The 126578-nt window shown below is 36.2% G+C and overlaps 1 pseudogene; it reads left to right on the top strand.

Moving 5' to 3' along the window:
- The first annotated feature begins 12286 nt into the window (after positions 1–12286).
- Positions 12287–64085, top strand: LOC105215091 (uncharacterized; annotated as a pseudogene).
- The last annotated feature ends 62493 nt before the right edge of the window (positions 64086–126578 follow it).

Genomic DNA, 126578 nt, shown 5'->3' with positions numbered 1-126578 from the left:
AAATATGCATTCAATGCCGCATTTATGGTGCTCAGTTGGCTTGCTCTTCTACTGTTTCTTCAGTTTCTTCTGCTTCTTCTACTTTCAAGCTGTCAATATTCCGCAATATTATGCTTTTGTTGTGGTTGTATTTTTGTAATTAGGTTAACGCGCGGCTATTGTACTTGTAATGATGAGTAAAAGAGCAAAAAAACAACTTTAATTATTTATTGTATACAACAACAAAACGTTCGGATAAAGTTTCAATTGCTAGAATTTAGAAGAGTGGGCACAAGTGTGTAGAGGGGTGAACATCAAAGTACCCACAACGGTAATTGTTGCTACAATTATGTTTGGCTTAATTAAATTATGTTACTGTTATCTCTCATTATTTACTTCTAAGCAAAAAAACAATGAGAGCAATATTTATACTATAAGAAGAGGCACAGTATGCTAAGTTATTCGGAAGTTCAAATTCATTTTAAAGAAGTGTACTGTTTGAGGAGAATATAGTACTGGATGTTCATAATATCGTTGTTTCTCCTCATATCAATCGTAGTTCCTCGACATACAAATGCAGAGCCTTGTTTGAGAAGCGCTACGAACTTTTAATATTGCTATTTGCAACGAAGATCTGAAGTTATGTCGGCCTATGGGATAATATAGCAGCCTCAGCTAAGAGTGCACACGAAGACCGTGTAGAGTCGATTCGACGCCATTCGCAGCCACTCGGACTGACGTATGGAACGACTTGGCGCAGTTCGAGAACTTAAATTGAAAGCGTGCAAAATCCAGCTTGTGCAAGAACTGAAGCGGCTCCACCTTCCCAAGCGACATAGCTTCGCTCTATGGGCTCTTGAAAAGTTCCAAGAAGGCCCGACCTTTTCGTGCCAAATCCTGTTCAGTGATGTGGACCATTTCTGGCTCAAGGGGTATGTAAACACCGAGATCGTGTGATATCACACAGTTAGATTTTTTCCTGTGGGGATATATAAAGTCTAAAATTTATGCGGACTCTTAAAGTCGATTCAGCGCTTGGAGCAAAACATCACGCGTGTCATTCGCCAGTTACTAGTCGAAATGCTCGAACGGGTCATCGTAAATTGGACTGGAGCCGCGGCCAGCATTTGAAAGAGATTCTCTTTATAAAATAAATGCCAAATGATATTCTTTCGAATGATAATAAACATTACCCATAAAATTTGAATTTTCTAAGTTTTTTTCTTTAAAAAAGTAGGGAACCTCTATATGGATCACCCTTACTTAGACAATACAGCGGATTGGACCGAATAATGTTTAAATTTGAACCATTATTTCCACATCATTGCTGTTGAGTTGATTCTTATAAAGAATAAGACTCGGCTGTATTTCTAGAGGAGAAATTACTGAAGGTTTAATACAATACTTAGTTCATATTTGCAAATTGGACCGGAACCCTTGCTACCTAAAATAATCTCCAGTATTTTGGAGAAAAGAAGACAAGTCTTCAAACATTTTCAGTACTATGAAGTAGGTTTATCTATTCAACAAGGTCCTCGTTGTCATTTGACCCCCCTCGAAGATATTGCAAGTAAATAATACTTTTAAGGCACTGTAATGTATTATAATGTAAAAAAAAGTATTTGTGGAAAACTTTGTATTGGCTTGTCTTAATAATATTTATACTCTCGCAACAAAGTGGCAAAGAGGGTAATAATAGTTTTGTTCGCCTAACGGTTGTTTGTAACACCTAAACCTAATCGAGTTAGGTATGGAGTTATATATACCAATAATAATAAGATAATAAGGTTGAGGAGTAGATTAGAAATCCGTCTGTCGGTCTGTCCGCCCGTGCAACGGATAACTTGAGTAAAAATTGAGATATCTTGATGAAACTTGGTACACATATTCCTTGACACCATAAGATGGTTGCTTTCGAAGATGGTCGAAATCAGTCTACCCCACGCCCTCAAAATTGCGAAAACCTAAAACAGATAAAGTGCCATAACTAAAAAAAAAATTTGTACAAATGATCGCACTAAGAAGCGGCAGATTTGGATGTAAGCTTTTTGGGAATGTGGGCGTAGCCCAACCTACTATTAAGTTTTTTGTACATATCTCGTAAACTACTAAAGCTACAAACTCTCTAGAGTCGTTTTTTATAGTACGTGCTACCTTATACAGTCCAAAAATGGAGGAAATCGGATTATAACCACGCCCACCTCCCATACAAAGGCTATGTTGAAAGCAACTAAAAATGTCTTAATTCAATAAGGAAAAACACTAGAAACCTTAAATTTCATTATAAATATGATACAGAAGAGCTGCACTCAAATTGGTACATAAAATTTTAAATGGGTTCCGCCCACTTATGGGTCTAAAACCATAACTCCAAAACTGTTCGATCAATATAAATGAAATTCTGCTTATAATATTTTACTGGCATTCCAGTGATATGTTATGAAAATAGGTCAAATCGGTTCACAACCACGCCTACTTCTTATATAACAGAATTTTGAAGTCCATCTGAATCGTTTACTTTACAATATGTACAGTAAGCACTAGTGAAGATATTTTGAAGAAATTCAGTGGGAATATTTTTTTTCTTCTAATAATATGTCTTCGTGCAAAAATTGGGTGAAATAGGGTTATAACTTCACTTAGATCCCATATACTTAAAATTAGGGTTTCCAACTTTCAATGGACTTTCTACCATATATATGTATATGACGAATATGTGGGTTAAATTGTTTGTAATATAATAAAATTAAATAAATAAATTGCGAGAGTATAAAATGTTCGGTTGCACCCGAACTTAGCACTTCCTTACTTGTTTTTTTTTAACTTTTTTTATGCATTATTATTTTGTAAGGTTAGGTTCCCCTCAATCACTTTAAAACTTTTAATTTCAGGAATTAGTTCAAGTTTACTCCTTGTATTGCTTTTAGATTACTTTTTAATAACGAATTACATTTCAGATTACATGTTTCAGAGCTTTACCATTATTACATACATACATATGCTTATGACCCTTTTCATACACTTAATGAGAATATATATATGTATGTAACTCCTCTTTAGTGTTCAATAAATCTTTGCACTTAAGTGTCTCTAACTCAAAAACCAAGTCAGGCATTAAATCTGCCAACTCTTGAAATGTAAAAGCAGCAAAAAATAAACAATAATGGCAATAATTGATAGAATATATTGCGCAATATTTTTAAGCACCCAAATTATTTTGCAATAATTCATAACACTTTTTTGTGGATGCTTATTTAAGAAAAGTGCGGGTTTATGGTGTTGCGTGTTTTTTGGTTTTTTTTTATTTTTTTGTTCTGTTGTGTCTCGAAGTGTCCCACATTACTTAGGAGGATTTATTTTCTTTTTTTTTAGAAGAAGAGCAAAAAAATCACTAATTCTACTAAGGCTTGTTGACAATAATTTTGCCCACTACATAACAATACAACAATAGCAATAACAATGCAGAACAATGCAACCGCACATACAAAATAAATCAAAAGTTAGGTTAAGCGGCAGAGAGAATACATGTGTGTGTTTGAGTAGTGAAAGGACCAAAGTAAGTGAAAGAAATGCTGGTAAGTTAAAGAATGTGATACAACCAATTATATAGCAAAATGCCCATAATCAGTGACAACAGCGGGAGAGAGTACTTCGTTACATGTATGTATGTATGTATGTACATTCATATAAATACTCCATTGGCATTAGAATCCTTCAGCAAACAATGAACCTCTCTGGCTTTGTGTCTGCAACAACTCGCCCACTCTGCGGCGTGCGATGACACGACACACACCAGCTGGATTAGCACACCGATGCTGCGATATCTTCGTGTATTACTACTATATATTCGTATAGAATTCGTAACAAACTCGAAATGCAGCGAGGCAGCAATGGCGTCGAAGCGTGTAATCACTGTGTCAGAGAGGCGGCTGTTGTATCTACAATCTGCACGCACTTAGGCGCACGCAACAACAATAACACACACACAAACAAAATCAAGACAGAGCATAAGCATATATGTATGTACATATGTATGGATATGTGTGAGTCCTGATGCATATCGCAGTCTTGTTTAGTTTTGCGTTGAAAGGCATCAGATTAGTGTTTCACATTCTTTTTTTACATGCTTTCACTACTTTCTTTTATCCTATGCATGTGTGTTTGTTGTAAGGATATGTTTTTTGCATGTTTGTGAAGATGTTCGTATTGTCTCTTAATGTTGTTTGTTGTTATTGATATTATTGTTGTTGTACATATTAATAGTTTGTCAACGTCAGCGCTTTTGTTTTGTCTGTATTATTTTTGGGCTTCACATTTCTCAATTCTATTTTATTTGCTATAGTTTTGCATTGTTGTTGTTGTAATAGTATATTATTTACATTAGCAAAAGTATGTCAAGTAAATTTGTGTGTGTGTGCGATTTTGCCTTACTTATCCGGTGGCAAGGTGGCGGCATTTTGGCTGGGATTAAGGGTGTTTGCAAGTAGTTTACTTGAGATTTTTTCCTTTTTTTTTTTGCTTTTAATAAATTATTTCCGCATCAGTGGCGTATTGTTGTTGAGTCGACTCGTATAAAGAATAAGTCTCGGCGGTATCTGATAGTTCCTACAGGTTGCGAAATCGAGCAGCGTTTTATTACTAACGATCCAGAAAACGTTCGAAACTCCCACGGGATTAGAATCTCAAATCATTTTGAGGAAAAGAAATCAAAATTCTTAACACTATGGAGTCCATTTACTATAGTAAACAACTAAATGTATCGAGATCAACGATCGAAGAGATTGGACGATATTAACAGAATGACGTTTAACATAAAGAAGTTTGGCTCCATAAGACGCTTTGGTGAATTTCGGCTTTAGCTGTCGACCATGAAAGAATCTGCTTTCTATATAAAATCGTTTAATACTAAATTTGGACAAACAAACCCGACGTCAAGTGACCCCTCAAAATGTAAACAAACCTGACTTCATGTGACCCCCCAAAATGTAAACAAACCCGACGTCACGTGATCCCTCAAAATGTAAATAAACCTTTGTTGAGGTCATTGACCTTTGGTCAGGGTTTGTTTACCTTTTAGTCGAGGTCATTGACCTTTGGCCGGGGTTTGTTTACATTTTGGTCGAGGTCATTGACCTTTGGTCGGGATTTGTTTATCTTTTGGTCGAGGTCATTGACCTTTGGTCGGGGTTTGTTTACCTTTTGGTTGAGGTCATTGACCTTTGGCCGGGATTTGTTTACCTTTTGGTCGAGGTCGCTGACCTTTGGCATGGTTTGTTTACATTTTAGGGTGAGGTATTTGGGCCTGTTTACACTTAGCGATGTCATTTGACATCAAATTTGCAGTTTATTTACAGACTAGAGGTCCCTTGAGCTCAAGTTTGTTTACATTTCAAAGGGCCACGTGTAGGGTGGGTTTGATTACATATCGAAGGGTAATATGGGTAATATGAGGTCAGGTTTGATTACATTTTTAGGAGCCATGTGAGGTTATTTTTTTTATTTTTTAGCGGTGACTTGAAAGTAGGTCTGCAGTGCAGTGAGGGACCACGTGAGGTAAAATTTGTTTACGTTTTACATGAGGTCTGGTGAAGCCAAGCTAGAGATCATGTGAGCTCAAGTGCATTAGAAAAATGAAAATTGTAGGGACTTCGTAAAATTTCGTAAAACTATGAAAATTTTCTCAAAAATTTATCAAAATTAAAACTTTGTTTATATCTATAGTGGATTCTCTCAGCTATAATTTGCACAAATTACAAACCGCGTAGCCTTATTTTTTACATAGTTACGAGCAATAAAAGGTTGGAATTGAATTTCTTTATTCTCCATTTGACTGCATTTTTGGGGACTTTTATGACGAGGGACAGATGCTTAAATTTGATGTATTAAAAACTACAAGCGGCACGCTTCTCAACACTGAAAGTTTCATAAAAATTTTCAAAAAATTTTGTATAATTTTGTAATTTGTTTGGAAGGTGTCGGTCAAGGTTGGTTGGTTGTCAACTCGAGTTTTTCGCGTTTTCTCCAAATATTGATTACCAGAAAGGTCAAGTTTGATTTTTTGTATTTTTGAGAGATTATGAGATCACGCTATGGTTTACGTGAGGTGCAGTCTGGCACATATGAGCCAAGGGTTATTGTTTATATTTCAGGAGGTCTATTTTGACAATATATCATTGGGATGCCAGGAAAATGTTATGAACTGAATTTCATTGAAATTGGTCGAGCAGTTCGGAGATATGGATTTTGACCAATAAGTGGGCGGAGCCACACCTATTTAAAATTTTGTATACCAATTTGAGTGCAGCCCTTCTGTACCATCTTTATAATGAAATTTAAGATTTCTGGTGTTTTTGCTAACTGAATTAAAACATTTTTAATAGTTATCAACATAACCTTTGTAGGGGAGGTGGGCGTGGTTATAATCCGATTTCTTCTATTTTGATAAGATACATAGTGCCTAAAAGAAACAACTCTCGAGAGTTTCCTTGTTATAAATTTAGTAGTTTACGAGATATGTACAAAAGAAATTAGTAGGGGGCTGGGTCACGCTCACTTCGTACCAAATTTTACTTCCATAGCTTTATGGCTTGGATATGGCACTTTATGTGTTTTCGGTTTTCGACATTTTATGGGTGTTGCAGTGGTCCGATTTTGCCCATCTTCGAAAGCAATCTTCCTATTTCGAAGTAATACGATTTGAACGCATTATATACTTTTTTCTAAAATGTAATACTTAAACTAATTTTAACCTAATTTATTCAGAATCCATTTCGGTGTATTTGAACCTTAGAAAAACTAACGTGCTATATGAATTCGTTTAATGTTAAATTGGGACCTTTTGGCAAAGATTGTTTCTTGAACTTCAAACATATCGCTCAAAAATAGAGAAACGTGAAACGTGGATTATACGACTACTTGGCCTGTTGATGCCGATGATGATGAAGAAAAGCACGCAAGCCTAGCTATGTCTAATATGACTCGGGCCGGGTTGACGTCTTTACAGAAAGACACGTTCCTCATAAATCAAAGTACTCGGTAAGAGCCTTTTCATGCTTGGTAGTTCCAGTACCAGGTTAGGTAAGAAATCAATGGTTCCATCATTTCAGATTTTCACCACACACACAAAACTTTCGTCAGTGAACTGAGTTCAAAATCGGTCAAACTTCCAGTGGTTTAGAACATTAGTACATTGTACATTGACTCAAATAATTATTTGGTCTTAATCAATATAGGGATTTGACTTTGTTGGTAATAAACTGGGGCGTTTAGCGTGGAAAGGAAAGCTGAAGGTTACAAGTGCCCTGCTATAGCGAAAACTGAAAGTTTTTAGACGCACTGAATTTGAAATATATCCGACAAGTGCCGCCGATGACCAAAATGTTTCAGACCACAGCAAACACACTAACGTCCAAAGCCTAAGTCCTAAGATATGAAAAATATCTCATTTACCAAAATTGATACACAGTATTTATATGTTCCTACATATTACTAATTGAAGAAGGTCCAGTCAGACGGCCTTGGGCGACATTCTTCCTCCAACTATTTCCAAAATAAACGCTAACTACGTAAAGGTAGTGGATGCCACACCTCGCGTAGCCGACAGTACACAAAGCGCATCGAAATGAGAAAACCTAATAGAATTAATAACTTCCCCTGTTTTCGAGCGCGACAATTACAAATTCATAATGACATTTATTTACTTTGGCCGCAGAAAAAAACACAAAATTTACCGCCGAAAATGCGGCGCAAAAGTACAAAAAAAAAACAAACAAAAAACAGAGAAGAGCGGGTACTATTGACAGAAGCGCGTGCGGCGACGCCAAACTAATGTTATCAAGGCATAAAAGGACATGCAAATAAAGGAGCAACAACAAACGATTACAAAGCGCATAAAAATTACGCCGAACAGCAGTCCAAATGAGCGAGAATATCAAATTATCAATTGTGGACAATGTCAAACGAAGCGACCAAATTCGAAATTTTCGGACGGCCGACAGACGACAGACAGACAGCCATGCAACAAGACGGAAAGGAAACCGGAAACCCGGTTGTGAGCTGTGGGCGCTAATGTGTTTTATGAGCAGTGAGTGAGGGTGTAAGCTGTAAGAGGGTGGGGAGTGTGAGTTAGCTTAAAAGCAGGTATCAAAGCGTAAAAACAAAGCGTTGAAAAAAATTTGGAAAAAAATACAGAAAAAAGTTCAAATTTAAATGAAAACAGCCAAGGACTTTAGGATAACTAGCAAGAAAGCGAGAAAGCAAGAAAGTGCTTTCTGTTACTTTATGAACCCCGCTGCACGCTGTATGAGGAGTTGAGAGCGAGAAAAAAAATTTAATTTCGCGTACACGATGATGGATGATTGAATAGACGCCTGGATGGACAGAGAAATGACAATTAGATGGATGGCTGAGAGGAGCGCGACAAGCGGTTGTGTGTTCATTGTGGATATATGTATGTATGGACAAGTGGATTGATGGACGAGCGGTTGCTTGGCTCGAGAAAGCTGCTTGGTGGCAGTAAGTTTCGAAAGGTGGTTGGCCGACTTGCTGCTGCTTCTTCTTTGGAAGCTGTTCTTTACACGGGTGACAGGTGGCTTTCCCTTGCAATTGCTTTTTATTCATTAAGTGAATTAAGCAGGAAAAATATTTTTTGTTCATTAACGTTTTTCTATTTCATTTTTTTTTTTGTACTTTTATTTAGCCATGAAAAAAAAATAATAAACTTGCGCATCAAAAGGAAAACTTTGCGTTTTTCAAATGAATTTCCAACGGTCGCTTAATGAAGTTTGCCGTTGCCACAGACAATTATATATCAATGGTTCCTTCGGCAGTGCTCAAGTGGATGTGGAGAATGGCAAGCACATCACTGTCTTAACGAGATAAGATGTTTGTCCGTGCTTTTAAGCTTTGACGCTGCAATGTTTGCAATAATTTCAAAATTTTAATTTTTTTCTCTTTGAACCACCTAAAGATGGAGAGAAGAAGAAGCATATGTACTAGATTGAAATTAATTCTGAATTTAGTAATTGAAAATATTTTTTATAATGAAACCTTTCTTTAATCGATTCTATATTATTTTTTGGCAGTCTCTTAACAAAGCATTTTGAACTTGAATATTTCACTATGTTAGATACACGGTTGTAATCTTTAATATATTGTCGACACTTATCCTTTTTCAATTCTTTTGGTTTTTAATACTTATTTGCCTTTACTTTAAAGCTTCTTCTTAAGGGGGTACATGGGTTTTGTCGCGTAACAAAGGCCTATTTGAAATATTTTTTTTTCATGTAAAAAATTATTTACTTAATTCATACTTTTTTCTGTCTTATAGATACATATGTATTTAATGAATACTTTCTGAAATTTCCAAAAAAAAAAGTAAAACTCCTCCATTGCAACGCCATTTCCGGTGACCCCTCGGAAAAAAGGTGCTTCCGCGTTGTCAGCATAACTCCTGACAGGATCATCCAAAATGGAAAAACAAAAATTAATGTGTTAGGTAAGACCATAATCACGTGCTTGAACGAAGGAAAGACAAAAAAATTTAAAATTGAAATTTTGGCAGCCATTATTCCAAAAAAATAAAAATTTCAGTCAAATTTGCTTGACATTTTGTATTTTTTTAAATAGTTGTAATTGAAAATAAAAAATAAAATCCATCGTAGCCAAGCACGAGTAAATTGTATCTCCAAAACCTGTTCAAAATTTCATCAAGATCGGTTGAATAGTTTTCGAGAAAATTTGACAACCGACTTTGAAAACACGGTTCCGAGAAAAACGCGTTTAAAGTTTTGAGTAACAATAGTACTTGACTTGGAGCGCACACCTTCCAAAGGCGTATCTCCGAAACTATTATTCGGATCGACTTGAAAATTTAGGACAATATTCTTGAGATGTTGTAGAAATTAATAAGCAAAAAAAAAAAAAACAAAAAAAATCGATTTTTTGAATCCACGAACCCCATGTAACCCCTTAAGGCTATAGATGTGCTAAATTTAGGATGAGTTTTACCTCATAAGATCTAGCTGCTCTTTTGTGCTCTTGTTTACTGCAGCCTTGTAGAGAGCTATGGAAAATGGATTTTTTGACAGTTGTTATACGTAAATACATGCTTAATAAAGGCTTTAAGAGTTCGATTTACCGCATCCTGTTTCTTTATTCCAAAGCTTTGTCAAAGTAAGGATTTTGTAAGGGATCTAGGCTAGTTTAACACTGGCATACTGTCTGTTTGAGGCTCAGATATGCATAGCCGGGATTAATTTAAGGCGATTCTAAATTCAGGAGCGAACCGACTTTGAGAGGTGGTTGATAATACGAACACGACTACGCCTAACCAAAATTAAAGTTAACGAATATCTGTTCTCAGATATGGAACGGACCCGGATTTTTAACCGGCCAAGGACTGTCAAATTGGTAGCACTTCTCACAATTTATTATTTTGGAAATGTTTTATGCCGCTACAACAACTACAACAATATCTTTCATTAAAAAGTTCTTCCAAAAAATCAACAGTAGTTCAGAGGCAATTTTGCATTTTTTAGAATCCTCCGATTACCTTTTAACCTTAAGAAAAAGTAAAAAATTAGCATGGAAAGCTCTAACAAGCATCTGTCAGAGTAAATTGTTTACACCAACGTACCCCAGACAGTAAGGGTCTATATAACAGAACCGTATTTTTATCCGGCATAGATTTCTCAAATTTAATTGGGGAATGCCTTTTTTTTTGTAGCTACAGCAACAAATTTTGTCTATTGTCCCCAAGTTTGAGCAACAAGTTCACTTAATCTTCTTCTAAAATCCGAATATAAAAATCAGACGTTTCCAAGTTTGTGTTCGTTGGCTACCTTTAAAATATATTTTTTTCGAGAGAGAATAGTTTGGATAGTATAAATAAAAGGCTCTCCTAAACCGAAGCAAATACTCGAACACTGTAAGATCTGTCGAAGGTGGCTGACAAATATTACATAGGAAGTAATAGTAACCATCCGATACTTACACTACCCAGGTGGGGTTCGATATCACGGACATTATGTGACCAGAACCAAACAAAAAATATTAATTTTTTTTTCATTTCATCCATAACACGAACTTCTATAACCCGAAGTTCGCCATAACTCGAAACCTTCAATTGGTAATAGACGTAAAATTTCATACAAATTACCTCCCGTAACTCGGAAGTCTCTCGTGTTAGCGTAGTTCAATTGTATTTTAAAATTTATGAAATTATGAGAACCCACTTCCTAAGTGCTATATGAGCTATATAGTAACACTACCGTGACTCAGAAATAAGAATATCACTCGAAAAAATTTTCGCGTCTTGTTTTTTATACTCTCGCAACAAAGTTTCTAAGAGCGTATAATAGTTTTTTTCGTCTAACGGTTGTTTGTTACACCTACAATTAATCGAGTTATGTATATAGGTATATACAGTCCAAAAATGGAGGAAATAGGATTATAACCACACCCACCTATGGGAGGTTATGTTGAAAACAACTAAAAATGCTTTAATTCAGTAAGGAAAACCATCAGAAACCTTAAATTTCATTATAAAGAAGAGCTCCACTCAAAATGGTATAAAAAGTTTTAAATGGGCGTGGTTCCGCCCACTTATGCGTCAAAACCATATATCCGAAACTACTCGACCAATTTCGTTCGGCTCATAATATCTTCCTAGCTTCCCAATGATATGGTGTGAAAATGGTCCAAATCGGTTCACAACCACGCCTACTTCCCATATATCAGAACTTTGAAGTCGATCTGAATCGTTTATTTTACAATATATAATGTACTAGTGGAGATATCGGAATAGAACTTTGCACAAATACTGCATTTAAAGAGTGGCAACGACCTTCTAAAAATAGTCGAAAACGGTCCATAAGTTTTCAAGACCCTATATATCAAATATGGGGACTTCAGTGCTTCTAACAAATTTTTTACCGAAAATATAAGTAAGTCTTTCAGATATTTGGAAGAAATTCAGACGGAATATGTTTCTTCTAATAGTATGTTTCCGTGCCTAAAATACTTGAAATCGGGTCATAACTTCCCCTATCTCCCAGATACTTAATATTATTGGGTTTTCAAACTTCCAAGGAACTTTGTACCATATATCCCGAATATGTGAGTCAAATTGTTTGTTATGTTAATAAAATTAAATAAATAAATTGCGAGAGTATAAAATGTTCGGTTACAGCCGAACTTAGCCCTTCCTTGGTTGTTATCAATATTTTCCATATACAGTGGCTCACAGCTTATTTCGTGTAAGCAACAATTTTGATAATACTGATATGAAATTAATATGTTTTGCTCTGAACTAAATGAACGAATGATGCAATTATATTGATAATTTAGTTTTAAATACAAAACATGTAAACAAATTTACGAAAGTATTAAAATTCAATATTTTATTAAACAAAAACCAAAAACACTCATAATTCATGGGTCACAGCTTATTTCGTGTGTCGATTTTCGTTCATGTGATACATGCAAATAACGGATGCAGAAAACTAACGGTAAATCAAAGAGTGAACTATGAATACTTAAGAAGCAGTTTATGTTCTAAAAACAATGCAGATCAGTTGCAATTACGCGGTATATCAACATGGGTCCACGCACTTCAATTGAAAAACGCGAATTAGTTATTAAACATTTTCAAAGTGGAAAAACGCAAAAACAAATTGCTGAAATGGTTGATTTAAGTTCACCTACAGTTCAATATATAATTCAGCGCTTTGTTCGTGAAAATCGCGTGCATATCAAGGTTCGAAAGGCTTCTAATAAAATTTTTAATGAAACGGATGAGAGGTGGATTTTAAAAAAGATTAAAAAAGAACCAATGTTAAGTGCTCCAGCGGTGACCAAAGATGTTGAAATGTTTCTCGGCAAAAAATGTCATCCAGAACTGTGCGCAGAATATTAAGGGATTCCAATTTTCATGGGCGAACAGCACGGAATAAGCCTTTTATAAATAAGAAAAATAAGAAAGCCCGTTTACAGTTCGCAAAAAGACCATTTAAACAAGGACAATGCTTTTTGGAATACGGTTATTTTCGCGGATGAGAGCAAGTTTAATCTTTTTGCGTCAGATGGTAAAGCATACGTATGGCGAAAACCAAATACTGAGCTCCAAACAAAAAATTTACACGCAACAGTAAAACACGGTGGCGGTCATGTAATGGTTTGGGGTGTATGTCATCTGCAGGCGTTGGTAGATTGGAGTTTATAGACTCCACTATGAATAAAGAAGTGTACCTAGACTTACTGAAGCAAATTTCCTTCAAAGTGCAGAAGACCTGGGTATACGTGACACTTTTCGCTTCTACCAGGACAACGACCCTAAACATAAATCTGGTCTTGTACAAACTTGGCTCATTTGGAATTGTCCACACCTCATCCAAACACCTGCACAGTCACCAGATTTGAACGTTATTGAAAATGTATGGCACATTCTGGAAATTAATATTAGAAAACACCACATTTCTAGCGTCCAAACTCTAAAAGCGGCTTTGAAGGAAGAGTGGGGTAAAATATCGCCAAATTATACAAAAAAATTGGTGGAATCAATGCAAAACCGCATGAAAGCTGTAATCGAGCAAAAAGACTTTTCCACAAAATATTGAAATTTTATTTTTGTTTACTTTTTAGTAAGAATTTTTATACCACACGAAATAAGCTGTGACCCATGAATTATGAGTGTTTTTGGTTTTTGTTTAATAAAATATTGAATTTGAATACTTTCGTAAATTTGTTTACATGTTTTGTATTTAAAACTAAATTATCAATATAATTGCATCATTCGTTCATTTAGTTCAGAGCAAAAAATATTAATTTCATATGAGTATTATCAAAATTGTTGCTTACACGAAATAAGCTGTGAGCCACTGTAAAATTATATGTGTATATACAGTATGTAACACAATTGAGCAAATAAAATCAAATATTCTTCAATTCAAATTTTTTTTGCACTACGCAACTTATTACGAAAAGAATATATATGTATTCGAATAGGTACACTAGTTGAGTTTTTTTCGCGGAAATATAACGGTACAATTTCTCAATATTTTTCTGGCGGCGTCTGGTTTGCGTCACGTGCACATTTGCTCAATTGTGTTACAACATCGGTTGAGTTCAGGCGTGTGAGCATAGCCAAGACTAAATAAACAACTTTCGAATATTTTAAATACCAGTAGGTCTATTTATCAATTAACTAACGTTTCCAGAAGTATTTTTCATTTTATAGACGGTAAGTAGAATTAGAAAGATTGTTTTTCGTGAAGCTGTTTAACTTCGTGTTTTTTTTTAGAAAAATGAAGAAAATTGCTGACTCTATTAAAAAATCTGTGCTTCAATGGTTGAAGCATGATTAGCATGTCATGAAATATTAGTACTAAAACATCGATCTGGTCGGCGATCCGTTTTAAATAACCACGACAGACGAACTATCAACCGTCTGGTGGCCTCGGGAGCAGTAAAATCAGGTACTGAGATTCAAAAATAACTGGAGAGGACTTACGGAAAACAAGTTTCCCGCATGACTGTACACCGCGAGTTGAAAAAACTAGGGTTTAGAGCCAGGCGCAAAATTAAAAAACCTTTGCTTACTAAATGTCATCAAGAACTACGTCTAAAATTTGCTAAAGCGCACCGAAACTGGACTCCAGAACAGTGGGCGAATGTATTTTGGACAGACGAAAGCAAGATTAACCTTCACGGGTCAGACGGAATACATTACGTTTGGAAGAAGTCATCAAAGACTATTACCAGCCGCGATGTCATCCCAACACTCAAATTTGGGGGCGGAAAAGTCCTCTTTTGGGGTGGCTTTTGTAAAAGTGGTGTTGGGGACCTAATTTTAATCGAGGGAAATATGGACGCGAATATGTATATAGATATATTAAGGCAAGGGTATTTTTCTTCGTTGGAGAAATTGGGTCTGGACAGTAGCAAAATCGTTCTGATGCAAGACAACGACCCCAAGCACAAAGCTAAGAAGACTATGGAGTATCTTAAAAGTCAACGAATTGAAACTTTGGAATGGCCCCCTCAAAGTCCCGATACTAATCCTATCGAGAACCTGTGGTTTGTTTTAAAAAAAAGGGTATACAATTATGCCAGTCCACCGAAAACAAAGGCGGAATTATTTACTAGATGTGTAGAAGTATGGAACTCCATCACTAAAAAAGAATGTGAAGATTTAGTCAATAGCGTTCCCAAGCGTATTGAAGCGGTGATAGCGGCCAAAGGAGGCTATACTAAATATTAAAGCGGTAAAAATTACATTGTATCAAAATTGAGCAAGTGCCATACAAGAGAAATTATATTTTCTTCTTATAAAACCTGAATAAATTTGTTACTCTTTTGTTGTTTTATATTATAGACGAACTGAAGAATGTATTAAAAAAAAATGTAATTCAATTCGCCCAAATTAAATACACATTTTTTGTAAGAATCGACATTCGTGATTTTATTTGCTCAATTGTGTTACATACTGTATGTATATATTTATACAAATTAAGCTCGTTCATTAATATTTCGATCAAGTTCATTACTTGGGAAGATATTAAATAACACAAGCATAACGGTTTTTAGTACACCCAAAATAGGAACAGAAACAGAAACAGCAAATGCGGTCAGGAAATGGCATGTTGTATTTCTGGCGCCAAAAACGACAAGACATGTTGTTGTAACTGCCTTTTTGTTTGTTGGTATTTATTCGTAACTCTTCCTATATGTATGAGACAGCTCTGCTTTTCCTATAGCATTCTTCTACAGCAACCACGCACATGACAAACTTGCAAATGCATTTGACCTTCACTCGGCTACTCATATTCATTATGGTCACAAAATAACTGTTGTTTATTCTAAGACAGCAAGTGTCAAAATACACAATACACAGAAAATGAAGGAGAAGAAGCAGAAAAGAAATGAAGGCATGGAAGAAGCAGCAGCAGCAGCAGCTTTTAAAAGCAGGTAGCGGCTACAGGAGTAAGAACAGAAATAAAAAAACCAACAACAACAATACGAACTTGTTGGTCAGTAAAGTCCGGTTGGTAAAAACCAAAAACCGCACAAATGACTACGCTCGCCGGCTAGCTGTTAGCTGCTGGCTGGCGGTCGAGCTGGCGCCCCATGGTTTTCTGCTCAATTTAAGTCCCTCTCGCAGCGCACAACGAACCAACCAACCAACCGACGTTGGTGGCGGTGGCGACGGAGGCATCAAATTACATTGGCACACACTTGGCTTGCATGTAAGCGTGTGTGTGTCTGTGTGTCACATATACATATACATATATACAGAAAGCTATGTACTTTGGCGCGTTTTTCGCCCGGCTTGGAACGTTGTATACTCTTTTTTAATTATATACGAGTACGTGTGTGTGTGTGTGTGAGCTGTGGCTTTTTCTTGGCCATGTTATAGCTGCTGGCCGGCACTTGTTAGCTTTTGTCGCCACATGTGCTGCATGTTGTTGTTATGATTTTGTCTGCTTAAGTGTCGCTTATGGCGCTCAACATAAGCCAACAAACACATACAAACGCACATATAAACACTAACTTGTTGTTGCTTATTTTTTGCGCCTGTCTGCGGTTCCAAATGTCGTTGTCATCTCATCCTCCCAGGGAAAAAGTCAAGTAACATTAGCCTGTTGGCAGTCACTTGTCTTGTAGCATCGATTTGAAAATCAATATCTACTCTGTGGTTTTCGGTATGCAATGTTGTTGTTGTTTTTTTTTTACTTAGATTGGTGCTAGTTCTATTAGGGTGCTTTGGCGCCTTTTTGTTGCTATTAGCTTTTTTGCGTTTATTATGTTCGTTGGTCAATGGCAAAGCAGTTGTAATGATACTTAATGTAATTACTATAATAATTGTGGTAATTAGATATCTGAGAGCTCATCATTATATTCATACTTAAGTAAATGGTAAGTATGAGTTTTTGTGTAGATATACATATATTTGTAGCAAAATGAAGTTTTTGTTATGGACTTACCAGTAGTATGAATATGGCTGGTGCTATGAATATTTTATCTAGAAAAAGGAAAAAAATAGACAAAGTTTTGTATTTAGTACTGATTCAGTGTTTAAAAAGTAATATGAAAAAAATAATAATGAAATGAATATATTCAACAAAGGAAAATATGTAATCCTAAACTCTAGATGGTGAAATAAAATTTTAAAGCTTTTTAAATATTCCTAAATATGGTACAGTAGGGTTCAAGATAATATAAGTGCGAACATAGTAAACTCATAATTTAAATTTTAGATTTATAAGCTCAAAGTTGGCGTCCCATGAGAAATAAGAAGGGGAATTTCTTCCGTTAAAAACAAAATTTAGCTAGAAATTAGATCACACAAATACAATTTTAGCTTATATGTTAGGTTGTCAAATATCCGCTTTTTTCTCTTTATTCTATGCCTTATAAAAAGTGCTACAGTGATCGCATTTAGTTCAAATATGCGCCGTTTTGTACGATAATCTGTTTCAATCTAGACGACAACTTCATAATACGGGAGGTCGTAGAAGGGGGCTTCTTATTTGCGCAGAACTCGGACAGCCACTTTTCACAAGTCTCTTTTCAGTTCAACTTTATACCACCAAGGGCGTTCGCCATGGACAGGAACTGGTGGTAATCACTTGGCGCTATGTCCGGGATGCTATATGGTGGATGCAATAAAACCTCCCATCCGAGCTCCCGTAGCTTCTGACGAGTTATGAACGAATTGTGTAGTCTGGCATTGTCCTGTTGGAACACTGCACCCTTCCTGTAGGCCAATTCTGGACGCTTCTGGTCGATCGCCTGCTTCAAGCGGTCCAGTTGTTCGCACTAGATGGTAGAATTAAGCGTCTGACCATATGGGAGCAGTTCATTGTTGATGATTCCCTTCCAATTCCCCCAAACACACAGTAAAACCTTCCTGGCCGTCAATTCCGGTTGGGTCACTGTTTGGGACGATTCACCGGCTTTCGACCTCGACCGTTTCCGCTTGATATTATCGTATGTGATCTAAATTTCGTGGCCAGTCGCCATCCGCTTCAAAAATGGGTCGAATTCGTTCCGTTTCAGCAGTATATTGCAGGCGTTGATTCGGTCCAGATGGTTTTTTTGCGTCAAATCATGCGGCACCCAAACATTAAGTTTTTTGTGTATCCAGCCTTCTGCAGATGGTTTAAAATGGTTTGGTGACTAACTCCCATCTCCTGGGCGATATCACGAGATGTCAGATGCCGGTCTAACTCGATGTTTTCCATGATTTGAACGGTATTCGTCGCCACAGGTCTTCCGCCGGCTGGTTTATCCATGATGTCGTTTTCACCCACTCTGAATCGTCGAAACCATGTGTAGACCATGTTTACACGAAATTCAATTTTAGTTAAGATATTCCTTGTAATCTGGTAATATGTGGAAATTTTCAGAATAATAATTTATAATCGGAAAAAAGCTTTACCAACTGCCTCGAATTCACGAAAAAGTATGCAAAGTACAATCTAGCCAAAAGGTTGAATTCGGATTCTTCTCAGCTTTTGAGCTTTCACATAAGCATTGAGCTTTCGATATTTTTCACGCCAGACATTGATGCTGATAGCGAGCAGTTGCCATTTATTGCATAAATAATTAAGATTAACTGTGACACACTGCATTTTTAATATGTTCATTTCAGTTTTTGTTGGGTATCCTGCAAGCATGAATAGGCTCAATCAAAACTCATCGTTACTTTCACATCTAAAAACCAGTGAAGAGCATTCAGCACAAAAGTAACAGGGCTTTGAGATCTGCATTAATTTTATTTAACAAGCAATGTCAAACTCTCTTTTTGTATAGTATGTGGAATTTCATAAGGGAATACCGATGTTTATTAGATACATGTCTATGGCATATTTAGCTATGTCTTTATCTAATTATTAGATCCGGCCGAAATCTATGACAACTACATTCTCCATTCCATTCTCAAGATACAAAAGAGAACCGAGAGCTATTCAAATATGATTTTGCTAAGCTGAGCATTTTTCAGGCTCTATAAAATATTACCAACCCCTGGTATTGGTTTTTATACTGCTACAGCAGTAATGCTACAGTATATATTATCGATATGAAGTAAAATGTATTCCTAAATCCACTATAATGCAGAACAAACTTCCAATAAATTCAGTATCAAAAGTCATAGAGTTTCCAACGTAACCCACAATTCTCCAAAATACATTAAAATAAATACATGCATCAAATGAACTGAAGCACTCAAAACTTGTAAACACCTAAATTTTATATTAACTTCTTGAAACCATACCATTAAATATGAGCCTTCCCCCCTCCACTCGCACTTTAAAACGTTAATCTCATTTCATGCGAAAATAGTACTCACAAAAGGAGACAAACCCATAAGTAAGTCGGCACCCAGAGTGCCGGAGAAAAGCAAACAAATTCAAATGAATTATTGGATCCATTAGCAAATCCACTTAAAAATTACTTACAGTTTTGAATTTGGCCAGCGAACTTTATAAAAACTTTATACACTTCGTTAAACTTTCCATTTGGTAGCTAAATAACAGCAACAACAACAACAGCAAGACGAGGCGGAAACAATGAAATAATAAATACATAGCTTAGAACTAACTGTAAATGTGTAAACGGAAACCACTACAACAACAACAACAACAAGAGACTTTCCGTACTAATTGGAGAAGTACGAGTCAAATTGACAGAGAAAGGGCTGTAAGGACTCTGTAAGCTTGTGAGAGGGAGTGTGGCTGGAGTGCTGGGAAGGCGCAACAATTAAAATATTTCACATTCACGGCAGTACGATTGTCTTGCTGCGGGGTAAGTGCTGCTGCCAATGAAAGGGTTAAGGAAATGCGAAAATACATTTGCATAGAAAAATATGCCACAGCATCTTCAGGACGGTTGAATTGCTTAGAGACGGTAGAGAGAGAGAGATGGAGACAGAGAGAGAATATGAAAAGTGAGTGTTGCGGCAGCCGATGGAGAGATGGCTGTATGCTTCGTTGGCTGCTGGCGTAATATGAGCTATGAGTCCATGGAGAAAGGGTATGAGTGAACCGTCAAAAGTTGTGAGCAACCTCCTGTGGCAGTGATTGAGAAGTCGTACTGTTGTTATTGTTGGAAATTTACGATTTCCTCCATACGAATGCGAATGCGATTTTAATGAAAATATTTTTTTAACTTTGCCGCATTACAAGGAGTTGAATATATTCAGTTTTAATGGCTGTTGCCTGGGAGCGCGCACAGACGTTGTTGTTTTACAACTTTGTTATTATTATTGTAAGCATTTATTATTTTAACCCTTTCGAAGGGATTTGAATGTCTAAGAGCTGTGTAGGAAACGCGCCAGTTTTAGTCAACTTGCATTAGAATTCAATGATTTACATTAAATGCTCAGTGAATCGAAATTGACAATGCAGTTTAGTCGAATGAAGCGCTATATTGACAATGCGATAATTAAAGTTGACTACTGATTAAATATGCAAAAGGTGGGGTTACCATATTTATTGGGTGCTTAAAATAGAGGAAGTACCAAGATTCATCAAGATATCGTGAATACTCAAGGCAATAGAACTGGTTTCAAGAGGAGGAGTGTAAAAGTTCAACATTCAGTGAGGACTATACTCTATATCAACGCAATTATATATTGAATAGGGCGCCAGATACATAACGTAACTTTATTCGCCAGAATTGGGTCCTAGTGACCCATTTCTGACTTCGAAACTGAAATATCATTAATTGGGAACGATTGAGATTACAATGAGAAAAGGCATACAGGAATTGAGAACCTTGGTAGCCGAGAACTGTGGAAATTGTGGGGAAATTAAACTAATGATGTCTTAAACACTATCTTTACCTAAGGTATTCAGCATTCATTATTGGATTGTAATCGACCGAATAGATCACCTTCAGCACGCAGTGAAGAAAATATACTACCAGATGTAGCCGAGAGTGTACACGAAGACCGTGGAGAGTCGATTTGGCACCGTTCGCAGCAACTCGGACTAACGTATGGAACGACTTGGCGAATTTTACGTCGAGAACTTAAATTGTAAGCATGCAAGAACTGAAGCCGCACGACCTACCAAAGCGACATCGTTTCGCTCTAGGGGTCTTGAAAAGTTCGAGGAAGATTCGACACTTTCGTGCCAAATTCCTTTGCTATGAGGCCTATTTCATACTCCATTAGTATGTAAAGAAGCAAAATTTCTGCATTTGGGACGGAGAGAAAACTTGAAGAGATTCAACGGCTGCCATTTTATCCAGAAAACAAAAACGGTTTGGTACGGTTTGTGGAATCATCGATCCATATTTTTTCAAAAATGATGCCGGTGAGAACGTAAATGTCAATGGTGACCGTTATCGCGTCATGATAACCGACTATTTGATGCCTGAAATCGAAGCTCGTGATCTCGGCGACATTTGGTTTCAACAAGATGGGGCTACTTCCCACACCTTGCATCTATCAATGGCTTTATTGAGAGAACACTTCGCTGAGCAGATATTTCACGTTTTGTGCCGGTCGATTAGCCAACAAGATCATGTACTGTTAGACTTTAGGGATATATAAAGGCGTGGAATATGTAAAGATGTAAAGTCTAAAGTCTATGCGGACAATCCCGCTTCGATTCAGGCCTCAGAGCAAAACATCACGCGTGTCATTTGACAGTTACCAGACGAAATGCTAGAACGATTCATCGAAAATTGGGCTCAACGGATGGACGAAGTGAAAGATAGCCGCGGCTAACATTTGAAAAAGATAGTCTTTAAAATATTAATACCAAATAATGTTTTTGTTGAATAATAAGAAACATTCCCTATTGAATTTGAATTTTTTTTAATAGGGAATCTCGATGTGGATCACCATAAAGTTATAAAGTAATATGGAGATCGTTAAAATTGTACATGATCTATATGAAGACTTCAAATATAATAGCTTAAGACGGATTTCGAAGCCATGCAGTTTTGAACAAGTTTTCACTAAAAACTCTTCTTATTAGTTAACAAGAATGGTTACAAAGATCTCAAGAACGATATTTTTGTGTTCAGAGAATGGACTTCAAAGAAATGATTCATTCTTAATACATACATTCAAAGAAAAAATTGAGTAACCACTATATATTTCCCTCCTATAGGTATCAGAGAAACAGGTCCTCTCAACTTAAAGCTTATTAAAAAACCATTTAAGCTTATAAATACAAATTTAAATGTATATATATTCTATAGTAAACATGCATAATTATCGCAAATGTACATATACAGAGGTATGTATGTCATGTGCGGCGCATCTTTGTAAATGGCCATTAGCCTTTTTTCCCCGGTTTAAATGAATGAAACTCGCCAATGGAAATGATAAAATGCTTTTTAAATTTTTAATTAATTTTTATTTTTAATGTAAACACATTTATTGTGCGAAAGTTAATGGCGAAAATAAAAATTGACAACGATAAGATCAACAGCAACGCCAACAACAACAACAACATAAACAAAAATAAATACACTATAAATAATAATTAATGCTGATGAAAACCGCAACGTTGAATTACAAAATGCGCCAGCGCCGCAAGAACCATTGCGAGCGCGTGTGTGTTGCTGGTGGCGAGTGGCAAAGAAAATGAAATAAATAAAAATGAACGCAGAAATGGCCAATGAAAAATCGCCAACGCCAACAGAACACATACATATACCGTAGTCGTAAATTGTGGCGAAAGAAAATTGCAAACAAAAACAAAAAGAACACAGCAGCAGCAATAATAATAATAATAATAATAATAAAAATTGTGTGGCAAACAAACAAAAATAAACTGCATTCCATGAATTTTAAATGAGCACCAATTGTTTTTTAATTACATTAAAAATAACGCGACCAACACGAAGCGTGGAAAAAAACGCCGGAGCAAACACGAAAAACAGAGGGGAAACAAAAAAACATACACAGCAATATTTTAAATTAAAAGAAAGAGCATGCAAACGATAGGTGGGTGTGGCATGCAGCACAAATATAATCGAAGCACAAAAAAAAAATAAAAAACAATGTCATAAAAAATGAAAATATTTTACGTTTTTGCTGCGGTCAGCAAACGCACATACATACTCGCACATTCGTTAAAAAAAAGTTAATCGCATTTTTCGAATGCATAAAATTTATAATTAACACGAATCTGATTAAATAAAAATAAATTAAGCGGTTTGTAAATAAATTAAAAATGACGCACAAATATTTTAATATCAGCGCTTTCAGCTTTTATCAAAGTTGATTTGTGGTATTCATGAAAAAGAAAATGATATTAGTTTATCCACAGTGTAACTATACAGGGTGGTTCATATACACGCTTGAGCTCAAAAGGCCATATAAAGGGTGATTTTTTAAGAGCTTGATAACTTTTTTTAAAAAAAAAACGCATAAAATTTGCAAAATCTCATCGGTTCTTTATTTGAAACGTTAGATTGGTTCATGACATTTACTTTTTGAAGATAATTTCATTTAAATGTTGACCGCGGCTGCGTCTTAGGTGGTCCATTCGGAAAGTCCAATTTTGGGCAACTTTTTCGAGCATTTCGGCCGGAATAGCCCGAATTTCTTCGGAAATGTTGTCTTCCAAAGCTGGAATAGTTGCTGGCTTATTACTGTAGACTTTAGACTTGACGTAGCCCCACAAAAAATAGTCTAAAGGCGTTAAATCGCATGATCTTGGTGGCCAACTTACGGGTCCATTTCTTGAGATGAATTGTTCTCCGAAGTTTTCCCTCAAAATGGCCATAGAATCGCGAGCTGTGTGGCATGTAGCGCCATCTTGTTGAAACCACATGTCAACCAAGTTCAGTTCTTCCATTTTTGGCAACAAAAAGTTTGTTAGCATCGAACGATAGCGATCGCCATTCACCGTAACGTTGCGTCCAACAGCATCTTTGAAAAAATACGGTCCAATGATTCCACCAGCGTACAAACCACACCAAACAGTGCATTTTTCGGGATGCATGGGCAGTTCTTGAACAGCTTCTGGTTGCTCTTCACCCCAAATGCGGCAATTTTGCTTATTTACGTAGCATTAATTGTTTGCTCACTTGGTCGATTATGTAGACCATAAATCGGACGTAAAGCGCGAAACACATTTCGAACCGAACACTGATTTTGGTAATAAAATTCAATGATTTGCAAGCGTTGCTCGTTAGTAAGTCTATTCATGATGAAATGTCAAAGCATACTGAGCATCTTTCTCTTTGACACCATGTCTGAAATCCCACGTGATCTGTCAAATACTAATGCATGAAAATCCTAACCTCAAAAAAATCAATAGCTGTAATAAAAGCATTTACTATTTCTATATTATTAGTTTATTTGATTTTTCGACAGATTGCTTTTGTTTATGAAATACAAAATGGAGCCCGCCTCCCATACAAAGGTGATGTTGAAAACTACAAAAAATTGTTTACATAAAAAATTCCATGGTAAAGATGGCACAGAAGTGCTGCACTCTAATTGGTGTACAAAGTTTTAAATGGGCGTGGCTTCGCCCACTTGTGGGTCAAAAACCATATCTCCGAAACTGCTCTACCAATTTCAATGAAATTCAATTTATAAAATCTTCCTAGTTTTCCAATGATATATTGTCAAAATATACCAAATCGGTTCACAACCACGCCTACTTCCTACATACGAGAACTGTAAAGGAAATCTTTACAATATATAAAATACGCGCTAGTGAAGATATCGAAACTGAACTTTGTACAAATACTGCATTTATAGTGTGGTATAGCCCTTCTAAAAATCGGATCTTAAGTTTTCAAGGCTCATGTATTGAACTTGAGGACCTCAGATCTTTGAATACATTTTTTACCGAAAATATAGGTAATTCTCTCAGATATGTTGAAGAAATTCAGAGGGAATATTTTTCTTCTAATAATATTTTGATGTCAAAAATGAGTGAAATCGGGTCATAACTTTCCCAAGCTCACATATACCTAATATTATGGTTTTCAGACTTTCAATGGACTTTACACTATATAGATGCCGAATATGTATGTCAATTTGTGTATTATATTAATAAAATTACGTAAATAAATTGCGAGAGTATAAAATGTTACACCCGAACTTAGAACTTCCTTACTTGTTTTTCTATAAATTCCATATGGCCCTCAGTAATATAATATAGATTATTGTTATTCTAAAATTGGAAGACAACTCTACTTCAATACAAAATGGAATTACCATTTACTTTACTACCTCTAATTGATACCATGTCGAAAACTGTCACGCAAAATCAATGAGTTACTGTTTTTTTTGGTCTTGGTTTCATTTAACAGGACGGATTTTTGATTGTTATTATTGAAACAATGATTTAGAAATCTTTTGGATAGTGTTTCCTTAGAGCTTTTTGTATCTGCCTCCTTCTTTTACACTTCGGAACACAGAATCACTCATACCAACAGGAGCTCCTATGGACTGAGCAGGCTATTGAGAAGAGCCCTTTCTCGACGAAGACGATGGAATGATAAGTTGTACGAGTTATACGACGATATTGACATAGTTCATCGAATAAAAAGAATACGGCTACGCTCATGTTGTCCGAATGAACCCTTGGAGGAAGCAGAAGAAGAAAAAAATGAAGTGGAAACCAATACTCCGTTGGAAAGACGAGATGGAGAAGGATCTGGTTGCTCTAGGTATCACCAATTGGCATTGTGTTTTAAAAATGACTTTAGACAAGCGATCAAATTAACGAGTAAATTTTTAGAAGATCACTGGCAACTATTAGTATCTATTTTAAGAGACTTGAAGACATAGTTGCAAGTGATCTACAATTTACATTACAACAACGCGGTCTTCAGAGAAGAGCTAGTTAAGTAATAAGTAGTTGATAAAACGCTATGCATGGTAGTCACTCGTATAAATTAGAAAGCGTATAAATGAACATTTCTAATTGATATGCAGGATATGAGGTGAACCTCCCGCACAATTATTCTGAATGACGATTAAAAGTGAATTAAATAAAACCATTGTGTTTTAAAACACTTAACCCTAGCTTACAACAAGATTATAGGTAGTCTTTATCTTATTAATATGAGCAACCCAAACCTGAAAGACAAGCGCTAAAGGCTGTCTTCAGCAGACCGCTGCAGAAAACGCTTGGAGGTATTGTCCTTTTGTGGCCAAAATGTATACATTTGAGGTAACAAATGGGGGTTTCAACAGCTTCTCCATATGAGAGTCCACCCAAATGTGTATTCATACAAATAATTTATTGTCCGATAAAACTGAGATTTTTTACACTCAATGAATTTGTTAAAACAAATTATAATGGAAATCCTTTTTTTTTATTTACACGCAACAACACATGCCAACCATTGTAGGACAAACACACCCACACCAATGTATGAGTGTATACACACACTCATCTCTGGAAGCACGCACGCACTCATACGCACTGTCATCCAACCGCTGGCATTCGCTGTGCCAGTTCAGTGGTCATGTGCACTGCCTTCACAATTCGTTGGACATGAAAATTGTTTTACACGCGTTGTTGTTATTATTGTTTTTGTATTTATTTCCGCTTGCTGTATCCTTTGTGGCCTTTAGGCGCGTTAAGTTGAGTTGAGTGAGAAAAAAAATTGCCGCAAACATGCTGACATACATACATATCCTGCGGGAAGGCTTTTTTCCAATGGACTCTCAATATATGCTTTATATTTATATTTGCGCTTTTTATGTGGCAAAAAAAAATAAAAGAAATAAAGCAAAAAAAAATGCATTCATCTCCATTATGTTTCTTAATTATTGGTTGTGAAATATTCATAGACTCACATCCAGCTGTGAAAAAAATTGTGAAAGCCCACATGACGCCTCTACATAAATACAAGACAACAACAAAAAATAGAAAAAAAAGTATATGAGCACACATGCATAAATGCCAATATAAACATGAATGTATGTATGTATGTATGTAGCAGGATATCGCGCTCAATTTTATGGGTCAATAAACTTTAAGTAAATGTGCATGTGGAAATATAAATATAAATAAATATGAAAATATAATGAAATGTGCTTTGAAACATTCAGGAGATAGTAGATAAATGGAGTATTGAATACTTATGTATGAAGCTGAAAAGATTCATGTGTTGTTTTTTCAACAATTGCGGTTAAGGTAGTTTTTCAGTCTATTTAACGTGAATTGAATTTGTTTATTGTTTAATTATCTCTTTTATGGAAACTGTGTCGATTTTATACGTCAAATATATTAACTAACATATTATCCACAAAAGAAATAATTAAACATTTATAAATAATATGGTATAAAGTGCATTGAAAGTTGTAAATCCCTAATATTAGGTATATGAGAGCTAGGGCAAGTTATGCCCCGATTTCACTCATTTTTGGCACGGAGACATATTATTAGCAGAAAAATATTTCCTCTGAATTTCTTCAATATATCTTATGGAATTACTTATATTTTCGGTAAAAAATTTGAGACTGAGGTCCTCATATTCGATATATGGGGCCTTGAATAATGGTCTGATATCGGTGATTTTTAGAAGAGCGATGCCACTCTTTAAATGCTATTTTTTTCAGATATCTTAACTAGTTCTTATTTTATATATTGTAAAGTAAACGATTCAGATGGACTTCAAAGTTCTAGTATATAGGAAGTAGGCGTGGTTGCGAACCGACTCATTTTTGAAGCAGGTGGTGACTGGCGACGAAAAAAGGATCACATACGACAATATCAAGCGAAAACGCTCGTGGTCAATGGGCGGTGAATCGTTCCACACAGTTGCCAAGCCGGGATTGACAGCCAGGAAGGTTTTGCTGTGTGTTTTTGGGAATTTGGGTGAACAAAACTATTATACTCTTTTTTGCAACGTTGTTGTGAGAGTATAAAAATTAGGTACTGGATATTGTCAAATGCTTCCCATAAAGTTGTTTAGTTTGAAGCTAAAGAATAATTAATAAAATGTAACTATAAAAACAGTCTCTAAAATCTCTATTCTCTGCTCTTTCTAGGCTTAGCATCTTCTCTAATTAATAGGTACACCGATAACTTCACAACATATCCTCGTATATAAAATTTCTTCATTAAATTAACAATTTAGATGCCTATATATAGAAATAAGTGTATAAATACATACTCTAGCGAATACAACTTCCATGCACTTAAGCGAGGCTCACTGAATGCATACATACATATGTATGTATATTATGTTCAAGTAAGTAAGTGCAGCGTCTGTCATAACTGTGGTCATACAAATCAAAAAGCAATTTCATGCATGAAATTTTTAAAGATGGCGTAAATTGTGCAAAACGATGCAAAGAAATCAACAAAAACGAAGCACAAACAGAATGAGAAAACAAACGACAGTCAGACGATTTCCACACCGTTATCAAATACATCATCTACAACAGCTACAAGCAAAGGCAACAAAAAAATCATAAAAACAAAAACAACAGCGGCGAAAAAAGTACGGAATAAATGTACGAAGAAAACGGCGAAATCATATATATGTATGTATGTATTATTGTATACAAACAGCGCACCTCATCCTCTTTATCCGCCAAAATGCTCCTCCCATGTGCCACCCCGCAAGCGACTAAGCGACAATGTCTTTCACAGCGAATCAAATCGCATTGTATGACTACAACTTCCAATCAAAACTTAATTTGCGAGCTGCGAAAGCTCCTAAGAAACGCAACAATAGTGATGGAACAACAACAGCAACAACGGTCTGTATGTATGCATATATGTACATAATATTGACAGCATCCATCTTTAGTTGCTGGCGAACGACAGCGGCAACAACAGCAACAACCACATTAACAACAACAACAACAGCACGAACATCCGCATCTACAACATCAAATCTAAAATTACAAATTCAGCAAACGTACGCGAAATTATGCGCAATGTGTGTCTGTCCGCCAGCCAGCCAGTCAGTCAGCTTGCCCCTCCAACACTGCTCCACCAACAGTTTTCGTTGCATTGCAATCGTACGAATTTCGGTGTCTGTCTGCTTGATGAGATGTGTTGCTGTCGTCGCTCGCCGTCGTCGTCGTCATCCTTCGTTGAATTGCCTTGGCTTTGGTAGTCGTTATTGCCGACACAAGTTGCTCACCATGCCGCGGTGGTGCATGTTGCTGCCTTGCCATAATTGTTGCTGTTCTTGCTGTTGTTGCCGCTATCGCGCGCTGCCATCTGCCGCTGTTATAGCTGCTGCACACACAAGCTGCAAGAACCGCGCCTAAAGCGATGATTTTATTTTATAATTTCTATTCTTATTTTTCGCCTTTTTATTAAAGAAGCTGGAAATGTTGTTCGTTTTTTATTTTAATTTTTATATTATTTACGATTTTTTTTAATTTATATATGTACTATATATACATATGTACATACTCTGGTCCTACATATAATTTCACTGCATTTTTAGTATATTTTTTTCTGCCGCTACATTTATGGCGGATCGACTTCATTGAGCAGCAAATGAACTTCGCAGCAGCCTCTTAGTACGTGCTTGCAACGAATCGGGAGCTGTTGGAAGTTTGTATACCTACAACAATACTCATGCAGTACGTTGCAGTAATCTACAGAAAGGGTCTTATATTCAAAGAAAGTAGTTCATTTTAGACTGGTATCAAAAGCAAGTAAAGAATTCTTCACAAATTAGCATTCCTGGTGAAACCGTTAGTTTATGAAATAATGGAGCCTTGAGCGAACCTCACGTATGAATTTCAACATTTATGAAGTGTTCTATCATATGAGAAATAGTTGAGTGTCTTAACGGCCCTACTCCAAACCATTAAGGCGCTAGAACCTTCGGTCAATGAAATAAACTTTGTGAGACTCTATTTATGCCTATATAAAGGGCTATTCAAAGCGCTAGTTGTTTGGAATATCAATGAAATTCGTTATTCCTGTGAAAGTTAATTCGATGCTTTTATCTATGGAGGTAGATTTTTTTGCATGGCCACCACGGGCACACTTGCAGAAGTCCAACCCAAATGTCGACAAGCATAAATGGGCCGATACTGCTGCAATTTCACGTTCGATATTCGAACGAAGTTCATCAATCGTCGGCATAGACCACAGGAAATAGTCGGCCAATTGACTGGACCCTGTCGGGAGATAACACCTTCACTAAACTTGGTTTTCAATAAATCGATTGTGACATTCGCTGTGTGGTTGGTGGCGCCGTCCTGTTGGAACCACACATTGTCCAAGTACATATCATCCAATTCGGGGCTAAAATATTCGGTTATCATTGAGTGGTAGCGATTCCCAGTCACAGTGACGTGCCGGCCTTGATCATCACGGATGAAGTACGGCCCAATAACGCCGCCGACCCCATAAATCGCACCAAACCGTAATTTTTTCAAGATACAATGGTAACTCATGGAGTACGTGTGGATTGCTGTCTGACCAATAACGCATATTTTCCTTACTGACATAGCCATTAAGCCAGAAATGAACCCGGATGATTTTCAAGTTGTTGCTCAGACCAATTCATGAACATAAGACGATTCTGGTGGTCCAGCGGCTTCAGTTCTTGCGTAAATTTGTTCTTGTAAGGATGTAGACCAAGATCTTTTCGAAAAATTCGCCACAACGACGTCGCAGAGATGCCTATCGCTTGAGAATGACGTGTGAGAGACTGATTTGAGTCTTCCTCAATTGATGCGCTAGCGGCAGTAATATTCTTGACACTACGGGCGCCTCTTTATCTCACTAGCACGGGAACACTTTGTACTGTGCCTGTGGATTCGTATATCTTTCCATGATGAAATGGCAAACCTTACTGATGAGAAATGTCAAAAGAGCGGGACAAACGATAAATCAGCCCAACCATAATGCAAATAATACGATATTTTTGATTTATTTATGAAGGGTTGTGATCGATGTCACTATCGGAATCAGCACGTCTTGATTCAACAATCGATGGGTACCGTTAGTAATGATCCATCTTAAGAGGCCACTTTTTCCACATTCCACTTTTTATATATATTTTGCAGATGAAGCTATGGCTTAAATATTTTCTCTTTTACACTCTTTTCCCCAATGCATTTTTGTTGTTGCCATTACAAATTACCAGTGAAATAGGCTATGGCAAATTTCTGTAGTTGGAAGTTAGTAAATTTTTGTTAGTCGCGTAAATAACTACTACAGTAGCAACAACAATAACAACAACAGCACGTGTAATAAAGAAAATTCAAAATGTGATAAACAGCAACAACAACAATAGCAGCTGCAGCAACAAGAGCCACGTCAAGCCAAGCCGTCGCGGCTTCTGTGCAGGATTTGCTAAGCTCAACAACAATTGTCGGCCGCAGGCAAACTCTGTCAGCACAACAGTGTTGCAAATATGGAAATATGTTCGGAGAATAGCAAATTACTTTTGCGTATGTGAGCCAAATAGTTTATTGCCGATTTAAAGGCATAAATATTACAAACATGATTTACATATTTACATACGAGTATGTACATATGTACTTTTCTTGCTTCTTGTATTTACAAACATGCTTTATGGATGCGTATAGTTTATGAACTGGTATAATATTTTCGATTTTTTTAAGCAGAAGCGTTTGGAGTTATAATTTATGTTTTTACTTCAGAGTGAACAATTAATATTCATTACATTTTCAAAACTGAAGTTTATCCAGAAAAATTGATGATTATTTTTTTTGTAATAGAATTGCACGAGTTGTTTTGGAAGACTACTTCAACTACAACAACGCCAAATTTCTATCAACTCAAACATTTCACAGTCACTAGAGGGACAATTGAAAAGTAAACTCCTCTCTCGACGAACAAAAACCAAACTCTACAAGCCCCTCATCATTCCCGTCCTACTTTATGGTGCAGAAGCGTGGACGGTGTCAACATCCGATGAGATGGCACTAGGAGTTTTCGAGAGAAAGGTTTTGCGAAAGATTTATGGTCCCTTAAACATTGACAACGGCGAATACCGTAGACGATGGAACGATGATGTTGTGTTATTCGACGACATAGACATAGTCCAGCGAATAAAAAGACAGCGGCTACGCTGGCTGGGTCATGTTGTTCGAATGGACGAAAGTGATCCAGCTCTGAAAGTTTTCGATGCAGTACCCGCTGGTGGAAGCCGAGGAAGAGGGAGACCTCCACTCCGATGAAAGGACCAGGTGCAGAAGGACCTTCACTTGGTATTACCAATTGGCGCCAAAGTGCCAAAAGGAGAGATGCGTGGCGCGCTGTTGTAGAATCGGCGGTGTCTACGCCAGTCAAGAAGAAGAAGAGACCCTATAGAACAGACCATATTTAAGAAATATTAAAAAAAACGTATGGTTATTAATCTTGAAACTTGGTTTCGTTTTATAAGCGAGTGACAAAAGAACACTCAACGCGTATAAAATTTTGATTTACTGTAATTAACAAGGCTATCAATAACTAAACTGGAAATTATAGTAACTTGTCAGTTGTTGTTTTGTATTTTGAGAGATGTTAGCTGAGGTTCTTCGAAGTCGAAGAATTCGCAACATAGTCGATTCTACTGGATATGGAGGTCTAGACCTAGCTTTTGTTCACTAGGACTGCGATTGAGTCTAAGCCTTGTATGTATTAAGGTGTCCGACATTTCAGCGAACGGAATCCAACGAGATCAACGAGATAAGTTGTATTGAAACATATTTTGTTATATGAGGAATCCTCGCCATATTCGTTCTCCAAAAACGAAAGCGGCTCATACTGGTTAATCGACGAGTGATTTTCAAAATCAGTTAAATCTTCTTTAAAGATAATCTTTAGAGATTTTTCGAAAAGAGCCAACTATAAGTTCAGATAACATCCGAGTCTTGTTAACATAGCGGATAATTCCGGTTGATCGACGAGTGCATTTTAAAATCAGACAAATCTTCTTTAACAATAACCTTTAGCGATTTACCAAAACCCTGAGAAATGGAACTTTTTCGCTAAGAACCCGCTATAATTTCGATTAAAGAGTTATCTGAGTTTTGATCTTTTATTACTTTTTCTATTAATTTTTTCCTGTATATCGGAAGTTATAGCGATTATTTCTGCACGAAAGTTTGCCGGAACCCCGTTAATGGTCTAAGGATTGCTGGAATAATTCTACAAAAAGAGAGTAAAATTTGAAAATTTCGGAAGTTAGTCACCGTAACCTCTTTGAGATATCACTGATATGAGTCAATATCCGTTGATATAAATAATCGCCTGCAATATCGTACTCTCTGATAGATTTTCTGTTCATCAAATATACAAAATAGACCTCGCCACTCTTTAAAAGTTGTTTCCAGCAGTTATGTCAGAAATAAGGATCGTAATCCAAAGACGGTTGTTCAGTCGTTACTCATATTTATATGGAACCAAATTCAAATCTCCTCGAAAACTTGTTCATCAACGTTTTAAGTGAGTGAAGTGACCCAAAGGCTCTTATAAATTCCGTAAAACTATCTTTCATTGGTAGCATGAATCCCTTTCTGCGAGCTTTAGGGTAGCGGTAGAAAATATTCTCCAAGTAATTTTAAGGAATGCTGTCAAGTTGACAGTTCTTTGTCGAATAAAAATCTGGTTCCTTTCGGTTAAGAATGTAGACCGGATTTCTGTGGGAACGGTTCATTTCAGCGTCTTGATTGTTGATTAAATATTATCTACTTCGCTCGATATTATTTTTGTATTTATGTACATATTTTATTTATATAAAAATATAAAAATCAAATTTTTTTTTAATTTTAAATGAAAAATTTACTTTAAAATTGTTTAAAGCAATTGTTTTTAATAATCAAAAAAAAAAACATGCTCACTATCACAAAAATCAAGCAGAAGCTCCTAGAAGTGATTTTGTCTCCCCTCAACATCCTAGAAAAAACTGCAACTAGTTTAACTTCCATAAAAATGCAACATGTTGCACAAATGTGCATTTAAAAGTGCAAACAACAAGTGCGCTGATACTGCTTGCAACACAAGCAGACACACCTAAACAAGCGCCACTTGTAAAAAATTACTAATAATAAAATGTTCTATTTACATTTACACTTTTTAATATAAAAATTGCGCGAAAATGCATAAAATAGCCATTTGCGGCAATATGGCGTTGTCGCTGATTTAGCGCAGCCCGGCTCCAAGTCAAATGGGGTGTGCGTTGTCATTTCATTGTCGTTTCGTCTACGTTCATTTATCTACAACAGTGCAAATATTGCAAATATACACTACGCCACACACCGCTCGACATCCATCCATCCATGCGTCCCTCCATCCGCCTGGCGTCGCTCGACGAGCGCAATTTATAATTTTATTATGCAAAATGTTTTTATGTTGCAGCGTGTTGCACTCATTTGTTGGGCGCTGCAACAATGACACAAAGTCATTAAGTTGTGCTTGTGTGTCTGTGCGTCTGTGTGTCAGTGTGTGTTGTTGTTGTGCGTAGTGGGTAGTTTGCGGTGTTCTAGTGCAATTCTGTTGGCAAAATATCGCTATTGCTTTGACACAAAATGGTGGCTTAGGAGGACCAACTAGTTATAGTGCGTAGCTGCAGCGATGTATGTATGTATGTGTGACTGTTGGATCCCTGTGTCGACCATGTATACATGGCTCCGTTGTAATCGTTATGGCGAATTTAATTTGAAGATTGTTTGAACGAATGCAAAATGGCAAACACAAATGGCTTTATGCACTGAAAGAAATCTATTGGAGATTTCTCTACAAATTAGTTACAATTCAAAGAAAGTTATTGCGTTATTAAAGCTATGAAGGCAAAGAACCAGATTTGAGGATAATAGATATCAAGCTAAATTCCATTCAAGCGACAGTCGGATCTATATAATCGACATGTATACGGGTTTTTCCGGTCAAAGACTACTATTTAGGTCAAAGACTAACTTATTAGCATTCCTGGAGAATGCTTCTTCAGCTACAAAAACAATAACAGCATTGATCCTTCTTATCGAATTAACGATATATCAAGTGATCTTAGATGAAAGCCATAAGCTGAGGAGATCAAAATATTCAGTTTACACCATTAGAATATTTTAGTATCGAGTGAGTCCTTAGGAACCACAATTTGTTCATAGATACCTGTGTACATTTACCAATTCCAGCTCGAGGCTATTAAATTCACAATGTAGCCCAAATCTAGTAATGAATCCAAAACCCGGGATCTCCGTTACTCCGACTGGTTATTATTTAACTACAGAAACAGAAACAGAATTTGATACTTTCGAGGAGTACAGAATGAACGTTTATCTATAGCCTACGGATCGAAATCCGTTACGAAATGAGTATATCCTCTACGAATATGAAGTGTCTAACCTCTTTTGTCTTTCGTTTCAATGGATGTATGTGATTGGCGTTGAAACCGTTTAGCCGGTTATAGCCGAATCGATTATAGCGCGTCACTTCTCTCTTTCCTTCGCTGTTCGGCGCCAGTTGGAGATTCCAAGTGTAACCAGGTCGCTCTCCACCTGGTCCCTCCAACGGAGTGGAGGCCTTCCCCTTCCTCGGCTTCCTCCGTCGGGTACTGCATCGAACACTTTCAAAGCCGTAGTGTTTTCATCCATTCGGACAACATGACCTAGCCACTGTCTTTTTATTCGCTAAACTATGTCAATGTCGTCGTATAACTCGTACAGATCATCATTCTATCTTCTGCGGTATTCGCCGTTGCCAATGTTCTGAGGACTATAAATCTTGCGCAAAATGTTCCCTTCGAAAACTACTAGTGTCTTCACCATAAAGCAGGACGGGAACGATAAGCGACTTGTAGAGTTTGATTTTGGTTCGTCGAGAGAGGACTTTACTTTTCAAATGCCTGCTCAGTCCAAAGTAGCACCTGTTGGCAAGAGTGATTATGCGCTGGATTTCGACATTTTTGGTATTCTTGAATGTTTAATGTAGTCTCACGAAATGAAGGGATATTCGCTGAGCTAAAGTTACAGGATTCTCAAAGGTTATATTTCAATCTGTAACTTTGGAAATGTTACCATTTCATCTGACCAGATCAGAGCAAGATGAGTTGATTTCAGTATTAAGTAAGGCTGTGGTTTGTGTTAAAAGGGGTCTCATTGAACGTAGAACTTCTCCAGTATTCGGTGGATTTTTATCTCGAAAATATCCAAAAAGTGAAAATAGAATTGAGACCTCCTCGAAGAAGTTCTATTATTCCATTTAAAATATAAATTCTAATAATTCTGGAATGTGGCTCTGTCCATAAAAGATTTCTTCCAGTATTCTAATTTGCATACAAATACGTATGTGGTATATTTTCGTACATTCGACAGCGGATCCGCTTTCACTATACCCGAACATAAATAAATGCATGCGCTGAGGTGGCTGGCACACAACCGTGTTGAGGGGCCGCAGAGATGCAAATGACGCGACAAGTGCAATTTGTACATTGCAGCAACATGCATGCATTGCCACAGCGAGAGCTGGAGTATGATGTGGCATGCCACGGAATTGCATATGCAAATGCATACATTGATATTCCAATGCCGGGCCATATAACGCGGGTTGGACAGGACCACCGAGCGGAGTTGGTGCAAATAGCGCGCAGACTGTGCCGGACACAGCAAGTCTCGAAGAGGCGAAACATTAAAGGGGTGACTTATATTGGGCAGTCTTACGCTGGACGGCTCACTTAGGCGGCCATCTCAGTCCACTGGGACGGACGTGTACAAATATGGCGTTCCAAAAATGGAAGAAAATAAGACAAATTACAAAAAAGTATTATGCGAAAGTAAATAAAAATAGAAATTTTGTTGGCATCTCTGCTGGCAACGCGTTTAGTTAGTTATGTTCTCTTTGTACCGCTGCTTATGAGTAAATACACATTCGACGTTTACGAGCGGGTGCAAATGGTCGCGTTAATTATGTTGCAGGCCCCAGAAAAGTAATTACCGCGATCGTAAAATGATATTATTTAAATGTGTCTGCGTTCAAACTCTCGTTGGTTGGTCGAAGAAAGCGCTCGAGAGGACGTGTTGCTTTGGGTTGGGTCCGGCTCACTATTATAACTGGTTGGTTAATTGCGACTGGAATCATCGCACTGGTGATGTGGTAATTACTACATTATTCTGCACAGATATATTTATGTAAATATACAGAACTAGATATCAACCCACTGGCAAATGGACGATGGTTCTTTGGCTGACTCAGTCGGCCAGACGTTTTAAACTTGGCAGTGGCCATTTTAATTGTTGTGTGCTGTCATAGCTATGTACGCGAGTAATTCCGATAATGTGGACATTGAAAACGAGCAAATAAAAATGTATTGAAATATTTCTATCAAATATGTATTGGTCTACTGTAGTAACGTTACGGGCCTCTAACATCTGACATAACCGATTTCATTGTTGACTTCATTCCGTCAATAACACAGTCATACAAATGTTTTTTTTTGTTATGACCTGGGTGTCCTACTATGTGAAGTACATGTTTTTCGGGTCGCTGAATTCGAATCCGAGGTCCATTTCACTGCAACAGGGTTTTGATATAACCCCAGCAAAATTCGTTTGGAATTCGTTACTTGGGGCTTTCTCGTGGCGGCTGATTACGATTTTGACGTTACTTTTTTAAAATTCAACATGGCGAACCAATATGGCGGACACATGATAAAAAATCGCCATATTGCATCCACCATTCGTTTTGTTAAACGGACCTCGGATTTGGCTTCAGGGACCCATGTGTTGCTGTGTAATCCATGTAGACCTTAATTTTCCCACCTACTCTAACTTAAATCGAACTTCGAACTTCTAATTTATTCCTATGGGTTTTCTTTATAATCATTATATTTTTTCGACAGTGATCCGGAGATTGACGTCGATTGTAAGTTGAAAAAGTTTTATTTCTTTGGGATATAAACAAAACCTCAAAACTGAGAGGTTAGACTATTACAATGAATGGGATTTACTCGGAAAGTGAAAGTTTCTATGCTCAGTTCTAGCTTATGACTAACATTGTCAATAAGGTCTTAGTAAACATTAGTGCATTAATATCAATAAAAAAACATTGTAGATCTATTCAGGAAGCATATCTCAATTGGAAGGGGAAGAGAAGCTCGGGCACAGAAAAACTAGAGATTAAAGAATTATATACTAAAGCATTCCTTCATTTTGAGATTTCTCGCTAATAATAATTTGAATCTTATCAGATAAACTAAGAAATTGTCAAGTACGGATAATGGAAGTATATTTCGGTGTCTACCTTCGAGATAGTGGGGATGATTTTAAAGCCGGTGAAAGTTTAATATGAAACTCCAAGCTCATGAGTTAATTACTTTATTTACTAATTTTAGTCTGTCATTCTGCCTGCCCTAACTCTCTGCGGACCTCAGCATAAAGAACTCACGTCGGCAGCCATCATTCGGTCATTTGTAGCTGCATTTCGGTGGCGCCAATGCGTCGCATATGAGGGATCGCTCAAACTCGCACACTCATATTGCTGCCAGTGGTACTTTCTTTGTCCCACCTGTGGCTCCTGTGGCCTTTTATTTATATGTACTCGTATATACTGCTATTTATTTAATGACTTTTTTGTCGCTTTTGGCCGCGTGCAATTTGAATGCATTTTGCATTTATATGCAAATTTTGCACTCGCATGTGGGTAACTAACTATTTGGTGTATTTGGTGGTGTTTCGACTGCACATTTTGCGAATTTATAAAGAAGACTGGCCTGGTATAAATATAAGCATTTGACTGGGGAATTGGAAATGTGGTTGACGTTCAGCGACCAATGAAATCCAAGCATTTTTTAATGCATTTGCAGTGCTGTATATTATTTTGTTATATACCTTATGTATATCCGATGGCTTTGAACACCTTTCTGACATAGAAAGGCTTCCAGAAATATCCATCAACTGTGGCTAAAGATTATAGAACCCACAGATTCAGCAAGGTCCAAGTCCAAAATTTCATATCTTGGAACCAATCACCATATAGGAAGTACGCCATTTTGTAACACCTCTGGAAAACATTGTTTTCTCTGATCTTACTGAGTCAAAACCAACTGAATTTGAAGATTCGGTTCTTGGTTCTTATTTGAATTTAATAGAAGTGCGTTCTGAGTGATGTCCATTTAAACCAAGCAATTACTTGGAAAATAGTAATTCCCTAGATTTTATTATGGACACAGCTCTGAAAACTATTAATTTCGAATTAGTCTCGCAACTGGTTTCATGATTTAGATGCTAAGTCTTCCCTTAGAACTACTAGGTAGTACTTTTGCCAGTCTTGCAGTTGTCTTCTGTTGGAGTAGGCATAGGACAAGAAGCGGTTCGGATTAAATATGAGAGAATTGAGAAATAAAACTGTCTGCCTCTCTCTCGTTCTCTGGGACGACTAATTGAACTATCACTTTTTAGAAGAAATATCGATGTTTAAAACCTATAAGACCCTCTATTTATTTGATATCATAACGCGATTACCATATTTGGAAGATGAAAAGGAAATCCTACATCAGGAACCTTCTGAAATTTATACACTTAAAGTAAAGGCTCCGAATACGTAAAAATATTATTCAATGCTTTATAAAAAGTGTTACAGTAATCGGGTTTAGTTCAAATATGAGCCGTTTCGTTCGATAATCCGTTCCCATCTAGAAGCAAACTACATAATACTCCCCCTGTAGAAGATTTTATTTGCAAAGAACTCAGACAGCCACCAAGGGCGTTCGCCATGGACAGGGACAGGTGGTATTTACTTGGCGCTATGTCCGGGATATATGGTGGATGCGATATAGTAGCTTCTGACAAGTCATCAACGAAGTGTGTGTTCTGGCGGAACACTACACCCTTTCTGTTGGCCAATTCTGGACGCTTCTGATCGAACGCTGCTTCAAGCGATCCAGTTGTTCGCAGTATATGGTATAATTAAGCGTCTGGCCATATGGGAGCAGCTCATAGTGGTTGATTCCCTTCCAATCCCACCAAATACATAGCAAAATCTTTTTGGCCGTCAATCCCGGCTTGGCCACTGTTTGGGATGATGCACCGGCTTTCGACCATGACCGTTTTCGCTTGATATTGTCGTATGTGATCTAAATTTCGTCGCCAGTCACCATCCGCTTCAAAAATTGGTTGAGTTCGTTCCGTTTCAGCAGCATATCGCAGGCGTTGATTCGGTCCAGAAGGTTTTTTTGCGTCAAATCATGCCGCACCCAAACAACAAGAGGTTTTGTGTATCCAACCTTCTGCAGATGGTTTAAAATGGTTTGGTGACCAACTCCCATCTCCTGGGCGATGTCACGAGATGCCACATGCCGGTCTAACTCGATGTTTTCCATGATTTGATCGGTATTCGTCGTCACAGGTCTTCCGCCGGCTGGCTTATCCATAGTGATGTTTTCTCCCGCTCTGAATCGTCGAAACCATTCCTCCGCGGTTCGAAGTGATAGAGTACCATACCCCAAACCACTATTAATCTCACGGAACGATTCTCTAGCGGATTTGCCTTTAACGAAGGAAAACTTTAAAATAGCGCGAATTTCGGCGTTAGTGAACTCCATGTTTACACGACTATAACTGTTGAACGCAATATCCAAATTAATCATGCATAGCGTCGTTTTATAGGTTATGTCAAGACCTTTCCAGGATGTATAGTATTCCCAGAAACGGTATTTTATTTGACATAGCCAATATTTGACAACCTAAAGTTTGCTCAATATTTCTAACTCTCTGAAATTAATTAAGACTTCAAAATGCTAGACAGCCAAATTATATTATTTTCCCCCTTTTCCATTTAGCGATAGCTTTCCAAAAAGGAACCAAAAAAAGTTGTTAAACCCTCCAGAAAAGCGTCGGTGGCAAGTCGCCGCTAACAAAGCCCTTGCTTGAACAACTGTCTTGGCCTTTTCGCGTAAAGTGCAGTCGAAAAATGTGAAATTGATGCAAATAAATTATGGTGGCGAGTGCCAAAAAGGTGCAAATACTTAAGTATTACTTGGAGACATACAACAACAATAACAACAAGCGAGCAAACGCAATAAAAATAGCATTTGAAGAATGTGCTGCAACATATGGCAAGCGATGGCAAGAAGTTGCTGTAAGCAGTTTTAGAATGCATAAATTTGTTTGTAATATGAACACGATTGTGTTCTTGCTCATTGGTGGCAGCGTTTGAGGCTATATGTGTGTGTGGTGCAGGTTGTTGACATGGCGTGCTTAACACTTTGATTTATTGTGCGAAACTACGTTGCACGCTCCAAAGACGGCATCACCCTTTGACTATACATATTAACATGTTTACATATACATATATGTATGTATGTATGAATGTATGAGATACGAAAATTTGCCTTTCATAGAAAAATATCGGTGTATGTGTGTGCTGCCGCGACATTTTTGGCATTACTTATGCGCATTTTTAGACATCCACTGCCATTGCCAGCGTCGCCTACACCACTGCACATACACATACACCAATACACCAACATATGTATGTATGTGTCAACTGGCATTCTCACATATACCATACAGTATAGTTATATAAATTATAAATGCGCTGATATACTGCGCTTCTTGACGCCCAACCAGTCAGTGCTAGTGAAGCGTTTAATGTGAGGTCGCCGCCACCGTTTGGCTTCCAATTTTACTTTTGCTCTTGCTTTACACACAGATAGCTCCACAGTCTCAGCCCACCTCCCGCATCGTTCAATGTTCTCACCCGTTGTTAACAAGTGTAATAAAATTGTATTTATGTGCACATTCTTCTGTCCTCGCTGTCTTCATTGGAGTCATCTTTCAATGCTTTCTTATGTGTGAATGCCACATTATTGTTGTTAGAGGTGCAAAGCGCAAGATTTATGTTCGATTAATAAAGTAATTCTTTCGAAATTTTTGTATAATTAATTTGAAAGACAGTGAACAATAATTAAAGAATCCAAAGTAGATATCAAGGATTACTAAGAACACAGTACCATATAACTAGAACATAACGGTTTAGATTAATTAAATCATTTTCAGTTTCGGCAATGCCTTACATTTTATATACTTTCGATGATTTGTCAACCCGAAAGCGATATCGGTAAGAAAGAGAACGAAATAAAGGAATATACCGACTCAGATGCAGTCCTGTCAGCTCCCCAAGGTAAATCAGCTTAGCTAAGTAAAGACTACTCGAAATGGATCATCTCAGGTCTTGAAACATTACTAATAGATGACGAACACAACAACATTGTTACAGCACAGTATGGACCGTGAACAAAGAGGAAGCTGGGTAATATGATAGGGATCAAAGAGCTCTTAGTCTAACTACATTTCTACCTATAGATAGAATTGATAGAACTCAAACTTCAGGAATCTATGGAGCACCAATAAGCATGATAAAAAGTTAGAACATCATATCTGCAAACTACCAGCTTTCAGCTGATTGAGATGAAAAATCGTCCATGACTCCCAATGCTTTAATCCTAATTGCTAGATCACTTGGGAAAAACTCAAACAGTCAAATCAAACGAGCTTTTCAGTGTTTAGTCGGGATCCGCGAACTGACATCATTTGACAATCTGAAAGATGCTTTGAGAAAGTATGAGAGACTCTCCTTCTAGAGGACCAAAAATGGAAAACCTGATACATTTCATATTACTAACGAACTAATGCATTAGTCGTCCACCATAATATCCGGGTCAGATTGAACTCTACTACTCCATAAGCGAAGAGATATCAGATCCTAACTGAATATCTGTACATGTCGGAATCATCGGTAGTTTTATGGCTGGCGAGCTTGCAATCACCAGCTTGACTAAGAATTGATGAGAGTTCTTTTGGCCCTTGGGTAACTGGGTTACGATAAGCTAAGCGATTACCTTACGAGTCAGATTGGAACTCCGTCTGAACTGTTCTGATCGGTTGTGAATCTTATCAGAATTTGAGAAGGTTTTTTTTTCAATAAGGTAAATCTTCCACAAATAAGATTTAAAATGTTTAGGTTGTTGAACTTATCTGTGAGAAGGGTAGGTTGGGGATACAGAGCCCCAATTATATGACCCATTTTCTTCGATATCGCCGAAGGCGTCTCCGCTGCTAGATCACAGAATCGGCAATGATCCGATGATTAGACTTCCAGGTGGCACCCTAGTCTGCAGTGACCAGTGTAGAGTATCACTAGATGTCTCTGCTTGTTTCTAGGGAGCGCAATGAATTATTTAAATATTTTTAGATTATATCTTCCGAAAAACATGCAGCCAGCAGCGGTTCCTACTTGTTCATTTCTCTTCTTGTAGACGGCTTCTAAGAACATGCCGACCAACTGCAATGAAGGGCTCCGGCCCTACCGGCCTGATAGCCGCGGCCCTTTTTGCCAGTTGGTCCGCAAGTTCATTACCTTGTATATCTTTATGTCCTGGTACCAAGCTCAAATAAATACTTGTTCGAGGTGAAGTGGGTATGAGCTTTTGGTGATCAATAAAGTTCTAGCCTTTCACACAAAGGGTTTGCTTATTTTTATTTTCACTTAAAGTTAAAAGCTCTACAAAAAGCTGCGATTTCATCAAAACTGGACTTCAAGTAAATATGAAAACCATTTGCCCACCTTGGTTAAGTTAGGTTAGGTTAAGGGGTAGCTCTATGCATATGCAGAGAATCTCGCTTAGGCAGATTAGACAATCCATGGTGACACCCGGAAAACTACTAACGGAACACAAAGATCCTTCTGATGCGACAAAGCGCTTGGACTCTATAATAAATTTCTTAAGTCGGCTAATGTCGATTCCAGTCACTTCGCTGCGTTCACCTATCACTATTTCCCAAAAATTATTTATATCATCACCATTTGGCATTCGTAGCATGTAACAATTAGGTACAAATTTTATTGAGTGTTGCAAGTCGGCAAACAAAGCGTACATTGCAACATGCAGTAAAAACATAAATTCATAACTGTGATACGATCAACTAATTACAAAATGCACAAAAGGATAACGAATGTGTTCAACAATAGCAATGCATGAGTTGTCGTACGGTTCGTATTGTTGTAGAGTAAACAAAGGACAATGTTGCAGAGGCATGTTGCAGCAACACACACATATTTATAACAAGCGCAAGACACTTGAATTGCAGTGAATTTTAGTTTTAAGCAGTAAAATGTACTGCTTATACACAAACAACAAAGTCCAAACGAGTGCTTTGTAGTAGTGTGGCTGCTCGGCGCACAAAAGTATGCAACGAATTTTGGTAATTTCACTATTGGCGGAGAGTGCGAGTGGCTAGTGGCTAGTGGGCAAAATTGAGTTGTATAAAGAAACTGAAGTGGGACACAGTAGGAAAAAGTAACAAAAACAATTTAAACAACAACAACAAATATATTATTGATACAACGGACTTTTCCTTTTAACAACTGCCACTGCTGTGGCGACTTGTAAACAATACAAAAGCATATGCAGTAAGTGGACATGCAAAATACGTGTTTATATGCAACTAAGGATGTATGTATGTATCTATAACTGCATATGTCTGTGTGTTGCGCTGCACAATTCATAAATTTCCACAACGATAAGCGCATATTGGATGCCAGTGCACAGCAATTGCGGTTGTTGTTACTGTTGTTGTTGCTGACGTTGAAATTGTCAACACTACAACAACAACAGCGACAACCAAAGCATACAAGTAAGCAATCAACAGCCAACTGATACAAATGGCTGATACCAGCGCTGACGACGCGCCACAATAGACAAGAGCATACAACACGGCAGCAACAACAACACCAACCATTCCAACAACACGACGGTCAAAACATGCGAAATGCATGTTGCACCTCCTGCTGCATTACTTCATTCATTTCACTGGAGCTTTTGTTGCCGCTGATGGAATTATTTGTTCACACATTGTTCGCACACTCCCACAAAGTGGCAGCCGGCAGCGGGCAAGGTGCAGCAGCTTCGGAGCAACGCAAGTTGAATGAAAATGTCAGCGAGTCAGTCAGCCAGCCAGCCAGTCGAGTAGGCGGCCAACGGCAACAACACCCACCCAACACTAATATAATGGCAACAATAATAATGTGCTCTCTGCTGCACCTGCAACATAATGTTGCACGAATATCACACTGAAATTGAGTGCGGCGCAGTGCGGTGGGCGTGTTAATGTGTGTGCCAGCTGGTGTGCGCTAACAGACTACAACTCTGTTACCCATTTTTGTTGCCGCATGCGGCGCACTTTGATTTCATGCTGCTGCGGCTGCCACCAAATAAAGTTGGAATTTGTTGTTGTTGTTGTTGTTAGTAGCATATATGCAGTTGCTTGTGCTCTGCATTTCACTCCATTGCAACGTTGTGTCTTATCTGTCAAACCGTTGGCAACACTCACTACCTGTCGGCTTGCATCTGCACTTGCCACTTGCAACATTCGAGAGTTATGTTGTTGTCACCTTTGTGACAGAAAAGGGAAAAGGCGAAAATGCATGCATTATTTTTGTTAGTCGTCCGTCTGCGTCTGCTGCTGGTTGCCCTTGCCTGCCTGCTGTGGTCCGCTGTGGCAGTCGTCTATGCATTGTTGCTGCAACACTTGACTTCTTTGTGTTGTGTTCGTGCTTGGCCTCGCTAGCGACTGCAGACTCAATTGCAATTGCAACACTCACAATGCACAAGCGGCGCTGGGGGCAGTGGCAGTGGCAGTTCGCAATTGTTGCCTTTTGTTATTGGCAATGACAGTATATCAATGGGAGATAACTGAAATTGAGGTGTCATAATCAGAAATTGTATTCGACACATGAATAATAGAATGAATGCAATACTCATATTTCATGCTTTCTCTCCGTTTCAGAAAGGGTGCAATGCAGAGATTTGAGCAGGAATAAAGAAAGGGGACTATACTCTTTTTTATAAAAGGAAATTTTGAACGAAAGCTTGGACTAAAGGCTAAAGTCAAAAGATACTATACTTAAAATTAATGACAGACCCTAAAGTATAGCTTCTATATTGGATTATCATATATTTCAGGAATAGATATAATAGATAGGAAGAGATAGTCGTAGATATGAATTACTAATTTAAGAAGTATAGAATAAACGATAAAACAATTTCAAAGATAATCTAGGTAAGATATAATAATTGGGAACCGAAACCGTAGCAGTATCATGACGAAGGCTGTTAAAAAGTTAGAATTACTAATTAACGACAGTTTGAAAAGTTTAAAAGAGAAGCTGTCCGTTTGTGATAAGATTTGGATAAACAGGGCCCACACCACCACGAAAAATATAATGAAAATTTTAGAAAAGTTAGGACTGAAAATATCCATCGTCGTATCCTCTTTAGATCAACGGATAGCGCCGCTATTTGGTAGACGGCTAGTGTCAAAATTTCACCGAATCGGATACGTAGGTTTCGACCGCGTCTGGAAGACATGATCTCGACACGGATTCATGATAAATGAAAAAAAAAAACAATAACTTAACGAAATCGAAAAGCTGCTAAATGTATGGAGGTCCGTCAGTTTTTAATGAGCCAAGCCCAGGTGTTCCGAAAATTTCTACCATGGAGGATAACGTGACAAAACTACACAATTCCACTGAATATTGAAGCTTTACATGACAGTAGGCCTCCCAAAAGACCGAATGGATCATATTCTGCATGCAATATTGGACATGTGGAAGCTGTCAGCGCGATGAGAGTTGCGTTTCTTCACTCCGTTTAAACGCAATTCGAAGAAGTTTCTGCATCGCTTCACGAAATATGGACCCATTGCTGCATCTCAAAGAACAAAGAACAGTGTAGTAAGCAAAGACTGTTCTAGTTCAGCCGAAAATATGATGACCACCAATTTCTGAGAGTCACAGGTGTTGGATAAACTGTCATGAAACGAAATTAAATTGCAGAAAAATGTCAAAGAAAAAAGAGCTCTTACAACGGGTTGATCTAACCTCAGCCGTCGACACTGCAAAATTGGTCGAATTTCTTTCTTATTCGCGCCCACCCTGTTCTCCAGGTTTTGGCACAAATTTGAGTCGATTGAGACATTTATCGCCATTTTAGCCATCATATTGTACAGACCTATTAGGTCAGAGAAGTTGGAACATTATTAGACCAAGTAAAGGGGTTTTCAATAACGACAAAAGTAGACTATTTGTAATAGTAAACGACCCCATATTTCCCATTCAGTAAGGCATTTTATCATGGTAAGATAAGTCGAAATTATTTAAATTTACTACTCAAATTCGGAGTCAGTTGCGTCAACTTTAAGAACGCTACGTCCAATTTATGGTCGTCATCTCAGTCGTCTGTCAGATCAACAATTGAGCGTCTAGTGAAAAATTTTGAATCCACAGGCACAGTACAAAATGGTTCCGTACCAGTGAGACAAAGAGTGCCCGTAGTGTCGAGAATATTGCCGCCGCTAGCGCATCAATTAAGGAAGACCCAAATTAGTCTCTCACACGTCATTCTCAAGCGTTGGGCATTCTCTGTGACGTCGTTGCGGAGAATTTTGCGAAAAAGATCTTGGCCTACATCCTTACAAGAACAAATTGACGCAAGTACTGATGCCGCTTGACCACCAGAATCGTTGTATGTTGGTGAATTAGGCTGAGGTTGCTTGAAATTGTTCCGGATTTTCAACGAAAAATCATCTTCAGCGATGGGGCTCATGTCTGGCTCAATGGCTTCGTCAATAAGTAAAATATGCCTTATTGAACAGGCAGTAATCCACACGTACTGCATGAGTTACCATTGCATCTTGAAAAAAATATGATTTGGTGCGACTTATGGGGTCGGCGGCGTCATTGTGCCGTACTTCTTCCGTAATGATCAAGACCGACATGTTATTGTGAATGTGAATCGCTACCTTTCAGTGATAACCGAATATTTTTCGTCCGAATTGGATGATATGTACTTGGACAATGTGTGGTTCCAACAGGACGGCGCCAGAAGCCACACAACGAATGTCACAATCGATTTATTGAAAACCAAGTTTGGGGAACGTGTTATCTCACGAAATGGCACAGTCAATTGGCCGCCTCGGTCGTGTGATTTGAAGGCGTCAGACTATTTACTGTGGGACTATGTCAAGTCTATGGTCTATGCCAACAAACCAGCGACGATTGATGAACTTCGTACGAATATCGAACATGAACTATATATAATAAAGTATCGTTCAGATCGTTCAGCTGTAAATTCAGACTAAGTTGTGAAAGAAAATCGCCATTTGCGCAAACTTCTGATTTTCCCTTTGCAAATTCTTATGGTAGATATTCCATTACTGAGTGGGATCTCAGTTCATTCGAAATTCAAATAAACTGTTTAAAGAATGTTGAAAATAAAATTAAAAATTTTATTACCTAGCTTCACTCTTAGTCTCACATTTTTCACAAATGCATGCATATTTACAACTACACTTCCACACGAAATAATGTTATTATTATCAGACGCTTGCTGCACGCACAAAAATACATACAAATGGTGAGTATGTGAGTATAATAGACCAATTAAATTTAATTGAGCGCAATCTAGGCTTAATTTTTCATAGATTCGCATGTATGTATGTATATATATATATTCAAAAGTACAAGTGCATAAGCGAAAACCAATTTTTCATGCAAAATTAACGCGTGCAAAACGCAAAGCACCAGTCGCTGCGCTGCGAAAGCTGAAAAATTGCGTGTTTGCATTTGCAATTATAAATCGCATTAAACAAAACAGTAACAAATACGATATTATACGAACACACGTTGCCGACGCGTCGACTCGGCAATTGGAGCTTTCAGTGAGATCTTAAAAACGATTTGATGATAGCTGAGACGAGCTCGGCTGAGCGCACGCTTGTGACGTCTATAATTTACAGCTGACTGCTGACTGTGCGTCCCCAACGCGGTTGTAGGCAGTGGGAACTTCACACGAAGCCGCATGCCCTTCCCCCGAGCTGCTGAGCCTACACCGACGCCGCCACCCTTTGTACTCAAGCCCAGCTCTTATCACTTTGCGCCAATCGCAAAGGCTCACGCTCGACGCAGCACTTGGACGCGTTGATTAATTTAAATTATAATTTCGTCTTGTACTCTCGCTTAGTGAGTGCGGCCGAAGTGCAATTTCCAGACTAATTTTCATAAGAAACGCATTTAAACGCCAACAGAAGTCAAGCATTGGCCACCAATCAGCCAGGCAGGCAGTCAGTTGAGCTAGCCGCTTGAGTGCGACAAGAAATGGCAAGTTGATTGCCTGGACGACTGACTACACCAAGAGCGCCTAACGCTCACCGGTAAAGGGGGCTGACTGGCTATTCGTGAAAATTCGTGATAAAAATTTCGTCGTTCGAGCGACTTGAGTTGAATTTTGATTAAAATTGTTCGTTGTGTCGTAGAAAAATGAGCGACGCGCAACAGTAAATTGAAAGGAGACGTATGAGAAACGGAAGTTTTGGCCGCAGGCAATACTGCGACGGCGAGTAGACGGTGCAGCGGCGGTGCAATGAAGTGAGCGCATGCAATGCCAGTGCCGAGGGTGGGTGTGTGTGTGTGTGCGAGTAGCCACCGCCATTTCTTGCATGTTTGTGGAAAATTAAGTTGTCCAGGCGATAATGTCGTCCAGCGGCAGCGACTAGAAGCCCAACCGCATTTAACCAACGAATTCAGCTAGTCAAGTGCTTGCAACCACTCAGCCGTTCAGCCAACCGTCTAACGACCGACCACAATCACGCGTACGTCAACATTGCGGTCGCTAGGTGAGGGTCTTCTGAATTGCTCTTGTTGTTGGCATTATTGCTTGTCGTTGTTGTTGTTGTTGCGGTTTTGCTGTTGTGGTTTTCTTATGTCGGAAATGTGTTCTAGATATGAATGTAATTTCCTTCACAACTACATTCGGTAGCCCACAATCAGCCGTAGAGCTCGAGTTAGCTAGTGGAAAAGCAACAGCGCCTAAATTAGTTTGTACTCATTATCCGCAACGCCATTTTGAGGTGTTGCCACAAGTACACTGCATACGAAAGTTGCGTATATTAAGTGGAGTGTGGTTAACTGACTCCTGTGGCGGCCATATTGTGGCATGAATTAAGGAAATTATGCTTTAAATTAATAATCTCGATAAATTTAATGCAATTCTTGATAATATTTTCTTTTAGTCGAAGTCTAATTCCTTAAGATATAACAAATTATCTGCAATCTCGTTTGAGGTTAGATTAATCTCAAGGCGGTTAGGATATTGAAAGAAAAGAAAGGAATTATTTCTTAAGATGAATCTGTTTCTTAAAACTAAGTGGAACAAACTTGAATAATAGCTTTGGATACTTGTCTTCAAATGATTCAAATCCATATAAACCTCTTCAAAACTCTAAGCCGAAATATTTAGACTTTCATTCAATAAGGATATAGAAAGAAAAGAAAGGAATTATTCCTTCAGATGGGTCTGTTTCTTGAATAATAGCTTTGGATAATTGTCTTCAAATGATTGAAATCCATATAGATCTCTTCAAAACTCTAAGCCGAAATATTTAGTATTTCATTACTCTCTTTCTTCTTCTCCTTAAAAAAACAATATAAGCGATTTTGGGTGAATTTACAATTGCGCTACAGTCTTTTTCACGTTTCTACTAGATTATATAGATGTTAAGTACTTTTTCACTTCATCTTTTCGATGAGATGAGATATAGTTTAACGAACGTACCTTGACCAAGAGTGAATTTACCTTCGATTACTATGAATATACAAATAATTTCGAAAATAAGTCTTTCGGCAGTAAGTTGTGAGCTACAACCGGAAGATCATTACCAGCCTTGTTCAAAATCTTGAAGAAAACGGCACCAACTGGTGATTAAAACGATCAGGTTTCTCGATTTGCGGATAAAAATTACTTTCACCTCTTTATTTGGGAATCTTTAGTAATATAATAAATTATAAAAACAAAAATTGATATCTCAAATCCTATATAACAAATGGAGGCACAAATTGCAAATCGTCACCAGAAAAGTATCGTAGCCTCACGTAGTAATTTTAGTTCATCTTCCTTATGCAGGGTCATACATTAGAAGTATATGGCTCATGATTATAGGTGCTCTATATATTAATATAGCAGATAATTTCGAATTAGATTTTTCTCATAACCCTATTCATGATATAATAAAATTATGTTGTTATATAGAGAGATAATTTAAGAATTATTTACCCAAGTTCGATAAAAAAAATAATGAAGAAGCTGAAGATCGGACAGTAATTTGGAAAATATGGAATTATTTATTGTTAGTAAAATATATAACCGATCAACTTGACATAATTCTAATTTGTCTACTGGGAAATAAATAGAAATGAAAGAGCTGGTGAATTGGCGAATGTCATAACACTTCTCGGGGAACTTATGCTGTCGATGAGATCATACAGAGGTTACACGAAATCATTAGGAGAAAAGATTAGAACAGATGACAAGAACATCTTATGAACAAAATGAGAAGCCAATGCAATATGAGTCATTAAGGGGTAAAGTGGGTTTAAAATTTCAAAATTTCAAAATAAATAAAAAATTTGTCTTACTAAATAGTGCAATATGTTGAAAATATTTTCAAAAAATATCAAATCAATCCGAATAATAAGAGATATTCTAAGAGATATACCCTTTGTAAGTTCCGCCCATCAGGCCACGTCAGTATGTATGTAAAACTTTAAAAGCATTTATCTCAAAACTACATTTTTCAAGTCGGTGGACACGGTAACTCAAAAAGTTATGAAGTTACGATAAAATTTTCCACACATCTTTCAAATAACATTATCTAGTTAATGAACAATGGATTTTCTAATATTTTTATTATAACTATTGTTTTCCAGCCAATATATGCCGAAAATTTGACCAAAAATTTTGATTAAAATTCTGTCAAAAAATCAAATTTCAATATTTTCTTTTTTCCTTTGTTTATTAACCACATCTATCCATGTACTATCGAAATATTTTTGGTTTATTGTTTTTAGATGAACCAATCATGAGTTATGGTATCCACCCCAAGAACTTTTTTTAGACACGTCATGGGAGATGAGGTGCCAATGGCTGAGTATTCGGAATTTTTGAATAAAAATGTCACAAAATACTGTTTAAATATTAGGTCTACATAGACCTAATATTTTCAAAGTTACAAGCAAATGAAAAATTTGAAAAGGCGTTTCAGAGTGCTTGGAAGTACAAGGTCCAAATTTTAAACGCGTTTTTCTCAAAATGGTTTTTTCAAAATCGGTGACCAACATTACTCGAAAACGGCTAGACCGATTAGTCTCAAATTTTAACACGACCTTCTTAAATATATTTTTTAGTAATTAATCGAAGATTTTTTCTCTCCGATAAATATTTTTTTTTATAAACAATTTAAGGCCGAAATTTCGGTGAAGAATCGATTTTTTTTTTAGAAACCGCCATTTTGTCAAAAAATTTTATTTTGCTTATTCCTTCAATTATTTACTAGATTTAACATTATTTTAACGAATCTGTTTGGTTTTTTAATTTCGGATGATCCAGTTCCGAGATATAGTGGTCACCGCAAAACGTCTGTTTTGAGAGGAGCTCCTGGAGATCAGCTGTAGCTCTTTTTCAAATAAATATTTTTACTAGTACTAAGTCTTAAAATACAGTTAAAAGATACCATAATATGTGTATAAATTTTTGGATCAATAAATTAAAAAGTTTTCTCAGAAAAAATTCTGGAAAATTCACTTTTTTTCGGCCGTCTAACTGTATATAACCCCTTAACTGACAATGTCACTTCTTGAGCCAAATTCTCGACATTTGCGGGAAATTTTGCTTTTCTTTTTTAATTCCAAGAAAAGTGCGATTAGTGTTTTCTCCGAGGGAGACTAAGATCGCTTTATTTTTTGAAAAAGTTCTTGGAGCGAGATTTCTCAAAAGCAAGTTCCGGTCTTATGATACATTTTGGAGAACGATAACAACAACGCCACTTCAATATAGAAATTATAGAACTGTCACGATGAAGGTCTTTCTTTAAAGAAATAATACCATTTCTGAAAGTTTCAGACAATGTTGTAGCAAAAAAAAAAATTGTATTAATAAAAAATAAATAATAAACAGTATTCATTCAACAGTAGGCATTCATTGGAACTAGTTGAAGTCATATTTGTTATGGCATGATACCCTTAGACCCTCAGGGCATGCAGCAATTTTTGAGACATCAACGGCACGTATGTTTTGTTTCTTTTTTTTCATATACCAAAATATCATTCCACGTACCCTAGACGCCCTCAAATTCCAATTAATTTATATAAATTTGTCAAAAATTAAAATTAATTAATTAAAAATGCCAGACAAATAGCTACTTAAAATTCATTGCAAGCAGTAAAAAGTTGAAAATTATATTGACTGAATTACAATGCATGGAAAGGGATGACGAATTTGTGGCGAAACTTAAGCTAAAAATATGAATTTCTGCTCTCAAAACACCCCAAAATTCGCTAATAAAACCGATAGAAAGAAGGCAAGAAGTTTTTATTTATTTTTCTATTTTTCCACATTTTTTCCTTTCTCAAATGAGCTGAACGCAATTACGCGCCACGCAGCGCGCTACCAAAAAAACAACAACAACAATTGAAACAATATAAAAACGCTTAGCAACGCAAAATGTACACAAATATCTAATGTGTCAACTAAAACGTTTTGACTTATGGCAATAATAGAACGCAGCAAACCGTTATGCCAACTTTTTGTTTTCTCATACGCCAACCACCGCAAGTTCACACCTACAGCAAGTCGCTGAGTTGGCGAAGAACAAAGAGCGACAAACAATATGTTGACAACATGCGTTGAATAATCACCACGAAAACACCACAAAGTGTCATCACGGCGGCGTGACTGCGTGCAGCGCCCCTCAAACCCCAGCCGAGGTCAGCGCGTCACCCAAACCACAAGAGTGATGTGTACGAGATTGCAGGTTCATATTTGCGGTGAATATTTAGTGTGTTGCTGTTGTTGTTATTGTTGTGCGCATTGTTGGGTGGAATGGGGTTGTGTGCGCATTTGCATAAATCCCCAAACCCAGACGAAAATCTCTGCAACTCCCGTGCGCCAACAAGAATATGGGGTACACTGGCGTCGCTTCTCAATCGACTTCAACTTTTGTCTCGATTCATTGTCATATAAATGCAGATGTATGTATGAGTTCAATTCACACCAACAAAGGGTGTTCACACTCAATCGGCGCGCCCATCGCTAACATACAACTCATTTCTAAGCCTTCCCAGTCAACTCTGTAGTCTTCCCAACTCACTCTCAGCTCTTCACAGCCATCGAACGCGTGCGTTTCAGTTGGACAAATGCATAAATAGTCACTTTGTTAATAGCTAACGTTTACTCCCTTCTCCACATTTCGCGCGTCGCCCACTTCATTTCAAATCGGCGTTAACCCACCCACCCGCGCTCTCGTGGTTCGCACTCGTCGGTGTTTTTCATGTGTCAAATTTTAAATGACAGCAAATTTAATCGATTTATGTTTCTGTTTGATGCGATTTAACAGCAGATTGTTGTCTGCGCGCCTGCCAATGCCAGATTTAATGGCGCTTTCGTCGACAAACGCCAATTTCATGGGTATTCCATACACGCGTTTTTGCCTTTTTTCGTGGATGAGGGAGTATTTTTTTTGGAAATAACGTGGAAGTGTGGTGTGAAGATTTTGTAAATGAGTATTTATGCATATTAATGAAATTAATGTGTGTTTTCTCTGATATTTTATGAAGTTATTATGTACTGATATGAATTTTTACTCTTAGACGACACGTACTTATGTATATAACGTATGTATTTACTGTCTTTATTGGTTCTTTGACTTTTCGACGTCACTATTAGGCACTTTGTATTAACAAAGTATACAAAGTCTGGTGATCTAGTGTCTTTTCTAGCTTAAAGAGTTTAAGATTGAGTTGAAAGAACTTGCTTTGTAAAAATTTAACGATATCAAGTCTAGAGTAATAATTTTTTAGTGGAGACACCTACCAGGATCGACAAATACAAATATTTTTCTTAATTTTTGCTCTAAAAATTTATTAACTCAACTTTGGAACTCAAAACACAGTAGACAGAAGGATGAACCTGACTCAAGTTTTTTCCAATTAATTTTTTGTAGATTCCAGTATTCTTTGAGATTCAAAGCCGTTCTCAAGACCGACTCAAGACTGCGATTTTTTGATTACATTAATTTTCCCATCAGTCTACGACACTGAACAGGTCAACATTACGATATTTCTTTAGAATGATATATATGAGAACACATACCGATACGTATCTCTTATATTGAAAAGGCACTTGACAACAAGAAGCTTCAAAAAACTAACCAATAGGATTATTCTGATTCACAAACACCTCTTTCAACTTTTCCTGAGATTTAAATAATTTTGAGTTACCCAACTTATTAAGAGGAAACCTCAGTGATAATAACTTTCTTTCTTAGATCAATATCTTATATCGGCGTTAGGTTATGTGTTGGGAGATACATCGCTAAAATAGAGTTCGGTAGACACAATAAGAGTATTTCTTTTAAAAGTGATGGTGGAGGAATGGGTAAATCAAGAAAGGAGAGCCAAAATTAAGTCAAGCTAAGATTAAAGGAGTTATCCCATGTGAAGGGTTCAAAAAATGTATTTATTTTTTTCATCATAAATTGCTTTCTTAACATGTCTAGAAAAAAGTGATTTTTGATTTTTTTTGGGAGCAGAATGGGCCTATTGATGGCTTAAGTGCGGCTGCTTGCGGTCAGGCTCTCTTCGCCTCCCTTTTCAACCAATCAAAATGATTTTTAAAAATTCGAAGTCGTTAAGCTACAGCAATTAAAAGAATGAGCTGTTCGAAGCGCTGAGTTGGTAGCTGGAAACTTTTTTTTTTCAAAACTTTTTTTCAAACCTTCATCGTATCTCAAAAACGGCATGACCGAATGTTTTGAAATTTGCTGGGGGCATTCAACACATGTAAACGTATAGAACTCTCTATTTTCAATCAAAAATTCCAAAAATTTGATAGCAAAAAACCCAAATAGAAAATACAAAACTCCGAATTTCAGAAATTTCGGAAATTTCGGAAATTTCTACCAAAAGTCCAATTTTTGGTATATTAATTTCACCGTAGTGCATTCCATGAATTTAAACTTACAGGATTCAATTTTTATCTCCGATAAGCCAAACAGCTGGAATCCTGGCGAAAGTGCGAGCGCATTTTTTTGAGGCGGGTGTTTTCAGAACGCTGTAACTCATGTTCTATGCTTCTTCTTCTTGACTGGCGTAGCCACCGCTTACGCGGTTATAGCCGAGTCCAAAACAGCGCGCCACGCATCTCTCCTTCTGACAGTTTGGCGCCAATTGGTTATTCCAAGCGAAGCCAGGTCCCTCTCCACCTGGTCCTTCCATCGGAGTGGAGGTCTCCCTCTTCCTCTGCTTCCACCAGCGGGTACTGCATCGAATACTTTCAGAGCTGGAGCACCTTCATCCATTCGAACAACATGTACTAGCCAGCGTAGTCGCTGTTTTTTTATTCGCTGGACTATGTCTATGTCGTCGAATAACACATACAGCTCATCGTTCCATCGTCTGCGGTATTCGCCGTTGCCAATTCTTAAGGGACCATAAATCTTCGGCAAAACCTTTCTCTCGAAAACTCCTAGTGCCGTCTCATCGGATGTTGACATCGTCCACTTTTCAATTGCCTACTTAGTCCATAGTAGCACCTGTTGGCAAGAGTGATTCTGCGTTGGATTTCCAGGCTGACATTGTTATTGCTGTTAATGCTGGTTCCCAGGTAGACGAAATTATCTACAAATTCAAAGTTATGACTGTCAACAGTGACGTGGGAGCCAAGACGCGAATGCGCTGACTGTTTGTTTGACGACAGGAGATATTTCGTCTTGTCCTCGTTCACCACCAGACCCATACGCTTCGCTTCCTTATCCAGTCTGGAGAAAGCAGAACTAACGGCGCGGGTGTTGTTTCCAATTATATCGATATCATCGGCGTACGCCAGTAGCTGTACACTCTTATAGAAGATTGTACCTTCTCTGTTTAGCTCTACAGCTCGTATTATTTTTTATTTTATTTTTTTTCTTGTTCTATGCTTATACTATCGAAATTTCTATTAATAAATGATAATAAATTTGATTTCTAACTTGTTGGCCGTAGAAAGAAATTCTAAAAAATCCCAAAAAATCAGGCCGTCACAGGAGGTCACCCCTTAAATGGGGACATTCAGTAATGATCTGCGTACGGCGATACGACAATCCATAGACATACATATATATTGTTTTCCCATAGTTCCTAGATGGATATGAGATAGGGTCTCACAACGATCCATAGATTACGTTAATTATAAAAGGATTGTTGAATAACACTTTTCCGCTTTACTAATATAATTTAGTATAATCAGAGTACCTCACAAAAAGAAGTCGTTCTCTTTTGATGTAATCGCTATGATATTTGCCCCCCCTACAGACAGGTTTTAAACTAATTTCGAACTAATGTTCCTGTGAGGAAATTTTGCATACGAAAATGTCCTCAAATACTGGCCAGAATAGAGACCGAACACATATATTACCCTATATATAGTAGTAGTAGTACTGCACATCACATTACGACGTATGATACCGTGATAATATGACATGTACCAAGAGCCTATTCCTATCGCAAAATTTCCTCAAAAGAAAGAAGAATGCATCTCATATGGCTTAAGTGTTTCGCGGATTGGAAATTGGACTTGCGCCTAAGGTTCATATAGAGCCACACAACTAACAGTTGTATGGATAATATTTGCAATAAACTGGCACATTCACCTTGGATAAGACCTATCCAACTTTCCTTCTAACTATATTTATTAAAATTAATGGAGAAACATCGCTTCTTCTTTCTTTGAAAGGTTGTTTTAAAGCATTAAAATTTGATTTTATCTACCTAAGCCGTTTACCAACGAGCCATTCCCGAACTCACTAGAAAAACAACTTCATCTGACTCTAGAACTATAGAAAATTCTGGAGAATTCAAGTTTCTTCTATCAAAATTTTGTCTGACTTAAAATATCTGAAATTGGTGTAATTGTCCAAAAATAAATTATACCAAGTTCTCCGGCCACACTGAGAAAAACAAAAAGCAAAACTTATTTTTGTGCTGATCGACTGACCTACACATAACTCATACTCATATTTCTAGTTGAAGTGCAAAAATATTCATTGAGTTCTCGACGACACTCCATCAAAATCAAAGCCCAAAATACATAAATACATATACAGATTGTCACACCGACAACAACACAGTCGAACGCTGCTTTATTGTTGCGCCTTGTTGTCCAGCCAACAAATGTAAGCAACAATCAAAATCTCGGAAAAGTGGTGGTCACTGTGGAACCAAAGGAAAAAAGAAAACAAAAATGTAATAAATCTGCTGTTGAGGGCGCGTACACTGTCCAACTCCCCACCCACCACGGCCACCATGCACACATATAAAAGCCAAAGCATAAAGGACAACAACAACAACTTGAGTTGAATGGATGCGAGAAGTGAGAAGTGTCAGACGCTTTTGTCCGCGCGCTGTTTACTTGCTGCTCCACATCGATTTTGGGCCAAAATGTCCGTCCGTCTGGCTGTCTCATGTCTCATATATGTGAATTTATTTCTGTGCTATTGTCTGGCCATTTTTCTGCAAACATTTGTGTCTATGTTCTGGTCATGTATGTGTTTGTATGTGTGTTTTAGTCTTCCAGCCATTGACTCCATAAACAAAAATTGCAGCGACACGACACCCAACACACACATCCCTTATCGCCGCTGCCGCAGCCATTCAACCGAAATTTGGCGGCCTCGCAGCATATACGGACCGAGTCCCTTTTATTTTATCGCTAATAGACATGACGAAAAAATAACATTTAAGAGTCAATAAAACTTGTTAACGGAGTAATTGCCAGCAATTTATTTATTTCACCTCATGTGACTTGGTGGTCTTGGCGGACGCGGTCTGTCTAGGCGGCTGTGCTGTGACCCAAACGAAGGTATCGAGGTGTTGTTTTACAAGTATACATGTCTCTATGTGTGTTGGTGATGCGCGAATATGTAACTGTATGTGATTTTTTGGGCAAATTAATGAGAGTTTGAGTGTTGTAGAAATGCATTGGAGACGTGTTGCTTGTAAATAAATCTGAGAGGCTTTGTTGGCAATACATATAAAAGATACAACAACAAGTATATTAGAGTTATTATATATTTACATATGTACAGCTATAGATACAATTACTTAATTTATGTAGAAATAAAGCTGGTTACATTTACTTAATTATAAATAAGGATTGGCTAAGTTCGGGTGCAACCGAAAATTTTAATCTCTCGCAATTTATGTTTATTTAACACACAATTTGACCCACATATTCGATATGAAGTCCTGAGGTAGTTTCTGAACCGATTTCACTCGTTTTCACCACCAACATACATTATATCTAAGATTATATGATCACTTAATTTGGCTAAGATATTTTACTTATGATAATTAATCGATTTATAAGGTATAAAGCCCAACGTATATTTGATAAACCTATAATTGGGTATATCCGAACTAGGGGAAGTTATGACCCGATTTTAACCATTTTTGGTACAGAAACACGCTATTAGAAGAAAAATATTCCTTCAGAATTACATGAAAATATCTGAGAGATTTGCCGATATTTTTGGTGAAAAATTACCATTAGACTCCGAGTTCTTCACTTTCGTTATTCGAGGCCTTGAAATGTTGTAGTCCGATTTCGACAATGTTTACACAAGTGATGCCACACAGCTCAAATACAGTATTTGTGTACAGTTTTATTCCGCTATCTGCATTAGTTCCTGATGTAGCTATACTACTATTATAAAGAGGAAAGATTTGTATCTACATATGTTTGTAATGAATAAACTCAAAAACTACTGTGCCAATTTCAAAAATTCTTTCACCATTGGAAAGCTACATACGCCCCGAGTAACATATATTTTTTATTTATTGCTAAAATCTCAATTTTCTGGAAACAGTTCCCAAGTGAGGGTATCAAAAAGTCATTCTCTTCGCATCGCAATCTGCATCGAGAAGTCGTAATCAAGTTTTATCTCATTACAAAATGATTACAATTTAGATTGAAATTTTCCACATTTTACTTGTTTTAAATGACCCCACGCAAAAAACGGGAAAGTATATACATACATATGAATGGGAGAGTGCGAAGCCAGATCTGTCTGCAAGTTTTGTAATAAAATTAAAGAGATAACTCCTAATTTCAATAATTTTTATTGTTTTTTATTATTATTGGCTAATACAGAGCGCTCATTTAACTCATATTGCCATATTGGCAATTTTATATTAAATGAGTACCCTTATTGATTATCGTAGTGGCGACCGCTATTAGAGAGACGTAAATTGTAGGTCTTTACATTAGAACTTATGACTATTAGCATTTTTTTAAAGCAATAGCTGTAATTCTATCCAATAACCTACCAAGACCTGTCTAAAATTTCATCAGAATCGGTTTTGTAGTTCTTGAGATATCTTGACAAATGACTTTGGAAACACTGGCTTCAGAAAAACGCATTTAAAGTCTCAAGTGACAATACTACCTACCCTATACCGCGCAACTGCTTCCGATGGTATCTCCAAAACCATTACTCGGGCCGATCGATTTTTTGCACAATATTTTAGAGATATTCTAGATTTAAGAAACCCATGTTACTCCTAGAAATATCACATATAGTCACACACGATATCACATATATAAAGGGTGATTTTTTAAGAGCTTGATAACTTTTTAAAAAAAAAAAAACGCATAAAATTTGCAAAATCTCATCGGTTCTTTATTTGAAACGTTAGATTGGTTCATAACATTTACTTTTTGAAGATAATTTCATTTAAATGTTGACCGCGGCTGCGTCTTAGGTGGTCCATTCGGAAAGTCCAATTTTGGGCAACTTTTTCGAGCATTTCGGCCGGAATAGCGCGAATTTCTTCGGAAATGTTGTCTTCCAAAGCTGGAATAGTTGCTGGCTTATTTCTGTAGACTTTAGACTTGACGTAGCCCCACAAAAAATAGTCTAAAGGCGTTAAATCGCATGATCTTGGTGGCCAACTTACGGGTCCATTTCTTGAGATGAATTGTTCTCCGAAGTTTTCCCTCAAAATGGCCATAGAATCGCGAGCTGTGTGGCATGTAGCGCCATCTTGTTGAAACCACATGTCAACCAAGTTCAGTTCTTCCATTTTTGGCAACAAAAAGTTTGTTAGCATCGAACGATAGCGATCGCCATTCACCGTAACGTTGCGTCCAACAGCATCTTTGAAAAAATACGGTCCAATGATTCCACCAGCGTACAAACCACACCAAACAGTGCATTTTTCGGGATGCATGGGCAGTTCTTGAACGGCTTCTGGTTGCTCTTCACCCCAAATGCGGCAATTTTGCTTATTTACGTAGCCATTCAACCAGAAATGAGCCTCATCGCTGAACAAAATTTGTCGATAAAAAAGCGGATTTTCTGCCAACTTTTCTAGGGCCCATTCACTGAAAATTCGACGTTGTGGCAGATCGTTCGGCTTCAGTTCTTGCACGAGCTGTATTTTATACGGTTTTACACCAAGATCTTTGCGTAAAATCTTCCATGTGGTCGAATAACACAAACCCAATTGCTGCGAACGGCGACGAATCGACATTTCACGGTCTTCAGCCACACTCTCAGAAACAGACGCAATATTCTCTTCTGTACGCACTGTACGCATTCGTGTGGTTGGTTTAATGTCCAATAAAGTAAACTGAGTGCGAAACTTGATCACAATCGCATTAATTGTTTGCTCACTTGGTCGATTATGTAGACCATAAATCGGACGTAAAGCGCGAAACACATTTCGAACCGAACACTGATTTTGGTAATAAAATTCAATGATTTGCAAGCGTTGCTCGTTAGTAAGTCTATTCATGATGAAATGTCAAAGCATACTGAGCATCTTTCTCTTTGACACCATGTCTGAAATCCCACGTGATCTGTCAAATACTAATGCATAAAAATCCTAACCTCAAAAAAATCACCCGTTATTATATCGTTTTTATGAGAGGATAATGTAGGTAAACGATACATTTCGCATTTTTAGTGGCGCAAGCAAGTTCAAAATTGAAAATTTTTCGCACGCATCTGTACGCTATCGCCATGTCGCTCTTTTAGGTGACTGTATAAAAATATATGTACATATATAATTCTCAACCAAAACAGCAAAAAAATGTGTTTTTTTCGTTATCAGTAAGAACAGACTACTGAGTCACTTTGACGTCGCTGTATAACTAACCATGCGCCGAAATCCGCGTCTTCTTCATAATTCTTAGAATATTGCGATAAGCATTTAGAGAAATAGTAATAATATACTTTCATACATTTTCAACAGAAGCTTGGTTTATACTAATTAAATATAGAAAGTGTAAATATGCTACAACTATATGTATATACATATATGTATTATAGCTTTCGAAAAGATTGTAAATTTAATGGAGATAAGGTTTGGTCAGTCGAAGAGAGCTTTAATAATTAATTAAAAATAAAAATTTTGTAATGATTTCCAGAGCCGATGGTATTTAGTTTAGGTTGATTATAAATTAGCAACTTGAGAGGAATTATAGAGCGAAAAGCACAGTTTCATTATGCGCTCTTCAAAATGTATTATTATCATATTTCGAATGCTACACACATATTTATATAGATCTATTTATGTATATATACATGAATATTGAAATATACACGCAATAACAAAATGAATCACTTAATATAACCGAAAGTACTGTCGACATTGCCAAAAACTCTCTCTATTGATAATAATTATTAATATTTATTTTAAAATTGCTTATCGCCAAATTCTAAGAATTATGATTATTTTTGGCATAAACAAGCGATTGTGTGTACCATCGTATTTATTTAACTTTAATATATCCTTCAGTAAGCATCAATTTAAAATCTGCGCTTAAACAGTTCGTGCAACTCTGAGCAAAATTTCTCGCAACTTTTGGAATACTTTGCTATTTTTTATCTTGATTTTTCAAATCCGTTACTGTTTAAGTCATAATAATGAACAAAGGGCTATATGCGACTGCACTTGTGATGTGGAACTAGATGCTGTTGAGGAATTCAAGAAAAATTTAGAAAATATACAAACGAGTGAAACCAAATTCGAGAGTAAAACGTGGAACATCGAAAAGCTATTAATTGCAAATCGGTAAAACTGACTTATAAGTTATATAATAGTTATCACTAGTACTCACAGTTATTAACTGCTCATTACAGCGTACCAAAATTATCGAGTTGCGCAGAAGCGGCAGATAACAGCAGAGAGAATGGCGTATACAATATTCAAATACAAAAACTCCATATCGACGACTTGAAGGTGTTTTGTGTAGAAGACGTGGATTTCGGTGGATGGTTAGTTATAAAGCGTCATCAAAGTGATTCCGTAGATTTTAATAGAAATTGGACGGACTATAAGGAGGGATTTGGCGACCTAACGGGTAACTATTGGATCGGTTTGGAGAAACTACATGCGCTCACTAGCGACTGCGAACAAGAGTTATATATACAAATGAGAAGACATAATGGTACGGAATACTATGCAAAATATACACAGTTTGTTATTGCTGAGGAGTCAGAGAGCTACGCTTTGAAGAAATTGGGAAATTATAGCGGCAATGCTGGCGATTCCTTCGGCAAACACTTGGGAATGAAATTTTCAACTTCCGATCGTGATAATGATATATCTGCATGTAATTGTGCACGGAAATTTGAAGGCGGTTTGTGGTTTTTAAATTGCTATTTATGGTAAGGAAAATCACAGTTTGCTGTAAATGGTGATAAATATTTACATATACATATATATATTTTAATAGCCACCTAAATGGACGCTATGGCGACGATAATGCCGGTGTGAATTGGGTTGCAATAGAAAGAGATGAACCGTTGGCATTTGCTCAAATGATGATACGACCAACTCGAAATTGTATGAGACAATTGTTGCGCAATTTACATGGAAGTGCCTAAAAATTTATTGGAATTGAACCGCTTGGATTATTTTTTATTAAAGTGTGGATATTAATTTTCAAATATACTTAGATATCTATAATTGTCAATTTGTACTTGCTTGTGTCTCCAAAAATGTGAAATTAAACTTATAGTTTCTAGATTCTATCACGAAAACGATATTTTATGTATATTAAAAATGTATTTGCTTATCAGCGAAATCGCTTAGTTTCTTTCACTAGCCGACAGATGATGTAAGTATATATTACGGTTCCCATTGTTCCGCTGGATTCTAAAGTGTATTTGCAGCTTAAATTGTTTACTTCATATGGTAAGACTTGGAAGACTATTCTTCTTCTTTTTGACTGGCGTAGACACCGCTTACGCGGTTACAGCCGAGTCCACAACAGCGCGCCACGCATCTCTCCTTTTGGCAGTATGGCGCCAATTGGTAATAGCATGTGAAGACAGGTCCTTCTCCATCTGATCCTTCCATCGGAGTGGAGGTCTCCCTCTTCCTCGGCTTCCACCAGCGGTTACTGCATCGAAAACTTTCAGAGCTGGGGCACTTTCGTCCATTCGAACAACATGACTCAGCCAGCGTAGCCGCTGTTTTTTTATTCGCTGGACTATGTATATGTCGTCGAATAACACATACAGCTCATCGTTCCATCGTCTGCGGTATTCGCCATTGGCAATGTTCAGAGGACCATAAATCTTCCGCAAAACCTTTCTCTCGAAAACTCCTAGTGCCGTCTCATCGGATGTTGACACCGTCCAGGCTACTGCACCATAAAGTAGGACACACAGTACGCTCGATAGAACCTTATAAGCGATGTTAAGGAGGCTTATCCCATGATAGTTGGGGCAGATTGTGGGATCTCCCTTTTTGTGGATTGGGCAGAGTACACTGAGATTCCAATCGTTGGGCATGCTTTCTTCCGACCATATTCCACAAAGAAGCTGATGCATGCACCTTATCAGCTCTTCGCCGCCGTATTTGAATAGCTCGGCCGGCAAACCATCGGCCCCGCCGCCTTGTTGTTCTTCAAGCGGGTAAGTACTATTATAATTTCTTCACGGTCGGGCAATAGAACATCTGTTCCATCTTCGTCGATTGGGGAATCAGTTTCGCCATCTCCTGGTGTTGTACTTTCACTGTCATTCAGCAGGCTGGAGAAGTGTTCCCTCCACAAACACAGTATACTCTGGTCATCAACAACTAGGTCCTACAGGAGTGTGCTCCGGTCTTGAATCCTTCAGTTAGTTGCCGGATCTTTTCGTAAAATTTTCGAGCATTACCCCTGTCGGCCAGCTTGTCAAGCTCTTCATACTCACGCATTTCGGCCTCTTTCTTTTTTTGTCTGCAAATGCATCTCGCTTCCCTCTTTAGCTCTCGGTATCTTTCCCATCCCGCTCGTGTTGCGGTCGATCGCAACATTGCGAGGTAAGCAGTATGTTTTCTCTCCACTGCGAGACGACAATCCTCATCATACCAGCTGTTTTTTTGACTTTGAAAGCGAATGGTTTCGGTTGCAGCTGTACGTAAGGAGTTTGATATGCCGTCCCACAGTTCTCTTATACCGAGATGCTGATAAGTGCTCTCAGAGAGCAGGAATGCAAATCGAGTAGAAAATCGTTCGGCTGTCGGTTGTGATTGCAGCTTCTCGGTGTCGAACCTTCCTTGTGTTTGTTGACGTGTGCGCTTACACAGAGGCGGGTGCGTATCTTAGCTGCTACAAGATAGTGCTCCGAGTCGATGTTGGGACCACGAAGCGTACGCCCGTCAAAAACATTGGAGACATTGGAGACGTCCATCTATCACAACATGATCGATCTGGTTGCGAGTGATTTGATCCGGGGACAGCCAAGTAGCTTGATGGATTTTCTTATGCTGGAATCTAGTACTACAGACACCATATTTCGGGCCCCGGCGAAGTCGATCAGCCTCAGACCGTTTGGCGATGTTTCGTCATGGAGGTTGAATTTTCCGCTTTGATGCGGATTGTGGCTAGACGTTCATCCACTGGAGTGAATGCCAGGTCTCGACGACGGAGTCTCTCTCCCACCACGAATCCCACACCGAATTTGCGCTCCTTTATATGGTCGCTGTAGTAGATGTCACAAGGACCCACCTTCTTCCGTCCTTGTCCCGTCCATCGCATTTCTTGGATTGTGGTGAGGTCAGCATTTACTCTTACGAGGACATCAACCAGCTGGGCAGCGGCACCTTCCAAATAAAGGGTCTGGACATACCAGGTGCATTCCCTTAAATCATAGTCCGTTATACGTTTGCTGTGGTCGTCATCAAAAGGGGGGTGTCTCATCCGAGGCTGTTGCTTCTTATTCATTGGTTATTCGTTTTTATGTGGTCGGTCCCAAACCCTACACACAACCGCATAAGCTGGATTCGCCTTCTCACTTTAGCTCGCCTCCAAACGGATTTTTGTTGGCTACCCAGAGGATACTTGGTCTAAGACCGGAAGTCGTGAACTGCTTGAGCCACATGCAAAAGAATCGTTCCTGGCCACTCACAAGTGAATGGCAGTCAAAAACTTTCCACACTTACGTGAACTTCTACTCCATCCTCCTTGGAAGACTATATGTAGGTATATTTGTATTAGATAGTGTTAGTAGATATGCAGAATGAGAACACTTCACTCTATAATATTCGATTTCAAATTATTTTCAACAGCATCGCTTTGAATCAATTTTTGTGTTTGTGCAAAAGAATGGATTAAAGGAAAATTTTGAATTCCATAAAAAAGGACAAAGTTTCCTAACATTTAGATAGATGCTTGGACGAAATTAAATTCTTCATAATAAAATCGACGGTATAATATGGCCTTCCCAATATATGGATCTGAATTCAGTGGAGAACCAGTTGAAATTTGTGAATGAGAATATTGATAGCGTTAGATCGAAAAACGAAATGATCGACAAAGGAAGAGTTATGAAGAAACAATCAAGAAGATTCGTATTACATACATCAGATTTCCCACACCTCAAAAACAGAATTTGTGCATACTCTATTCCGCTATCCATTTTTCACCGAAGTCAAAAAACTATTACGTACCGATTTTCATTGAAATCGGTCGAGGTCGATTCCAGCCCAATTTTCTACCAGTTTTTGTAGCAATTTGGGCCCTATGTGAGCAATAAACCTTATGTGAGTATAAATCAAGTGACGGCTGTAAAAAATACCAATTCCGAAAAAAGTACTGTCTCGTTTTAAACCTTACGTCTAGAAACCTATTATTATATTAATACATACAAATATAAATTTTTTAAGACCCTACCACATTTCACCGAATATTAATTAGAGATCCACCAATAAATAAAACATAAGTCTGCTTCGTGAATTAGTCATCGCCTAAGTTGAGTATAACATAAGTCATATTTTAAATTACGGAGAAGCAATGTGGAAGGCATATAGGATATTGGATTCAAGAATATAGCTGAAAGTTGCGTATTTTGGAAGTATATAAACTATAAAAAAATCTGATATAATTGAAAATTTTCAAGGAACTCATTTAACAGTTATTGTTTTAGATCAAAAATATTAGGATCTAGATTCCGAAACGTCCAGGTTATGCGTAGAAGTTATCAAAGAGTGCCTAACAGTTAGAGATCAGTGCGACATGGAGTTTATGGACCTACAAATCTATTGCTCTTTGGATATATAATTTTATTAAGTATTTATATAAATTTACACTGTATGTCTTGAAGGTCTAGAGATACTGATTATTTAATTCAAATTAAGTTAGCTTAGCTGCTTCTATAAACTCCGCTTAGGCAATTCTTTAGGAGATTCTGTGATTGAATTGGGTTTGCCATATGTTAATGTTATATCAGTTAATATCTTGCACAAATGTTTATCTACAACCTGCAACGAGGAAGATCGATGCTTTCCGGTGGCTTACATCAGATTAACAAAGTACAGTTTTTTATTACGGATCGTTTTCAAAAAAATTGTCGTTTGACAACTCAAATCAAAAATTGTATTACATTTCTAGATAGTCCCATTAAGGGGCTATACTAGTGTGACATTAAAAAATAAATAGTTTTTTTTTTGTTTTTTTGCCAATTCGATAGTTTATACTTTCAAAAATATCATGTGAAAGAGGTAAGGTCGTATCTTGAGTAGTTTTTGAATAGTTGCGTTCTAAAGAGTGACCGCTCGCAGGTATACATAAGCTGCTATAAGCGAAAGTTTAAACGCGTTTTTCTCGAAACGACATTTCTCAAAATTGCTGAGAGAAAATGACCGACTGACTTCAGATTGAATCTGAGTATTGATGAATATATTTAGTATACAAAGACCTACGATCTTTTGAATTAAAAATTAAATACGATTGGTTGAATTAAAAAAATTACCATTTTTTACCTTAAAAACGACACTTTTTTTTCGGAACTAAGCCATTTTGTTATATTCTGTTATTTTTCAAAAATCGTAGGTCATTGTATATAAAATGCCTTCTACTTTAATAACCATTTTTGAATTTTTTGGTTTCAGCTACTCATTCGGGCGAAATTTTGGGCGAACTTTGTTTGGCACCTCCGCAGACAGCATATAACTCCGTTATGTGTCAATATTTTTGTAGAAATTTTGTTGAAATTTTCAAATATATCCTTATTATGTGCAAAAAACTTCGAAAACATCGATCGAGTACTTTCTTAAAAAAAAAAATTCACGAAAATCGCCTAATTTCCCGTGGGTTACACTGGTATAGCCCCTTAATATAAATTCACACAGTGGCACTTCTGCTATTCAAGAACCTACCAGTTATTCTCACTCTCTCGCTAGTTGAACCTCCAATTATAAGTAATTTACACTATAAGGAAGTCAACAGTTGCTAGAGTAAAAGCATTTAAAAATTCATATGGGTTTCACGGCTTCAAAATATCAATTAATTGTCGATTGTCTTATTAAATTTGAGAACATCTCTAAAATAGCGTCCAAAAATTTAAAGTCGATTCGAGCTGAAATTTTTCGAGATACAGTCTGAAGCAGTTGCGCGTTCCAGAGTAGTTTTTTTTTTTGAAATTCCAGTTTTCGGAATAGAAAAATCAGTGATTCTGTATAAGGAAACTGTGAACATATTCCTCTTTAATCATTCATTGATATATGTTTATGTCGATGTACAAGGTACTAAAAAATCTTTCTTGATTTTGTTTTTCAATTTCCACGTCAATAAGCGCAAATGTGTGAAGTTGGCGATATCTCGAAATAAAAAATAATCTCCACTTCTACTACACCATTACTGCCACAAATCACGCCAATGTGAGATTATTGAACAATTATTGCATACACTTCGACATTATTATGCGCTTTGTATGGAGGAAAATGGAAAAATTGTAGATTTGTACGTATGCACAGCGGAAAAATGAAAAGCCAAAGACTTTAAAGAATTTAATGCCAATGCAACATGAAACTTGGCGCTTTTTCGCAATAATTTGTGCGGCCTCATTAAATAGCAAGCCATAGCGCTTGCCTAGCGTCACACCGACAAATGGCACGGAGTGGGGACGCAGCTCAGCTTGCAATATACACTGGCTGTCAAAGTGGTGGAGGAAGGAAGGAAGGAGGAAAATGCAACAGCAAAAATAGTAATTGTTGCAACACACACACACACACATGCAAGCAGTAATTTTTGTTGCAAGTGTTGCAGCTGAGTTGAGGAGAGTTGAAGGCGAGTTGAAGGCGAAATGTGCACAACTAAAATTGCGCTCAATAAAAAAAAATTTTGCATTTGAAAAGGCTTTAATTGCCAGGTACATTGTAGTTGCTATACATTTTAATTACTTAGCGCGAGATATTTGCATTTTTGGTGCAACAACAAGCAGCAACGAGAAATATTTTAATTATTTAATATTATTCTTAATAAACGTCGAACATGCAAATCAACAGTTTGAAGCCTGAATGCTCCGTTCACTCCGTACGCCGAAGTGCCAGGAGGGGCGTCAGCTCACACAAGCGCCTAGAGTAGTGGCAAGTGAAGCGCTGTGGCAACGCCAAATTAGTTGCAATGATTAGCGCGCGAGAGCAAGGTACAAAGTGAATAATAAATATATGCTTAGGTGAGAATTGAATGCATATTTTTTATGATTTTAATTTTCTTTCAGCAATTTCCCGCAATAATTGCGAGCATAGCTAATTTATATATGACTCTATGTAGAAAATTAATATGAAAAAAAAATGGAAAATATTTTTATTACAAAATTGTACGCATTCGTTCGTTTTTTGCGGCCATTTGTTGAGTACATATACCAAATAAAATACAAAAACAAATTCCTATAGTATTCGTCGTCGTGCTCACTTGGCATTTGCGTTATTTTGCGATATTAAATTAGTGTGGAAAAAGTTTCGCCGCGCATAATATGCAAAATAGTTTTTCCACAATCCACCACAACAACAACAACAGCAATGACGCGCTGTGCACCAATCACCCTCCGCGCTCCTCACAACACTCCACCTAAAGTACCGCCGCCATCGCTTTGCTATATTTGTTGCAATCAGCAACAAGTAATACTGTTGTTGTTTTTGTTGTTTTGTGTCAGCCCGCGTTCATTGTGCTTGCCACAAAAAAATTTTCCTAACATGTCTAAAAGACATTTCAATTCAATTAAAGTTTTGCAGGAGTGTTGCGCATGTTTTGCTAACTCCAGCGCACTTATTATAAATAATTTTTACTTTTCAAAATGTATATGTATCCGCTACTAGTGGTTTTTATTTTTATTTTCAATAAGGCGGCACGCATGACTACAAATATATTCGTGTGTAAGGCGAATGAAGCTTTGGGTTCATACTTCTCGGGAAGGGCGTTTTTGTTTAATAAATTTTCGTAATTAAAAGTTGAAATAAATTTAATAAAACAAACACGAGAGGAAAGTCCCCAATTTCAGTTAAAACAGTCATTTTTCAATTGAGCAACAGCAGTTCGGGCCAATGGGCCTAATGGTGGCTTAACGAGTTAGGGGTAGTCAGGATTTTCAAATAATCAATTTTTTTTTTGCCTTTTCGTTAAGTCTCATATCTTAAACATATTCGCTGAAAAGCTGAAAATTTGAAGTTGATCCGATAATTACTTTTCGAGTTATTCGACAAATAACAAAGAGCGCTCGGGCACTCCAAACCATTGGTGGAAACTTTAAATGCGATTTTCTCAAAACTATCTTCTTTGAACTGTTGACAACTGTAACTCGAAACTCGTTTAGTAGTTTTTTAATGAAATTTCTACAGTTTTTAGACAATATAATAATCCTGGGCATGAACGAAGCTTTTCTGGTTTTCCAAATTTTCAATTTTTTAAGACTAATTTGTTTTTTTCCCGAAAACCTAGAAAAATATTTCCATTTTTGAAAAAAAAAATCATTAAAGCTTCGATCAGGAGCAGGATTATCTATTATAAAACTATTTTTTCTTATCCGATTGATCCAAGGACCTCCAAGGACTTATAATTGTCAATGCAAGGATCTTTTTTGGAACTGGGTCAACACAAACAGTAACTTTGAAAATTATAAATTTATTTTTTTTTTTAAATTTTCGTGACTACAAGTCATAACATTAATGTCATATTATTACTTTTGTAAAACAACATGAAAAAAATTACTGAAAAATCTCTTTTTTCGTGCCTCTGACTACCCCAAACCCCTAAAGTGCGACCGCTTGTGGTCAGGCGCTGTTGTACCTCCTATTCAACTAACCATCAGCAGTTTTTAAAAGGCCTAGTTTACTACTTTTAGATCTGGATCTAGATCCACAAATAACTGCCCAAACCTTGGCGGAATAAAATATATTTAGGTTTACCTAGACTCGCCTAGAGTGGAAGCGGAATTTCGAGGCAGTTGTTCATGAATAGTTCTTATATCATAGTTCAAAAAAACTCATTTGGATTCTATGAAATGATTCTAAGATGGAAGTTTGTCGAGAAGATAGCTGCCACTTTTAAGATCTCACATACCTTTTGAAGATAGAAATATGAGAAAGCTCGTGTTCAAAGTGGATAACGATGAGGTTCCAATCGAAATACAGAACTTCGCATGATAAACACAACAATGAAAACAATGGCAAATTGACCGAATGGGGTTTACGCATTCACCGTATTTTACGATCTGGCCTTCAAAGTCTTTTAAGAAATGATTACTTAATTCAGAGAAATTAGGCACTTAATACAGACGTTAGGTTAGCTTCAATGGCTTTTCTCAAAGGAAACACACGTAGACTATTGAGGACAGTTCTTTGATATGCCAAAAAATTTACCCCCACCATTAAATATAAGAATCGACAAAGCGCTTAGACCCTACCACAAATCTGCAGAGGTTTTCTACTGCTATATCCGCTAATTCGCGAAGATGCCTAAAAAGTGCGATCCAAGGAACTTTTGCCTAGAACTTTTGCAAAAGGAAATGTTGGGAAGATTCTACATCATCCTCCTCCAAACATCTTATGCAGCTAGCTTCCGGTAAAATTTTTAGTTTGACCGCGTGAATTTCCTTAGGACAATGTTCAGTTAGAGCTCCTGTGACTTGGTAAAGATTGACCATACTGAGGGTGAATAGTTCTCTTGAACTCTTGCGATTCACTTTGGGCCAGAAGGATCTCAGTTCAGCTGAGACTGGTTCAACCGGAAGCAAACTGTAAGAGGATAGTGGTGCTCCTACTCGTTCCCATTCCACTGTAGGTGAGACCGAGGTGCCTAGCATACAGCCTAATATCCAGTAAATGTGGATTGCTCTTGTCGGTGTATCGTCCGATATTTTAAATAATAAATCCAAGAAATCCCGTTACTACGATATAAAAATTTTGAATCTGTCTAGTGAATTTGATATACTAAATTAGTTTTAACTTCACGGTTCAGTTTCATAAAGGAGAGATCAGTTACAGAGTTAGAACTATCGGAAGGAATATGGTATAGGGGCAAACATTCATCCTCATAAGTGAGTGAAAATCAAAAAACCCTTTGCTGTGATGAAAACTGCAAATAATTTAGACTCAAACTCGAGAATCCATTGATGACAGTAAATAAATCACAGAGAAGTGATGAAGTTCATATGCGAAAAGCAACGTCCGACCAGCAAATTCGATGACCATTGTTCAATGTCTATTACCTCTATACTCTCACAAACAAACAAACAACAAAAACACCGGCTTTACCTTTCAACTTCACTGACCAATTGACCAACGCAGTGACCAGCCGCAATGACTCCACATCAGAATAGATGGGAAGCATATGTGTTTACCTATATACAAACATACATATGTTCTATCACTCACACCATCAACAAACGTTATTATATGTATGTATGGTATGTAAGTTCAACCACCGTTCAACTGGCTGTTGGTTCAATCATTTGGCTATTCCGTTTATCTATAACGGCGCCGTGTGGTGAGCCTATTTGTCTGCGTTGTACGCGCCCCATCTGGCACTTTGTTGTGGCGCGCACATCCGGATAATCCTGCTGCAGTGAGATTTGTTATGTGTCCTCTACACTAAATACCGCGCTGGACAGCCGTTAAATAGACGGCGGTGTATGTGTAGCGTTATTTACGCCTCTGTGGGCCAATACAAATACATTGTGCAATATTGTTGATGGTTCATTCACAGAGTCAGAGTGGATGTAATGTGTGAGATGAGATATACTTATGTGTGATGAGAATGGCAATTGGAATACCTGTAGTAATTGTTCTAACGGTTTTGATTTTGTGACGTGTTAGTTTGTTGATGTACTATACCATAAGTAAAATAATGCTAAGCGCGAGTTATTGAGCCAATTTCCTCGATCTTTCGGGAATATATAGATTCAATATTTAGGGTCTAAGGAAGATCTTTTCAACTAAATTTGTTAGGATATGCCACGTACTGGCAGTTATATACGGTATATAGTTGACTACAGTGAAAGTAACCATTCTATTTGATGTTTGGAAGCGACGTGAAGGTTTAGACCGATTATATTCAGATCTTCCTTGCTGAGCGAAATTTACTTAACTATATTCTTAAATCGAATTCATCGATATGTGTGGTCAGAAATCACCACGTTGACGAATAACATCCTCATCGTTACAAACCTATTAGATATAGGGGTATGAACCGATAACTTCTACTTTTGGTGCCATATCGGATTATATTACACATAAAATGCTTAATAGATTATAGAAGACGTTTTTGGAGGTATATAATTTACAAAGAGATACCAGTCAAACGATCTGTCAAAGAAAACATGCACTGAGTCGTCTAAAACCATTAATACACATTTTTATGAGAGATCTGTGGTGATAAATCAGTTAGGACCACTATTTGGCACGTTTTTAGAGAGATGAGGCCGGCTATCGCTGAAAGGACCTCTATATACCGTGAAAAAAAACAAGACAGATATAATATCCATCGGATTTATAGATCGATTTCATAAATTTCTAGAAGATAATCACTATAAATCGATAGAAGCTTGAGTTTTATACAATCAAGAAAAATTTGGCGCCTATCAACTTTGACAATATTTGATGAGTACGCGTGCTTGGAGTCATAGTTTGACCAAACTAGGGTAATAAAAAATTAATATATCAAATTTCGCTGAAATCGGTCGAGTGGTTTATTAGTTATTAAATTGTATTTAAATTTGGATAGTGCCACAGTCATGATTCAATTTTTAAAGAATCTTTATAATGCCATAATATTTCCACTTTCTTCAAGATATCTGAAGTGGAAAAGTATAGAGATCAAGATAAAATAGATATATTTATATTTCTCTGTCGTTTTTGAGGTTCTACAAACTACACCAAAACCCCAAAAATATAACAATAATGAAAATATCAATATCAAATGAGAAGATTAAAAAGTAGAAGAAGAAGAAGAAGAAGCAATTGACTAAAACTAGAAAGAAAAAATATAAAATTTTTAAACAAGATCAAATTAAAATAAAAAAACTCAAATTAAACTAAAAACAATTTATCAAACTATTCATCAAACTAAATAAAATTAATTCAACCAAATTGAATAATATATCATGAAGTGAAATGAAAAACGGACGAATCAATATAAAGGCACATCGTTGCATCAGATAAGCACAGCACACAAATTATAACTATTAGTTTGTGAGCGTATTTCGTCATGGTATCCGCCTACTATACGCTCCACACAGAAGACGCACACTCCGACGGAATCATTCGACATTCGTCTGCACAAAACCGGCAACTTCACATCTAATATGACCAGAGTCAAGAAAATGGTTCAATTAAAATGTTGCGTACGTGACAAGAATTTTCGAGAGCAAACGCTGCTTTTTGCTAAAAAAAAAAAACGAAATAAAATGCAAAAAACCAAAGAGAAAATAATAATTTTGAGGCGTTGACGAACATGCACCATCAGGCGAACCGATCTGCCAATCTGATATGTGTCTTAGCTTTCCAAATTGTATATATGGATGTATGTGATGCATGACCGAGCAGATGGAGAAATGAATGCCGAAAGAAACGCAAATGCTTACTGCCAATTGCCTCGAAACTTTTTGATTGGAGATCAATCAAAGGTAGCATTTTTATTAACAAGTAAAAGGCGATACATTCATTTTGGAATGCCACAGATAATATATTTTGTATAAAGGAGCAGACTTTAAGGTTCTTTCTCTTTACTGGTTCACATGGTTTAAGAACATATAGAATGTATGTATGTGATATATGTCTCAATAAATTATCGCAACCGATACAAAATTCTCCAAGAAATTATCATTTGCCGAGGAAGTATAATGTTTAACAATTTCTCACAGAAGTGAGAGAATATGAAAGTCTTATTTATAGTCCCTAAAGAGAAAGATCGACGGTATTGAGTTATCTTCAAACTCCAAATTGGTTTTATGAGCAGATCTTGTATAACACTAGTAGAGTTACATATGTTAGAACTGCTATAGCTCCTTCGTCCTATGGAGCACCACGCGAACTTCTAATCACTACAGGTTGTAAGGCCTTAGCAAGGAATTAGTAACAATGTTAGTGTTGAGAACATGCGTAGAGTAAACTGTTCATGGCGATCAAAATGGTGTGTACGTCCCTTAGAAGAACTCATTCTAAAACTAGTTAAAGGTAGATTCTGAAAAGTGTGGAACCAAAATATCATAATATTAGTCCATAAATGAAATTTGCAAAACCCTATTCCATACAATATTTATGAATATGTTACAGACTGTGCAAGATCTTGCTCGTTCATCACGACGATATATAGGGTAAGTGGAACTAGCGCGAATAATAAACGTAATACAAATTTAAGAGTCGGGTTGAATTAGTGGCACCGGTACTGTTTTGGGAAACAGTCTCGTTTCATTATTTTGGAACTGGCTATAAATTGTTCAGTCTACATACTCTTGTCCACGTTGATTACCCTGGGATGACTTGCAGGAGAGAAGGATTCCTTACACCCTTATTGAATCACAGGAAGTCCAGAGTGTTTCTTGAGTTCAATAAGATACATTTTTCTATAGGGATATGAATCTGAGATATGACTGTGGTAATATTATAAATTTTCATGGATCTCTAATGTCGTTTAACTGTGGAAGTGATCTCATATAAGTACTGTTTGATTTTTACGAAACGTAAGTAAAGCCTAAATGAATGGTTCTCATTTCATTAGATATATTGGTTTATATTGTTTTAGAAACTATGCAATTAGTAGAAAACAATACACCAATTATATAAATGTGATTGCCTGCTCGGTGTTCAACCCTAAATACTGATCTACCTATAGAATCTGGGAAACTGGGCTTACAGGATACATAATGGCAATATTTGTTGTTTCGAATAAACCCAAAGAAGTATACAGTTATATATACCAAAGTGATCAGGATGACAAGTGGAGTTCAAATAAGGATGTCTGTCTGTCCGTCCGTCTGTGTAAGCTGTTACTTGAGTAAAAATTGTGATATCTTGCTGAAACTTTGTACACGTGCTTCTTAGCACCATAGGTCGGACCACTGGCACGCCCACAAAATGGCGAAAACCGAAAACACATAAGTGACATAACTAAGTCCTAAAAATAAAATTTGGTACAAAGCATTGTGAGCGGGCATATTTGGTTGTAATTTGTTTGTGGAAGTGAGAGTGGAAACGCTCCCTACTAAGTTTTTTGTATATATCTCATAAACTGCTAAATCTATATGAACCAAACTTTCTAGAGTCGTTTCTTTTAGGTACTTCCTTATACAGTTAAAAAATGGAAGACATTTGTTTATAACCACGCCCACCTCCCATACAAAGGATATGTTGAAAAGTACTAAAACTGTTTTAGTTCTGTAAGAAAACACGCCAGAAATCTTAAATTTCATTACAAAGAAGGTACGGAAAGGCTGCAAATACCGCCCTCTTATATATCTCCGAAACTACTCGACAAATTTCGATGAAATTCGATTCGTAATATTTTCCTTGCATCCCGATGATATGTTGTGAAAATAGACCAAATCGGTTCACAACCACGCCTACTTCCTATATACCAGAACCTTGAAGTCGATCTGAATCGTTTACTTTACAATATATATATAAAGTGAAGCTATCGGAACAGAACTTTGCACAAATACTGCATTTCAAGAGTGGCATCGCCTTTCTAAAAAGCGTCGAAATGGGACCATAAGTTTTTAAGACCCCATATATCGAACATGAGGATCTCAGTGCTTCTAATACTTTTTTTAACGAAAGTATAAGTAGTCTTTCAGATATTTTGAAGAAATTCAGAGAGAATATTTTTATTCTAATAATAAGTCTCCGTGCCAAAAATGGGAGAAATCGGGTTATAACTTTACCTTGATCCCATATACCTAATATTAGAGTTTCCAATTTTCAATGGACTTTGCACCTTATATACGACGAATATATGGGTCAAATTGTGTGTTATATTAATAAAATTAAATAAATAAATTGCGTGAGTATAAAAGGTTCGGTTGCACCCGAACTTAGCCTTCCTTACTTGTTTTTCTTATGTATTTATTATTTATTGTACATTACCTAAACGTGAAGCTACAAATATATCTTCAGAAATCATATTTAAAAAATCATAACTTAAATTTCGTTTCAAACCCTTTCAAAATAGTTGAAGGCATCAATTGATATGTCCCTTCATCCAAGCGCCACAATGTATGCAAAATAAATTTAAAAACAATTCAAAATTTTGTTCCAATGTCCTTTGTATACTTATGCAACGACAGTGTGTGTCGCACATTTGCATTAAAGGCATATAGACAAAAAAATAAAAACCAGAATCCCACAAAGACACTTTTTCGGCCTAAGCAAATGATGAATTATGATTGATCAGACGACTAATTACATAACAAACAATAAAACGAAACGAAAGTGTGTGACAAACGGCGAGGAAAGAGAACAAAAAACAAATATGCATGCAAAGCCAACAAATGACACAAAATATGCAACTGTGAAAATAATATTCAAATCTATCAAAAATATTTTCGAAAACACTGAGTGTGTTTGAATATGTGAATATGTGTGTGTTTGGGACATATGTATGCATATGTAATATTGCAAACGGGCAGGCGTGAGGGTTGAGGTGTGATCAATGCCGATTGTTGTGGCTTGCTGTTGAGCGCGTGCGTCGTGACAATGTGACGAAAGGACACACAATTCGCTTTACAACTTCATTTTAGTTTTTCCACATTTGACAGCTGAGCGTCGCATTTGCATTTGCAGTGAGGCTGAGTGCCTTCTAATCTGTCTAATCCTGCAACCGTTGTAACAACAAACAAATTTTTGGTGGAATTTGAATTGTTGGCAAATGACTTCAGCGCCGGTTTTGTGGCTTACTTCTTTGTTTATTCAGCAATGTTTGCCGAAAGTATTGTTGAAGTTCGCAACAATGACAGTCCATTTGATGGATGCTCTATTCATCACTTGTTGTTGGTGAGTTGCGAATTAGAATCCTATTGGAAGCCAGGGATCCTTGATAGATGGTAAAAGCAGCGTTCGTTGCTATTAATAAATAGTGTAGTATTAAGAACAAGGAATTAAACACTCTCAAAAATTTCTATATTAACAAAAACTGCTGCTTGCCTACTTTTATAATGTCTTCGACTTCATTTATCAAACGTTTTTTTTTTATTTTTATTTAGAGCTTTTCCCTGAATAGATAAGAGATAGCTTAAGATAATGTCATCACTATTCTTTTTTGGCTTCTTTGAATTTTTTTCCACGACAGATTCCGTTCAGAACTACAAATAAATCAAATAAGTTCTTTTGGAGTAGTTATAGATATATAATAAAAAAAGAGAGAACCTTTCTTAACTATTGGTAATAATCATCTATGTATCAGCTAACTGAACAGCTTACAGGCTAACAACTATTCTGCTAGGATTGTTAGACCTTCTGGTATGCATAAGATATTTGACCTCAGTATATTGATTCTCAGGAAATTGTTGAAACAGGCAAAAAAGATTGGAACAAGTAAAGAAGGGCTAAGTTCGGTTGTGACCGAACATTTTGTACTCTCGCAATTTATTTATTTCATTTTATTAATATGATACACAATTTGACCCACATATTTGGCATATATATGGTATAAAGTCCATTGAAACCAAATTGGAAACCCAAATATTAGGTATATGGGAGTTAGGTGAAGTTAGGACCCGATTTAACGTATTTTAGGCACGGAGACATATTATTAAAAGAAAAATATTCCCTACTAATTTATTCAAAATATCTGAGAGATTTTCCTAAATTTTCAGCAAAAAAACCGATTTGAATCATTGAGGTCCTCATGTTCGATATATGGGGCCTTGAAAACCTATGGTCCGATTTCGACGATTTTTAGAAAGGGGGTGCCACAGTATAAATGCAGTATTTATGCAAAGTTCTGTTCCGATATCTTCACTAGTGCTTACTTTATATATATATATATAAACGACTCAGTTCGACTTCAAAGTTCTGGTACATGGGAAGTAGGCGTGATTGTGATCCGATTTGGACTATTTTCACAACATATCATTGGAATGAGAGGAAAATAGTACAATCTGAAATTGGTCGAGTAGTTTCTGAGATATGGTATTGACCCATAAGTGGGTGGAGCCACGCCCATTTCAAACTTTGTATACCAGTTTGAGTGCAGCTCTTCTGTACCATCATCTTTACCATGAAATCTGAAGTTTCTACTGAATTAAAGCATTTTTAGTAGTTTTCAACATAACCGTTGAATGGGAGATAGGCGTGGTTATAATCCGATTTCCTCGATTTTTTAACTGTACAAGGGAGTACATAAAAGAAACTACTCAAGAGAGTTTGGTTCATATAGATCTAGTAGTTTACGAGATATGTACAAAAAACATAGTAGGGGGCGGGGTCACACCCACTTTCCCAATTACATCTAAATATGCCCCTTCATAGTGCGATCCTTTGTACCAAATTTTACTTTCATAGCTTTATTTATGGCTTAGTTAAGACACTTTATTAAGATATCTCAATTTTTACCCAAGTTACAGCTTGCAAGGACGGACGGACAGACATCCGGATATCAAATCTACTCGTCGTCCTGATCACTTTGGTATATATAATCCTATATCTAACTCGTTTAGTTTTAGGTGTTACAAACAACCGTTATGTGCAACTCTTAGCAACTTTGTTGCGAGAGTATAAAAATTAGTTCGTCTTTATTCAGACCCAAGGATACATGGAAGATGCTTGACGGTATACTTGGCTAATGGTATTAATCTTGATCGCAATAGAAAAAATATCACCCACTTTTCCAGAAAGACTAAAGGGTTGACTCCTGACCTTGCTCCGCTAAAAAAAAATAACTCTTAACTGAAAGGCTATAGCCTCAAGGGTTTCCATTAGTAGGCAAGATAACTATAAAAATTTTTAGAAAGAACAATCTGAGCACTTATGAATTTCAAAAACAAAAAAAAAAAATGACATTGGGTGCATTTGACATCAAGTCATTTCGAAATAAATAAGTTTGGATCTCGGAATTTAAAACAATTTTGGATGATTCAGTTCAGATATATCAGATTAATTATTCAAAGTCCTTGAGAGTCTAAATTAATGGTTGCCCCGATCGTTACAATGACAATTGGATTTCTTCAGATGAAGACATGACACTGAGCTTGTCCTTAATATTTTAATTTTTATCCTTTTTTTCAATATAAATATATTCAACAATACAAAAAGTAAGTCTTTGAGGTATTCAAAGTATTAATATAGAAAATAATGAATTTGAATAGCGTGAATGAATTACTCAATCCTCGCTATTAAAAAATACAAATTAACAAAATAAATCCTCAAATCACAGTTTTCACACTTTACAAATTATCCGCTCTGTGTTAGGGACTCTTTAACGCTTTCGGCCAATCCTGTCCCCACACACACACAATCATCACGTAATTTGAACGCACTTTTCGAAACTCAACTTAATTATAATATAATCGTGCGGCAATATAATTAAAAAGCAAAAGCTGTAATATATACTGTTATGTTAACGCTAGTTTTTCGCACACACACACTCACGCGTATGTAATGATAAATTTATACAACCAACTTTTGTCTTAATTACATACATTTGTTTATCCTTTACCAAGCGTATCCTTTCAAAAGCACGCCTCTCAGATACATGCAGAGATACCGACACACATATACATGTAACTGATTAAACTTATGGTTAATGCATGCACACTGGTGTAGATGCTTATATGTGACTTTTACAGCATTCTGCTACTAACACACACACACTTTCCTAATATGTGTGACATTATAAATCACAATTTTCTTCATTTAATTTAGGCAAATAGTTGAAAGTTGTAGTTGACAATTAGGCACAAGGGACTTAATTACTGGTTGTGTGAGTATTGAAATCGAGTTTTCGAGTTTTCCGACTTGTGTGTCATTTTAATTGCATTCCTTTGATATGTGTATACTATATAAGTATTTATATGTATATATTTGAGTAATAAGAATAGACAAGGATAACTGCATATTCCTATTTGAAGATAAATATAGCGGATTATTATAATTAGTACTTTCTTTACGAATATGTTTTTGAAAATTTATATAATTTAACAAGCAAATACTTTGAAAAAATATTTTTATTATATATTACGCATAGCTAGTGATTATCTATGCAATACAACAACAAAAACGATTTAGAGATTTGAGAAAGATTTAAAGATTTTATTATTCAAGCTAATTCTTCCCCAAGGAAATATTGTTTATGGATACAAATTCAAACTAATTAATTAACTCATTAAACCGGAAGATGCTCTAAATAATAAACCAATTAGTTCTGATTTAACATTGTCGAGTACCTAGAATAATAGTATCTTGGTATTGTGGCTAAAGATTTTCTGGAACTGCTTGTAATAAATGGTTTTCCAAAAAGAGCGCTACAGAGGTTGTGGTTTGGAATATCAATGAAATGACATACATTCGATGTCATTATGTATGGAACTCTATTTCTTTTGCATGGCCACTACGGGCACGCTCCCAGAAGTCCAAACGCTGAACCCAATTTTCGAAAGTTTTCAAGCATAAATCGGCCGATACTGCTCCAATTTCACGCTCGATATTTGTACGAAATTCATCAATCGTCGCTGGTTTGTTAGCATAGACCATAGACTTGAAGTAGCCCCACAGGAAATAGTCGGCTTCAAATCGCACAACGAAGGCGGCAATTGACTGGACCATTTCATGAGATTAAACCGTCATTTTTCCATATCATCCTATTCGGGCCAAAATTATTCGGTTATCATTGAGCGGTAGCGATTCGCTTTTACAGTAACGTGCTGGTCTTGATCATCACACACCAAACCGTTTTCGGGATGCAATGGTGACTCATGGAGTACGTGTGGATTGCTGCCTGACCAATAACGCATAATTTTAATATATTTCCATTCGTTGTTGGATCGTATATCTTTCCGTGATGAAATGTCAAACCTTAATGAACAGAAATGTCAAAAGAACGAAAAAATATGGTGTCCTTATTGGTCTATTTTTGTAGGGACCCTTTTGAAGAACCCTTTATATTAATGCTTCAAGTGAGTAAACAGTGAAAATATATTTCTAAATACATGAATTAGCCTTATTCCATGTATTATACTTTAACTTTTGAAAGGACACATCGTTATTTATTACAGCAACGGCTAGCTGCAGACTAGTTCCAGCAGTAACACATCGCAAATCTTTAGAGATTTTTATCGGAAGAATCCAAATATATCTACATGAATATTAGCAACACTGGTCATAGAGATGAAAAGTAAAGGAAAATAAAATGGTGTTCTTATTACAAAAGTGGCAACCATTATAGCGATTGGATCCGAATATTTCTTATCAGTAAATCCAAAAACTATAAAGGTGGAGCTTCTGAAAGAGGAGAGTGTATAGAGATATGTTTACTGGTTTTATTATTAGACAAATTCTTACTGAATGATACAGTCAAGAAATATAATTAACTAACCTAGAAAAAAATATAAAATAAATTGATAGCAATTTATTCTGGTTACTTTCACAAGAGCATTCCTAATCAATGAAAACAGCTTACGATGAAAATATTGGAGATTTCGATATAGTAGAGAAAAAAAGGCTACTGCAGGAAAACAAAGATCATTATTACTAGAATTGTTCGATATTTAGCTCCGAATCATTCATGAACTGAATAATACGTTGATACACAATAAGTTTGATAGTCAAAAAACAAATAGTTAAACGAGGTAAAGGCGAAATTCTATGTGTCAGAGGAAAAATTAAAGAACCGAAAGAACTATAGGCAATTATAGGAATTTCTTATAGTTAGTTTCCCATATTTAGTTATTATACCTTCAAAGTCTTGTCATAATATTTTTTCAGATACCTGAAAGATCTTCTTATATAGAATTAAAATGAAGGAAACTAAAGCACGAGGTGATCGAAGTTGATATGAAACCGGTGTTCCAGTACAGTGTCACAATGTATGAATGGATTTTCTGAAATTTGTAATGATCTAATATAATGTCTGTTCGGAAATAAGTAAGATTTTGAAAAATTATTAGAAGAGTCTAGATTCATAAATACGCCAATAGTTTAATTGAGTGACACATTTCTATACTCTCGCATAACGGTTGTTTGTGTCATACAGAAATAAAAAAGTTAGATATAGGGTTATATATATATATAAATGGTCAGCATGACGAGTGGAGTGGAAATCCAGATGTCTGTCCGTCTGTCAGTCCGTGCAAGCGAAAACTTGAGTAAAAATTGAGATAACTTAGTGAAACTTGGAACACAAATTCCTTAGCATTGTAAATGGGCGAAATCGGGCCATTGTCACGCCCACAAAATGGCGAAAACCGAAAACATATAAAGTGTCATAACTAAGTTATAAATTATGCTTAAGTGAAATGATACAAAGAATCGCACCAGGAAGGGGCATACCCGGAGGTAATTTTTTTGGGGAAGTGGGCGTGACCGCGCCCCATACTAAGTTTTTTGTACATATCTTGTGAACTACTAAAGCTATATCAGCCAAACCAAATTTTCTTTAGATACTACCTTATACAGTCCAAAAATGAGGGAAATCAGATAATAACCACGCCCACCTCCCATACAAAAGTTATGTTGAAAATCACTAAAAATGTTTTAAGATACAGGTTTAGAAGGTACAGAAGAGCTGCACTCAAATTGGTATACACAATTTTAAATGGGTTTGACTCCGCCCACTTATTGGTCAAAAACCATATCTCCGAAACTACTCGACCAATTTCATTGAAATTTGGTTTGTAATATTTTCCTTGCATCCCAATGATATGTTGTGAAAATAGGCCAAATCGCTTCACATATTATATACGTATATAAGTGAAACCTTTGTCCTGATATGTATACAAATTAAAGATGTGCGGAAAAAAAAAATAAAATGATAACATACTTATCAAAAAAATATATCTATTGTTTTTAATTATATCATATTTTTTAATTTAACAAGTATTTAATAATAATTTCATAATAGGTTACTCATATACATACATATATATATTCCTTTCCACCCATAAAATACAAGAGTTTTCAACACTTACCGATAATGCCTCTGATGTTATTCCATTTAAAAGTTGGTCACAATGAATTTAGCAAGCAAATTTTAGAATAAAAATAGAAAAACAAATTACTCCACGAGGATAATATTTTACATATATATATTGGTGTGTGTGTGTGCACACATAACATATTGCCGCAATTCAGCCATTGTACCTTTGCACACGTGTGCTGTATTGGCTATTGAAAATTTTCACTTTCCACTTTTTTTGTTGTTTTTTTTTTTGTACTTTTGCATACACTTTGAACTTTCCAACAGCAAAATTGAGGCATAAAATTTGCGTGTGCAGCGCTTAAGTGCGTTTTATATGCAGGATATGCGTAATTTAGATATGAAAATCCTCAAAAAATCCTAAACATATTTTTCGATATACGATGATATCCGTTAAGAATCTATGAACGAGCCAGTAAAACGTCAGCAAGAACATACGATTATTGCCATGACACACACACACACACTTAGCTGTAGAGATTTGTGCATTGGTGTGTATGTGAGCTGGCACTCAGCTTCCTTCCTCACATTTTTTATTGACTTTCAAGATTGAAAGCGATAATTTTAAGGCTTCGAGGGCACTCAGGTGGGTTGTAAAAAAAAAACGCTTTAAGCTGCCTGCACACAGCTGCAAGTGGTTGCATATGTATGTGTGTCTACATGTGTTAGAGTGTGTGTTCTTTTGTGTTACATGACTAGCTTGGCTAAAGTTTATGAGACATTATGCTGCTGCAAGAATTTGCAATAAATTCACCTGCAGACACACAAAAGGACACATCCTGCGAGCCGCCTTTCTCACATACTCAACGGTACTCTCTGCAGGGTTTTGACCAGCAGCCAGCACACACAGCACTCGGCAGTTAGCAGTTATCTACGCAAATGCTATGGCGCTTTTATAGCGGAAGCGCATAAATTTTTGAAAAAAAGCTTCACATTTTTTTCATTTTGCAAATTTTTTCTATAAAATGCTATTCGATTTTTATTACCAGCAGGAGTGGTGTGCGCTTTTGGACAATACTAACTTCTATCTTTATGTGCCAACTTTATTTTTAATACTTTTTGCCATATTTTTTTTTACAAAAGAAAATCTAGCATGCGATAAAAAAAAATATATCCTGTCGCAGCCTCTTGAGCACAAAGTAATCATCATAGTTCTGGTGCAAGTATATCATCGTTCACACAGCAAATAATGGCCGAGTCGTTACGGCGCATACAATTTAGCGCTTTTTATGACAGCTCTCAAGCATATTTGCCTTTTTTGATTAACATATTTATTTAATTTATTAAAGAAAAAATGCTTGTGTTGTTGTTGTTTCTCGAAGCAATTTTTAGCTTTCGCTGCTACACAATTGCTCGCTCACATTGCTAATGTTATTCTATTACAACTTGTTGTTGTTGTTATTATTAGCTATTTGTTTTATAAAATTCATAAATAGATACATACATATGTATATTCAAACACATACATACATTCACATAGTTTTGTGCGCCTCACAAGTTGTTCTGCGCGCCGACCGCCTTGACTCGCCCGCTTTTGGCTTAACCGCAGCAGTTTTTGACATTTTCAATGATGGATTGCATTTTATGCTAATTGAGTTTAAACACTCCCGTCAAAACTTGTATTTTTATTTGTTCGTTTGCGGGGCTGTCTGCTACCTCCTTTTCTTGCTTTCCGCTAGCTTCTTGTGGCTTGGCATTTTTCGCCTTTTCAATCAAGTTTTTTTCTGCTCTTCGGTGGCATTCAAATTATAACATTTGTGTAAATTGAAAATTGAAAATGGTTACGCGTTTAAGTCAGTAATATGTGACTTAAACCAAAGAGTAGGCGAAATGGGGTGGGAAGTAACAACTAATATGTATTACCTATACATACTTATTATACGATGTGAGTGTGAGTATGTAATAATAAATGTGAAAACATGACGACTATGTAAAGCCGTGATTGATCTTATGTTGTTCATATATAAATGAAACGAACTAAAACGAAATAAATAAACTCTCAGTTTCCTAGAATATATAGACAAACTCTCCAACAATGGAAAACTCCAAAATCGAGAGCCTTTTATGAGTTAAATACCTTGTTTGTGGGCCTTTCAGTGAGGCATTTTATTGACCTACGGATCTGTTGTCGAAAAAATAACAGTCTTTTTTCCAAGCGAGTAACAAAAGTCCACTCAAGCCTTATCAAATGTACTGAAGCAGGTTCTTAAGAACCATCAAAACATCTCTGCCACCAAAACATACTCACGATTTTCGACTCTTGGAATTTATAAAGATTTTAATTACTCATTGAACTCGAGTTTGTGTTGTTGTTTTAATTTTTAGCAGAAGAAGACCTTCGAAAAATGAAATATTCTTTAAATATTGTAATTTCTGTGAAGGAACTATCTTCAGAAACAAACGAAACAATCTAACTGGAAATTTTTATTCAAAAATTAATTTAGTGAAATATAACCATAATTAAATAGAGAAGAATTCTTTAATTTGTTGAATTATTCAATTTAATTGTCTTTACATTACTCGAACGAGAGGAAGCTACAGAAGGTTATAAAAATATTCCTAGGTAACAACAAAGTCGGCGGAAGACTACTAGCAGGCTTTCAAAAAGGCAACGAAAAGCTGACTAAATGCCTCAGCTTTTAACCAGAACTTGCTTACATGAAATAATGTCTACCGAGGGAAACAAAATTGTTCTCTGCCAAATCTAGAAGGCTGCTGGCCAGCCAATAACAGTTTTTGAAAGATTTTGTACAGCCGAAATATTTTTTACTGCAAGCCTTCTTAAATATTTTAGTTAGGAATACATAATACAACTTTATTAAGTTAAAATATTTAAACAGGTGCCATCTTTCCTCGAAATACTCAAAAATTAATTCTTACCGTTACTTTTATTGTAAGCCCTTAAAATTTCCTTTGTTTTAAATGCTTCTTTATCTCATCGATTTTCTTATTTTTTAAACAGGTGGCAACGTATTAAGCTATTAGATGTGGTTATTCTGAAATCGCTCTCCTATCAACCATTTTAAATGCATAGTAAAGGAGTTTTCAATAAGAGCGCTACAAAAGAAGCCTTTATGTATGAAACTCTATTTCTTTTGCATGGCTACTACGGGCACGCTCGCAGAAGTAAAAACGCTGAACACTATTTCGACGGTTTTCAAGCATAAATCAGCCGATACTGCTGCAATTTCACGTGCGTTATTCGTACGAAGTTCATCAATCGTCGCTGGCTTGTTGACATAGACCATAGACTTGACGTAGCCCCACAGGAAATAGTCTAACGGTGTCGATCGCACGTCCGAAGCGTTCAATTGACAATAAATTTCAATGACAATTCAATAAATTGATTGAAACATTAGCTGAGTGGCCTGTGGCGCCGTTCTGTTGGGACCACATATTGTCCAAGTGCATATCATCCAATTTGGCCAAAAATATTCGGTTATCGTTGAGCGGTAGCTATTCCCATTCACAGTAACGTCTTGATCCTGATGGAAGAAGATCCGTCCAGCAACGCCACCGGCCTATAAATCGCAGCAAACCGTAATTTTTTGAGGTGCAATGGAGTATGTGTGGATTGCTGGCTGACCAATAACGCATATTTTGTCTATTGACGAAGACATATGGTCAAAAATGAGCTGCCCATAAATTGAACGTAGCGCTCTTAAAATTGAGGCCACTAACTTCGAATTTCGATAGTAAATATTAATAATGTCGACCTCGTTGTTGGATCGTATATCTTTCCATGATGAAATGGCAAACCTTACTGAAGAGAAATGTCAAAAAAAAAAAATATCAAAAAAAATGGCCCCTATATACTTATATATATAAAGATATATTCTTCTAGGCGAGTATCTTGAAATAATCAAGACATTTTTTTAGTCCTATAGATATTTCAAGCAATTAATGCTTTGTTTTCCTATTCTTCGTATCATAATTATTAAACATATGTATGCCAGCCTGAGTTAAGAACCAGATTCTAACGATTTTTCGAAATTTGCTGTATTATTATATTTCTATTTTCAACGAATTTTTAAAATATTTACAAAACTTCCCTTTTGTAATTACGAACCTTTGTTCTATATAAGTATATATGTATGTAACTATATGCGGATCAAGATAATATATAAAAAAATAAATCCCACCTTAATGACCTGCCATCGATTTTCGTTCACTTTTTTCTCCCCGCAATTCTTGCAATTTTTTGCACTTAAATTGAAAATCCCCAACTAAAACTGTCATTATTGCAACGGCTGCCATTTAATGACATCTGAACGGGAAAACAAACAAAACCTCGTTGCAAAGAATAGTTGCAAAACAAAAAATCTATTCACCAAAAGAACCACAACAACTACATACGAGTAAAACAGCCATTATAGTAATTTCGCAAAGCAGAGCGAAATGTTGAGCGAATAGAATAAAAACTAAAGGGCGTGGCCGCGCATTGAAGTTGTAAACGAATGCAGCAAAATTTTCGTGCTTTGTTGTTGTTGTTTTTGTAGTTTTGCAGTTTTTTGTTACACGAACAAAATGAAAATCCCGCTGGCAGACATCCTGCCAAGTGAATTTGCGCAACGAAAGACAAAAAAGTGAAGTTTGGCGCGCGATAAGAGGTGAGGAGAAGAGAAGTGTGGCGAACAAAGCGAGTGAGTGCAAAATTAAAAAGCAAAATGAAGAAAAGAAAGGAGAATGCGACGTAGGAAAGATGTAAGTGAGTATACAGCAACAACAATGCGCCGACAAAGAAAATTAAACGCAGAGTAACAGTGCGCAATAAAATGGAAATGAAAACAAAAAGTAAAAGCAAAAGCAAAGGAGTAAGCTCCTACATAAATACAGATGTACATACAAATCTTATATAGATATTTATATATAATATATACATATATATCTATGTACATACAATACATTTCCTTACTGTGCGCGGAGCGGCGCCGAAGGATGTCGTCGTGGATTTACTGTTGCTACAACAAAAGAAAAGGAGATTGCATATTGCAGATGCTTTTGTCGCTTACAGACGAAAAATGCACACGAAGCCAGCTGATTTACAGAGATATAGATATGTAGATAGAGCGCGGCTGCAGGGACTAAGAATGCTCTTGCAATTTATGTAAGCAACAAAAGCAGTAGGTGGTGGGGCGTGAGAAGTATTTTTAGAATGCAGATAGAAAGTTTTTCAATATTTTATGCACATACGTTTACACAAGTAAATATTTAAATATATATATGTATATATATAGAAACGAAAAGATAGACAGCTGAGATGAATGAAAAGTAACTGTGCTGCTATGCATATAGCGGTTTGATAACATCACATCATGGAAAACATCGAGTTAGACCGGCATGTGGCATCTCGTGACATCGCCCAGGAGATGGATAGTTACTCACCAAACCATTTTAAACCATCTGCAGAAGGCTGGACACCAAAAAGCTTTATCTTTGGGTGTCACATGATCTGATGCAAAAAAACCTTCTGGACCGAATCAACGCATGCGATATGCTGCTGAAATGGAACGAACTCGACCCATTTTTGAAGCGGATGGAGACTGGTGACAAAAAATGGCCGGTAAATCGTCCCAAACCGTGGCCAAGCCGGGATTGACGGCCAGAAAGGTTTTGCTGTGTGTTTAGTGGGATTGGAAGGGAATCATTCACTATGAGCTGCTCGCATATGACCAAACGCTTAATTCTACCATTTACTGCGGACAATTGGTCCGCTTGAAGCAGGCGATCGACCAGAAGCGACCAGAATTGGCCAACAGGAAGAGTGTAGTATTCCAACAGGACAACGCCAGACTACACACTTCGTTGATGACTCGTCAGAAGCTACGGGAGATCGGATGGGAGGTTTTATCGCACCCACTATATAGCCCGGACATAGCGCCAAGTGATTACAACCTGTCCTTGTCCATGGCGAACGGCCTTGGTGGTGTAAAGTAGAAATCGAAAGAGGCTGGTGAAAAGTGGCAGTCTGAGCTCTTCGGAAATAAGGAGGAGGGCTTCTACGAGGGGGTATTATGAAGTTGCCATCTAGATGGAAACAGATTATCGAACGAAACGGCGCATGTTTCATCTGTTTAATTAATAATGCCATAATAACTAAATACAGAATGCTGATATTAAATAAATTAAATCTTATTGTATGGAAATGTGTGAAATTATATTATACGTTAAATTATATCTTAATGCCAATTAATTTCAAAAAAACAAAAATTAACAATGTAAACAGTAAACAGTTAGAAAAACTCAGATGGGGTTAAAAAGATTGCAAAAACTTTCGATTAAGTCCAAAATATATAAATATATATAAATATAAAATTGTTTATTTTTTTTTTCAAAATTACAAAATGGCGGCCTCAGGAATTTTTTTCTAGATTTTCGGGAAAAATCAACAGTTAATTGGATTTAAAAAGTCTAAAGCCCAGGATTAGTATGTATTCTAAAAGCTGTAGAAATTTCATTAAAATCTTCTGAGCGGTTTTCGAGTTACAGTTGTCAACAGTTCAAAAAACCTAGTTTTGAGAAAAACGCATGTAAAGTTTCACACTAGTGTTTTGGAGTGCCCGAGCGCTCTTTTTTATTTGTTGAATAACTCGAAAAGTAATTATTGGGCCAACTTCAAATTTTCAGAGCATATTTTTAAGATAATAAACTTAACGAAGATGCAAAAATTTTTTTGACTGACTACCCCTAAAAACCCCGTGTATTATGGGGACACGCTTTCAAAAAATATTTGTTTATCGTCTGATTAAATTTTAGAACATCAGAATTCCTGTCCTTTTCCTGTCGATCCCAGGAAAAGATTTGGAGTTGCAATCTGAAGAAAGTGAGTGCTTCAGGATAGTTTGATTGTCAATCAAAACTTTAAACGAGTTTTTTTCAAAACAGTGTTTTCAAAATCGGTTGCCTAGATTTCTCCAGAACTACTCTACCAATCTTGATGAATTTCTTAACAGATTTTTTTGAGATATTATTTTCAAATCCCTAGATTATATTTTTTTAAATACAACAATTTGAAAAAATACCGAGAAATTATACTTATACTTAACTTTTGCGTAGAAACCAAATATCCAAGTTTCATTATTTTTCCTTCAAACCAAGTTATAGTTTAAAGTTTTAACTGAACATGTATTTTTATTTTTATTTTTAGGGACTTGATTGCAGATGATTTTGCTAGGAGTTATGCACGTCGGAATGATGTCACAATGACCTGGTTTTTAATATTATTGTTTAAAAATTTCTGCAAATCCTTACTAAATGTATTTTCTTAGATGAATCCCATTTAATGAATTACAAACGAAACTGTCATAATCTCAAATTCAATTAATCTTGACAGTTAGTGACTAAAAATTCTCATTTCCTCTCCGCAAAACCTCAGCTCATCACCAATCCGATCAACATGCGTAGTACAATCTTTCCATACAAGAGTACAAGAGTAAGACCTTCAACAGAACGTGTTAACCCGGCTATTTGCCCCGTGCCGAGATATTTGACGAATAGGCTGGAACTGGCATCTAACAAAACTAATTATTTGTTTTTGTTTCATTCATTAGCTTTCAAGTTGCCCTCAAAACCAAAAATATTGGAGAAAAGTGATTATATTATATAAAAAGAGCAACATAGAGGAGTGTTTGAAGAAACTACATGCCTAAGAATAGTCAACTGGACATTAGATTGAAAGTTAATAATTCGAAAGGTTACAGCGAAATTTAGGACCACCGGAACTTTACTACTTTACAAAGTTAGAAAATTGACGCACGACGCGTGGAGGAAGTGACTCTAGACTCTGCCTAGTCAGCCACCTGAATCACCTGAATGTGGCATTGAGTTACGTGCGCGCAAATGCGCAAATCACCAGCTTGGCTTTCAAGCTTTTGCAAAGTTTTTCATTTTCATTATTTGCACTAACTCGGCACGAAGCTGCAAATAAGGAAATTACCCGCGTACTTGTGTTGCTAGTTGCCGGTTGCTGGTTGTTAGATGCAAATGTTGCAAAATTTCAAAATTACAAAGTAGATGCATGTTGTGCGAACGAAGTGTGGCAATTCCAAGATTACATAAGACACTAATTTCGGTAGCTATGCAGCTACTACTTTGTGTTCGCCGACAAACTGTGCAAGGATTTTGATTTAGTTTGATTAGGTGGAAATTGCTTGAGGGGCGAATTTTGTTGCACGTGCCTTGGAGTGCGTGTTGTATGTATAGAGAGGAAGATGTCTGCAAATATTGTTAATTTACGAATTAAATTTTTATAATTATTAAAAAGCATAATGATTTAAACTAGACTATTTAACCGCAAAACTATACTTTAAGAGTATTTATTAATATAATTTTAAGTAATTTCGTCTGTTATAACAATAAAATTTGGTTAAGTTCTATAAAATATTTGCATCATATGGATATTTAAAATTCTTAAAGTTCTTAAAAAAAGCTTGAAAGCTCAATTGTTTCTATATCATTTTATAATATAAAAAAAATTATATTTAATTTTTAAATTACTTATTTAATCAATAAATATTTTATGAACGATTTTATTAATATCTATCATTTATGTTAAAATAAATTTTTTAGAACAAAAACTCAAAATGAAAAAATAATAATAAGAAAAACGAAAAAAAAAAATATAATTAGAAATGTCAAAAATAAAATATTATAAATTTTATTTTTTATTTATAATGTATTTTATGGAATATTTTCTTGCTCCTACATTAATCCATCGACATGAACCTGAAATTCATTTGATATTACAAAAAATAAAAAATTGCATACAACGAATTAATTAATATTTGACATTTTGAATTTGGAAAAAATATCCCATATGGATCAGTCGCAATCGTAATGTCCATGAAACAATATCTGTGCCATTTTCATTAACGGGATATTCTAATAAATTCCCTCAAAATATTAAAAATAGTTAACGCATGTAACTCGATTCAAAATTAAGATTGCTCTGTATAATTAACTCTGTAATGAAATTTATTTGTACTTTTCAATGAAAGTAGAACAAATTTAATACTCAAAATTTGAAACTAATTTTTATTTCTAAATCTTAGGTTTGTGTAAATTTGGTAGTGATTTTTTTCTTAATTTTTATATTACTTTATCTTTAAGTATACATTCTTAAGAATGTTCTCTTAAATTTAAGCAGTAGAAACAAAGTTACAGCATCCGCTACACTAGACAAAAGTGTATTTGAAACATTAAACGCGATTATCTCGAAATCATTTTTTTTCCGAAAACGTCGGAATTGGATTGGCGAAAGAGTTTTCAACTGATTTGAATTTTTGTTTGTAATTTATTTGCTGTGACCTTGAATAATTTCATTTTTTCGTAGGTTATGTATTTTTCAATGCTTTTTATCAGACGAAAAACCTAGACTTTTTGAAGAAATCGTGCCCGTTTGCAGAATTTTTTTCTCATTTCAATGAATCGTTCACTGACACCACAAGTCCCCATACTAACGAAAATTGTTTGGTTTTACGCTTTCAGTTGAGCTGATGGCCTGAAATCGTAGTCATGGCAAGCCTCTTTGAAAGAAACCGCGTTTTTTGTAAAATGTCATAACTTTGACAATTATTAGTATTTTTTATGTTCTTGAGGTGATTTTTACAAATTATACATTATACTACGCAAGACGTATACTAAGTATTCAATAAAAACATGGCTATATAAGTAACTCTAAATAAAAATTAAAATTGTCCCCATTTTCCCGCATCTCAACATATATAACCCCTTAATGAAGTTCTAACTCTTCCATTTTTCAAATATTAAAAATATGTTTATTTGGATATTTTTATTGCAAATATAACCGACATATTTAGCTGTTTAAGTAAATAGTAGCCATAATTTTTTTCTTCTTCTTTTCTTAACTAAAATATAGAATTTGTATTTTTTAGGAATAATATTTAAGAGAAGGCTATTAACAGCTGTAAATTATATTATTAATATATATTATATTATATTGGCTGACGGCTTAAGGGGTTAGGAGTAGTCAGGATTTTCAAAAAATTATTTTGAAAATTTCAGGCCCAGGATATTTATAAAACTAATATTTCTTAACCGATTGATTTTAGATGAATCACCAAGTACTTATGATTTTCACCGCAAGGACCTCTTTTTGGAACTGGGTCCACTCAAACACCAATAACTTTGGAAATTATATATTTTTTTTTTAATTTTTGGTGTCTTCAAATTAAAACATTGTGTAATAATGCCATTTTATTACTTTTGTAAAATAACAGGATTCAATAGCAAAAATAATTACTGAAAATTTTCATTTCTCATTTCGTGTCTCTGACTACGCATAACCCTTTAACAAATATTAGACGATATTTTTTTATACAAAAATTATTGTACAAAAATTATTGTATAAAAAAAATATCTCAAAAAAATTGAATTATTAACTGATTATTTTATCTAATTAAAGAGGTTATCATTATTTAAGAATAAACAGCTAGCAGCTGGAAAATGTATTTAATTCTAGTGTAAATTGAGAAATATTAAGTCTTTTTCTAAGCGACAAAAAATATGATAATAACTTTAATTAGGAAAAATCTAAGTCTGATGAAATCTATATGATCAACTGATTTGAATTTTTGTTTGTAATTTATTTGCTGTGACCTTGAATAATTTCATTTTTTCGTAGGTTATGTATTTTTCAATGCTTTTTATCAGACGAAAAACCTAGACTTTTTGAAGAAATCGTGCCCGTTTGCAGAATTTTTTTCTCATTTCAATGAATCGTTCACTGACACCACAAGTCCCCATACTAACGAAAATTGTTTGGTTTTACGCTTTCAGTTGAGCTGATGGCCTGAAATCGTAGTCATGGCAAGCCTCTTTGAAAGAAACCGCGTTTTTTGTAAAATGTCATAACTTTGACAATTATTAGTATTTTTTATGTTCTTGAGGTGATTTTTACAAATTATACATTATACTACGCAAGACGTATACTAAGTATTCAATAAAAACATGGCTATATAAGTAACTCTAAATAAAAATTAAAATTGTCCCCATTTTCCCGCATCTCAACATATATAACCCCTTAATGAAGTTCTAACTCTTCCATTTTTCAAATATTAAAAATATGTTTATTTGGATATTTTTATTGCAAATATAACCGACATATTTAGCTGTTTAAGTAAATAGTAGCCATAATTTTTTTCTTCTTCTTTTCTTAACTAAAATATAGAATTTGTATTTTTTAGGAATAATATTTAAGAGAAGGCTATTAACAGCTGTAAATTATATTATTAATATATATTATATTATATTGGCTGACGGCTTAAGGGGTTAGGAGTAGTCAGGATTTTCAAAAAATTATTTTGAAAATTTCAGGCCCAGGATATTTATAAAACTAATATTTCTTAACCGATTGATTTTAGATGAATCACCAAGTACTTATGATTTTCACCGCAAGGACCTCTTTTTGGAACTGGGTCCACTCAAACACCAATAACTTTGGAAATTATATATTTTTTTTTTAATTTTTGGTGTCTTCAAATTAAAACATTGTGTAATAATGCCATTTTATTACTTTTGTAAAATAACAGGATTCAATAGCAAAAATAATTACTGAAAATTTTCATTTCTCATTTCGTGTCTCTGACTACGCATAACCCTTTAACAAATATTAGACGATATTTTTTTATACAAAAATTATTGTACAAAAATTATTGTATAAAAAAAATATCTCAAAAAAATTGAATTATTAACTGATTATTTTATCTAATTAAAGAGGTTATCATTATTTAAGAATAAACAGCTAGCAGCTGGAAAATGTATTTAATTCTAGTGTAAATTGAGAAATATTAAGTCTTTTTCTAAGCGACAAAAAATATGATAATAACTTTAATTAGGAAAAATCTAAGTCTGATGAAATCTATATGGAACTCAAAGGCTTATAAATTATTTACTTTTATTTTATAAAAAAAGGCATCCATTGATAAATAGATATAATAAAAATAAGTAATCCTTAAAATAAATATATAATTATCTCCGAGAATATTTTATGCCAAGCTATGATGTGTGATTATTTCTTTAAAAATTTTATTTGCGACGCCATTTTCTCAATTTCTCTGTATATACTAGAGCACATAGCAAATAATACGAAACTCATATGAATTACTAACATATATTTTATTCTACAAAACTGTTAGAGCATCTGCTCACTAAGAAATTTTGTTCAAAATGCCGAAAACCAAAATCTGACATATAATATATTCGAATGCATATGTATGCATGTCCACAATTATATTGCCTTTTGCATCAATGAACTGCAAAATCTTAATTCTAATGGCAAAAATACTAAAACACGCATTTAAACATACATATGTACATTTATTCTAATCAAATATGAATATTTAAGCCTCTGTCTGTTCGCAGTAAAATTTCGTAGCGCCTGCATATACTAAAATGGCTAAGCGACAGCGAAACAAAGCAAACAACACTCAAATATACGAATTTCAGCAACAAAAAATATTTAAAAGCCAATAACAACAACAACAACAAGAAAATGTGAAACATGAAAGCAACAACAGCAACAAAAATGCGCATATTATAGCAGAAATAATAAAAATAACGAAATCCCAAATCCAAAATGAAATCAACAAAATTGCGCACGTATTTATTTACCAGCAATGTCAGAAATGTTCGCGCACACACAAGCGCTCAATTAAAGCAGCAACACATAGGCAAAGGCATTAAAATACGCTGCGGCAGTAAATAAAACGAAATGGAAAATGGCACACGCTAAAAGGGGCGGAGCTTTGCGCAGAGAGAGCGCTCAAGAAACAAAATGGAATATTGTGACCATTAATTGCCAGAGAGAGAGAGCGAGAGTGAAAGAGAGAATACAAGCAGCATGGTGGTAAGTTTTCACTGTGTAGGTGAGCATATACGAGCGGGAACGCAACGGAAATGCAACACTATGGAGTGGAAATGAAATTGAAATGGAAACGACAAAACGCAAATGACAAATACAAATACAAATTTAACTGCGAAAGAGATGGCGAGATGCGCTGTATGCGATTGTACGAAGTGGTGATGTTGAAGGAAATCGTTGTTGTTGCTTGACTGTGTGTGTGTGTGTGTGTATGAGAGAGGGGAAATGTGTAGTTTGCGCTAGTAGTAGTGTGCTGTTGTTGTATTTGTTGCCACATTATTTGCCAGTCGAAATAAAATCGGCAGTCGGCATTGTGCTCTGTGTGCAAATTGAAGTCGTCAGCAAGTGAGAAGGAGTGTATTGATGGTAGAGTGATGTAGCGGAATTGTTGTTTTTGTTTTTATATTTTTCTTCTAGTTATTATTTTTATTATCATATTGTAAGCATATTTTTTCTAAATTTCAATGCTCCTTCTCTTCTTTCTTGCATTCACGTTAAAGCTAAGAAATATTGCTCGCTTTCAAACAAGAGCAGCAGCGGAACAATGCTCATTGCCGGCGGCAAGGAAGCCGAGCGCAGCTCAACTTGAACGCGTAACTATCTGCTGCGATGGCTACCTTACTTCTCAGTGGCTTAGTTGTTGCAGACATTTTTATAAATATTGCTACTGTTGTAATATTTGTTGTTGTTGCTCATATTACACTCGCTACTGTCGTTTGTTAGTTAGTAGCTGTTTGCTGTCTTGTGCATTTTTACACAATTTTTTTTTTCGTCATTTGCTTTTGTTGTTGTCTTTTTGTTTTTGAAAATTAACAATTTTGTAGCAGCAATTAGCTAGTGACGAGGTGGTCGATTTGTTGTTGTTGTTTTTAAGCTTTGCGCTTGTGATTTTGCTGCAAAGGTTTCGCTTTTGTCTTGAGCTTGGTTTACTAACAAGTATATACATACATATGTACATACAAGCGTACATATATATATACATATATGTATATTAACAATATTTCCATTTCTTTTATTCCCTTCTTTTTTCATTTTATTATTTTTTCTTTGAATTGCACTTTACATTTTTCTCCACTTTTTGCTTTTGCACATTCACATTCACTACATCTTGCTTGCAACTTTGCCCCACGGTTTGGTGCTACACTTTTTCGCTGATAAGAAATCTGTGTACTGACAAAAATCTTTTACAACATTTGAACATTTCTCATAATTGCAAATCGCCGACGGCTAAAAAGCACGCTTCACGGCGTTTTGCTGCCACAGTTTGTCTGCTGAAGAAAGGGGAGGGGTTCGTAGTGACTAAATGCCTACAAAAACAACAAAAGTATGCAATAGGGAACCGTGCAAAATGGTATACATATATGCAATCGTATAGAAACTAACTGACATCTGTAATTGGACTATGCAATTTCCATGGAAGTTGAAAAATCATGAAAAATAGAATAAATAAAAATGCTAAACTTGATTTTATGTAATTCTGAAAAGTGCATTTAAAGTATTCATGTGGTGCCTTAGCACGTTTCTATAGACACAATTTCAATTTATTGTAAAAAAAGCTACAAGAATTGTTGAATTTAAGGCTCTACATCAAGGCGGCTTCAGATATATATAAAGGGTGATTTTTTAAGAGCTTGATAACTTTTTTAAAAAAAAAAAACGCATAAAATTTGCAAAATCTCATCGGTTCTTTATTTGAAACGTTAGATTGGTTCATGACATTTACTTTTTGAAGATAATTTCATTTAAATGTTGACCGCGGCTGCGTCTTAGGTGGTCCATTCGGAAAGTCCAATTTTGGGCAACTTTTTCGAGCATTTCGGCCGGAATAGCCCGAATTTCTTCGGAAATGTTGTCTTCTAAAGCTGGAATAGTTGCTGGCTTATTTCTGTAGACTTTAGACTTGACGTAGCCCCACAAAAAATAGTCTAAAGGCGTTAAATCGCATGATCTTGGTGGCCAACTTACGGGTCCATTTCTTGAGATGAATTGTTCTCCGAAGTTTTCCCTCAAAATGGCCATAGAATCGCGAGCTGTGTGGCATGTAGCGCCATCTTGTTGAAACCACATGTCAACCAAGTTCAGTTCTTCCATTTTTGGCAACAAAAAGTTTGTTAGCATCGAACGATAGCGATCGCCATTCACCGTAACGTTGCGTCCAACAGCATCTTTGAAAAAATACGGTCCAATGATTCCACCAGCGTACAAACCACACCAAACAGTGCATTTTTCGGGATGCATGGGCAGTTCTTGAACGGCTTCTGGTTGCTCTTCACCCCAAATGCGGCAATTTTGCTTATTTACGTAGCCATTCAACCAGAAATGAGCCTCATCGCTGAACAAAATTTGTCGATAAAAAAGCGGATTTTCTGCCAACTTTTCTAGGGCCCATTCACTGAAAATTCGACGTTGTGGCAGATCGTTCGGCTTCAGTTCTTGCACGAGCTGTATTTTATACGGTTTTACACCAAGATCTTTGCGTAAAATCTTCCATGTGGTCGAATAACACAAACCCAATTGCTGCGAACGGCGACGAATCGACATTTCACGGTCTTCAGCCACACTCTCAGAAACAGACGCAATATTCTCTTCTGTACGCACTGTACGCATTCGTGTGGTTGGTTTAATGTCCAATAAAGTAAACTGAGTGCGAAACTTGGTCACAATCGCATTAATTGTTTGCTCACTTGGTCGATTATGTAGACCATAAATCGGACGTAAAGCGCGAAACACATTTCGAACCGAACACTGATTTTGGTAATAAAATTCAATGATTTGCAAGCGTTGCTCGTTAGTAAGTCTATTCATGATGAAATGTCAAAGCATACTGAGCATCTTTCTCTTTGACACCATGTCTGAAATCCCACGTGATCTGTCAAATACTAATGCATGAAAATCCTAACCTCAAAAAAATCACCCGTTATATATATATATATATATATATACATATATGAGATATGTACATTAGTACTTCTTTGAAATTTCATAGTTATATGTATATGTATGTATATTAAAGCACTTATATTAAAAAAAAACACTTTGTTAATTTTTTGTTTTTGAAAAAAAGTGTTTTTAGATTTCTTTGAAACCGCTTACTGAAATATTGAATATCTACTTGGATATATGTATATATTAAGATTTTCGAAAATTAATTCAGAATATATTATAAATCAGAACTGTAATGAAGCTATAGAGACTATAATGAAGCTCAAGTTGAACGGTATACTATAAAAAATATAGCTGTATTCAGTTCGCTAAGCCATCGAAGCGAACATACTACTGTTCTAAAAGGTATCTGTAGGATAAATGTAACAGTTTGGCAAAATGAAAAAATTGATATCAGTTGTACCACGGTTAATGGTCAGGAATTCTACTGCACAGCACTAACCTATCTATCATCTAAAGTTTTTTTTTTCAGAAATATTTATTACAAAGAGAAAAAGCGGAAACGTCATTGGAAATGAATACACTTGGTAAGGTGTAAAATAGGTGTTATTGAAAAATGGAGAACGCGAATTGTATGAGAAGATATATAAAACTATTCCCAACTTATTTAAGCGGCAATACCTATGTGATATTTTCAAAAAATCGATTTTTTACTTTTTGGTTATTGGATAGTTTATACTTTCTAAAATAAACTGTGAAAGCGGTAAGATCGTATCTTGAATAGTTTTTGAATGGCCGTGTTCTTAAGAGCGACCAAAATTGCTGACATCATAGCTCAACAAGAAATTGCCCGATCGACTTGAAATTTAATTTATCTTGTTGATTTGTTGAAAATTATTTGGTAAAATAATTTGGTATTAAAAAAACGACAACTTTTTTTTAAATACGCCATTTTGTTAATTTTTTATATTTTTCAATATTTGAAGGCCATTGTGACCTTCGAGGAAATTCGGTCAACTTTAATAACATATATCGAGTAAAGTAACTTACATGAAGTTAAGAGCAGCAAAAATTCTAAACTTAGCCTAGACAACAAAGTCCCGTTATACATAGCAATCATAAAACCGATTTGGGTGTATCAACTGTGGGATACGACCTGTGCAACCAACATAGATATAATTCAGAGATTCCAATCTAAAATGCTTAGGACAATAACGGGTTCGCCATGGAACATGCGTAACGAAAATATCCATAAGGATCTTGATATTCCTATAGAAAAGAAGGAGATAGAGGACAGCAGAAAGAAACTTCGTAAACAACCAAACCCATTGGCAAATGCTTTGGTATATTCCTGCAATCAAACACGTTTAAAAAAGAAGATATCTACCAGCCTACTAAAGAGCAATGTTCTACCAAAACAGCTCAACCACATTCATGAGCTTACTTAGTTGTAAATAGATTTAAGATTTTAATACTTATTGTTAGGCTTTAAACATAAATAAAGAAATATTTAAGGAAAGTTAAAGTTTTTAATACTCTTTTCGAATTTTCTGTTTCAGCTACTCATTCGGCCGGAATAATGTCCGCAGTTGGGGAACTTTGTTTTTTGACACCTCCCAAGACTGCCCACAACTCTGTTATTTTTCAATATTTTCGCAAAAAAAAAATCTTAAAATATAGCTGAAAATATTCCTTATTTTGTTCAAAAACTTCGAAACATTCGTTTCAGTACTTAATTTAATAAAATTCACGAAAATCGCCAAATTTTTTATGGGTTACACTGGTATAACCCCTGAAGACAATTGAAGACAAGTGAAGGTGGAGAGAGATAATAATCTTGTACAAACAATAAAAAAATCAAATTTCTGGAATTTTATATAAACTAGAATAAAAGGGCGTGGATCCTCGCATATAAATACATATAAGGTAGTTTAATACATGTTTATAAGTTCTATCAACAAATTAACAGTAGTACGTACCTTTATTTCGAAATATACATATTTCAGCCAACAATTCAAAGGGTGCAGAGTAACAGACCAAATTGGTATCATCAACAATGTTTCGATGAACAACATGAAAAAAAGATAAATAATAATTCATATTAGATTGAAAAATAAAATAGGTAAAGTAGAAAAATATAATATCATATATAAAATCTAGTTTAAATTAGAAAGACATACAGCATGTAATACCAAATGTAGAGGACTCTGGCACATCCATTCTCATTAGTCATATTTAAAATTATTATATTTGTTCGTATATATATATGTAAATACAGTAGAACTTCCATAACTTGAACTTCTATAACTCGAAGTTATCCATAACTATATATATACATATGTGTATATGTATGTATGTATTTACGGACATGTGGCAGGTATGTTTGTATGTAAGCATGTGCATATGAAATTGTTATCATGTTGCACATTGCAACAACTGTTGGTAATTGTTTTGGGCGGTAATTGCAGTTTTGCACATTGCAATGTGCCATTTCGCTGCAGTGGGGCAGCCAAAACAACAACCAAAAACGATAAAAAAAACAAGAAACAACAACAACAAGAAAGAACGTTCGACAAGCGAAAAATTCGCCAAACTGACTCACTGGCGAGCCGACTGACTGCGGCAACTAAATAAAAGACACACGTTTTACCACTCCCCCTTCAGAGCCCCCTACTCCTATCACCGCAACTGACACTGCTCCGCAAATAAACTCTTTGCTCATATTTACAAGTACACTTGGTTGTACTTGCGGCAGCTGTATGCAATGAAAGCTAATGTGGTTGTTGCAAGTGTATGTGTAGAAGCAGAAGAAGAAGAATAGACAGCGAAAGAATAAACTGCAGTCGGCAGTTGGAAATTGTATTGAAGACATTGCAATTTAATTTAATAAATTTTATATTCATGACTCGAATGACTCGATCGGCGACTCGGCGTGAAAAGGCTCGCTCGCCAATTGCTTTGGTCGCGTTCAAAAGGTTGTTGTATGCAACAAAAAGTCGTGTCGTATTTTTTACTATAACAGCTTTCAACAAACAAATTCGTTGAGTTGTTCTTCGTCGATGGGTGTCTTTGAGTGATCGCGAATGTTGTTGTTGTTGTAGTCATGGCAATGACACTTAGAGGTTGCTGGTGGTTGTTGTTGTGCGGAAACGTTTGCTGCATGACCGTCAAGAAAATTGCAGCGAATTATTCTCTATTATTATGTGCATAAATATTATATAATGCGGAAAGGCGAGGCGCATAATTTTAAGAGTCTCAAATTGAATTATTACGGGCAAAAGGCACCAAATAATAATAGATTATAATAAATAGTAGGTATTGTAAATGCCATGTAGAAGTGTGTAGCGAACGGCAGATGCGATAAAGGAAATTTGATGAAGGCAAAGTGGAAATATTTTTAGATATGTATGACTGAAAGAAAGGTAGGGGACCTAACGGAGTGACTGAGAGTAACTCTAAATCAACTGTTGATAAGATTGGACTTAAGGTGTTAATATGCAGACATGTTTTTTCCGAAAAGCAATACTTAGAGGAACGAAGTATTCTCTATTTAATTTCGACCTTCGAGTGTAGTACTCTTTAATAACAAAGTATATCACACTTTATCGCATGATGATAGTAATTATTATAGATTTACCGTTATTTAGTATTTTCATAGACTAAAGGAGTAAGGCCAGCCTAGAGCCCTAAAAAAAGGCCTAACTTTGACAATATCCTCAATGAGGAAGGACAAATGAATCTGATTTCTTTCTCATTTTTTCAAACGGGCCTCGACGGCCGGCTGGGGTTCTAGTAACTCGGTTGTAATAATTCACCTGCTGATCTCTCGCTGCTACAGCGGATTGTATAGAGAATTTGTTGACTTTTCAAACTATTGGATAATTTATCAAGAACCAAGAAAAGTAGAAAAAAAAATTTTTGAAAATACTAAAACGGACTTAAACCCTTTCGAAACTATACTATATTCATTTTGTGATGAATCATAATAAACCATGTAGTCTTACAGTCAACAGGCACATAGAATAATCCACAACTGACGGTTTTTTTCGGGTGATTTCATCTGACTGTATCCAACCAAGAAATTAAAAATGAGAGCACTTTCGATGTTCTAAGATCAGAAACATCCTAAAAATACCCTTTTTGCAGAAAATGACTAGGTTGAATGCATGACCCGGTGAGTCATTGCTCCCAATCAGAAAGAAATATAAAATTATAGATAACTAATTTCAAAGTGCAATTATGCCTCCATTTGTGATAGAAAACAATAATTTTTTTTCAAGAAAGAGCTTCTTATTAAAATATATTACGTTGGCAAATATCTCCCTTTACACCACCAAGGGCGTTCGCCATGGACCGAAACAGGTGGTAATCACTTGGCGCTATGTCCGGGCTATATGGTTGATGCGTTAAAACCTACCATCCGAGCTCCCGTAGCTTCTGACGAGTCATCAACGAAGTGTGTGGTCTGGCGTTGTTCTGGTGGAACACTACACCCTTCCTGTTGGCCAATTCTGGACGCTACTGGTCGATCGTAGTTTGTAGTAGATTTTAGAATTAAGCGTCTGGTCATATGGGAACAGTTCATAGTGGATGATTCCCTTCCAATTCCACCAAGCACACAGCAAAACCTTATGGCCGTCAATCCCGGCTTGGCCACTGTTTGGGACAATTCACCGGCCTTAGATCACGACCGTTTTTGTTTGTTATTGTCGTATGTGATCCACTTTTCCAATCACCATATACAGCTTTCTGCAGATGGATAAAATGATTAGCCAACTTTGCGCCGCGATTTCTGAATTTGGCATCCCCGCAAAACTAATACGGCTATGTAAGTTGACGTTGAGCAACACCAAAAGCTCCGTCATGATTGGGAAGGACTTCTCCGAGCCGCTCGATACCAAACGAAGTTTCAGACAAGGTGACTCACTATCGTGCGACTTCTTTAACTTGATGCTGGAAAAAATTATACGAGCTGCAGAGCTAAATAGAGAAGGTACAATCTTCTATAAGAGTGTACAGCTGCTGACGTACGTCAATGATATTGATATCATCAGAAGCAACAACCGCGCCGTTTGTTCTGTTTTTTTCCCGCATGGATAAGGAGGCGAAGCGAATGGGTCTGGAGGTGAATGAGGGCAAGACGAAATATCTCCTGTCATCAAGCAAACAGTCAGCGCACTCGCGTCTTGGCTCCCACGTCACTGTTGACAGTCATAACTTCGAAGTTGTAGATAATTTCGTCTACCTGGGAACCAGCATTAACAGCAATAACAATGTCAGCCTGGAAATCCAACGCAGAATCACTCTTCCTCTCTCGGCGCTTATCATTCCCGTACTGCTTTATGGTGCAGAACCTTGGACGATGGTAACATCAGATGAGACGACACTAAAAGTTTTCGAGAGGAAAATTTTGCGCAAGTTTACAGAGCATTGGCAACGGCGAATACCGCAGACGATGGAACGATGAGCTGTATGAGTTATACGACGACATTGACTTAGTTCAGCAAATAAAAAGACAGCGGCTACGCTGGCTACGTGATGTTGTCTGAATGGCTCTGAAAGTGTTCGATGCTGTACCCGCCGGAGGAAGCCGAGGAAGGGGAAGGCCTTCACTCCGTTGGAGGGACCAGGTGGAGAGCGACCTGGTTACACTTGGAATCTCCAACTGGCGCCGAACAGCGAAGGAAAGATTCGGCTATAACCGGCTAAACGGTTTCGACGCCAATTACATACATAAAAATTAAAAAGATCATTGTTTTCAACCTCTGGTTACATGGTTTTCGTTCAGGAAAAAAACGACCTATTTTCTATAATTCTTATAAACAAAAAGAAATATTTAGTTATTTTCATATCTAAAATCTATGAGTTCTTTGAAATATTTTCTGATAAATTTAAATTATAGCCAAAATTTCCTATATAAAACTTTTTCCAGCATTTTAATTCAATTTCTACCTTCATCAAGCCTTCGTGCAAACATACAACTTGGTAGAATTATATACATATATGGTTGTTTATGTGTGCGCAGTTGACCACCGGTCAGTTCATTGTCTTATTGTACGCACACAACACTCAACGCTTAATGCATTCAACACGTGTCAAAATCAAAATTCCTCAACACCTTTTGGCATTCACGCATATTAACAGAAATATTTTCGTGTGAACATGAATTTGCACACAAACGGACACACGAATGAACAATACAACACTTTACCGCATACAATATACATACGTATTTCCGTGCAGGCGTGTGCACTGTGCGCATTCGTAAGCGTGAAAGTTTGCTGGTGAAATGTTTAAAAATAGCCGCTGGTCATTTAACAGCCAACTGAACCCGTTCCACTAAGTGAGCCTACAAACAGGACACACTCAAAGCACACACGCACACACAAACATCCCCTCACCTCCACCTCCACACCAGCAGCAGCAACAGCTGGCTGAACGGCTCCAACTGCGTTGCGATGCGTATACGCCGAGGCGTCCCGTTAAGCTGGCCAACGCAAAGGCATTCAACTGGTATTTGCCGCTGTTGTTGCTATTGCCGCGCGCCTGCACGCATTCATCAATGATTATTGCGTTAATTATCCAGTCAACTCCTGCCATTTCGTTGGCCTCTACTCGCTCGCTCATTACTTCATTTCTATGCTGAGCACACAAAAGCCAACACACATACAAACATACGAGTATGAAAAAATAGCTATAACAACAACTGGCTGTAGGCTGTAAATGAGCGCTCATTGATGTGAACTTCAAAAGGAATTTTAGCTTTTTCCGTGCGGCCAGCTTAATATGCTTGGCTTTTTGTTGTTGTTTTTGTTATTTTACAGCATATCTTTGCTCGGCGTTAGCGTCCAGTTGAAGGAAAATACGCATATCCTTGGCCGCTCGAGGGGTCTTTTAAAAGGCCTATATAAATTCATACCATATATGTATACTAAGTATATATAAAAACAAGTATGTAACTTCATAGCTTTGCTATAATTAAAAGCTTATATTATATATAAATATGTATGCGTGTCAGAATAAGCGGTTTATTATATATTTATCGGCAATTAACCTAATAATAATAACTTTCATTAGAATCCTTTTAACACTGCACATTTTGAAGGGCATCAGCCTGGAATAAGCCAATCGGAAACTGTTTAGATATAATAATGTTTATATATCTAAATATAAACTCATAAATAAGAACTTGTTTTTGCTATATGAATCACTAGTATAAGCTGCTTATCCAAATTATTAGCGAATCTTGTACTAATTGCAATATAAATTAGAAAGACAAAAACCATTAAAGAGCTTCCGGATCTCTTGAGAATAGAGATTACTACCGTGGTGTGGAATTTGAGTAACAAAAATTTGGAAACCATCGATATTTTTCAGACACGATCACATTCCCGAAGAAGAAGTGGTATTTTGGCGACCTCTCTTAGTTTAAAATACAAAAGAAACTCTCATATTATTCCTATTATTTTGGATAAAATAAGCCGATATTGGAATATAATCATGAAGCGGTACACTAAGTTTCTACAGCCAGTCAACATCAGCAACAGAACGGTTATGTGAACTGCCTAATCTCAGAACTGAAGATAATTAGACCTTCATCAAGCAATGAATAGCAAAACATTTAACAGAAAATTCTTAACGAGATGATCTGATTGAAGATCAGAACCACACTACCGAACTATCAGGCCTCTAAAGAAAGCATATTACATGTATGAGTATGAGTATATAGTTTAGGGTCACAAGATCGTTTTCAGGAAGGTTGTATGCTGACCCAGATGATACCTGAAATCAAAGTCCTCGAAGTTCGAAAGTACATATATTAGTTTCGAATGAGAGTTCTACGTTACTTGCCACGAAAAATGAAATTACCGATATTTTTGCCGAGGAGTTCATCTGGAGTTTAACTAATGTTTACGTTTTTTATACTCTCGGAACAAAGTTGCTAAGAGAGTATTATAGTTTTGTTCACATAACGGTTGTTTGTAACACCCAAAACAAAACGAGTTAGATATAGAGTCATGTATACCAAAGTGATCAGGGTGAAGAGTGGAGTTCAAATCCGAATGTCTGTCTGTCTGTCCGCCCGTCCGTCCGTCTGTGCAAGCTGTAACTTGAGTAAAAATTAAGATATCTTGATGAAACTTGGCACACTTATTTCTTGGCACCATAGGAAGGTTGCGGACCACTGCCACGCCCACAAAATGGCGAAAATCGAAAACACATAAAGTGCCATAACTAAGCCATAAATAAATTATGGAAATAAAATTTGGTATAAAGGATCCCACTATGGAGGGGCATATTTTGATGTAATTTTTTGGGGAAGTGGGCGTGGACCCGCCCCCAAAACTCACTAACGAAACACGTCAGAAATACTAAATTTTACATAAGAAATGGCAGACGGAAACTGCACTCAGATTTTTTTACAAAATGGAAAATGGGCGTGACAACTCCCACTTATGGATCAAAAACCATATCACAGGAACTACTCGACAGATTTCAATGAAATTCGATATATAATATATTCTTGGCACTCTGATAAAACTTGAGGATTAATAAATGGATGAAATCGGTTCCCAACCACAACAACTTCCCATATAACTCATATTTGAATTACATCTGATTCCTTCACTTTATAAGATATAGATTAGGAACCAATGAAGATAGCGGAATAAAACTTTACCCAAATACTGCATATCATCTGTGCCTTCACTTGTGGAAAAATTTTCGAAATCGGACTATAACTTTCCAAGGCCACGGATATCGAGCATGAAATACTCAGCGCCTAAGAGTAATTTAATGTAATTCAGAGGATTTTTTTTCTTGTAAAAGTTTGTCTCTGTTTATTAATTTTAAAATCGGGTCATAACTTCTCCTAGCTCCCATATACCTTATTATGGGTTTTTCAAAAATACGGTTAATAGTGAGATATCTTAGCAAAATTAAGTGACCGAATAGTCCTGGATGTAGTGTACCTTGGTGTTGAAAATAAGTGAAATTGGTTCAGGAATTACATACATTATACACTATATATGATGATTCTCGTTATTATTTGGACATTATAACGAATATATGGGTCAAATTTTGTGGTATCTTAATAAAACTATATCAATAAATTGCGAGAATATAAAATGTTCGGTTGCATCCGAATTTAGCCTTTCCTTACTTGTTTAATTTTTCATTTATATAATCCATAATTTTCTAACTTTAAGAAATTCTATATAAAATTCCTTAAATAACCAGAAATCAATACCAAACCTGCTTAAAATAATTCGCAACAATTTATTGAAATAACCACCAAAGCAACAGTAAGAAATTCGATACCAACGCAGCCACCCAAACATCTCCAACTCGCATCGCATTTCATCGCATTTACAGCTAATCTCTAAATAAACGTAAATAAGACTTTGCGCACAATTACGTAACAAGTGCAAGGCACAAAATCTCAGCCTGGCGATTTTCATAAAATTAAATTTTTCCGCTTTTCTACCCTAAATTGTGAGCAATTTTAATACGCCGCGGCGTTACGCATCCGGCTACACGTGTTTGGACAGCATTAATAAGTCAAATGCTCAAAAGACAGTGGAGGGTGGTTGGGATTTATGTGCCATGATACTATGGTTTGTTGTTGTTTTTTTGTTAATTTTTTACTGTTTTTATTTTTTCCTTTTACAGATTGGCCGTATCCGACTTTGATTTGTGTTTATCTTTTGAATTTTATTAGCAAATATTCTTTGTTACCGTTTGCCGTTTTCAAATTTCAATTTGAAATTTTTGCTTTTTTTGTCCTTTCAGTAATAAATCTATGAATTTTGTGAAATTAAAATGAGCGGAAATTATTATTTACAAATAAATTTCCGTCAGATTTGGGGCTATTTATGTGGCCAGCGCGGTGGCACAGCTGTTTGGGCTATTTGAAAATTGCCTTTTAATTTTATGACAAGCTGGCGAGAGAGGGGAGTGAAAGTGGAATGTGGTTGGTATTTTATTACATTTTTTTGGAATGGTTTGTGTGCGACATAATTTGTTAGTGAATTTTTTTTAAATTTTAAATTTTAACTTATATGATTTAACTTAAATTAATAAAACTTTACTTGACTTAACTGAATTTAGATTAAAATAACTTGACGTTAAGTCGACTTTTACTTTATTTTATTATATTTTATTTTATTTTATTTTATTTTTTATTTTATTTTTTTTTTATTTTTTTTTATTATATTTTATTTTATTTTATTTTTTTATTTTATTTTATTTTATTTTATTTTATTTTTTAGTTTATTTTATTTTATTTTATTTTATTTTATTTTTTTATTTTATTTTATTTTATTTTATTTTATTTTTTAGTTTATTTTATTTTATTTTATTATATTTTATTTTATTTTATTTTATTTTATTTTATTTTATTTTGTTTTATTTTATTTTATTTTATTTTATTTTATTTTATTTTATTTTATTTTGTTTTATTTTATTTTATTTTATTTTATTTTATTTTATTTTTTATTTTATTTTATTTTATTTTATTTTATTTTATTTTATTTTATTTTGTTTTATTTTATTTTGTTTTATTTTATTTTATTTTATTTTATTTTATTTTATTTTATTTTATTTTATTTTATTTTATTTTATTTTATTTTATTTTTTTATTTTATTTTATTTTATTTTATTTTATTTTATTTTATTTTATTTTATTTTATTTTATTTCATTTTATTTTATTTTATTTTATTTTATTTTATTTTGTTTTATTTTATTTTATTTATTATTTTATTTTATTAAAATATTTTGTAATCCCTTACTCGACCACGAGTTCCCATAGAATAATCCAATACATATTGATACATACAAACAAATCAATCGATTGTAGCTTCAGCAGCATCATTAATTATTTGAATTTGGAAAGGCGCCTCCACCTCTGCATTCGTCTCACTATTTGTTCAATTTCACGGTGTGAATTTCTTTATTTTCGATTCTCATTTACTTGCTGCTCCCCCCCTCTCTCTCTCCCCCATTTGCGGCTGTCAATAAAAGTACACCGTCTTGTGTTGTGTACATTTATTTTGGTTTTCCACTTTACAAAACCATCGATACAAATTAGTTTTGCTACTCGGTATGGTTTTGACTACCAGTTTAAAATACATACAAACATATCTACATGTGATGTTTTTTTGTATTTCTTCAACATTTTTCATAATTGCACTGCTTGGCATTTGCTTAAATTTCATAGTCATCACGTAATGAACGGAATCGTACAAATGCAGAATCAGAAATGGAATCTTTCAAAACGATCATCAATTATGACAATATGAACGTCAAAATTACATACAAACACACACAGTTGGATATGTAGTTGTATCGATTATTAGATTCGACTCATTAAGTGAGAAAAAAATCTTATGAGTTTTGATTTCTTCGCTTTCAGTTGCTGCTCCTGCATTAATACTTTTCGTTAGTTGCGCGCGTTTTGGCGTTTTAAATTCGAAAATTACTGGTTAAATGTGTGAATTAGTGATTTTAGGGATTAGGGATTTTCAGCTGATTAGCGAGTTAAGGCATTTGGAGCGTAGTTATGGTTTGGTGTGTCGAATTCAAACTGCTTTTGGTGTGAATTCTATTTCAAGACGTATTAAATACTCTATATCTTATTTTTGTTTTAAGACTAATGAAGCCGTTACAATTATTAATAGCTGATTAGTCTTACTTAGAACAAAAAGAAATAAAATAATAATTATAAGAATCTCTGAGAATAGTGAAAGCTGGCTTGTAGAATATATTGGATTCAGTATACCCATTGTCAATATAATTCTACCGATATCAAAAAATGTTTTTTGATGACTTTTATCCGGGTTCTATGCCAGCCGGTGCAATCACTCTGATGAGGTTTGCAAAATTTCGGACAAGATTTGTAAATACGGCAGATGATGAAATGTGTATTGCACATCCAAAAGAAGTAGAACGAACTCTAAGAAACAAAAAAAAAATCTCCTCAGAATAAAGCCATCATCATTAAGAAGATAGTGAAGTTTCATCGAGACAATTTACAAATTAGCGACCGCTTAGTTGTTTCATGAGCACTTCCAGTTACTTTCACATTCATCATATTCTCCGGATCTGTCACCTAGCGAGTTTTTCCTGCTCTCAGAGCTCAAGAAAATGTCAGTAAAAAGAAATTGAGCGACAATGAAGAGATAATCGGTAAAACTTAGTCCTATATTGAAGCCCATATATATTTATTTTTATAATTTTTGAAAAACCTTGAGTTCTAGGTTATACTTATATTTTTTATCCGATTTCGGTATTCGGTGAGCTTATAGTTGAAAATCTAATGTTGAGAATGTAATCTGAGCAACACGTTCTCGTTCTAACAAAATTTAATTTGGACAAGTTGTATCCTAACAGTGGCTTAAATACTATATTTTCGGAAATTAGTGAACCAAAGTACTACATTTCAGCTATATTCGAAACCTTCATCTGCAGTAGAACCACCGCCCAGGTGCATCAAGAGAGATTCTAAATTTAACAATACGTTCACAGCAGTGTCATTAACATTTTCCTCTACTCCCTTCTATTGAATGGCGTCATTGGAGTCAAACCACCACCTATTATAGTCGAAAAACTCGAGTTACCTCGCGAAATAAGAGTCAGAGACTCTAGCACAACTTCGTCCTAGATGTTGTAGCAGGTTAAACTCCTAGATCTAGATCCGACATACCAAACATATGTCCTGCATGTAACGAGTTCCCACACGATACTAACCACCTTTTTGCACGCCTCTTGAACGCAACTCATCTAACACCCATCTCCTTATGAACCGAGATTGTCGAAACAGCTTGTTTCCTGGACCGCCCGCTTGATGACTTCGATGACAACTAGATTTATGCTTCCTCTCCAATTGTGGTCTCGATAATCGTTACAAACAACTACAACTCAAATCAAAATCTGGGGTCCTTAACTTTTTAAGTATGTATTGTTTTAAGTGCTCGATAGGTAGATAGGAAAAGTGGATGTCGTAAGACGCACTTAGGTCATTAGGAGGACCATTGTGTTATTGGTTAGTCTATATACAATTTCGTGAGCATGAATGTCGCAGGTAAGCTCTCATTAGTTTTAATATGTTAGGTCAATATAATATGTATTACAGCCGATAGTTAGAGTAAACTGGAGCTCTATACAATATAGAACTATAGTTTTCGAAGTTACGTTATCCAATATGTGACAGACCCTATAATGAACCACTCTCTAGCAGTTGATCGCGTTTTCAAAGTTATTGAGAGACATGGTCTATAAATAATGTCATACTATCAAAAAAAATATAATTACAACAAGAGAGATATGTACTTCGAAATGTCGAATCCGGATTAATAAATTAATTATAGACTTATAGATTGATTCCCAATGTAACTATATGAACTAAGGAATTGAGATCAAAAAAACATTTAGGCATGAATACTACTCATATAAAATGCCTACCATGCAAAAACGCCTAACAGTATGCAAAGAAAAATGTACTTCAGCTCTCAAAAAGCGGAAAAACCATTCAACGCTTTCAACACTGTTTGACTTCACTGTGACAAACTAGCTGCATCTATATGCCTGACAACTCAACTAAATCCCATCAGTGGTAGAAGGGTAAGAGGGTTGGAAATTCGAAACCCGCTACGCGCACTTACAACTCTCTTTGTTTTTGTAGACTTTTTTATTAATGTATGAATTTTTTCCGTTTTCTGCGCTGCATTAGCTTTCTGCTGGCAACTTCATAAATATAAAAGTGAGCATGTCAAAGGAAATTCGTTGGTTTTTATACGGCGCGCTGCTACGTTTTCCATACGCCAGTGTTTGCTCTCACTTCATTCATGTGCACTTGTAGTAGTTCTTGTTTTTTTGATGTGTTTGGTGTTTTATTCCACTTTGGCGCCTTCGGTGATATTCCTAGCTAGCTAGATAGCTATTGTATTGGCATTGTGCCGGCAAATTGTACGTTATAAATGGATTATTGCAATTAGCCCTTCATGTCCCTGTGACACCCGCCGTGTATGCAGCACCTAACCAACGCGAGGAAACACAAATGAAAAACCAAAATAGAGCGAGAGAATAAAAATAAAAAAAAATGGAAAAAGCTACGGAAAGGCAGCAGAATTATTAAGCCGAAAGCGAAGTTCTATGCAATCATAAAAATGTATTAAAAGCGACACTCACCGCACCTTTACCCTCTGCCGGCAGGGTGCTTGGTCGGTGTAAAGCGCATTACCACATTTTCAGCCAGAATTATTGCTGCGCACTCAATTCGTTGTTATTTCTTATTCTACAACTTTTTGGACTTATGTTTTTTATTTTTGTTTTTTTTTCCTAACTGTGTTTTGTTGTCAAGAAAAATGGAAAATTATGTAAATTTCGCAATAAATGGGGTTTTATGCATTTAAGAAAGCATTATTTCATGTTCCACGTAGATTCTTTTGTTATTCACAGCGGCCAGAAGACATGTACGGTCTCACTTAATGGTTGTTTTTTGTTATTTCATGTTTATTTTTTTTTTGTTTTTGTTTCTTTTTTTCTTGGAATGGCACGAGTTTTGTGGTAGATTAGCGCTACATATTTCGTTGATGTTGTTGTTGTGTTATTGGTGTTGTCATCATTAATGGAGCTAATGCAGTTAGAAATAGTAATGTTTTGGGACATTTTGATCTCATTGAAGATAATTATATTTATGTATGTAAATATTTTTTTTTGGTAAATTTTTTTTTTAGGAAAATAAGGAGGGAAAGTAGTTCGAGCAATAATCTATAGAAACGAAAAATTAAAAATTTTCTAAAGCAGCTGAAGTTGCTTAATTAAATATCTACAAAGACCTCACTTCCATCATCAACCAATAAGAATGATTTTAGTTTCAACTCAGAATCGGTTTTAAATCTATGTTCGAAAAATAACAGGTGCAATACATGCTCTCAGAAAACCAGAACTTTTGTAACCAGACTTTCACGGTACCAAATTTAAGAATGCTGGTTTCGTCTGTAAGAGTTTGTATAGAGCTGAAATTTGCGCCAGACCCCCTTTTGCTGGCCAATAGTACGAGGAACATTAGCGTACTCTTGGCTTTTCACATAACTCGACAAAAAGATGTCAAAGAGTATAAACGCTGAAGAACTGGGCGGCCATTAATGTCTGTTTTCTTTTTGACATAAGTCTAAAGAATATTTATAGCAGACCTGATTTTATGGATTCTAAGGATGACTTGTCGTACTGCCTTCCCATTCGCACCAGTAAGAGTTAAAACTTTTCGGACACTTCTCCGAATAGACAAAATTAGCCAATAACCAAAAATATGAACCAAAATGGTTTTAGTAGATAGGTCTTTCGAAAACGTTACTTTTTGGATCTTTAAGAGCTATCTGTTAAATATATATTCCTATTTGTTTACATCCACAACTAATTGATGTACCATTTCGGATGCCATCCGTGTCTTTATACTTATTTATATTCTGAAGAGATATTCTGGTGTTCTCAGGCGGTAGTCATATTGAACCATATGACACAGTTGGTGAGATAGAGTGAGAAAATTCGAGCAAACTTAGGAGTAAATAAAGCCTTACCACATGATAATTGTACACATAATACATTTTTTATAATAATAATAAATATATCTCATTCAGAAGGTCCAGGAAGGCCACACAGTTTGTCGGGAGTGCTCCAAGTTGCACTCCTCCATGGAAACGATTACTCGGAAAGTGAGCGTACAGCAGCAATTTGAGGATTTCCTCACTGCTCAGTGTCCAGTTTCCATTCATGTCTTTGAGGTACCCCGATTAGGTGGGTCTCTTTGCGAGAATATCTCTAAATTTAGAAGAAGCTCTCTACCTTTTCAAAGACGGTTTCCAGGACGACTTCTTAGCCATCCTTATCTCGGAATTGTACACGGCAATTCCCACCCTACACAACGTCCTGTGGTTGGCAGACCCGCTTCTACAAGCTTTGTTGAAAAGTCTTCTGATGGATGCGCTTATTTCAGTGAGCTCCAAAATCCACCAGATGGGTTTCCCTCTGTCCTTCGGGATCATTAATGGACAGGAGCTCTCCAGTGCACGCGGAACTAAGGACTTCTACGTAATCCTCCACTGCGTTGGTTTTAAGCAAGGATTTCTCCTCCGGCGCATCTTTGAGAACAAGTCGGAACCTTTTGGAATAAAAGTTCCAGTTTGTTTTCCTAAAGTTTCTATAACATTTTACTTTCCACATTACTTTCCAATAATAATTTTTTTCACTCTTGCAAAAACAAAAATATTAATCAAATATGAAGCCCTTTACTATTACTAGCAATAACATAACTAAATAAATCCACGCATAAACATATCCATATACATAATTATACACATGTGTCGCTCCACAAATGTACTTAAGTCCCATTTAAGTCAAACGCATTTGATTAATGATCAACTCGCACTGTTTCCAAATCTCAGCTTAAGAACAACAACAACTCAAGCAAGCAATCCACATTGCCCAAGTGACAGCCCAACTATCGCGCTGTCTATCTCTGCTTTCTGGAAAAGTAGAAAGAAGCTTCACGCACATGTGTGGCAGCCGTGCCCATTTGAGTTGTGGCTCATTTACTGCGTGCAACATCAAAGCGTGCGACCGTTGCGCCGGCGCATAACCGACAGCAGAGACATCAATATCGACAGCTCGCAGAGAATGCAATGAATAATGCAGCAAAGAAGCTTTAGCAAAATTCAACAACAATGTGGTCAAGTTGTAGCAAGAATAAGAATAAGAACAAGCAAAGTGGCAGCAACAATCTGGGTATCTTGAGAAGTGCTACACAAATTTTACGGGCATTAACACTATGTGGCGGCAACATCATCAATTTCAGAGTGTCGGCGTCAGTCAGTGAGTCAGTTGCGCGATCATTCAGTAGTCCATATCATAAGGCACATGAATATAGGCATTTTGAAAAACATTAGGGTCGTGCGATTTTTTAAATTTTTTTCTCATCGCCTGTATAAAACTTATTCGAAATTAAGTTGTGTATAATACTTCATCAATACTGGGACTTTAACGAAGATTCATTGAACAGTTATGAAGAAAGAGATAAAACTATGTCAAAAGAGTGAGAGAAAGAGAGAGGGGACATTAACGAGACTGCATTAAGGGTTATAAAAATATAATATCTCTCCGAATTTGAACCGATCATGCTATGCAATACCCCAATACCCTGTTCGTCCGTTCATTGTATTCGATCTCACTGAGGTAATCATCCTCTTAAAGTTATGGTTAATCGATTTCGAAAATTATTTTTTCGGTATTTGGTTGTAACAAACTATTTAGAAAGTAAAAATTTCGAAGAAACCACTTTTCGTAATCGAAAATGATCTTCATTCCCTCAGAGCAAACGAACCCCGAACTTTCTTTTGTTCCCGCATCAAATAGAACCACCCTAATGAATTCACAACAACTCGCAAACAACAAAGTCTTCGAATTGTGTTAATTTGTTTTCTTAACTGTTGTGATCCTCAGTACCAGCTTACCATATTAAAGTAGCTTGTTTGCTGATCTCAAAACACAGCGAGTATTGCACGCGACCGACCATCTAAAGGGGTTCCCTGCTGACCCCGCTCGTGGTAACTTAATTGTTTTTCGCCTTTGTTTTCCATACCAAAACTGTTTTCCAAAGCTTCACTCAAACTCAACTGCGAAGTCATTTATTTTGAGATTTTTTTCACTGCTTTTTCTCACACCTCTCGAAATATTCCCAACTAGTGGCAGGCTGTGAAGTGAGCGTATAAATTTATTAATTACTTTTACCGCTGTTGTACGGTAGTAACTTTTTCTCTGATTTTCTGTATGTTTTCATTACTTTTTCTATTTATACTCGTATTTTGAGAAGCGAGTGTAACCAATGTGAACTGATTGCTTTCCCACTTGCAATTGGAATGGTACTATAAATAATGACCTGCGGTTATTATAAATAGGCGTATTCCCGTTTTATTAGTCCAAACAGTTGTGCCATGCAATCATGTTCATTTATTAGCTAAACATTTCTTTTTTATATGATCAGTGACGTTGATTGGATGGATGGCCGGCGGCGATCGCCAACTGTGAGAAAATTGGCTTCCGTATATTTTTTCGGTGTTTCTTTTAATTTTAATCATCGTATTCCACTTTATAATATTCGTTTGTATGTATGAAACGCTAGTTACTCCACGGGATCTTCGTAGCTTTTATTTTGGGTCCCAAGTAGCTGTGACGAATTTTACTCACAACAGTCGAGTTGCTACTAAATGTCTAACGTTTTATTGTTGTAAAGCTAAAGGTGTACTTTTTGAGATCCACAAATAAATAATAAATTAGGCCTCATGTGATTCCTCAGGCACTAAAGAGCTTTATTCTACTTTCTTTAATATGTCCACCTAACCATCGTTCAATCGTATGCTTTTCAGTGATCTTACTCGAAATTCCTGTTAATATTCCAAGTTCTTGATTCAAATAACGATCAGTCAAATATATTTCAATCGCCTAAATATTAGGAACAGAAAGAACTATAATTCTCAATATATTCTAACCATCTGTTAGGGATCTTTTCTAGACTCACTTCCTCTTTATATCGCTTATTGAATTGTTGCAGAACACAATAGATAATATGGAAAGGTAAAGGATTCGAAACAAAATCCACAGGCAAGTCTGGTTGGCCAAAGCCACATATGGACCGGTTTTGTTCCTTTGCGATACTAGATGAAGTGCCGTCGCGTAGTTAATGAGATCGCGAATTTTAGTAGGTTCTGAGGTTTTACTAACAATACCTCTTCCAGATTCTCGTACTATGGGGCGCCAAAATGTTGCGAGCCGTTGCCTTGATAATGCAGGACAAGCACAGAAGGGATGTTCCATTGTTTCTGTTGTATGTATACCTTGTTCTTGTCATTTCATACAGTAATCTCGAACCATCAGCCCCATCTTAAAGATGTGTGCCGCCACTAGACAGTGACCGGTGAGAATTTCTACCATGCTCCACAGTTTCTTCTCTCGAGCGACAGCAGGAATGTTTCCGTATGACAGTTGTACACCACTTTTGGCAATCCCGTCTACAATATCGTTGCCCTCAATGCCTTTGTGACCTGGCACCCAGTAGAAGTTTAGTCACTTGTTCTGACAACTCCGTCTACTGCCACCCTGTTAGTCAATACACTTTTGACAAAGATATATGTGTAGAGTAGCCGGCCGTTGGCTGGCTGGAGATTATTAGTGCGGCTTTGCCAATAGCAAACAACTCCGCTTGAAATATACTGCAGTAATTCGGTAGTTTGAGAGGCTACCTTACACCTAACTCTGAACAGTATATCTCCGCGGATACTCCGTCATCCACTTTCGTGACGTCATCGTCACACATCGATTAAATATTGCGAATATCATGATTCAATGTTACTGTCTAGTTATAGCTTCTTACGTTCTCATATGTAACGGTCTCGAATCGGCAAGACGTTTCCAATTCGGAAACTGCTGTGACATCATATTATTTATCGATCATTTAAGTATATTCCAAGCTTTTTGAAGTTTATGGGATGCAGTCTAATAAAAGAGGCTATCCTTCCAAGAGCTTTCATCTAAGAGCCTTACTAAAATTTTGTTTAAGAGTAGTTGTTTTGTAATAACTCTTTAACATAGATCTGATAATCCAGTACTTCAGTTAGATTAATTCTCCGAAGCTTTGGTCTTAGAACGATTGAATGCTTAAGATTCTACCAAAAATTATATCATTATATTATTGAGCTTTATAATATCCAACGATGTTTAGTATTCAAAAACAATATTGAAAACTATGGTAAGAAAACAATGGCTCTATAAATTTGAAAGCTTAAGGGCAGGGTTAATGAAGAATAGAAGTCGTATTAATGTTCACAATAGTCTACAATAAACATATTTTTGGTTTTTTTGTAGATTTTTCAAATATTTTTTTTTTCTTCAAATCTTATAAAGCGTAAAAAAATCGTATAGACTTGTTTCTGAAGTATTTCGGTGCTTTCTTGATGCTACTTTGGGATCACTGAGATCTGAAAGATTTCGAGATTTTTTTCGGATCTGGTGTTAGATCACTTCGGAATCTAATGAAAACTATCTCTGGGACTGCTTTGGAACATTCCAAAATCATTCCTCGGAACCACTTATGGCTATTTGTATTGTGATCTTTGATAAAAACCACGTTTGTTGGTATATCAAATTATAAATAATTATTCTGGATCAACATTTCCGAAAATATTTATATATATATGTCTGCTCTATCAAACTATATTTAAATATAGTACCACGCAATGCGCTTATTACCTTATGACACATCTGTTGTTTATTACGCCAAATACTCAAATGTGTAATCAATATTTTCCCGTTATTCCATTGCACATATTACCACAAAATATAATTACTTGTTATTTGGACTACTACATTTTTATGACGATGATATCATAAATCATTGAATTGCACAAATAATATCGAATTTCTTAGCTTTGTTTACTCAATAAATGTATTTGCACAAATAACTGTGCTATATCACTATCACATATCATATCAAATATAGCGCGAGCATATGTAAATTATTATCTATTATTGTAGCTTATTTATTACAAGTAAATAGTGCATTATCAGCCGTAATCAAATGTGGCTGTGAATAGACAATGGGAAGCATAACTCAATAAATAAAATAGGAAAAGCTATACATATATGTACATATATGTATGTATATTAATATGTATTTTATTGCTGGCAATAAGACCAAATAGCCTAGCATGCCTTCGCTATTGATAGATTTAGGCCCAACCTGATAGTATAGTTTTGTTAATGAAAGTAATTTGGGAGGTTATACTAGTCGTACGTAATTAAAGCTTTCTGGAACCGGACAACTCGGTTAAGAACTGACTGCCAAAAATAATGTTACTCTAGAACTTCCAGTCCAGTACTTTATCTACCGTGGGTTTTGCCGCTCATATATTATTGATGTGTCTAAGATGAAATCAAATCGGATGCTTTCCTGATAAAACAATTTCATTAAATTGCAACCTAGATTTGTAAGAGGTTATCCCATTAACGATGATCTAAGTCAATATTTGACCAGGACTATTATTATTTTAGGATTCTACTCAAATCTCTCAATTCTTAATGGGCAATCTACACTAACTATCTAATTTTCCAAGTCAAAGCGTCTAATATCAATACTACCGCTAGAGTGAGGAAGAGTTTCAATATCGGGAGAGTATGAAAAGCCCTGGAATCTCAGTGTGCTTTTTTGTGAATGACTGAAGTCCATTTTCAACAAACTGATTAATCCTTATCAGCATGGTTTTAGACTTGGAAAATCAAATATTCACCATGCCCCAAATCTTGAAATGACCCGATAGAGAGGAATCGATACACACCACCTTTTCATCGATTTTTAAAGCTGCCTTCGATAGCATGAAAAGCTGTCTTTATACCGCCATGTCTGAATTTGGTATCCCTGTAAAACTAATACGGCTGTGTAAGCTGACGTTGAGCAACACCAAAAGCTCCGTTAGGATCGGGAAGGACCTCTCAGAGCCGTTCGATACCAAACGAGACAAGATGACTATCGTGTGACTCCTTTAAGCTGATGCCGGAAAAAATAATACGAACTGCAGAGCTAAATATAGAAGGTACAATCTTCTATAAGAGTGTACAGCTGCTGGCATATGCCGATGATATGGATATCATTGGAAGCAAAAATCGCGCCGTTAGTTCTGCTTTTTCCGGACTGGATAAGGAAGCAGACTGGCTTTGGAAGTGAATGAGGACAAGACGAAATATCTCCTGTTATCAAACAAACAGTCAGCGCATTCGCGTCTTGGCTCTCACGTCACTGTTGACAGTCATAACTTTGAAGTTGTAGATAATTTCGTCTATCTGAAAACCAGTGTTTACAGCAATAATAATGTCAGCCTGGATCCAACGCAGAATCACTCTTGTCAACAGGTGCTACTATGGACTGAGTAAGCAATTGACAGAATCACTCTTGTCAACAGGTGCTACTATGGACTGAGTAAGCAGTTAAAAAGTAAAATCCTCTCTAGACGAACCAAAATCAAACTCTACAAGTCTCTTGTCATTCCTGTCCTACTTTATGGAGCAGAAGCGTGGACCATAAGAGAGGAAGACCTCCACTCTGCTGTGCTGGAAGGACCAGGTGGGACGGACCGGGCTTCACTTCCTATTGCCAATTGGCGAAAACTGCGAAAAGGAGGGATGAATGGCGGCTGTTGTGGACTCGAATATAACCGGGAGTAAAACTAAATCCAATATTTTTCCAATAGATGACCATACTATACCATACCTATCAAGTGATATTTCCCATTCTGTTAGACCTTATTTTCTTTCCATATATCGGTCAATAAGTGATTCAGATAGACGAGAAAAGTTTTGTGAGGACAAGAGTGTTTGGAGATTCCCGGTTAATATATTCATTAGCCTAGTCTTATTTTCGCTGACAACACCATTAACTAAGTGTATAGGAAATAATTAGATCTTTCAAGTTTGTATTTTCCGTTTGTCAACAAATTATTTTGAACTAAATTTTCACTATCAATTGAACCAATTGCAACTCGCTAGCAACATATCAGCCTCACAAAACCTGCTCGACTACAATTATCCAAACGATTTCGACAATTCCGACTTAGCAGCTGCCAATATTCGCACGTCATTTAATTTCGATTAGTGGCAGGCAAGCAGGTTTTCTCTCCCCCGGCCGCCGCCACCGAGCAACACTTTACTTATCAGCAACAAAAAGAACAACAACAAGCACCACACATAAAGTAGACAAATTGAACGCTTCGGAATGACAAACAAATGAATACTCTGCGATAAATGTTTTACCAATAATACACAACAACAACAACAACAACGGCAATAGGAGCGAAATAGTGGTAAAACGATTAAGAGAAGTAACTACAAAACGAAATTATTACCAATGTCTGTGCATAAATTCATCAAATGTGGCAATTATTGTTAAATGCACATTCGCTGCACATTCGAGACTTCGACGGATGGCTCGCTCGTTGCAAGGCTGCAAGCCACACAGTAATTTTGCACATGCCAAGCACACAAGTGGTCAAGTGCAGTGGACAGAGCAACAACAATATGAAATGCACAAAATGCATAATTGACGGTTGCATTGACGGGCGGACGGACGGACGGACGAACGGACGAACACACAGTTCCCGATGACCGGCTGTAAGCTACGTGCAGCACTTAAGTAGTCCACAGCGAGTCAACAATTGCCTGTCGGCTGAGTAGAGAGCAAGGAGGACGCGGAGGAAATTGCTATCGATATGATATCAATAATTGTTGTAAGTGACCCTCTGAATGTGGCTTTTTTACATATTGAAGTTGTGGAAGGTTGTTCGATATTTTTTCATGTAACTGTTATGAATTCCGATGAGTTTCTAACTTAATTAATCGAGAAATTACTGATAGCTGAACCCTCTACATAGTGGGCTGGGAACTTTACTATCAAGCAGAAGATCAAACAAACTTCTTAGTTAATTGAGGTCTGCTAAGGAAGCATTTGAAACGCGTCTCAAGGACTTTGAATACCTCCGAACCAACTAGACAACAACTTTTGTTAGATTAGATTAGATTTGATTGAGGATTGCACTGCGACCTAAGGTCTATTGTGCCCTCTCCAATTATCACAGTATACCATCTAACCCCGTCACGTTAAGAAGTCTTAACAGTGTTCCAGGGCTGATGAACGTGATACTATCTCTTTGGGGATACAGAGCCCCAATTATCTGATTCCTTTTCGCTACTAGAACACAGTATCGCCAATGATACGAAGAGTAGCTTTGCAGTATGTGCAGGTGGTACCTTAGTCTGCAGTGGCCAGTGTAGAGTGCCACTAGTTGTCTCAGCTTATCTCTAGGGAGTCCAACTTTACACTGCAGCCCTGTACCTTGCTTATAACACCGATTGTATTTGTAGTAAATTAGTTCAGACTATCGAGAGTCTTGCGATACTCGACTATATGCTATCCGAATGTTATTATTTCATTGTCACCACACTCTACTAACCTCACTAAACTGTATTCAACAATTTATCTGCCACAATCAAACACTTAAAAGCAAAATGTTGGAACCATTCAGTCCAAAATAGTGATTTGAATACTTCACTTAAACTATTTGGAAATATTTCAAATTTGAATCGTTAAAATTCCATATCGTTAACCCACAACTGAATGCAAAGCAATATTTGGCCAAAATATTAAACACCGAAAATTCCAACTTTGATGGTTTGTTGTAATATTTATAAAATAAAAAATATGTCTGCACGTAACACTCAGCAGATTCAACACAGTACAAGGACAACTCAGGAACGAACGAACGGTAACAGATGTCACCAGCAAGACTGCAACATACCTTCTTGACAGTGCCAGCGCACATGTGATGACCCTCGTTGCCATCGACATCATCATCATCATCTTCAAAGCGAAGGGAAAACATTAAACATTTTGCGGTTTTCGCATACCAAAAATAGCAAAGACATTTGCGCAGACAAGTGCAGACAAACATACTTCAGTTCAGAGATGAGATGTATGTATGTACAAAGTGTGGCAACGCTGGCGTGGTTGTCTTATGCTGCCACGGGACACTTGTAATCAAATATAAACGTAGTGAGTTATTTCTGCGTCTATTGAGGATATCGACAGCACACACATACATACATAAGTCCTTCTTGAATACATATGTACATACGTAAATAAATGTATATACACGCGGGCCTTAGTAGAAAGCACCGTGTAGTTTTAAAATTATGCAAAGAATGCCAACAATTATTTTCAGCTCAAAAAGGTTGCGCAGAGTTCAGTCATTCACCTTTAGAAAGATTAATATATGAAATGCCGTGATTTTATATACACACATACATATGTACATATTCACATATGTACATATATGTGGCTATAGTACATTAGTATATATAAACTTCTATCTATCTTGGAAATATTCCACATACATACTCGAACATTTTTCAATTTAAATGCTAATTATAAGCGTTTCTTCAAATTTCATTTGAAAAAAAACTCTTAAAACTTTTTCCTTCCAGGCGAACTATACACCCTTTCCTCCAACAATTACAAACTCAAATCCAATTTGGATTGCTTCAATTCACCCTGTGGTGAGTACATGTCTACTTAAAATTACAAATTGATGACATTTGATTAGTTTTTAATGATACTGTAATACAAAGTGAAACACTTTCTTGACACAAACTCTGTAAATCGTAAAAAATCGTGAAGAAAATCAGTGAGAACACGTGACTTCACTAACAAATCGTTGGATGTGTTCATTTTGACAATATAGCAGTTTTTTGTGCCCCAGTCTCGGGGGAACAGAAGAAGAGTGGCCAAAATTATGTCTACGATTTAAATATATATATTCGAACTCATATTTATGACCTCATTTTGCACCAAGATACCAAATTTTGTACTATCGATACGATCTCTAGTTTCAAGGTCGAAAAGTTTAACATTCTTAAAATTAATTTCGGTTGGAAACTGATATCCGAGCGTTTCAAAGGACTTCCAGGCATCAAATATAGTAATTCAAGCAAGTCTGATTTAAAAGTTTGCTAGCGAAAAAAATCTCTTATCGTTATATTAACAAATTCATGTCAATCACATGCGTGTCACGCCATCATCAGTATTAGTGTCATTCACATCATCAGCCCCGGCATTTGTAGGAATAGTTAGAGTACCACTTAGCCCAATGCATAGCAGACACCGTCCAGGGTAGCAACCAAAAAAGTTCGGAAACATTAGAAGTAGTGAACTAGTAGTGCTTAAGATCATCTAACGTATACTATGGGGAGAAGATTTGGTAATGCAAAGGAATTGTTCATAAAATATACCGCGAAATGATAGTGTTGACTTCATTGAACCCAGGTCTCAAATAT

Source organism: Zeugodacus cucurbitae, chromosome 3 (genome assembly GCF_028554725.1).
Source record: "Zeugodacus cucurbitae isolate PBARC_wt_2022May chromosome 3, idZeuCucr1.2, whole genome shotgun sequence".
NCBI lineage: Eukaryota > Metazoa > Arthropoda > Insecta > Diptera > Tephritidae > Zeugodacus > Zeugodacus cucurbitae.
This window is presented reverse-complemented; position numbering and strand designations above follow the sequence as displayed.